Source organism: Misgurnus anguillicaudatus, chromosome 4, assembly GCF_027580225.2.
Source record: "Misgurnus anguillicaudatus chromosome 4, ASM2758022v2, whole genome shotgun sequence".
NCBI classification, from domain to species: Eukaryota; Metazoa; Chordata; class Actinopteri; order Cypriniformes; family Cobitidae; genus Misgurnus; species Misgurnus anguillicaudatus.
This window is the reverse complement of record NC_073340.2, coordinates 25139375-25283553: the sequence shown is the minus strand read 5'-3', so window position 1 is coordinate 25283553 and position 144179 is coordinate 25139375. Positions and strand designations below refer to the sequence as shown.

At 37.0% G+C, this 144179-nt stretch overlaps 6 protein-coding genes and 1 long non-coding RNA gene across 9 annotated transcripts; 3 read left to right on the top strand and 4 right to left on the bottom strand.

Moving 5' to 3' along the window:
- Positions 1–52606: 52606 nt before the first annotated feature.
- LOC141363643 (uncharacterized) lies at positions 52607–54899 on the bottom strand. Its single transcript, XR_012369124.1, has 2 exons — positions 54840–54899; positions 52607–52882 (listed from the first exon to the last, which is right to left on the bottom strand). It is a non-coding gene; the product is annotated as an uncharacterized lncRNA (long non-coding RNA).
- A 9614-nt stretch (positions 54900–64513) lies between these two features.
- On the top strand, positions 64514–65801 carry crygmxl2 (crystallin, gamma MX, like 2). The gene is made up of 3 exons (XM_055177066.2): positions 64514–64635; positions 64807–65049; positions 65480–65801. The coding sequence occupies exons 1-3, from the start codon at positions 64627–64629 to the stop codon at positions 65750–65752; spliced, it is 525 nt and encodes a 174-aa protein (XP_055033041.2). The 5' UTR covers positions 64514–64626; the 3' UTR covers positions 65753–65801.
- Positions 65802–66206: 405 nt separating this feature from the next.
- On the top strand, positions 66207–68973 carry crygmx (crystallin, gamma MX). Its single transcript, XM_055177065.2, has 3 exons — positions 66207–66313; positions 67762–68004; positions 68452–68973. Exons 1-3 carry the CDS (start codon positions 66275–66277, stop codon positions 68725–68727), a joined length of 558 nt encoding a protein of 185 aa, XP_055033040.1. The 5' UTR covers positions 66207–66274; the 3' UTR covers positions 68728–68973.
- A 4944-nt stretch (positions 68974–73917) lies between these two features.
- On the bottom strand, positions 73918–87436 carry aldh18a1 (aldehyde dehydrogenase 18 family, member A1). Its single transcript, XM_055176256.2, has 18 exons — positions 87280–87436; positions 86677–86786; positions 84145–84296; positions 83879–84028; positions 83551–83655; positions 82247–82405; positions 81066–81156; positions 80610–80734; positions 80370–80514; positions 80215–80288; positions 80039–80138; positions 79693–79913; positions 78482–78619; positions 78207–78402; positions 78007–78128; positions 76396–76582; positions 75178–75273; positions 73918–75092 (listed from the first exon to the last, which is right to left on the bottom strand). The coding sequence occupies exons 2-18, from the start codon at positions 86765–86767 to the stop codon at positions 74896–74898; spliced, it is 2349 nt and encodes a 782-aa protein (XP_055032231.2). The 5' UTR covers positions 86768–86786; positions 87280–87436; the 3' UTR covers positions 73918–74895.
- A 763-nt stretch (positions 87437–88199) lies between these two features.
- On the top strand, positions 88200–113804 carry entpd1 (ectonucleoside triphosphate diphosphohydrolase 1). 3 transcript variants are annotated; one of them, XM_073867048.1, is made up of 12 exons: positions 88200–88352; positions 91291–91362; positions 91453–91740; positions 104805–104932; positions 105049–105166; positions 106851–107002; positions 108472–108630; positions 109645–109857; positions 109935–110186; positions 110283–110390; positions 110466–110606; positions 112544–113804. In XM_073867048.1, the coding sequence occupies exons 3-12, from the start codon at positions 91554–91556 to the stop codon at positions 112748–112750; spliced, it is 1665 nt and encodes a 554-aa protein (XP_073723149.1). In that variant the 5' UTR covers positions 88200–88352; positions 91291–91362; positions 91453–91553; the 3' UTR covers positions 112751–113804. The 3 variants fall into 3 exon arrangements, with proteins under 3 accessions (XP_073723149.1, XP_073723150.1, XP_073723151.1); XM_073867049.1 differs by lacking the exon at positions 88200–88352 and having other exon boundaries at positions 91247–91362; XM_073867050.1 differs by lacking the exons at positions 88200–88352; positions 91291–91362; positions 91453–91740 and adding an exon at positions 103661–103844.
- A 1816-nt stretch (positions 113805–115620) lies between these two features.
- slc35f3a (solute carrier family 35 member F3a) lies at positions 115621–131056 on the bottom strand. The gene is made up of 8 exons (XM_055175116.2): positions 130816–131056; positions 128166–128377; positions 122563–122908; positions 120370–120589; positions 118830–118955; positions 118491–118683; positions 118298–118387; positions 115621–116523 (listed from the first exon to the last, which is right to left on the bottom strand). The coding sequence occupies exons 1-8, from the start codon at positions 130872–130874 to the stop codon at positions 116273–116275; spliced, it is 1497 nt and encodes a 498-aa protein (XP_055031091.2). The 5' UTR covers positions 130875–131056; the 3' UTR covers positions 115621–116272.
- Positions 131057–134525: 3469 nt separating this feature from the next.
- kcnk1a (potassium channel, subfamily K, member 1a) lies at positions 134526–138267 on the bottom strand. Its single transcript, XM_055176731.2, has 3 exons — positions 137700–138267; positions 135960–136355; positions 134526–135648 (listed from the first exon to the last, which is right to left on the bottom strand). Exons 1-3 carry the CDS (start codon positions 138052–138054, stop codon positions 135383–135385), a joined length of 1017 nt encoding a protein of 338 aa, XP_055032706.2. The 5' UTR covers positions 138055–138267; the 3' UTR covers positions 134526–135382.
- Between the last annotated feature and the right edge of the window lie 5912 nt (positions 138268–144179).

Here is a 144179-nt window from a genome sequence, read left to right as displayed (position 1 = left end):
AAAACGCGTTGTGGAAACGCATTGGTAGGCTAGTGCTTTTTGTCCCTCTCTGCTATTATAGTTTATCAATACGGCGGAACGACATGGAAGCCTCCTTGGACTTACCCGTTCAATGTAAGTAAAGAGTAGAAATTCTAAGCTTACAAAGAAAAGTCAGATCACTGGCAGAGGTCATTTGACACCAACGAGGACATATTTATGAATAAAGACATTGATTTTGATTAATAAAACTTAAAATCCTACTTACTGTCCCGTTAAAGTGAATAGCACGGTAATGCTACAGGAACACTACAGTTATGGCCGCTCAAACAGATTACGCTCTTTTGATGCTGGAAGTGGCACAAAAATAAAACATCTTACAGTACAATAGGCTGTAGTCAGAATTATGGGTTAATAGCTTACAATGCATACATTTTATGTGTGTTTCCTGGGTTCAAACCCATGACCTTTTGCACTGTTAATGCAATGCTCTACCACTGAGCTATACAGGAGCACTGTTAGCGTCAGCCTTTCTTTTTTTACACAGCCCGTCACTAACAAACTCATTTCTAAAACCAGACTCAGCTTATTGTGCTCTCTGGTGGTTTAAAAAAATTCAGCACAGGTCAAAAATAAATTAGGATTCCACCTTTGAAACCCATAAAACTTGGTGTTTTAAACTCAGAGCTATGAAAAGAGTATTTATATATGTGTATTTTATTTGTATTATTTATATATTTTCACTTTTGGAGAACTTTAAAATTGGTGACTTTTTGGCGCCATGTAACTTTCATGCGGCACAGGTGCGACAGACGCTGGGAGACAATTAAAATGTTGACGGCACGGTGAGTGTTGAATCAGACAGACAGCGAGGCAGAACACACAGATTACTGCTGACGGCTTCTGTGTAGCTCTCTGAAAGTGATCACACCCTACTGCAATGTGTAGGAGGACTTTTGTCACCACAATGAATCAAGGGAGGGAAGAAACACGGTACAGCCACTCTAGGAAGATCAAGAAGCAGCTAATGAGAAATTGTTAGATCCTAAAATTAAAGTCAGGCATGTCTGTTTATACTATGCCCCCTGACTGAGAGAATCTGGGTTTCTGATCCGGTCTGAACCAACGGGAAAACGCACAGCACAGAAGAGCAGCCTTTAAAGAAAACCTTTTCCGCGGGCCAATCAGACAAGAAAAGAAGAAAGATGCGTTCGGTTATGAAACACAAAGCTGAAATCACAATGGTGGAGGGAGTCGGTTAACTTACACTTTTGGTTAGATGACTAAACAGCTCATCAGGAGAAAAGTGTAAAGTAAAGGCACCTTAGGGGTTAACAACTGCACGCCCTTTACGATAACCTGAAACTATTGTGAAACTGAAGAGGGCTTTTGGAAATTAATTTAGATGCTCAACAGCTTCTTTACCAGAAGCATAAGTCAATAACATATTCCCTGGAGTCATGTAGCTTTATTTTACATCTGTCAATCATGTATAGAGGCTGAAGAGGAATGGGCATTATTGACCACTTACAGAGTTTAATAGACCCCCTAGGCCAACCCCCTCTCCCCTGTTCTTTTCCTTTAGATTGATGACCAAAAGATGTGAAATTGACTGATTTTCAGACGGTTAATCTAAAAGTGTATGTTTTGCACATGCAGATAATTGGTCAATAAGACAACTTTTAAATTTACTGTGATGTTTTACATGTGCATAACATCCCTACGTATAGGCTGTCTGTTTATCATTACAGTATAAACGAGTTGAACACCAGCACATTTATTGTGATTACTAACAATTATAAAGCAATTGTTAAAAAAAACTATATCATAAGACAGTTTAGGAGTACAGTAGGGGTTCAAAATCACAGCAAAGAAAAATAATTTGTTTAACTGCAAAGAGATAAGCCCATGTGTAATGCAGTATTTTCATGCAAAACAGAGTTCTTCTAAGCCAATTCATCAGACCCCACTAAAACTTTCAAACTCAGTAGAGCGATTGTCTTCACCGCTGTGAGGCAACATTTAGTAATCCTTATGCAACTCTGCCCAACCATCACAGTTGTGGTTTTGACAGCAAACCAAAAGTGCACTCGTGTTTTATAAAGTACACAAGACAACAATAGAGATTTATATTGAAAATGTCATTAAAAGGTGATGGAAAATGTTACATAATATGTTGAAGTACAAATGTAGGTCAAAAGCCCATCTTTGTACGATTTGCCTTGATGCCTGTGACGTTGGCATAAAGGGCAGGGTTGGTGGGGGTTCGCTATTGTTTTTTTTTTTAATGAAAATCGTACTTTTTATGCAAGATTAACTTAGTATGAATTCATACAAATTAGCTAACTCGTAAAATATATACAAATTGTTGTGAAATCAGACTGGACATTTCATAGACTTATATTGTTTTATAGAGTACTACTGTATAAGCAAACTCTAACCCACACTCTAACCCTAACAAAAAACTTTCTGCATTTTTACAATTATAAAAAAATGATTTACTATCTTTTTGTATTCCTTTTACAGATGAAGATGTCCCCACCAAAGGTTTTGTCAGGTTTTGCCCACTTTTGGGTAAAAATTTGTTGTACTGCATGTAATGGAAAAAATATGAACTCTCTTTATTTCAAGTTATTAAATCATAATTTTGAGATACTGGTTTGTTATTTTAAGAAATTAACTCATTATTTTAAGATACAAATTCATTATTTTTAAGAAATGAAGTAATTATTTTGAGATACTAATTCATTGTTTGAAGAAATTAAGTCTTTATTTTGAGAAATGTATTCGTTATTTCAAGAAATTAAGTTGTTATTTTGAGACACTAATTTGTTATTTTAAGAAATTAAGTTGTTATTTTGAGACACTAATTTGTTATTTTAAGAAATTAAGTTGTTATTTTGAGATAATAATTAGTTGTTTCAAGAAATTAAGTCGTTATTTTGAGAAATGTATTCATTATTTCAAGAAATTAAGTATTTCTTTTGAGATACTAACTCGCTATTTCAAGAAATTAAGTCGTTATTTTGAGAAATGTATTCATTATTTCAAAAAATTAAGTCATTCTTTTGAGATCCTAACTCGTTATTTCAAGAAATTAAGTCGTTATTTTGAGATACTAATTTGTTGTTTCAAGAAATTAAGTCGTTATTTTGAGAAATGTATTTATTATTTCAAGAAATTAAGTCATTCTTTTGAGATACTAATTCATTATTTCTACATATTAAGTCATTATTTTGTACTAATTTGTAATTTCAAGAAATTAAGTCATTATTTTGAGATACTAATTCATTATTTCAAGAAATTAAGTCATTATTTTGAGATACTTATTCATTATTTCAAGAAATTAAGTCATTATTTTGAGATACTAATTCATTATTTCAAGAAATTAAGTCATTATTTTGGGATACTAATTCATTATTTCAAGAAATTAAGTCATTATTTTGGGATACTTATTTGTTATTTCAAGAAATTAAGTCATTATTTTGATGAAACAGAATAAACACTGAATTTTTTTAATGATTACACACTGTGATGCACTTTAAATACTTTTTATTAATGGGATATTTTTAAAAAAACACTGTCTGACAAGCATAAAAAAGTGACCAATAATGAGTTGACAAAAATTGAACTCACAAAATATGGAGATACAAGGTTTCGAAAGGACAGCGACGATATGGGGTTTACATTACATACTTATATGAAGAACTCAGATGCAAAACCTTCTGTGTCTTGTTTTCTTGCAAATTAGCATTTTTTATCAGACTCTTAATAGATTCTGACAACAAACTGATATTTTTGTATGAGCGGATTTGAAGCAAAAGTATTTAATTAACATATAATATGCCAAGTGCATTTGGTTAATATCATTATCTTATTTTTGATGGAGATGGCGTTCAGCTGCTTTTGCATCTGAGCTCTTCATATATTTTCTTACTCTTACTGTGAATGCAACTGTTTAACCTTACAGAGACATATTACTTCAAATTAGCTTATCAGTTTATTGATTCACAGCTAGGACTGACACTGTAAAGACAGAAGAAAATTGATCTGCCTAAACAAGTCCAGTTTTATCCAACGTTTACTAACATCTTAAGGTTTTTTTTTAAATTCCTTTTAGTCTTTAGTTTGCTCTTTGGGTGTTTATACATAAATATATTAAGGAATAATTTCATACTAGGAAAAACAAATGGGGTTTGTCAACTCAATGGGAACTGTCAACTCTGTGCTTACCGTATTTTATCAAAATATCTTCATCATCATTTATCACAATACTTCCATAGTATTTGTTTTTCCTACTATGGAAGTCAGTGGTTTCCACCAGCTGTGTGCTTATCATAATTTATTAAAATCTAATTTATGAAAGTCGTCTTTTGTGTTCATCAGAAAATATAAATGAATATACAGGTTTGTAACAACATGAGAATGAGTAAATAATAACAGAATTTTTGGGTGAACTATCCCTTTAAATGGTTATTTGTAAATATGCTTTAAATGTGCTTTGGGAAAAGCACTATACATTATAAATGAAATTGAACGGAAAATATGTTGTGACACTCACTCATGAATACTAAACACATTATGTGTAATGACAATATTTTACATCTGTTTCAGTGGGAGTCTAAGGTAAGGTTTATACAGGCCTAGCTTTAAGCACATAAGGGAGGTCTTGTTATCTTTTTGTATGACAGGTTTTGAAAATAATGCATTGTCAAATAATTCACAATATGGGCAAGGTGACACAAACACACCCTCAATATTGAAATGCCGTGTGGCTCATAAACCCGGCCACCACGACATCACGTTCTTCATCAATCAGTTGCTGTCCGCATCAGCTGGCAGCCCATATGAATATGAGACTAAACGGATGACCGCCACAATTCACAGCAAGATTCAACTCTCACAAGACACCTACACTAAAGGAAATGCATGTCGCATTAAACACAAGCTGAAGTAATGACATAAAAGTAAACATGCTCATTGAAATGAGCAGAACTGTGGACATTGTGTCATATGTAAAGATTGAAGAAAATTTAGCAGAAATGACAGGTGCGTATCAAGGGGAATGTTTATATATCATGCCCAGCGCTCCAGAAATAGAGATGGATGGTGAGGAGCACAGGATGATGGGAAGACACAGGCCCTACACGTGTGGTCCTCCTCTCCATGAATCAGATTCAAAGGGAAAGCAGCCATAACAAGCTGAGAAAATCAATGGTAAACAAAGCGCGAAGGAAAAGGGAAGAGTCAACTTTTAGGCATACATGATCAGCACATTGGCCAAATGATGTCATCCATCAGAGTGGACACAACAATTTGCCATCTATTTCCTCATCCATCAAACCTGATGTGTTTGAGTCTGTGCATGTTTGTGAGTCTGTGTATGTGTGTGGGTGAGGGGCATGGAAGCTGTTTTTCCGAATAAAGTGGACAGAAAAAGAAAAATATGTATAATACATTTAGTATAAAAGTATAATTTGTCTATTAAGAATGGTCAACACAATGAGAGTTCAAGAAAAGCTAAAATTAACTAGGCATTATACAAATTAAATGCAATGCATAAAAAAATTGTAATATGCAATGCATAAAAAAATTGTAATATGCATGCAACCTGAATACAAAAATATTGCATGTTACACAACCACATTCCATAGCTACAAATGCCTGCAAAATGCATCTTGTCTTATCCTGTTTAATCGTCCACTTAAATCACTCACCAAGATGTCTCTACGAAAGGAAACAGGATTTATTTATGAGTTCCTTTCAGGACTACAAACAGTTTATCAACAAGGACTTAAAGAGACCCCACTTTTTTTGAAAATATGCTCATTTTCCAGCTCCCCTAGAGTTAAAGGAATAGTCTACTCATTTTCAATATTAAAATATGTTATTACCTTAACTAAGAAATGTTGATACATCCCTCTATCATCTGTGTGCGTGCACGTAAGCGCTGGAGCGCGCTGCGACACTTCGATAGCATTTAGCTTAGCCCCATTCATTTAATGGTACCAATCAGAGACAAAGTCAGAAGTGACCAAACACACCAACGTTTTTCCTATTTAAGACAAGTAGTTATACGAGCAAGTTTGGTGGTACAAAATAAAACGTAGCGCTTTTCTAAGCGGATTTAAAAGAGGAACTATATTGTATGGCGTAATAGCACTTTTGGGAGTACTTCGACTCGCCGCAGTAACACCCTCCCTCTCCCATTATGAGAGGGAGAAGGGGAGCAGACTTTTCAGGCGAGTTGAAGCACTCCCAAAAGCGCTATCACGCCACAAAACACAGTTCCTCCTTCAAATCCGCCCAGAAAAGCGCTACCTTTTATTTTGTACCACCAAACTTGCTCCTATAACTACTCGTCTTAAATAGGAAAAACGTTGATGTGTTTGGTCACTTCTAACTTTATCTCTGATTGGTACCATTAAATGAATGGGGCTAAGCTAAATGCTATCGAAGCGTCGCAGCGCGCTCCAGCGCTTACGTGCACACACACAGATGATAGAGGGATGTATCAACAATTCTTAGTTAAGGTAATAACATGTTTTGATGTTGAAAATGAGTAGACTATTCCTTTAAACATTTGATTCTTGCCATTTTGGAGTCCATTCGGCTGATCTCTGGGTCTGGCTGTACCGCTTTTAGCGCTGCATAGCTTAGCATAATCCATTGAATCTGATTAGACCATTAGCATCGTGCTAAAAAATAACCAAAGAGTTTCGACTATTTAAAACTTGACTCTTTTATAGTTACATCATGTACTAAGACCGACAGAAAATTAAATTAAATTAAATTGAGATTTTCTAGGCAGGTGGCTAGGTGCTACACTCTCATTCTGGCGTAATAATCAAGGACTTTGCTGCTGTAACATGGCGGCAGCAGGCGCAATAATATTACGCAGCGCCTGAAAATAGTCCCCTTGGTTACTTTCAATAGCAGAGGACTATTTTCAGGCACTGCGTAATATTATTGCGCCTGTTGCAGCCATGTTATGGCAGCAAAGTCCTTGATTATTACACCAGAATGAGATTATAGTTCCTCCGAGTGTCCCTTTAATAAAATTATTTCACACTGTCTGTGTTCATATCATTGATTATCATAATTTCAATTCCTGAGATTTGATCAATACCAGCAGTCATTAAAGATGCAATCCATATATTTTTTGGTTACATTTACATGTATGCATTTAGCAGATGATTTGATCAAAAGTGCATTCAAGGTATGCATTTTAACAGTATGTTGGTTCTGAACTGAATCCATGACCTTCGCTCTCGGTATTGCTACTGAGATAATGTACAGTATACTGTAGGCATGCAACCGGTTGTTATCCAATAAATAAGCCTCCGCTTTGTGTCACACTTAGGGCTGTCACGGTTATGAATTTTAACTGGTTATTTGTCTAATAAATTGCAACATTTATGCCGATTAATTGCTGTTTTAGGACTTTGACGGTTATGATGATTAATTGTCTGTTTTATTGCTTTGACATTTCATTTTTTGTTTGTTTATGAAATAATTTTCACACATTTGTTGTGATTATTTAAATTAAATATTTGGCTAAGTTTATCTGGCAGTAAATACACATTTAAGAAATCCTTTTCATTTCAAATACTTACATCAGTGACAACAGTGGTCCGGCCAGAATATTGACATTTAAAAAGTGGAGTTGCAGCCCTCAACTGATGTTTATGTTATCATGTTGTGTATTGGCCACCAGTTGTGTGATTGCAGTACCAGTTTTAGCCACAAGTTTTTTGATTGCAACACCAGTTTTGGCCACAATTCTACATACTGTTCCTTTAATCATTGTGACAGCCCTAGTCACACTAAAGGGGCTTATTTCGCAATAACAACCGACTGCCTGTACATTATCCCACTTATTACACTGCTATTTACCTCATAAGTAAAGAAGGGAACATTAAATATTGATTGGAAATATTAGATTTGCTCATTTTTAACGAATGCAGACCTTTCGTGAGGAAAACCCATTTACTTTAAAATGTCACTAACACACTATTTTGTTAAATCATTTGTCATATATGTTATTATTATTTTTGTGTAATATTAAGCTGTACCTTAATTATTTCAGCATCCGGGTTACGGTGTGTTATTAATTTTGAGCTGTGGTTATCTGAGACTGAGAATAACAAACCTGCAAATGTTGCGACTTGATTCAATCATAATCAAGCATTCCGTGTAATAAAAGTAAACAAAAAACAGTCATTGAGTACGTGGATATAAATCAGTGTTTAAAACTACCTACATTGATCATAATTGTAGGCTTATGATTTATGAGCTGTCAGGTCCGATTTTGCAGTTGACGTCTGACCATTAAACCACGTAAAGATACATGAAGTACATAAAGTAACTGTGAACCACAAACGCAACAGTAAGGTGTTAGACACAATTTATGCATTTGAATAAAATTCAAGAATTTCTTAAAATTTCAAGTTTTTTCATCATTTTGTGGTCTTTACGCTCTTTAAATAATACAGATCTTCAACAAGATTTGTGCTATGCAAGGTTGCATGCTTGAAACAACAGCCTAATGTTCCTCTGGTACATCCTGCTGAAAATCTAAACACAGAGAAATGGCCTGTCAATCATTCTTTTAACACATGCATAGGGATAAGTTGACGGAAGAGATTTACACTCCTATAGTGACGTTTATCTTAATTGTAAAAACCTTGGCAGATGTAAAGAAGTGTACACTGTAGAATTGTCTATAGAATAACATTCAGAGGCCATATTCAATGCATTTACTGTAGAACAACACACTACGTGTATTAAGACATTTCACATCAGAGGCACGTATAACATGTGGTGTTTTGAATCGAAAAGTCAACGAAAGAGTTAAATTTGGAGTGGAATCAGATTAAAGAAAGAGACAGGTTGGATGAAAGGTTAGTTTAAGGCCTTGAGGTAAATTGTGAGGCATCAGATCCATGGTTCCACACACAAACACACACACACACACACACACACACACACACACACACACACACACACACACACACACACACACAAAGGAATATATATGTTATGGGAATGTATGTTTATCAGGTTTCAGCAAGGCTCTATAAATTTTACCTCATGGCAGAGAGTTTCCCTTGTGTACCATTCACCTGTGTGCTCAGTCTCAGCTGCAGGCAACAAATCCTTAACACACACAAACATAGCATGTGTGTGGGTGTAAATACTTTTGCATGAGAGCTTAACTGCTGAACAAGCAGATTTTAGGGTAGCCGTGAATGTCTTATTTGTAATTCTACCACTGTTTCATTGGCCTGTTTACGGTTTGATGTGAGAAAATATTATTTATATCTAAAATTCAGTCCTCAAATGAAATTCATGCAAACAAGTCATAAATGTATCTGAAAGGTGCATAAAGCCATGTTTGGCATTAATTTGGGCGTTTTCAATTGTTTAAAAGTTTACATTTTGAAATAATAGATAGCATATACACTCACCTAAAGGAATATTAGGAACACCATACTAATACTGTGTTTGACCCCCCTTTCGCCTTCAGAACTGTCTTAATTCTAAGTGGCATTGATTCAACAAGGTGCTGAAAGCATTCTTTAGAAATGTTGGCCCATATTGATAGGATAGCATCTTGCAGTTGATGGAGATTTGTGGGATGCAGATCCAGGGCATGAAGCTCTCGTTCCACCACATCCCAAAGATGCTCTATTGGGTTGAGATCTGGTGACTGTGGGGGCTATTTTAGTACTGTGAACTCATTGTCATGTTTAAGAAACCAATTTGAAATGATTTGAGCTTTGTGACATGGTGCATTATCCTGCTGGAAGTAACCATCAGAGAATGGGTACATGGTGGTCATAAAGAGATGGACATTGCTCAGGTACGCCGTGACATTTAAACGATGCCCAATTGGCACTAAGAGGCCTAAAGTGTGCCAAGAAAACATCCCCCACACCATTACACCACCACCACCAGCCCGCACAGTGGTAACAAGGCATGATGGATCCATGTTCTTATTCTGTTATGCCAAATTCTGACTCTACCATCTGAATTATCTCAACAGAAATCGAGATTCATCAGACCAGGCAACATTTTTCCAGTCTTCAACTGTCCAATTTTGGTGAGCTCGTAAAATTGTAGCCTCTTTTTCCTATTTGTAGTGGAGATGAGTGGTACCCGGTGGGGTCTTCTGCTCTTGTAGCCCATCCGCCTCAAGGTTGTGCGTGTTGTGGCTTCACAAATGCTTTGCTGCATACCTCGGATGTAACGAGTGGTTATTTCAATCAAAGTTGCTCTTCTATCAGCTTGAATCAGTCGGCCCATTCTTCTCTGACCTCTAGCATCAACAAGGCATTTTCGCCCACAGGACTGCCGCATACTGGATGTTTTCCCTTTTCACACTATTCTTTGTAAACCCTAGAAATGGTTGTGCGTGAAAATCCCAGTAACTGAGCAGATTGTGAAATACTAGTTTCACAAGTATGCCACGTTCAAAATGGCTTAAATCACCTTTCTTTTCCATTCTGACATTCAGTTTGGAGTTCAGGAGACTGTCTTGACTAGGACCACACCCCTAAATGCATTGAAGTTTAGTGAGTTCAGTGAGTTTTCTCTTAGACAACAATAGTGAAAATGTTTAAAGGGCACCTATTTCATTGCTAAAAAGAACGTTATTTTGTGTATTTGGTAAAATACAATGTGTTTACATGGTTTATGGTTAAAAAACTGATTATTTTCCACATACCGTACATTTTTGTAGCTCCAGATTTGCCTGTCTTCCTGAAACACACGGATTTTGTACAAAACTAATCAATTTGAAAAGCGCCATGTCCCTGATTGGCCAGCAAATCTGAACTTTGTGATTGGCCTGAATACCTCTGACATCAGCCCGAAATGTGATTCACGCACAATGCAATGCTAACAGGAGTTACTTTACAGGCTGTGAGTCCAAAGCGGGAGGAATTATGATAATGTCGGTCTTGTCTACATCACCAAACCTAGGAAGTAAACTGTTGCCTACAATCCGTGTGTTTGTTGTAGTATAAAAAACTTCGGGCCGGGGTATGTACCTTGTATGTCGTTAACATGTACTAATACATACTTACACACAATAGGAAATTTTAAATCGTGAATCTGACCATAGTTGCAATAGTTTTTTTTTTTTTTTTTTGTGGCCAATGCTTTATGGTAGATGCATATAGAGCGTTGACTTACCCAACCCCAAGTCTCCTCCAATGATGTTTATTTTTTCAGAAGTGGCAAACGCCTTTTCCCTTCTTTAACAGCAAACAATGAACGGGCATCTATGTCAGTGTGAGCCGAGCATCACCACTGAACCATAAGCTGCCGAAGCAACATCTCAACAGAGGGACAACAAGGATGTCATCACTCTGAAATCCATGTCACTCCTCTGTGAACTTCTGGCGTTCTTTACTTCCACAGCACAAAAAAGAGCAATTGAGCTCCCTTTTTCTTGAGGTCAAAGGTCAATGCCTTTCTGTCAGGAGAAAACAGACTCAGGGCAACAGGTTAGATCAGAAGCTGTGGCCTGTTGATTGGTTGAGGTATGATCAGCTCCGGTGAATTGCGGCAGTGGGATGGGGGGTTAGAGCGACTCGTGTGACGGCACGAGGGCGATGAACTGTGAGGAAATATAAGCTGACATGAGATTCAGGGTGGGTGAGTCTTTCTGTCAGTACCTGACACAATGACACTGAGAGGAGACATACAGAAGGAGGAAAGAGAGAATGAGAGACAGCTTGGCAAAGGAAGATGTTGGGAAAGAAAACAGAAGCTCGGTTGACCTGAGATGTTTGCCAGATGTTGGTTTTATGCTTGCTTTTGGCTGATTATAAGACAAAAAATCTACACTCTTAATAATGCTATTTTCACCCCAGCGTTGGGTCAAAAATGGACGAACTCAACCCGCTGGGTTGTAATTTAGGGTTTTTCCGGATTATTTTAACCCAATAGCTGGGTTCATTCCTTTTTGACCCACTGCTGGGTTGAAAATAACCCAGCATTGGTTTAACCCAGCAGAAAATAACCCGGAAAATGTTTATATTTGACAGAGCACCCAGCATTTTGGGTTTAAACAACCATCATGGTTAAAGGAATCGTTCACCCAAAAATGAAAAAAAAATGTCATTAATGACTCACCCTCATGTCGTTCTAAACTCGTAAGACCTCCGTTCATCTTCGGAACACAGTTTAAGATGAAGTTTAAGAGCTTTCTGACCCTCCATTGAAAATCTATGTACGCTATACTGTCCATGTCCAGAAAGGTAATAAAAACATCATCAAAGTAGTCCATGGAACATCAGTGGGTCAGTTAGAATGTGTTGAAGCATCGAAAATACATTTTGGTCCAAAAATAACAAAAATGACGACTTTATTCAACATTGTCTTGTCTTCCGCGTCTGTTGTGAAGCGCATGCGCGAGACTAAAGTCACGTGACTGCAGTGATGAGGATGATGTTATCCTCAGACATGTTTGCGAAGTTTTTTTTTAACTTACAGCGTGCGTCTCCCTCAGACTGTAAACGATGCCTGGGCGCACAAAAAAAATTGGGGCGCACCAGATAACACGTCAGCCGCATCGTACGTCATCCGCGTGCATCACTGCAGTCACGTGACTTTAGTCTCGCGCAGCCGCTTCACAACAGACAAGGAAGAAAAGACAATGCTAAATTAAGTCGTAATTTTTGTTATTTTGGACCAAAATGTATTTTCGATGCTTCAACACATTCTAACTGACCCACTGATGTCACATGGACTACTTTGATGATGTTTTTATTACCTTTCTGGACATGGACAGTATATCGTATGTAGATTTTCAATGAAGGGTCAACAAGCTCTCGGACTATAAAACATCTTAAACTGTGTTTCCGGAGATGAAAGGAGGTATTATGAGTTTGGAACGACATGAGGGTGAGTCATTAATTACATTATTTTTAATTTTGGGTGAACTATCCCTTTAAATCACAAGTCAGCGGGTTGGGTTTTTCCCTTTTTAAATAATCTAACATTTTTAAACTGTAAACAAAACATGAATATTAATAAAAAACAATTAAAAACATTGTTTTAACACTAGGGAGAATGCAAGTAAGGTTTAGAAACATATTTCACTTACAATGGCTCTAACGGCCATTCATGACAATTTATTTTTATTTGAAAAAAATTATATGGTGTAATAAACCTAAAAGTCTATACAGTCTATAACTCAGTTTGCTTATTCCCGGGTTTAGCTTTATTTACTCCTTTTTTCTCTTCTGTTAATACAAGCTTTACCTCTATGGGCAAACCCTTTTCTGTGATGCTGAACTCAGCGATGGCCTTGAAAACAGCATTAAATTAAACAAGGGAGAACACAGATTGTTGTATAATTTATCTAGACGTCCCGCTGAGATTTCTCAGTTCAGTCATGTTACTGTCTAGATTGGAATTTCCTTTTTTCCTTGTGTTTATGTGATACACAATGTGGATCCTAGCAGGGCCCCGTAAATTACCTCTTTAAACATTCATTTGGCTTAAGCAAGAAGAGAAGAAAACTCTCTTGATTTATCATACAATGAATAAGTTAATAAAAAAGCCTTTTTTCCCCATACACACGCTTTCCTTTTTTTCCCCTCTCATCATTCCCTCAGAAATCAAAAATATGTCTGCGGAAAAAAAACGCACGACCAAGAATGTACGCGTGCACAGGCATACAACAACAACAAAAGAGAGAAGGAGAGCCGAGCGATAGAGGCACAGAAAGAGAAAAAGGAAGAGGATGAGCAGGCAATGATGTGCCTCACAGGCTCCCTTCTGCCTCCCAAAATATCCAGCGCGGGAGCCGCGCGAGGCGGCCCGCGTTCCCCTGAGAGCCCGCGCTGCTATCATTAGCGAGGGAGACGGCAAACTCAAGTGGCATACAAACTTCAGCAAAACGTCAAGTGAGAAGAGCGCGCCACTGCCGAGCTGGCAAACTCCACCAAATTAATACCGCTGAAAATAAAAGGCAGGACAACTTTCAACCATCCAGCGAGGCAGAGCGAAAGAAAGAATTTGAGAAGTGTGAAAGCGGATGAAAGGCGAGAGGAAGAAAGTACGGGCCTGTGCTGGGTTCGCACATAAGAGACACGTTCAATTTGGAGATCTGTGCTGGAGCGTTTCTCTACCTCAGCGACTTGGTTGTCGTTTGAAGGGAAGAGACACCAGAAATGGGCGCTGTTCTGATGAGGTCATCAGTAGGCCTCAGAAACACAAAACTTTGTTGTTAAAGTTTGGCTAATGGTATTCTGATGAACATAAGTGCTAAATAAAATCAGAAATGCTTTCGCTTAAAAACTGAAGATAAAACCAGTTAAGAGGAAACATAAATGTACACTATATTGTTAAAGCCAAGCAGTATACACTCACCTAAAGGATTATTAGGAACACCATACTAATACTGTGTTTGACCCCCTTTCGCCTTAATTCTACGTGGCATTGATTCAACCAGGTGCTGAAAGCTTTCTTTAGAAATGTCGGCCCATATTGATAGGATAGCATCTTGCAGTTGATGGAGATTTGTGGGAGGCACATCCAGGACATGAAGCTCCCGTTCCACCACATCCCAAAGATGCTCTATGGGGTTGAGATCTGGTGACTGTGAGGGCCATTTTAGTACAGTGAACTCATTGTCATGTTCAAGAAACCAATTTGAAATGAGTCGAGTTTTGTGACATGGTGCATTATCCTGCTGGAAGTAGCCATCAGAGTACATGGGATGGACATGGTCAGAAACAATGCTCAGGTAGGCCGTGGCATTTAAACGATGCCCAATTGGCACTAAGGGGCCTAAAGTGTGCCAAGAAAACATCCCCCACAGCATTGCATTAATGAGAAATTGAACAGATGTTCCTAATAATCCTTTAGGTGAGTGTAACTTATATGCAAAAAATGTGGGGTTGTTTCAGTCAAATTTTTGGTTTAAATGAATCTAGTCGTGTCCATATTTGACCCAACCATGGGTTAAAACAACCCAACATTGTCAGAAAAAGATCAGATCAGATATGCATGGATATATCGGCCAATTATCGGTATTGGTCGATAAAAGCATTCTTTCACACCGATAGTTTAAAAACAGCTGATAGTCATGGCTGATATATCCTGTCATTTAAAATGAACAGGAAAATGCAATGAATTTGAGCTCTGTGTAATTTAAATAAACATTACTACTTTAATCTTTACTATTAATGGTCATTTTATGAATGAATCACAGAAAAAAATATTCATTCAATTTACAAAATTTTTTAAAGGTAAGTGTATGCAATCAATTTATTTAAGCTACATTTGAACAAAAGTTTTTTTATTTTGTTTTGTTTTCCATATTTCTTTGTTTTAATGTAGCTTAAATAAATTGATTGCGACCACTTACCTTATAAAAAATTAGTAGATTAAATGAATAATTTTTTCAGTGATGAATAACATTCAGAAAATGTAATCTTTAGAATTTAGTTAATGCAAGTTTATATAACCACCAAACTTATTTGTATCTGCAGATATCAGTCTGAATAATCGGTATTGGTGGAAAAATTTCATGTACCCCATCTGTCACTGGGGCTGTACCTTTTCAAAAAGTATTGAAAAAAAATTATTCATTTAATTTACTTAATTTACTTCAATCAATTTATTTAAGCTACATTTAAAAAAAATATACAAAAATACTTTTGTTTAAATATAGCTTTAAAAAAATGATTGAAACCACATTGTAAATTTTAGCGACATCTAGTGGTGAGGTTGCGAATTGCAGCCAACGGCTCAGTCCACTGCTCACCCCTCACTTTTGAAACGCATAGAGAAGCTACGGTAGCCGGCACCGGAAAAACATGTCATCGTCTGAGACAACTTAGTAAAAAGAGTTTGTCCGTTAAGGGCTTCTGTAGAAACATGGCGGCACAAAATGGCGACTTCCACGTATGTCGATAAAAAAGTCTCATTCTAAGGTAATAAAAACATAACGGTTCATTATAAAAAGGTCTTTATACACCCCTAATGATATAGTTTTGTATATTATTTAGCATTTCTGTCAAGTATAAATTGAGGTAATTTAATGAATCATTTTTTCAGTGCACCTAAAGAGTTCATATTAGTACCTTAGAGTTACATAACAGCAAGTCGTGTTATTGTCACAAAAATTTTGATGAATGTTTTCGTGTTATTGACGCGATTTTCCGTTGTTTTTCTTGCCACTGGCGCATGAATGTCTTTTTCATGCCACCAAGCACGAATTTCTATAAATGTTTTTTGTGTCTGTGCCACGACTTTATTATTTTTTTTCGTATCGTTTTGTCCTATTTTTAAATCATTGTCGCTTTGGGTTAGGGTTAGATTCTGGGTTTGCGTTAGGATGTAATTTTATGCATTGGTTTCTATGTGGTTTTCGTCCGCTTTTAAAACTATTCTCGCCTGGAGTTGGGGTTAGAGTTGGGGTTTGGGTTAAGAAGTCGCAGAAAGTGATTCTAACCAAACCCCAAGCGACAATGGTAAAAATAGGAAAAAACGATGAGAAAACAAAATATGAAATGACACAATAAAATAGTGGCACAGATACGAAAAACCATTTAAAGAAATTTGTGCCGGGTGGCACGAAAAAGACATCCGTGCTCCAGAGGCACGAAAAACAGCGGAAAATCGTGTCAATAACACGAAAACATTATTCAAATTTTTTGTTACTATAACACAAATTTCCGTGAGATTGGGTTGCAAAGGTACATATTGGTATACCAAATGTTACATTTTAGGACCTCTTTACAGGGACAGTTGGGGTATGTATTTGACCATTATCTAACAGTGCAAAATAAGTTAATCTTTACCCAACAAATGAATTTGTCCATATTTTACCCAAAACAAAGGTTGAACCAACTCAACCTAAAAAAGGAGGACACACTGTCAAGATTTGTTTCTGAACTCACTTTGGCGCCACCATTACTTTTTCACTACTGATCAAAGGTGCATATAACCTTCGCAAAGAAATGCAATCCTTGGAAAGGCACAGGCCTTTTACAGCCCAGCAGTGACAACATAATCATGGACATCAAATGACCGGTTAAGACATGGTGCAAAATTTAGGCCATAATTACTAGTTAGATTTAGGAAAACAAACAGGACTGACCGGCACTTTCAGGAACATTTTCTCTTGTCCGAGTCACATATTTCATGGCTTCATGGTATATTGAAACAGATAGATTCAGTTTTGCATGCAGTAAAACATAACTGTCACAAAAGCTGTTTATTAATCTACTATGTCTGTAAACATTCATCAATATGTCTTGACTGTATGTACACAAGCACAGTTTCATCCACTGCTCACTAGAGCAGATTTAGCTGAATATATGCATTCTATGAAACCTAATGGATTATTTTGGGAAAGCTATTTTCTCCAGAGCTGGAAATACTTCAAGTAACTAACAATTTTCCAATTTTTCTATATATTTTCCCCTGATTCCTCTAAAACATCAACTTAGAAAGTCAGCGGCCTGACCGAAGGTACTGTACAGTGTGCTAAACTGGGAGTGTGTCAAAATGTTTCCTTGACTCCAGTTTTAGAACAGTGAACTCCTCTGGTGAAGTTCCTCAGTCTGCTGGCAGTGCAGTGATGTCTCCTCTAAAACATGTCTGTGTCCATGAGACACACGGCTGAAGATGTTAAGCACAGCCTTTATTGGAAATCACATTTACAATGAGGCAGTGAAGTTGGTAACTTTCTGTTCAGTTCTCACGAAACCATTGAAACACCACGGCACTAATGATTTTAGCTTTAAAATGTGTAATATAGTAACATTAAAAAGCATCAGAATTAACACAATACTGTGTTCTACCTTGCAAAATGTGTGATTTCAACATAAGAATTTATAATTGTAAATTTTATCTCATTTTCTGCTGAAATTCTCATTACCGCAATGTGTCCGGCTGTGTTTGAACATGCGTTATGTTGTAATTTAATCAAATTAACACAATAATATTAAGAAAAAAATAAATGGATGTTTTGCTAGACAACATTAGATGACAGAAAAAATATTTACTGAATATTCATGTATAATAATAATGAAGAAAAATTAGGAAAATGATGTGTCCATGCCTGATGTTCTCATCCTCCGCAACACTTTTTGAGAACAGTTTAAGCACACATACAGAATTTTAATAAAGTTTGATTTTGAGTGACCAAGCACATGGACCAGTTACTTCAAGATGGCTACCAGGTAAGATCATTTTTTTACAGTTAATTTGAAATATTGTCTTGTCAGAATGCTTACACGACATTTTGATTATCATTACCGCAACAGATGCTTATTAAATGTTAATTTAATTAATAGAAGCATAATACTTTGATTTTAAATGCATGTGCAGAATCTCCAAATTATGTTCTTTCAGGTTTGTCATGTCATTTTGAAAATATGTCAGTGTTGATGTTTTCTGACTGTTGCGGTAATGAGATTTTTTAGGACTAATTTTTTAAATTATGTTACAAAAAGTGTTAAATGATAAGTCAAAGTTTTAAAATTAATGTTACCATTTACTCCAGACTTTGTTTTTCAATGTCTGGTGGGGAAAAAAGTAAGTTTAAGCAATTTTTACATTTTCATGCTTGACATTTTTAAAACCAAGTTTTCGTGAGAATCACCCCAGTATGTGTGGTTTTGGGGGTACATCAGTATTATTGAAGGTTTCCCTTAAAAAATAAACCATGCAATATTGCCCCTTAATAGAGTGATTACACAAATCAATTATTCACAAAAGTGGCTGATATTTACGTACGCTTGGGACCATGCAGGCTGTAAACAGTTTATTGTTCCAAACATCTGCCTTTATTGTTGTCACCAGAGCATTTGGAGAAAAGCAGCGACGTTAAATAAAAACCTGGGTGTTTGACATTAAAGAGATCAGTTTAGCGCTATCTTGGTCTGAGATGCAGCCTTGCTATTTATTGTTTTAAGTAGTTTCTCTCACACATGGGTGATACCGACGTTCACACAAATTCTTTCAACACAAGTGACGCTGACATCAAATGCTTTTAATATCTAAACTCAACAGGATCGGGCAGGATGTGTGCGATTAAACAATTCAGCTTCACAATAGTCTTTAAATCTTACGTTTACCCAACAGAATTATTAAACATCAACTGGATATAAATGTGTGCTATTTCTACATTTACAAGTTACATTAGATGAAGAGTTATTTTTTTGGACTGTGACCACAAAATCTTGTTTATTCCTATATATACGATACACAAGATGAAAGAAATAGTTTATCCAAAAATGAAAATTCTGGGAAAGAAAAATTATTTACTGTAACTTTCTTTAGTGGAATACAAAAGGTGATTTTTTTTGTAAGTATCTTAGCCAATACAATGAATGTAAATGTGGACTGGGTTTTAACCTCTAATGACACACAATAAAATTGACCTGAAGAAAACAACATTTTGTTTTTTTTTTAAGTTCCTATTTACTTATTTATCCAACTAATCTTCCACCTAGATCATTGGGTTAACAAATAATTTAAAGGATTAGTCAATTTTCTTAAAAAAATCCAGATAATTTACTCATCACCATGTCATCCAAAATGTTGATGTCTTTCTTTGTTCAGTCGAGAAGAAATTATGTTTTTTGAGGAAAACATTCCAGGAGTTTTCTCATTTTAATGGATTTTAATGGACACCAACACGTAACAATTTTATTTCAGTTTAAATTGCAGTTTCAACTGAGTTTCAAAGGACTCTTACGATCCCAGGCGAGGCATGGGGGTCTTCTCTGCCGAAACGATTGTCATTTTTGTCAAGAAAAATAAAAATATGCACTTTTAAACCACAATTTCTCCGGTCATGTGACGCGCCAGCGTGACCTCAAGCAATACGTCATCACGTCAAGAGGTCACGGAGGACATATTCCCCAGTGTTGACAAGGGTGGAGAAAGAGGATCGTTCCGACGTTGTTGTATGTGGAATGATACTAATTAATCTAGTCTTTGTGTCAGTTTATTGTTTAAAATGGTCCACAAATGTGCGTTTCATATATGTAACACGTGACCTTTTCATGGCATTACGCAATTACGTGAGGTCGCGCTGGCGCGTCACGGGACCTGGGATGGACGAGAAGTTGTGGTTTGAAAGTGCATATTTTTTATTTTTCCTTTTGCATCGTTTGGGATCATTTGGAGTCCTTTGAAACTGCAATTTTAAACTGAAATAAAACTGTTACGTGTTGGTGTCCATTAAAGTCCATTAAAATGAGAAAAATCCTGGAATGTTTTCCTCAAAAAACATAATTTCTTCTTGACTGAACAAAGAAAGACATCAACATTTTGGATGACATGGTGGTAAGTAAATTATCTGGATTTTTTTTAAGAAAATGGACTTAAGCTCCTTTAAGCTACATAACTTCAGAAGACAACACATGTTGTACAGTATGGATACTCTTCTTGTGTTTATTTTTTCCTTTTATAGAGCTTGACAGAGAATAGATAGTCAGGATATTCTTTACACAAATTTCCACAAACAAAAGATTACAGATTTGTAACAACATGTGGATGAGTATGACAGATTGCACATTTGGGTGCACTTTTCCTTTAAGACCTCGCATTTTTGCTTGAAACGATAAAATATCAGAGCCCCAAGGACTGTATAAATCTGTGCAAAGTTTTTCATGTCCTCTCTGTTTTCTGCTTAAATGTCTAAAAACTTTTTTATTTATGCGATGGCAGCTGCGGTTCTTGCAGGACTGTTACTGCTAAATATCCCAATCAAAGTCTCCATCACATTCACTGCATCTCACAAACACCGATGATCACTTTTCCTCCAGCTTTCTTGTCTCTACGTGAAACATCTTATTTGCTTTGATTACGCTGTTTAAATGATTACATTGGCAGCTTTGAAGAAATAGGCTGATGGTGCGAGAAGCGTGTGTGATCTCCTACTGAGCAAACTCAACTGGATTTGAATGGAGATGAGCTCACATGCATGTGACTTTGTGAATGCATGTGAACAACACACAATCTAACATGCCCACACAGACACCTAAACACATCAACAAATATAGGCCACATTTCTATAAATGTGTATGTGTTGTTCCATAAGGCAGCTATGACTGGACCACATCTAATCTTCTTTATATGAAATAAAGAGTCTTACAGTCTCCATGGTGACAGTGGACAGCCATGGCTTCAAGAAATACGTAACATATAATGACAACATAAATAAAATGATTATATAAGATGCTGTACATACAACTGGAAGATTCTGTAAATGATGTTCTTTGTAGACGGTTTCAGCAGTAACAACATAAACAAGCGGCTGTCGTGGTCCGCACGTAACTTCCGGTAAACTCCGCTAAAAATAGCCTAAATAACAACAAAGTTCTTTAAACGTAGTTTATTTATATAACTAGCAAAAAAAACAACAACACATAGATTACATAGGAAACCAAAACTTTTGTTATTTTCCATGAGGCATTTGTTCAAGAGATCAGTTTAGCAACTAGTCAGACCATTAAAAAAACAAAACCGGAAGTAAAGTTCGGATCCAGACGTGTATCGCGTCAGCGCACGTGCGTCCGATGAAACCGTCTATATTAAGGGTAAATATTTAGTTTCTTTTTACAGTCGTCTTTAAATCTTATAATAAATATATAAACAGATTAATATATAAAACATTATTTGACTTAATAGACCATTTTGAATTTTCAGACCATAACAAACATTTAGGGTTTTTAAAAAACTGCATGGCTATATGATTGAAACTTTACACTTTAAGATAATTAAAATTTAGTACAGTATTATATAACACTACATTATCTAAAAAAAATGGCATGCACAGAAAAAAAGAAGAAAAAATAAACGAGGGAAAATATTTTATATTTGTTAAAATATTATTTTAAATGGGTAATAGGTAAAAAAGAACAATACATGATAAACGGTTTATTTTTTATCCAATGCAATTGTTAAAAGCTGTTTATTATATTATTGTTTTATTCTTATTTGGGGAGAAATATTTTATATTAAAAAGCATGCAATATGTATTATTTCAATACGTATTTTGCTACATTCATTAATAGGCTATTGCATATATTTCTTAAGAAATTAATAATTTATTTATTAAATTACTGTTATTTAAATATAACGATGTATTTTGTTAATTTAAAATAATAAATAAATAATGAATACGAAACGAATATTTACATTATACTGTATAACAAATGTAAAAATGCTAAATGAATAAATGTAAACACAAAAACGTCAACTAGAAAACCACTGATCTTTTCATATTATAAAACACACATATATGCATTTTTATTTTTTTTTATTTTATAAATATCTCTCGCAGTGTCCTTTATAAAAGACATAAAAGTTCATCGTTTCGCATATTATCTCTGTGATTCTTTTGAACAGACCATCAGTCGCTTCAAATGATGATAGAGAGAAATGCGGCTTTGTCCTGTACTCTACCGCCACCAGGTGGCCACATAACAAAACACACCGGCAGAGAAAAAAATGCCAAGAGCTGTTTCTTTGAAACTCCAAAAACGTGTTTTTTTTTTGTCTTTTCAGTATGGCATACAGTTCATGTTCACATATATCAAATAATTGAAATATGGATAATATAACTCACATAAATGAAAACTGAAGCAAATTCCTGTAGCTCAATACGTTCAATTCCCAGGAAACACACACACACACACACTGATAAAAAATGAAATGTTAAACCATCTATAAAAGCATCTGCCAAATGCATAACTGTAAATAGCCATGAACTTTCAATCTCCCTAGTATTTTTAGACTAAAATATCCATTCTCGCTTTCTTTGCAATATCAAAAGAAACCTCACTTTTTAAAAACAAATATAGCTCCCCGAGCCAGCACCAAATCTTTTTACTGACAATCATATCAACGCTGTCTCAAGCCCTGTGTGCGGTGAGATAGGCAGGCCAGCACTCTTTCCTCGTCTTTTGCTTTTACCATCCAGGCAATGAAGCCAAATGAAGCGCGGAAAAATATGAAAGTGTTCCTTTCCCACCCAATTCCTTGCCAACATCTGTTCTTGCCAATACATTTGTGGTTTCTGTTTTTTATTTTTTGTGTACACTAGTGGTGTCCATGTGGATGCATGTGCTGTCCAGTATTCTTCTTCTTATAGTACACAATTGTGGGCTATGTTGATTGCCCTTGACAGGTGTAACACTTCATCTCTCTCCCGCCCCCTGTCCATCTCTGCTGTATCGCATGCTGTCTATCACATCAACACCGACCTCACCAAAATAATAAATCCCTCTGATAAGGCAGCCCTGTGAGCGGTAGACGCAGTTTTATATTAGTATGGTCCCGTTCTCGTTGAGTATAGGTGCACAGAGACACCGTCCCTCGACGCATCACCACGAACGAAACCCATTCTTTGTAAAGAAATTGAGAAAAAACACACATCTTGCTTTTTACGCCTCTGGCGCTCACGCACCTACATCTACTCTGGGAACATGCGGCCTGAAAGTATGGGGGCTGAGAAAGAAGAAAACACACAAAAAAAGAAGACGACACAAAGGAAAAGGAAGAAAAGACACCAGAAGAGATGTGTGGAAGTGAATGTGTAAACCGAATGGGAGATTAAATGATAAACGCCGCTTTCAGACGCTGAAACACACGGCTGGTAGGCTCGAGTCAGATCTATAAATCATCAGCAATCCATCTGTGTCCCATCAATGAAGCAAGCATCACGGGCAAGTTTCCTACATCTGAAAAGTCCATCCAAAATCAGATCCAATAAACAGAAAAGGTTGACTTGGAGATCATGGATCATATGAGACACAACCCTGCTAAAAAAAGCAATAGACACCATCACAGAAATTCTAATGGTTTTATTGGAAATTTTATTGGTTCTAATGGAATATGGCCCAAAACACAATGTATTGGTCTTTGTTGGTCTCTATCTATCTATCTATCTATCGATCGATCTATCTATCTATCGATCTATCTATCTATCTATCTACCCTTACGCAACAAAAATATATTTCTCAATATATTACATGACAACATATTTCATGTGTCTCCATATATTGTGAAATTTACATAGTAAAATGTATTGTGATATATTATATAAGAATATATTATATATATATATGTAAGTGATATATTGCAATATATTGAACAATACTGCAATTATTGCCGTTTTCATATATTGAGTAAATACATCTCATTATACTATTTAATATATCCCATAATATATTGGAAATATATGTAGTAATATGTTGATAAATATATTCTAAATTTATGTAATATATTGCAGTATATATTGGCAATATATGGAGTAATATGTTGATACATATATTCTTTATGTATGTAATATATTGCAGTATATATTGGCAATATATGGAGTAATATGTTGATACATATATTCTTTATGTATGTAATATATTGCAGCATATTAAATCATATAAAGACAAACTATTACATGGAAAAACATAGTGCCCTTTTTGGTCTTGGTTACAATATATTTTGTATCAATATATACATGTATGGTCTGTTCATATACTGCAATATAATGGAAAATATAAATATTAAATCCTATATATGGGAATATACTGCCTAATATATTACATGATATTTTCTATCCATATATTACAATATATTGGGAAATATAAATATTAAATCCTATATATGGGAATATATTGCCTAATATATTACATGATATTTTCCAATATACTGCAGTATATTTTTGTTGCATTAGGGTATCTATCTATCTATCTATCTATCTATCTATCTATCTATCTATCTATCTATCTATCTATCTATCTATCTATCTATCTATCTATCTATCTATCTATCTATCTATCTATCTATCTATCTATCTATCTATCTACTTTTAGCAATACTCAAAGAGTATCATTTTGTACCTGTATTGAAACTTTAACTTTCTGAAAGCCAGATGTTTCGAAGCTATACCTGTATGTACGGGCAGAGACTTATAGTAAATTTTTAACCAACCCTCTCCAGCTCAAACTGTGTCCACTTTAAACTGGCCTTTAAACACAGACCATTTCCCCTCCCTGACTGTGGCAATCCATAGCTGTGATAAAATCTCTCCATCTGCCCAGCGGCGAGCCATTCGTCCTGGAGGAGCGTTGTCCTGCGTGCTGATAAGGATGTTTTCTGCTCCGCGGTTCAAAACTACACCGGTATTAATGATTGAGATGCAGTCTGGTTCCACCAACAGCCGACAAGAAGAGACCTTTGCACTTATAAACAAGTCTGGGTCATTTCATACGTCTCCATATTTATTTATGTGTGTGTGTGTGTGTGTGTGTGTGTTAAGCAGGTGCATTAGATAGACAGCATATACAGTACTGTGCAAAAAAGTCTTTTTTGTGTCTGTTTTAATGTCCACCCATATTTATTTTTTTATCTTTTTTATTAGGATACAAACTGAAAATACGGAAAATATGTACAAAAATTTTAATTTTCAGGACTAAATGTCTTCTTTAGGCATCGTCGGTGTATACTGTGACCTCTCTTGGCACTAAACACATCTTGAGCGTTTTTGAGCAGAATGAAGTAAAAAGAGTAGTTTCTTTAAAATTATAAATAAGGATTAATTTTATTTAGGTTTAAGAGATCCTGCAGTTCCCTGCTATTGCTCAAGTGGAAGTGGAGTTTATCATAAAACTTGACACATCAGTTTACATTTTTAAACAGTTTTTAATCCTATATACACATTTCATGTATTTTCTGGATTTATTCTATTAAATAGACTAAGAAACAATTATATATGATCAATTATATATGATGTTATAGATATATGATCACTATAACATTGCAAAATCAACAAATCTAATTCTGGCATGGTGGCCTAAGACTTTTGCACATTACTGTATATGGCCTTTCTAAATAAGAAATTCTAAATCAATATTTTTTGGGTTTTGTGGACTTCAAAATGTTGCATTTTCAAAAACCATGCATAAACATTTTCCTTAAAAATACAAACATTGGCACACAATCCTGCCACACACACACGATTATGAACTATATCCAAATATTGTCAATTCATAAAACTATGCATCATTCCTTTCTGCACAAATAAATCTGCTCTCCAGAGGTGAATGCTAAAAGATTACATTAGTTAAGCCGAAGCAAGGGGGCATGCCTTCACATCTTCAGCTGGATAAACAAATCTAAACATCAAGACCTTTGTCACCCTGGATTTTAGGGTTTGGTCTCTACAGGGCCGTATGGTGGGAAATCTGCTAGTCGGCTACGACGCTGCCAACACATCTGCTGTTGGACTCCAGCCAGGTGCGTCCAGTACTTACAACTAAAAGAATAAATGTGTAAGAGGGAAAAAATCTGCTTTGGGTTTACAGCGCCAATGTTACAGAGCTGCCAGTGGTCTCTCTGGCAGCCAAAACACAGCCCTGAAGTCAGGGATGGTGAGTAGGCAGTAAGAAGTCATAGATCACTGTCAGAAGAACTTTTTTGACATGCCTTTTCATTCGCTCTGCATCGGGAACATGGGTTGCTCTCTCTGTATCGCCCAAACATCTGCAAAGTGTTGCCGAGAAGGAACCCGGAGGAAAACATTTACCTAACAGAATACTAATTCTTTCAGGCCCCGGTGTCAGCACTTCGTAAATAACGGCAAGTGCGTCGGGCGGGTTTTTCGCTCAGAAACATGTGGAAATGTTTTTCAGGGGAAGTCTGGGAGAACTATCTCTTTGCTACCGCTGTGAGCGGCACATGGTTTAAAAGGGGAACAGCAGACTTACTCATACCTTTCTCTCTTTTTTCCTGTCTCTCTGCTCTGTCTATCCACAGTCAACCTTTCCTGTAGACTGTAGCTGCATATTACACCAGTCAAAACATAACTCTGTTGTAATGTTTCATGTCATGGCACCTGTGCAGAGCACAGTATTTTACCTGAAGTTAGATCTGATCTGAAAAGCTCATGTTCTCAAAACGATGCTGTATCAATGCGGCGCAAATATTATATTTATAAGTAGGTGGACAAAAGGTGTGTCAGGGTGGTGGGTTATCTAAGAAAGGCTTGGTTGTAAATGTCAATTCATAACATTTACACTTTTGGCAAAACGCGTATGTGTGAAGTGCGTACGTCTTAATGTCAGATGTAAAATCAATCAATTGCAAATAATCTTTAAATTATGCACAGCTGATTTACTCTACATCTAAACGTCAGGCCGAGGTTACTGCTTGACGTCAGTCCAACGTTGGTTTTTGACGTTAACTCAAAGTTACATCTGGACATCAGGCGGACGCTGGTTTTTGGCGTCAACCCAACGTTAGATCTGGACGTCAGTCTGACTCTGGTTTTTGACATCAACCTGATGTTACAGCTTGACGTCAGTCTGACTTTGTTTTTGACGTCAACCCAACGTTAGATCTGGACGTCAGTCTGACCCTGGTTTTTGACATCAACCTGATGTTACAGCTTGACGTCAGTCTGACTTTGTTTTTGACGTCAACCCAACGTTAGATCTGGACGTCAGTCTGACCCTGGTTTTTGACGTCAACCTGATGTTACAGCTTGACATCAGTCTGACTTTGTTTTTGACGTCAACCCAACGTTAGATCTGGACGTCAGTCTGACGCTGGTTTTGTATGTCAACCCGAAGTTAGATCTGGACGTCAGTCTAACCTTGGATTTTGACATCAACCCAAAGTTAGATCTGGAAATCAGGTCAACATTGGGTTTAGACCATAGACTGTAAAAAAAGATGGAAGTAGTGTCCGACGTTGTGTTTTGACATTAGGTCGATGTTACAGCTTGACGTCAGTTTGACGCTGGTCTTTGACATCAACCCAACGTTACATCTGGATGTCAGTCTGACGCTGGTTTTTGATGCCAACCCAACGTTAAATCTGGACATCCGTCTGAAGCTGGTTTTTGACATCAACCCAACATTAGATCTGGACGTCAGGTCAACATTGGGTTTAGACCATAGACTGTAAAAAAAGATGGACGTAGTGTCCGTGACATCATCATGGGTTTAAAGATCGTTTTTGAAGCCAATAGTAGGCGGTGCCTGCCTTCGCCATCTTGGCCGTGCTTCACCACGCATCACTCACGGATATCCAAAAATGAGTAAAGAGGGCGGGGGTGAAGCTGAGGTGGATGGTTGCTGAAACCACGCTCCGCTTTGCTCGACTCTAGTGACAGCAGTGGCCATTTAACCATCACTCAAGTGGACACGCCCTCAATTATGCAGAACTTTAATGCTTAATATAATTTAAATGGATAAGTTACAAAAAAATTCACCATGCTAACAGTTGTCATGAAGGGCAAAATAAGCTATACAGACCAAAAACTATTTTTGCAGCAGGCCGTAAACATATTTTTTCTGCTCTAAAGATGGCTATTTTAACATGGAGGAGCCAGCTTTTGGAGTCAGCCTCTAGTGGACAGTCGATGAATTGCAGTAAAAATCACTTCCATATTGGCTTCATAAGAGAGATCGGAAAGTTGCCCCTCGATTCTGATGTGAACCCGATGTTACAGCTTGACGTCAGTCTGACGTTGGTTTCCACTCCAGCCTGCGTAAAAGATTAATGTCAGGCCAATGTTGGTTTTTGACGTCAACCTGATGTTACATCTTGACATGACTCCGACATTGTTTTTTGACATCAGTCTGACGTAACAACTTGACGTCAGGCCAATGTTGATTTTTGACACCAACCTGTCGTTAGATCTGGACATCAGGCTGATGTTGGCTTTTGATGTCAACTCAGTGTTACAGTTTGACGTCAGTCCGATGTTGTTTTTTGTTGTTAACCCAATGTTACTTCTAGATGTCAGGCCAACTTGGGTTTGATGTCAACCCGACGTTACAACTTGTCATCAGTACGACGTTGGTTTTTGACGTCAATCCTACGCAAAAGCTTGACATCAGGCCGATGTTTTTTATGTTAACCCGATGTTACATCAAGACATCAGACTGACGTTGGGTTTTTACGTTAACCCGACGTTACAGGTTGATGTCAGGCATATATTAATGTATGACATCAACTTGATGTTACAGCTTGACGTCAGTCCGTGTTTTTTGTTGTTAACCCAATGTTACTTCTAGATGTCAGGCCAACTTGGGTTTGGTGTCTACCCGACGTTGCAGTTTGACGTCAGTCCGACATTGGTTTTGAAGTCAATTTGACATTACATTTGGACATCAGGGTGACATTGACTTTTGACATCAACCCAATGTTACAACTTGACGTCACTACGACGTTGGTTTTTGACGTCAATCCTACGCAAGGGCTTGACATCAGGCCGACTTTTTTTATGTTAACCTTATGTTACATATGGACATCAGACTGACATTGGGTTTGAGGTTAACCCGACGTTACAGCTTGATGTCAGGCACATATTCATTTATGACATCAACTCGTCCTAACAGCTTGATGTCAGGCCGATATTCATTTATGACATCAACGCGATTAGTATGTCCCAGTAATTGCACCCTTTTTTACGCATTTAAGGGTATATGTAGTTAAATAAGGACACAGCTTTTTACATTAAAACATTGGCAAATAAAATTTGTTACTGCACATCAACCTCACAAATGCTGCCATGCATAAAAAGTCATCGGTGCGCTGCCATAATAAGCATTACTTTTTTATGAACTCGCTTACCAGTTTGAACACAATGTCCACTGGGAAGAGCTCACAACCAAGTAATGCACGCCACCTAATGACAGTGACTGCGGTTAAGAAATAAGTGACAGAGACACATGCATAATTCAGTGGCTTTAAGGCAGCCTAGTGTAAGTAGATGTACAGCAGAAAGAGAAAGAAAGATACACCGCATCATTTGCTCCCTTGACGTCTCTTTCAGTGCAAGCCTGAAGCAGACCGTTGCGTACGCGCATGCGCAGGGAACATCTCATGAATTAATAAATGCAACGTGCGCAATAATTTGCATCTTTGAGGGAAAAAGTGGCGCATCAGAGCTCCGGTGCATTGTGCTTTTTATTTATTACTTTACAGTTTAAAGATGAAATCCTTTATTAATAAAAAGCAAACAAATTCCTCACCTGATTCGCAATCGTAAGCTTATAATAATGATTTATTTTTTGAGATCTTACAGCAGTCCTACCTAAAGAAAGCTGCAATTTTATGTTTCAAACGAAGAGGACGATATAGAGGCAAAAGTTATGGTTGCAGACCACAATATGTTACTGATTTATGTTGTCAAAATGTGTTCCCGTACATTCTTTTGTGTTAATTAAGTTCTCGCAGTACACATTATAATGATGCTGAAATGCATTTGTCCTTGCCTAATCCGAGGTACTCATTTCTGAGGTTATTATGCAAATCAATACTGTTTACAAACATGAAAGCAAGCAGTTGAGTTTTGATCTGTGGCAGAAATACCATCGGTTATCAATAGGTAAAGCCCCTCTCTGCAGGTGTCATGTCAATAACAAAAAGATCGATGGCGTCTAGTCATGCGGGGACTGGAACAGGCGGGTCTCTAAAGACTATTTAGTCTGTGAAGACCTGGACACATGACAAATTCAAAGTCACATCATTGCTAACTGGCCTTTGGAGTTTCACTCCAGAAACTCAGCACACACAAATTATAGCTAATGACTGATTCTGCTTTAAAAGCTTTGGGATAACATTGCAAATGGTGCTTTTAGGACAATATCATTACAGATGCTAAAAGCAGGCATATATGTTGGCTAATACATACATTTAAATATCACATACCAACCTAATTCTTTTCATATCCAACACCTGCTATATCCCAAAACGCCTAAATCTTTTATTTGTTAGGATGCATTGAATAGTCTCCTGCAGGGCTCTGAACCGGTTCAAGGAACGAAAACGAAAACCGGAAACGAACGAAATTTTAACAGGAACAAAAACGAAAACAAAATCAATTTTAATTGTTCTGAACAGAAACGTTTATTTAAAATGACCATTAACCGGTTAATAACGTTATTTTATCGTTTTCTTTAATATTGTACTTTATCAGTGACCAATCATGAATTGAACAGTACAACATGTGACTTTGACGCATCAAGCGTGAGTGACTTTGACCCATAGCGTAAGTGAAATGCCCGCGCCGCAGTCATCGAGTCTCCGGCCTGATAGCATTTTTCTTAAATAACCACAAAGCTACCCATCAAATGTTCAGAGGTATGTTTAAGTTAAAACTTGCTTGGAAATATGAAGATGCAAACTGTAACTCAAAAAGCCAGGGGACTTATACCACTGTCAATTACTTTTTAGATGGGTCGCCACCAAGAAATTCCTTTTCGTTATTACTTTTCTTACGACAAGCTGTCTTAACAAGTCTGTCTGCAATATTGAAGGATGTGGGGGAGAAGTACAGTAGCCGGGAATCACTGAGGTAACTTACAGAGGCACATTTAACGTAAACATCCAGCAGAGTATGCTGCGGTTTCAACCAGTAAAAGACTGGCATAAAACGGGTCGTTTTTTTCAGCTGTTTATACTTAAAATTAATGCAGGTATTTCTTTTGTGGTTTTAACAATTAATGAAATGTTGAAGTTTAGTTATATCATGTGTTATGTTATTATTTTTGTGTGAAAATTAGTCTGTATGCATGCATTTGTTAAAGTATAGCTTGAATTAAAATAATGTTATTAACCGGTATTTTTTCTAAGTAAACCGTTTTCGGAACGTAAATGTTCAAGGAGGAACGCAAAAACGGAAACGTTAAAATATCGATTCTGCTCGGAGTGAAACGATTGCTAATTTTTTTCGTTTTTAAGCCCTGGTCTCCTGTGCATGACCTTTGACACACAGGCTTTCTTTATCCTGCCCCATAATGTGTAAGTAATCCCCATAGTGCAAAGGATTGTGGGTCAAAGTGAGAGCAAGTCGATGTTGCATGGGGCATTCGCAAAATACGCTGTTGTTTAGCAACCAATCAGAATGTGATAAGAGACTTTTGTTAATGGGATGCTATGGGGCTGTTAGGGAGGGCTGTGGCTTAACCCCTAAAAAAGTATACAAAATGTGCTTGGAAAAGACAAATACATTATTTAACTTTGATTATGTTAACTTTTATTAAACGTTAAACAGTGAAATATTTCCTCAAAATAAGTGACCTTCTCTGTGAAATCCAAGGTAAAGTTTCAATCTAATTATGAGATCAGCTTTGGAGCATCAACATTTGAAGAGTTCGGTTCCAAAACGCGATAAACGCCATTTTTGAAAAAAATGAGTTACTGCCAAATCAGTATTATATTAGGTCAGTATTTAAAAGTAAATTCATAATTTTACGCAAAATCCAATATCCGCAGTGTTATTCTGTTATCTTTTCTCCCTTTTTTCCCAAAACGCAATATACGCCACTCCTGCTTTTCTACAGAACGCATTAAATCTGCTCCACATATTACAGCGCACCATTCCACGCAATGTAAACAAACAATGGCGGCGTGTACGGAATCCTAGTTTTCCTCATCTACTTTGTACTTCGTTATCAACAAACAAACAAAAGCAAAATAATACTTTATTGGCATTAATAAACCTGTGGTTGTTTTCTGTGACGGGAAAGATTGTAAGTCATCAACATCCAATAACTTAAGGCACTCAGGAGACGGGTGCTTGTTCTCCCGACAGCATCTGTGAAGTTTATGCGATTCTAACACATTGACCCTAGGGGATCTTATGAAAAACTTCACATTATTTTACTCAAAGTCAACGAAAATCGAGCAGGACCAAAACATTTTACAGCGGATCGTCAAGTATAACCGCAGCATTAATATAACAAAGTAAGTGTTTTGATTAATGCCATCAGGGGCGCTGCTAAGGATTTTGGGCCCCATGAAAAAAATCTTGACAGGGCCCCCAACACAGCTGAGACTTTTTTCATATTAATTTACATAGAATCATGCGCTTTTATGGTATTTTGACTACCAATGGGGTGAGAAAATTTTACTTGAATTAAGTGTTTAAGAAAAAAGAAATCTTATTTCACAATTTTTTTTCTCACCCCATTGGCAGACCATTTTGCTCGTTTTTAGGACAATTTCACTTAAATTGTATATTAATTTGTCTTAAAACTAGACTCATTTACTTAGGTCATTTTGCTCATCAAGTCATTTTGCTCATCAAGAAAAAGCATCCCAATTCAAGAACCTCCAGACACTTCTACCGAAAACAAGACAAAAATACTAAGTAAGAAAGTCATTCTTTGCAGTGTTGAATGTTTAACTAAAACTGTGTATTGTTGTTTTTTCCAGCGTTTTCTTGACCTAACATGGGGAGAAAATTGAGTTCCCTTATCATGCACTTTTAACACTAGAGCGGCCACCAGTAGTCATTTTAACCGCAACATTTAAACTTATGCATTGCAAAAAATGATTTTCAAGAAAAAAATTCTTAGTATTTTTTTGTTGTTTTCAGTAAAAATATCTAAAAATTCTTAAATTAAGATGCTTTTTCTTGATGAGCAAAACGACCCAAGAAAATAAGTCTAGTTTTTAGACCAAAAATATTACATTTAAGGGATTTTGTGCATAAAACAAGCAAAAAAGTCTTGAATTTTCTTGAATTTAGTGTTTAAGAAAAATGTTCAAGATTTTTTGCTTACTCCATTGGCAGATTTTTTTGCTTGTTTTATGCACAAAATCCCTTAAATGTAATATTTTTGGTCTAAAAACTAGACTTATTTTCTTGGGTCGTTTTGCTCATCATGAAAAAGCATCTTTATTTAAGAAATTTTAGATATTTTTTACTGAAAACAAGACAAAAATACTAAGAATTTTTTCTTGAAAATCATTTTTTGCAGTGTGGTAATTATCTTTAACACTAGAACGAACAAGGCGTCATTTTGACCGTTTGAAATTTGCATAGTCAATAACTTTGTCTAAATAAATCACGTGCATAAATAAACGTGCTTGCTTGTCGAAAAATGCTACCGTAGAGACCTGGGGCCTCGTGTACAAAGCGTGCACGTTAGCACAGAAAAGTGCCGTAGGCCACGATCATTGTCACGGACGGGCGGTCCACTAACAATTTAGGCCTACTTACAAACCCACCTTGGTAACATAATGTCGAACCCTTTGCCTCTTTCACTTCTTATTTTTTTCTCTTTCCGTTTTTGACTTCCAGATTTTTTAGGCATTTTCACTTCCTTGTCAGTCAAGTTGATATTCTGCCGGCACTATAAGTGAAGTCAAGCTATGTTGCCTGGATTATACAATTTGGGCAGACTGAACCATTTTATGACAATTGAGAGGGGGGAAAGGGGCCCACAGACGTTTGTGTTTCCTAAACAAATAAATTCTTTAATACCAGGAAACAGCAAATTGAATAATTTAAAGTTAATAATTTTTACAATTAAATATATTTAGCACCACAATTTTGGGGGCTTCTCTGGGCCCCCTCTTACTCGTGGGCCCCGAGAATCGTCATTGTTTACCCCCCCTTTACAGCACCCCTGAATGCCATTAATGTTTTTTTATCAGTGTATACCACTAGTTAACTAAATGAATATAACATGGCAAAGATGAATGTACATTTATATAGGCTATTGATTCAATAGATTTATAGCATTTTGAAAAAAAAACTTGTCATGGATTTATTACATTTTGTGGAAAAAATAATTTGTTTTTATAATAAATCTTTGAAAATCAAGTTATGGATTTGATTTTTTGACGTTTTTATAACCTAAAGATGCTATGTGAAAGTTTGTAACAGAAAATAGTGTTTTTCATCTTGTCACTTTCTTGGTATAGAAAACACATTTTTACCGAAACTCTTTATTTGATTTAATCATTGATTTTAGCATGATTTCAATCTTTGAAATAACCTTATTCACTTAATATAAAAAATCAAGGTTATATGTTCACAGCTTTTTCTTTACATTATATAGGATTATTTGAAGAATACAGTGAATCACAAAAAATGATTTTAGCATGGTCATGTCTAACAATTTTTTATCTTGTATTGCTACAACTTTGTTCCCAAAACTTTTTGACTTTGTTTGTGTACAAGTGCCTGCTCAAAAAATTATAGCTTTCTTCTTTTGAACATTAAAAATATGATGGTTATAATATACAGTGTACTGCTCAGTATGAACATAGCACCATACAAACCATAAACATTTAGGGGCAGTTTCCCAGACAGGGTTTATCCTAGTCCCAGACTAGAATGCATATAGACCCTTTGAATTATACACAAGTGAAACGAGCAAGATAACTTACTAGAAAATGTCTTGTTGTGCTGTTGAGTGTCAGAATAGGGTTGCAAAAAAAAAGATGGCCTTCATTTTAATAGAAAAATGTCTTTGATGACACCATTTGAAAATAAACGTAAGTTGCTGGACAGACTGGAGTGATGAATTCATCTGGAAATCTATTAATAATTAGAATAGAAAATAATAAGAGAAGATGTCCGGTATTCTGTCGAAGTCTGTTCCCTCTATGTGTTTCTTATAGCGTTTTTATCACATTACGTTTATAATTTATTAAGAAAGATTAAAAGATTAAAGATTTAAATAGGTTATACTGAAAAAGCATAATATAATATAATAATTTTTCCGTTTTCTATTATTTCTTTTTACCTTCTTCCTGTTTGTTATAAAATTATTATGTTTACCTACTTAATAAATATATATACACACACACACATGTTGAAAAGTGTTATTAATATATAAACAGGCCTATGCATATTAATTTCTATGTAAACATAATAGTTTTAAAATCGTTTTAGAACAAACACATGGCTATAAATATAAGGAAGAAATAAAAAAAGAGAAAACAGGAAAATTATGCAATATTTAATAAATGGTATTATATAGAATACATGATAGTATTGCTTTTATTCTGTATGTACTTTAGCGATTCATATGCAAAAATAATTGATTTACCAATAAAGATTAACATTATCAATAAACATTACATGCATGCACATATATCAGTAGCCAAGCCATTTAAAAATTTTATTTTAACATAGGGAAACATAGGGGACTTTGACAGAACACTGGATCCATAAAAATCACAGTTTAACGCTAAAACACTTCACACCGCTACTGCAGAGCTTTTTGCCACCAGTTGGGCTCCGCCCACAAAAAACATCACCTCTGTTTGCAAACCCGCAAATGGTCTATTTGAGCTGCCTTAATTTAAAAACAACTTGCATTGACATATCTTAACATATATCAGTGCCATTGTTTTGTCCCAAGATGCACAACAGTATTGTTTTTGTAAGTTTGTAAAAACTACTTTAATGTCCTTATAATCGTCCAGAATTAATCTAACCCATGTTTGGGAAACCATCCCATAAAGCAAAGTAGTGTGTCGTGATGTCTTCCACATGTATTCTTAGTGTTTAATCACACTCAAAAACACAATTCATCCAACTTCAGGACAAAATACATAAGCACACCCACAGACACACACTGTTAGACATTTTCAAGGATTTTTACAGTAACCTACTGGCAACACTGTTGCCAGTAGGCTACTGTAAATAAGATTTGCAGTTCTAAACTGTATTTCCATTTTACAGTATTTAAATGCTACTGTAAATATGTAATACAGTGTGCTACTGTAAAAAAACAGGTTTACAGTATACTACTGTATACTATACTACTATTCTTTTTATTTTTTATACATTCATTTTTATTATATTTAAATTAGCTATAATTTTTAGATAAAATTAATTTTTACATTTTAACCTACAGATACTGCTAACATTTAATTCAAAGAGACAATTTCAAATATTGAAGCCTTTATTTAAAACAATACAAATACTTTAAGAAGTTGTGTGAAATTACATTTAAACATACACATTTTTAAATCATTTGCAGTAATACATTTAAAATAACAAAAATTATAAACATACATACGTATAACACTGATTACAGGTTTAGTTAATCCAAAAATTATAATTTTATAATTTAAACAATGATTTTCTTTGGTTTTCCAGTTACAATGGGAGTAGTCTGTGACCGCATTATAAAATTGCTCCATTATATGTGCTATATATTTCAAGTGTCCCAAATACATACAAAAAGGGGTGATGAAAATATAATCCATATAATCAATTTTGACCCGTCATTTCTCTAAATGAGTAATGCAGCTATACCTGATGGATTGGATGCTCACAGTCAAGTTTACTGTCAGGTCTGCAACAACCAGGATATACCAACCAAATATACACATCAGGAAGAATGTGTAGATGCAGTATTTGGAGAGTCTTTGGCATAGGACTTCACACGCAATCATGTCTGCCTTTAGACGACTTTAAATTATGTCAAGTTACATGGAGTTATGCTATAATGATTTGGTGTTATACATTTTGCATCCTACTTTTGAAGCTAGAGAGGTGATCATGATCCACTACCACTGTAACCAGAAAACCCATAACACCACAAAATCAGCATCATAATAGCAAAATAAAAAATTTTGTGACCCTTTTATTTAGTCTTAAGTTCTCTTAAAATAGAACTGGTTTAAAATGAAACACTGACTGTCTGTCTTTACATTTATCTTCACATTTACAGAAAAAGGCAAATAACATACAGTGCAATGCAAAGTATAAACTTTTTATCAGCATGTGCATTCCCTTGTTTGAACCCATAGCGTTTTATGATGCTAACACAATGCTCAACCACAGAGAAAAGTTCTAAGAACGTTCCTTGAAAGTTCCCAAAGTTCCCAATAACGTTATGAATGTTTTTGCTTGTAATGATAAAAAAACATTACATTCTATTATTTACAAACGGTTGTAAAACATTATTTCTTAATGTTCTGTTAAAATATTGCATATAAACATTCATAAAATATACTAAACATGTGTTTTAAACATTGTGAGTACATTTAAACATGACATTGTCTGAAAATAAAATGTAACATTGCTCTAACATTCGCACAATCAAGAAACATTCCTAAACAATTTAAAAACTGGACACTTTTATGTTGGCTTAACATTATTGGGACCTTTGGGAACGTTGTTAGAATTTAGGATTAGAAATTAGAACTAGAGGAGATATACTCTTTAGCCTTTACTTACAGTAAATACAGTAAATGTACTTACCAACTTACAGTTCTGAATGCACATCAAAATGAATTGTCATAAGAAATAATACAGTAGCTTCAAAAAAATACCAAACTTCTGGTATAAAATAATCAGTCTTGGTATAAAGTAATCCTGTGAGTCCTGTAAGCAAAAGAAAGATGGTCATAATTATTTTGAACCACAGTTTTTTACAGTACTGTTTGTTACAGCTGTTAGTTAATTAGGGAGACCTAACTAACCCATATATGCAGCACATACTGTATCTTATTGAGAAGTGTCTCCCCTAATACAAGTTGTTTCACTCAAACTCTGTGAGGTGGTGAAGAAAGGATGGATATTCTGTTGTCCTCTTCATCCTCACTTGTCTCTCATTCCAGTTCTTGCAGTGTATTTTGTTACATCCTCCTTAATTTATCCTCCCAAAGAATTTTAGACAGCAGAATAAATGCAGGGAAAAAAGGACATATTTAACACATTTAATACATGATGCTAAACACTCATATTTTTCAGTAAATACTGTTTTGAAATGATAACCATGGCACCATGGCCACAGGTCTGTGTGTTATGACAGTGGGACGTGGTTTTCTGATCGAGGCTCAATATTTACTGTACAGCTACCTTGGCCTCAAAAGCAATTTAAAACAAAAACACATTTTAAAACTATATTTTATGCAAATTAGGTTTCAGCCTTTATGTTTAAACATATTCACATTTAAAATATAATGTTTTTCCGATTGGCCACCACACACACATAACATACGCTCATATGTTGAAGTCGTTTGTAAAACTAAATGTTAAGCAAACACTTATTATGTTCACATGGGACTTTCTAAAATGCTTAACGTAGTTTAACGAATATGAAAGATAAAATTTAATTATACACCTTATTAATAACGCATAATTTATGTAACAGGTAAAGCCAAGCAGATGAGAATATAAACACAATGTGGTAACTTACACATTAAGAGTTTTCCTCCCAGCAAAATGTAATTTAGGGTACTTTTTTAAATATGCTTTTATATTAATAAATTATTCTCTCAGGTAACGTTATATACCAAATCTGATCTTTTCATATCATTGACGTATACATTAGGCTACGTTAAGCATTTCTTCATAATAGTTTTATAAAAGGAAAACACTAGCGTGTAATTTAACGCACCGCGCGTGCTCGTAGGCTTGCATACACATAGTATGATTTATTAATTAGGTTTATACTGACTTTGGTGAACTAATATTACCGTTATACGTCAAGCAACGCGTCCGGTTAATGGTTTTAAAATGTCCCGTTCGGGTAAACAACAACCGCGGGTCTGATAATAAATAACTTATATAGATTATTTTACCTTGCTGGTCTTTTTTCATTCTCTCCTCTCGTGTATCTTCAACTGAAAAGCGCCGCTGTGCTGTCCCAGGGAAAGTCTTGTTTGAAAACTCCTCAGTTTATGTGCACACCTGAAATCAGTCCTCTGAACACCTGTGCTGCTGCATGGTTCCTTAGCTAAAATAAGTCAACGCCTGTGTGTGTATATACAATTGTCAAAAATGATGATTTTGAAAAAAATAAAATAAGGATTTGTGTGAATAAGGAAAATACCACAAAAAGACTGTTAGAAAATATACAGTATCATACAGCAATTTTCAAAAAAACAGTAAATAACTGTATATGATGTATGATGTCACAGAAAATTCCCAAAATGCAACGCGAAATACAGTTATGTACTGTATAAATAGTTTACAGTATAATACTGGGTGATATACAGTAAATAACTGTAAAAATTACAGAAATGTCTAACAGTGCATACAAACGATTTATATCTGGTTTAATCTTAAACATGTACTCAAAGATAGACTTGCGTCTCATCTAATAACACCCACACAAGCTTTTGAGCACCACATTTTGAAACAGAAGACTGAACACACGATTCAAAGGTAAACTGAAATTGGGTACAGTACTAAAACTGAACGCTTTATAAAGACTAACAGATATTTGTAGAAACAGCGAGTGGTACAACAGTGCCACATTTACACAATTTCTTTGCTGCCTTTCAAACAACCTTGACAAAACACACCATCTCCCAACTTCTCACTTCAGTGGAAACACAATAAAAAGCCAAAGAATCTATCACTGAGAGGATGATGAATACATTTTTGTTTTCTTGGTTTCTTTATTTCTTTCTAATTAAGTGTGCGAGACACTTTGTGAAGCTAAAGTTAGATGACACAAGGGTACACTGAGGGACACAGTCACTTTAGGAAGATTTTCAAAGTGGAAAGAATAGAGGTTTGCAAAGACATAACAGCTAATTGATACAAACTTAATGAATGCATGATGCTTTGTGGGATGTGGAAGATTTCTGTGACTGAATACGTTTCTCGTTCTATTGTACATCAAGACACCGATACCATTTGGCAGGTCACGGAGTTACACAAGAAGACGGGAAGCTTGCGAAAGTGAGGATAAAGCCCACGGTGTGTGTATCTAGCTCCTGCGCGCGCCTGTTTGTTTGAACACTTTGTCTTTTGTTCGGCTTTCCATGCTTGGCAGCTATGTGGCTCGCAATTAGCTGTCAGGCCTTAGGGACCTAATTAACCAGTGCAATTAATTCATTTCTTATTTATTTATTTTTTAAAATCCTGTACAAGTCACCCTGACATTTGTCAGACAGTCAGGAGGTGCTCATTGTATGTTATGATTAGCTCTCCCTTTCCCCCAGGTGCCGATTAGTTGGGGGAGGGAGGTGGGTCGAGGCGGGAAAGGGACGACGATGGTGGGCTTGGGCTGCGGGGAGGCAGGGACAGAAACTGCAACTATGGTGATGAGCTGATGAGGGGGTCCGCTGACCTTTCATCGAGTCTGCGATCAATATGGTGCGAAAGCCGGTCCCTTTGACGAGCAGGCCTTGCCCGCCTGGAGACAACCTGCGGCCATGAGCGCAAAAAAGGGGGAAGAAAGGTAGGAGGTCTTAACCATCTTCTTTTATTAGCACATTATGACATCTTTGTCTTTTGGAAAAAAACGGAAGGGGTGAGCTTGGATGCCACTGGTACCCAGTATCCAACAGTCTTCACTCTTCTTACCATCTGTGACCATTTGAACACAAAACAATAATCTATAAAACTAGATTTTGCTCTGATCAATTCCGTTCGAGTATTATAGGGGACATTTCACAAGACTTTTTTCAGATGTCAAATAAATATTTGGTGTCCCCAGAGTACGTATGTGAAGTTTTAGCTCAAAATACCCCACAGATCATTTATTATAACATGTTAAAATTTCCACTTTGTAGGTGTGAGAAAAATGTATCGTTTTGGGGTGTGTGCTTTTAAATGAAAGTGAGTTGATCTCTGTACTAAATTGCAGTGCCTGGTTGGTTAGTGCAGATTAAGGGGCGGTCTTCTGACATCACAAGGGGAGTCAAATTTGAATGACATATTGTATCAAATGCTTGCAGAGAATGGTTTATCAAAACTAAGTAACTGGGTTAATCTTTTTCAAATTTTCTAGGTTGATACAAGCATTGTGGACCCAAGTAAAAAGTCAGATTTTTATTATATGTCCCATTTAAAGCTACCGATAGATAAAGTATACTCCACTAGCTAAGAAGAGGAAGACAAGTGTCATTTGTAATTTAATCTGCAAACCTTGACATTAAAGGATTAGTCCATTTTCTTAAAAAAAATCCAGTTAATTTATGCTACTCACCACCATGTCATGCAAACTGTTGATGTCTTTCTTTGTTCAGTCCAGAAGAATTATGTTTTTTGAAGAAAACATTCTAGGATTTTATCATTTTAATTGACTTTAATGGACCCCAACACTTAACAGTTTTAATGCAGTTTAAATTGCAGTTTCAAAGGACTCTAAACGATCCCAAACGAGGCATAAGGGTCTTATCTAGTGAAACGATTGTCATTTTGACAAAAAAATTACACTTTTAAACCACAACTTCTCGTCTATCTCTGGTCCTGTGACGCGCCAGCGTGACCTCACGTAATTGCGTAATGCCGTGGAAAGGTCACGTGTTACATATATTAAAACGCACTTTTGCGGACCATTTTAAATAATAAACTGACACAAAGACATTAATTAGTATCATTCCACATACAACAGCATCGAAACGGTCCTCTTTCTCCACACTTGTAAACACTGGGGCGTAGTTTCGCATACATCGTTTTGCTAGATAAGACCCTTATGCCTCGTTTTGGATCGTTTAGAGTCCTTTGAAACTGCAATTTTAAACTGCAATAAAACTGTTATGTGTTGGGGTCCATTAAAGTCCATTAAAATGAGAAAAATCCTGGAATGTTTTCCTCAAAAAACATAATTTCTTCTCGACTGAACAAAGAAAGACACCAACGTTTTGGATGACATGGTGGTAAGTAAATTATCTGGATTTTTTTAAGAAAATTGACTAATCCTTTAAAAAACACTCTGTGATGTAACAAAATGGTGTTTCAGATTAAATATCTCTCAAACTGGTCCCTAACTGTCATCCTTTAAAAAAGTACACCTTTGCACCTAAAAAGTTCATATTAGTACCTCAAATGTACATATTGGTACCAAAGACTGCATATTTTGTACTTGTATATGTTTATTCATTTTGTAAAGATGTGGATTTGATTTTATTATACTTAGGCCTGGTTTCACAGACAAGGCTTAGCTTAAAGGTCACGTTCTTCCAGATCCCATTTTTTAAACCCTATTTAGTGTGCAATGTTGCTATAATAGTATAACGTCGCTGTCTGATGAAACTCACGTATGTCCAAAACGGTAACTTTTCAGAAAGTGAAAAAACACCGTATATCAAAAGCAGTTGAATGTAGCGTTTTCATACTTGGTACGGCATATTTACATGTAACCATATTCTTGCCAGTGTCATGATATAATCCATATTTGACCAAAATTGAGTTTAAATGGACATGCGTGCATATTTTACAGTAACTTTGATCGATACGCGTTCTTCCGATCATTAATTAGAATGGCCAAGTCGCGTTTCGTATTGACAGATGAATACGCTCAGTTTATTAAATAGCCTACGTCTTGGTTAAATACGCTTACTTTATTTAATATTAATAAGTGTATTAAATGTCTCTTGCAAACCATTAAGGGACAATGAATCAATACACTGACATGGTAATGCAACACAACAGGGGCGTCAGTTTGTGTTGAAAAGTGGTGGGGACAAAAGATCAGATAAAAACATTACTGCAGGACGGGAAAAATATTGAATAACGGCGCATCAAAAATGGGCATAGCGTAGGCTAGTCAACAACAAGAAAATACTCAGCATAAAACCCTCAACAATGTCGACTGCACACATCACACATGTAAAAGTCCCTGCAACACCAGCTCAACTGAACAATGCCAAAGCACCATACCGTAGAAAACAGCAGCGCGTTTAATAAATGATTACAATGAATTTCATTACATATGTACAAGAAACACACCATAAGCATACAACACAACATATGTGACACTAGACCACAAAACCACTCTTAAGCATCGCTTGATTTTTCAGAACATTTTAACCAAATGCTTTCAAAAAGTGGTGGGGAAATCCCCAGCGTAAATAACACCTATGCAAGACAGATACTTTGTTTGCACAGTCCTACCGTAATTAAGTAACTCCTAGATGTTAGTCTGGCGTCCGGGGGAAACGTTTACCTCGAAGGAAAGTCATTGTCATGTTTATTCGGCTATATCCAGTGCATAGGTTCGATGAAACTTTACGAGACCGGCGAGATGCTTCACAGGCGGAAGATATGCGGCGTGATTGACAGCTTTGCCACCAAACGGGTACGTGAAAATCAGATGACATGATTTCACACGTTTTCATTGGCTATTTAGGTATGTGACGCATACTGTATATGGAAATGAACCTGGACATTCAATCTGTCGAAAAATCTCAAAATCGGCAAAATGAACATACGTGAGTTTCATCGGAAAGCGACGATAAATAATACCTGTAAAATGATAACGCTCAAAGTTCACTGCCAGGCGATATATTTTCTTTAACAGAATTCACCTTTCAAAGCCTACAGCAAACGGCTGGTTTGGACTACAGCCCTCTACTTCCTGCTTAATGATGTCAGTAGAACAGTTTTTTGACTAAACTCCACCCACAGCAATACGTGAGTCACCAGCTAAGCTAACGGCAAGCTAAGCTGCGATCAAATCATAACACACTAAACAAGCTATACAATCAGAACTTGATACGTATTTCTGAAGGAGGGAGTTCATAGAACAAGAAAGACATCAGCCGGTTTTGAGGACAGTATACAGATAAGTGAATTGTATGAAAAATACCGCATTTTTATATGTGAAACATGAACACATGTTATATTGTGCACTGTAAACACAATCAAAGCTTCAAAAACACAGAAAGATTGGGACCTTTAAGTCAGGACTAGGCCTTAGTTAAACTACCAGCTGAGAGTAAGGCGATGGGTTGGAGAAGGGATGCTGCAATATATAGGGAATCTTTGCATTGATTGGTTGGATTACATGACCATGCTCTTCCTGAATTTAGTTAAATAAACTTTATAAAATGTGTATCACCACCAGTTAACATAAAAATGCTGTCAGATAATTTTACTTTTTTAAGTCAAAACATGAATACCGGTAGTCACAAACAAAATTTGCCTACTGTAACAACCCTATAAGGTCGGACCCTAAAAAATATTTTTCATTGTATAACCTCTTTCACCTGCAAATACAGGTGTATCACATTGTGAAAGTAAAATGGGTTTAAAACAGCAATTCACATACTTTCAGGTAACGACTGCAAAAAAATATACTGTATAGCCTACACAGTCATTCCTTTATGTCAGTTTCGACTAATAAATGTTGACTAGTCTATTAAAATACAATATTTGTAAACTCTCCAGCTGGAATAGATTTCTAAGATAACACTGTGGTGACCCTGGCCTGTATACAGTTATTGGCAGGTTCGATCCAAGAGTATTTTCAGGCAGTCATTCACATGGGAACCAGCGAGAGTGTAAAAGAGTCCAACAGACGAAAGGAACGCAAGGCAGAGTCAATCCTTGCTTAAAATGACCGAAGTGTGCCCTCTGCAATGTTGTGCGTGCTCTCTCTTTCTCTCTCATATAGTCTAGTTCTCTCTCCTGTTCTTGTTCTATCTCCAGTGCCCTCAAACTTCCCCAAAGAAAGCACAACAGAAAGACTCTCTGCAGCTTTGATGGGGAGGGGGGCCGTTGTGTAAATATTTTGTGCGAAAGAACGCCTTTTGAGCGCCTTAATCATGCGTTGGGTGATCTCTCTTGAGCGGCACGGCGGGTGCTGGCTTTCATACCCACTCCCGGCTGATGATGGGGTCTCTGTACTTCCAGGAATGCTGGGAGCTAGAGTTCACTACGGGGGCGTTAAGTGTGTCAAGAAGAACGGTTCCCCCCATCGCAAGCCCCGGGCCCTCTCCACAAACATTAAAAAGCATAAACAGTCAATACCGAGTGTTACCGTCAGAAAAAAAAGACAGGGTAAGAGATAGGAACATTGGGTTTCTAAAGAGTTACACAACATGGCGAGATCAGAGTGAGGCTTTGGCTCTGCTGCATGGGTTTTTTACTGTGTTTCACACTCTTGGGGAGACAAACCGCTTGTTCTCAGAGTGAATCATTCAAACCAGGGGGTGCCGAGGGTGGGGGAACTGCAAATAGAGGAAGAAGGATCAAGGAAACCCACACCTGGTGCAAAGAAGAGGTCAAAGCGTACCAAAAAAAAAATTCAATAAAGAAACGGTGGGCCGCTCCTCGAAGAGACGTCCGCTTTCCGTTGCACGCAGCAGATGCTCTGCAGTATTTAAGCACAGATGGCGATAGGCTGTCTATTATTGAACTGACATTGAAAACTGTCTTTCATGATAAGTGAGAACAGTGGTGATGAAAAAACACGTCTGAGGTCTTTCGTCTGTAACGTGAAGAGTTGTTTATCTATTGTGTGTTGCGAACAAGCGCTAAGTGAGAGGCTTCACAAACACACACGTTCAAATATTTTCGCAAAACGCTCGACATCTGTCTCATGACTGAGGTGCACATTTTTACTTTTTTTTTAAACATAGCTTTGCACTGGTGTTTTTTGCTGATTACTCAATAAAAGTTAATGGAGACAAATAGTAAACTACACACTGGCTGTGAAATAGATCAAATAACATTTATGCCACCAACAGATTGTATAGCATCCAGAACATTCCTTGAAAACTGTTTAAGCTCTATCCACACACCTTTATTAAAAAAAAAAATATTCACAGTTAAGCCTATGGGGAAAGCATACACTGAAAGCCCAATGCTGTTTGTACTTAAAAAGTCAAGCAATCATGACTTAAATTGTGCATTTTGGACCCATAACTTAACTATCTTTGTTCATTTAACTTAACAACTTACATTTAAAAACTATAAACTTAAAAATTCAAGTGCAATTAACATAAAATTATCAGTTCAAAATGCTGTGAGGAATACCCATAAGCCCTTGCCCCTGAAAATTTGGAATGATTTCATTTTGGTTAAAGAATAACAACTGATGGGACATATGAACAATTGTTAATAATTTTTTAGAAAATGCTCACTCTTTGTAGCATTATTGATGTTTTTGTTGTAAATTATAGTTTTTTGTGAAGTCACCATTTAGTGTATCCTTTGGTGCATGTAATGCATGTACCACATTGTCCTCGCTGTATTTCTCTCCACTATAATGAAGATAAATGTGAACAGTGCAGCTTGTTGCAATGTAAAAAAAATGCGACATAAAGTTAAACAACTTGGTTTGCAACTCAATTTAACCTACTATTTTAAGTTTTGACCTGTGACAAGTTGACATAACTTATGAAAACAAGTGGAAGTGGTAATGAATTAAGTTAATTCATTGATTGACATAGAGTCAGTCCTGAATACCTTTTATTACATCTTGTTATATAAAGTTAAATGACAATTTAAGACTTTATGAACACCAAATAAACTTAAATAGGACTTTTCCCATGTTTAAGTCTTATAATTGGGTCCCTGGTGCTTCTATCAACCTAGAAAATGTGAAAAAGATCACCCAGTAACTTAGTTTTGGCAAACCATTCTCTGCAAGCACGTGAAAAATTAGGTCATTGAAATTTGGCCTGTGAAAAATGATGTATACCTGAATTGTGCTGTGAATTATTTTCTCTTTCTCTCTTCACTAAATGGCAGTGCTGTGGTTGGATAGTGCAGATTAAGGAGCGGTATTATTATAATAAGATCTCCTTATGACATCACTGCCATTTAGTGAAGAGAGAAAGAGAAAATAATTCACAGCACAATTGAGGTATACATCGATCAGTGTTTGAATTTCATCAGCTCATTTGCATTTTAAAGGACACACCCAAAACGCACACCTGCAAAGTGTCAATTTTAACATGTTATAATAAATGATCCATATAGTATTTTAAGCTAAAACTTCACATGTGTACTCTGGGGACAACAAAGATTTATTTTACATCTTCCAAAAAGTCTTGTGACATGGCCCCTTTAATTGTACATCTTGCAAAACTGAACATTTGGTATGTTATTTTAAATGCATGTCAAACAAACATATATTTTTATGTCAATTTAACTTAAGTTATTATAAAAATTTTTTTCGTTTTTATAAGTTATGTCAACTTATCAAGTCAAAACTTAAAATAGTAGGTTGAATAGACTTGCAAACCAAGTTTGTTTTAACTTCATTCTTCAAGGGGACCTTGTGCCAGTTTTTGTGGGCCACACACGCTCCCTAGAGCCCTTTTCCGAGTAGGTGTAGATTTTTTTTCTGCCAGCATCTTTTAAATAAAAACAAATATTGCATTTGATAACGGCTTGACATTCGACAGTATGTTCAGACCAATCAAAAAGAAAAAAATTCCCAAGCCGGCTAGGAAAGCAGCAATGGGGAAAAATAGTCATGTCACTCCTCAGAAGCTTATCAAAGAAGCCTTAGCCAGAGCGATCAACATCTGATAGCGCAGCCGCCGCCCATTTTTATTTTTTTATTTATTTTAATAAACCAGCCTGTTGAGACATCACAGCTAACATCAGAGCTCAGCCGTGAAGGGATGAAGTGCCCCTCTATCCTCGGAAAAGAACCTGGTTGTTTTTGTCTCTGAGATGATGGGAAACAACTTTCTGTCACTCGCCACAAAGCCCCACTGTCAGGAAAACGGGGCAAACGGTTCCTGGTCATCGCCATACACACTTGTGGTAAAGCAGCTACATCATGAATAGGACCACGCATGTAATTTCCTCCAGTCAGGGTTAATATTAAAAGAAGCAACAAAGCCTCTGCTTTCAATTGTTTCATAATTTATAGCAGCCAAATTCAAACAAAATTTAACACATTGCCATTCATCCAAGGCTACATGTGTTTGAGCACAGTTAACTCCAAAGTGATAAATTATACACCACACTAGAGAATTATATGAATGAGCATGTTTAGTGATTCTGTTTGACAATAAAAGGAAAGTATCTAAATCCCAGAGAGGTACTAGCTTTCCTTTTCTTTTTTTTCTTTTACATTCAGGCTTACTGTATATAAAATGGATAGACCTAGTTAAAGTCCTGAGTGCTGATTGGTCAAACAGCATTCCAGCTAAGCTAAAAAACATTATACACACTGTACAAACCTTAAGTTTGGTGAACTTGAAATATGTAAGTTTTTGGGAGACCCATTACTTAATTCAATTGAGGGAACGGGTTTACTCAATCAAATGAGTTCAGTCAACTTATTAGGGTTTTCAGTGTACATTATTACTAATAAAACCATAAGAATAATTCTGTACTTTATGAAAGTTCAGTGACATATTAAAGTTTAGGTTATGTGTTTAGTGTCAGAATCATTACTGCACTGTTACTGAACTTTCTGTGTTTCAGAATGATTTTTGGTGACAAAATATTATTTACATATATTTTGAGAAAATATATATATTTTTAAAACTCAGTGATAAATATAAAGTGGGCAAATTTCCTACCCTTTCGGGATATTCATGGCCAAAAAAGGCACTAAATGAAACAGCTGTAAAAATCCATCAGATAATTAAAAAAAAACATTTGCATAAATTTTTTTTGCATTAATTACCGAGCCCCTAAGGTGACATTGGAGAAAAAAAATCTAAAGTTTAGTTTCATGTGCTCACGTGAAACTTTCAAAAAAAAATTAAGTTTAGTTCTGCATGCTCACGTGAAACTTTCATGCGCACACAGGAAACTATCGCGGTAGTTTCACGTGTGCACGCGAGAGTTTCACGTGAGCACGCGAAAGTTTCATGTGAGCATGCGAAAGTTTCACGTGCGCACACGAAACTAAACTTTATTTAATTTTTGCTCCATGTCCCCTTAGGGGCTCCGTAGTTAATGATCCTCATACTGATCAAAAGTACCAAATGATTTTAACTCTTTAATTGCCAAGTTCTTAAGTTATGTAGTGTGAAACAAAACACAAAATGATAGATTTTCAATATAAAAAGTGATTGTGGACTGGATTTTCTTGGGGATCAGTAAAAACATTGGCTTTGAAGCATTTCTAGTTTTTGTGCAGCATCAGACCCCACTTCTCTCACCCCAATTAGTTATCCGTAGTTATTATAACGTCATTTTCTATTGCAAAGCCATTACAACGTATTATTATGCATTCTTGATTATTGGTGGCTTTTCCTTTTGCTAAGAGGTCAAATTTGTCATTTTTACTGTTGATCACCATGTGGCATCATCAACCCTTTAGTAGGCCTGTGCAAAAAAAGAACTTAATTTATGGCTTGTACATTAAGTTATATGGATGTAGGGTTAGCATTTAGGAGCACCTCCCTCGTGCACCAGTTGCTGCTGCACTGGTGAGAGAGATTCAGTCTCCTGTAGCTGTCCCTCCAGACACAAATTCACAGACACCAGCAGGCACCTGCAGCTTTGGAATAAAGAGGGGAACATGCAAGTGGTGCACAGAACAAAAACAGAACAGTCAGCACTTGCATCTGTGTGGTGGACACACTTGCATAGAGCATTAAGTGATATGCTGCAAGTCCTGTTGGAAAGACTGAATACACACACACGTGCACACATACACACTAAAGGTTAGTTTGATTGTTTAGTTCTCCATCCATCCATCCTCTACTCTTTCTTAATTGTTCATCAGTTTACTTAAAGTTGTTTTTGCATTTTGGTTCATAATAAATTATGTCCATGTATCTGATGCAGAGAAGATTTTTTTACAGATTTTATTTCCACACACACGCATGCACATAAACAAACACACACACAAACACACACATTCTGGTTTCCATTTTTGTGGGGACATTCGATAGACGTAATGCTTTTTATACTGTACAAACTGTATATTTTCCCTTCCCCAACCATCACAGAAAACTTTCTGCTACTTTACATTTTCAATAAAACATCATTTTGTTTGATTTATAAGCTTGTTTCCTCATGGGGACCTTAAAATGTTTCCATGAGGTCACAGAGTTACTGGTATTCCTATCTTTGTGGGGACAATTGGTCCCCACAATGTGATAATTACCAGGTACACACACACACACACACACACACACACACACACACACAATAATATGCTGTTATACTCCATATAATGTACAAGTCAGAAATTAAGCTCTGTTTTTTAAACAGGCCTACTAAAGGGTTAATGGTGCCACATGGTGATCAACAGTAAAAAATTAAACAATATTTCCTCTTAGCAAAGGGAAAAACCACCAACAATCAAGAATGCATGATTATATGATGTCATGGCTTTGCAATCAAAAAATGTGTTTATAGTGGAAGTCAATTGGGCAAAAAAGTAACAAACAACTAATTAGGGAGAAAAAATAAAATCTGATGCTGCACAAAAACTAAAAATGCAATTTTTACTAATTTCTGACATGCCCAAGACTGTGAAAAAGGTTTTAAAAAATCCAGTCCACAATCACTTTTTATATTGAAAATCTATCATCTTGTGTGTTTTTCCCCAAATCAGTGACATCACTTAAAAACTTGGCAATTAAAAAGTTAAAATCATGGATTTTTTTTTTACTTTTGATCAGTACTGAGGCTACAAACAACCTGAAAGGGTAAATTTTAACAACCCACAACAAGGGTTAAAAATACTTAATTTGGTAACACCTAAAAATGTATGTTTATTCAACTTAAAATTTCATATTAGTTTTTATTAGGTGAACATTTTAAGTTGAATAAACGTACATTTTTTTAGGTATTACCAATTAAAGTAATTTATAAAGTTGAACCAACCTTTCACTTTTTACAGTGCAGGGGTTGTTTATTGAATATGTCAAGAGTCATCTTGGAAAGCAGCCTGTGCTAAAGTGATCCATTTTTATAGGTTTAATAAAGTCTAACTCTTTAACCCTAGCTAACCCTTCATGGAGTCAATGATATACTGTAATTGGGCCAAACTAACAGTACATTTTTAGGAGCACTTTAAATCTGTGATTTATTCCAAAATGTTTGTTTTTTTCCGGTTAGCATAATAAATTTGACCTCCAAAACTCATCCATAAATTTGGAAAGAAAATATATTTTTAAATGATGCTTTCCCATGTGTGAGATGTTCTGAGTACAGTTGGAAACTTCATGCCCTCTTTTGTCTCTTCTCAAACATTGTGGCTAGTGTGTATACATGCACAGAGATGATCTGGCTTGCGGCGGTCCTGTCAAAAATCTGACACTCCAAAGAGTGTCCTGCTCAGGGTTTACACTAGAGGAGCTTCACGTCTTCATCTCGCCGGACTGGGAGATGATCTGTAAATACACCACATATGTGATTCTTTCAGATTGCTTAGAAGGATCATCTAGGGCACTGCACACAACTGCTTATGTAAGCGAATAATATACAGTATTGGATCAGTATCGGTGTTTGTATTTGTTCTGGGCGCAGTTGAGGTTCAAAGACTTGATAGGTGGTGCTATGGATACCGTCCCATCAAGATAATGCCAGCACAGCGAGATCTAGAATATATGACACATAGTTTTGAACATCACAAAGCAGCCATATTGCTACCTCTGTCCCAATACATCAGAATCACACTGTGTCCCTTTACTTTCTAGTATAAACAATATGCTTTTTGGTTATTCATATTGCAATAAAACACAAAGCATTCATATCTCTGCTCTCACCACCTACGTTTTTTGCATCTGCCGCTGTCGCTCTGAACTGGATCTCAATTTTAGAACAAAAGAAAATATCAAGTCCATTTCCGTATATGAAAAAGCTCAGCGCTAAGTTTAATTTAATTGAATCTCTATTGAAAAGTGTAAGTGGGGTTTGTGTTTTATTTATGTCTGTTTTTTCCTGCTCTTCTGCTTTCTTTGTAGCTTCTCTGCGCTGTCTCTGACAAAAGACACCAGCCTGCCAAGCAGGGCTGCTCTGGGACGAACCTGTCAATCACGTCTGACGGCACCCTGACAACATGTACGTTAAAAATTAAACTAGCTCTCAAAGCCGGCGCGTGACAGCCGAGCCTTTGAAAGTGGCTGCAGTGCTCGGCGACAGAAAGGGAAGAACGAGAGAAAAACATACTAAGAAAACAACAGTGCGATGGGAGGGAATAGAGAAAGAGCAAGAATAAGAGAATAACAAAAGTTAAAAGCAAAAAGAATGAGAACCGGGATATTGATGGTGGGAATTGGTGTTATTTCCCTGCCTTTATTAATTTGGTGATCTCCTCCAAGGACCTGCAGGCATTTCAGGGGATGCTGCTTTAAGTCGCTCTCGAATCTTCGGGCGTCTCGCAAACATTCAAACAATCTCTTAAGTTCAAACCTGCTGAGAATCGGCTTCTGCTTACACAGGCAGTCGTGACCCAGACTAGTGTGGTCTTTCAAATGATCTGCAGGAAATCCAGCTCTAAATCATGCTTAAACATATGCATCTTTTAGGATCTGGGACCTGATGGAAAAGAAGTGATGTGAGTGTATGCAAACACCTGTGAAATCAAATAAATCTGTGGACACAAGCTATTAATAAAGAATTCAATGAAAAAGATTATATTTGGATAAGCATATACACTATACTAATTTTACTTTATCTGCGGTATAGTATATTGTAATACACTGTAAAAATATTTGTTGAGTAAGTGTTCGCTGCCTTATAATTGAGTTAATTAGGTTAAAAATATTAGTTAAAGTCGCTATGAAAGGGAAGTGCCGAAGTTGCCTTATTTTCCCGGTGGTAACGTATATCCGAGTATAACAGCTTCTGAAATGAAATAAGGCAGGGCTGGATTTGAATTTGTTCATCAAGATCTGATTGGATCGCTTGACGTTGGGTCGTGTTGCTAATTGCTAATCGCTGCAATCTTCTCCCGGACCCCGCCCACCTGCCATACCATATGACCGGAAGTAAAGAGAGATCGTTTTGAGGAGTTTTGTGTTTTTGATTAAAGATTATGAGAGCACATGAATTTTTTAAAAAATATGAAGATCACAGATAAGTCATTTGTAAAAAAAAATACCACATTACAAAACAAATGACAGTTTTTCATTTTATTTTTATGGCGACTTTAACTTGTTGAGCCAAGTATTCTTTTTTTGTTGAATTAACTCTAAATTTTAAGCTTGTACAGTATTAAAAGTTTACAATGCACATTAGAGAAATGTATCCCAGAATGCACTGCAACTCGTATTTCAAGTGTTCAAAAAAGCAGATAGTAAATACACTGTAAAAAAATCCGTAAAAATTACAATGGTATTGCAGCTGGGTTGCCGGTAAATTACCGTAGATTTAAATTGTTGTTATTTACTGGCAAGAGTTTGTTCAAAGTTGAATAAATTTCAAACATCAACAAGTCTTTATCTTTACAGAACAAAACTATACAATAACAGCCTCATGCAAAGCATTCTGGGAACCAGAAATCATCATCAAACTTTTTCTGTTTTTTGCTTCAGATTTTGTTTCCCAGAATGCTTTGCTTAATGCTGCTTTTCTAGTTCTATTCTGTAAAAACAAAGACTTGAACAAAATGTTGCCAGTAATAACATAAATTTAAATCTACGGTAAGTTACCGGCAACCCAGCTGCAAATTTCTACTAAATTTTTTTACAGTGTAGCTGTAATTATTTATATGTGATTTTCTTTTACTATTTCTTTTGGGGTTTTTTTGTTCAAGCTTTCTAATGTTAACATTTTTGCAATTTAAAATATATCCAAATGATAAAAATTTACATCCCAAATGTTCCCCATTTTTACTTATTGAGGAATTAATAACATTATTGTTTTTATTTATTTAGTAATTGATAACATTAATTATATGAAACGTTATCATTGCATATGTGTTTAGTTTCACATAACCCACGTAAAAAATACTGTAGTTCATACTATAGTATCCTGTAGTATTAACTACAGTATAATCCGTTGATAAACGGTAGTAAATATTTTAGTATATTTCATCAAGCCACTATAGCTTCTAGTACTACAGTTTGCTATTGTAAATAATTGTATTAGTTTAATACAGTAATTTTTCATGTGCGTGCATTAAAAATAAAAATCAACTCAATATATCTCTGTAATCTATAAATAAAGTTTTATTTTATTCTAACAAAGCTTCAGAATTAAAATAATATTTTACTGATAAGACTTTATGTTTCCAACAGAATTACAGGTAATTCCAGTGATTAACTCTTTTTTACCATCTATTTGTAGATATACAGTATGCACGTCTTAAAAACATGTCTGATTATTAAAACTGTTATAAATAATAAATGAAGTTGAAATTTTGAATGCAGTTTAATATCCACATATCCCTACTTTACAACACACCAGAATGTTGCAACACCAAAACCAAAAGCTTTAACATGAAATGTGCTATGTTTGTATAAGAGAGAGTGTTAATTGTTTGATTCCTTACAGCAGCTGTTTAAAATGACCTGCGTCTCAGTCTGAGCCCACCACAGCACCTGCAGCAGCTGATAGGATTTAAAGCACAGACATGACACAGCCAGTAAATACATATCTGTCAAAACACATCTTCTAGGAATGATTTTACAAATAAGAGAGAGAGAGAGAGAGAGAGAGAGAGAGAGAGAGAGAGAGAGAGAGAGAGAGAGAGAGAGAGAGAGAGAGATTTAAAGCTATACTGCACTCTAGTGGTGTTAAAATACACAATTGAGACAGCTGATGAAAAAGCATCTCTTTGGATGTATTTGATTTGTGTTTTCATTGATTCTGATAACATATAATACTTATTTAGTCATAATTTATAGATATAATAAATAGTAACAAAAATATTATCATTATTATTTAATGCATAACCACCCTTGATACAAACTTAATGTTATAGATGCATGCAAGAATGCAAATTACAATGCACATAAAATAATAATTGGCCAATTAATCTGTAACATTATCAATCATTATCAACAGCTTTATTATTTAACAATATGTTTTGTTACATTAAATATTGCTTGGGTATAGTTATAAAAAATATAGAATAAACGTCTTTGCAAAAGAATATATAGAAAGGGAGAGAGAAAGGAAATGCTTTGTATGGAAATTATTTTTATTATTATTATTATGTATAATTTTATATTCACTTTGATTAAACCACAGTCTATTCTAACTGAACAAAACTAAAAGCATTTACAGGATAGAGTTAAGGTGAAAACTGCAGCACATTTGGGTGATAAAAGTGGTAAACAGTTTATCAGTACAATCTCATCATTATCGATATAGGGAAGAGTCACACACGGCATTAAACATCCTCCTGTGTATTATTAATGCGGTATTCAGCGTTTTCTTGAGATATGCTGCACTGCTAGGAAGGTGAACAAAACAATTCATTTCAAAAGCTACTTCATTTCAAACCACTCAAAAGAAATTTCACACCGCTGTCTTTTCCCTTTCATTTCCTCATGCCTCACTTGCTCCCATATGAATGCTGTATTTTTCTTAAAGTCTCAACTGCTCATGAGAAACTGCTGCATCCCTTTGAAATAAACTGTTGTATTTATTGTAGCTTCAACTATCAACAATTGCATACTTATGCATTTGTGCGGAGATGCACTTTACATGTATATAACAATATGAAAAAATCAATTATAACACTGCTACCATGCAAAATGTTCAGAAAAATATAGGCCGTTCTGTATACATAAGGTTGTAGCTACAGTACATTTTCATATTTAATGCATTTTTCCTTACAAATAAATGCATTTGAATAAAAAAAATAGAATTTATAAGTAAATATTAATTATCAAAAAAAGTAATTGTTTTGTGCAAAACTATAATGATGTCAGCATAATTTGAGTCTGTATCAATGAGCATACATGTGCTTCAAAGGAAAGCAAACCACTATTTTTTCACAAAGATAATTTTGCAAATTTCCTTATTTGACTATTGATGCCCAAAAAGTATTTATGTAATGCTTTTTAGTTTAAAATATTCTCAAAATTTATTTGCATTTTTCAAAAAAGCATATAAGCTTTTTGGTTTATCTCTAGGAATATTTGATACAACAAATTTTTAAAGTGCATAATGTTTCCTCAGTACAAATTATTTGTGACCCTGTCTGTGAAATCCAGGCTTAAGTTAAGGAGCATCAAAGTTTGGTTTCAATTATTGATTTCAATCTTTGACATGGCCTTACTTAATATTAAATATATCAAAGTTATATTTTCACAGAATCTTCTTAACATTTTATAGCATAATTTTATGAAGAAAACAGTAAATCACAAAATAATGACTTTAGCTGGGTTTTCAAAGGCAGGGTCACACATTTTAGGTGAGTGTAAATTTGAGTTGGATAATGTTATTGTTGAAGTGAACTCAGCGAGGTCCTTGGCAACATTAATTTGGGAAAAAAGAAACCACAGGAGGAAGGGATTGTGTTGCAGGACAGACACCTGAAAGTTGTGATTATCCTGAGTGGCTCGGCTCAGCTCTGATACCTGCTGGGACACAAGCACACGGCTTCTAAATAAATTGCAAGTGGCCTTGGGCAAAGAGAAGAGCCGCCTTTTGATCTCCTTTACGAGTGAACGAAGAGAATTTGCAGGCTGTCAATCAAACTCATAAGTCTTCGCAACAATGAGAACGACCTTTATCTATTTTTTTTTTTTTTTTGAAAATCACATTTTATTATGACAACGCCCCCCTCTCTTTCTCTGGTCGAGAGTAACACAATCAATAATTGATACAGCATGATACAGCCTCTTTCCTTTGGCACCCTTGTCACTAACTGTTGTCAGAACACATTTGCTTTGATGGCAAATTTGAAGAAGGAAAAAATGGCATCGTATGTGATTATATATTTAGGGCTGTGGAAAGGTTGGGGTAGCTCTGCTGCACTTTTTCCCTGTGCGTTCAGGGGCTCCATTGAAGTTGTGTGTGTTGTTGCCAGCCCCTGCGTTAAACATACAGATGCATCGTAAGGTGATGCCGTCTTCTAAAAGAGGAGATGAAAAGAAAGAAGAGTTTTTTTGTCATGTGTCAGTAAATACAGAAAGTGTTTGTTTTTTTAAGCGGGCAGATCAAGAAATTTTCTCTTTTAAGTTGGTGCTATGGGATGGTGTGGGATGCATCATGTCAGATGATCGGACTGTTTAGCATCACCTGAAAAAAAAAACGTAATATGTGGGGGAGATAAAACCAGTAACTGATAATGCATACTCATGTTTAGGTTTGGATGTGAGAGCAGGTATCTTGGATATAAGTTTTGAAACTTGAATAAAGAACACCTGAACTTGAGGCAAATAGTGTGCCTATTTGCATGTATTAGAAGATGTAATCCTACATTTAAAGGAAAACACCACAGTTTTTCAATATTTTACTATGTTCTTACCTCAATTTAGACAAATTAATACATAGGTATCTTTTTTCAATGTGTGCACTTAATCTTTGTACAGCGCGTTGTGAATGTGTTAGCATTTAGCCTAGCCCCATTCATTCCTATGGCTCCAAACAGTGATGAATTTAGAAGCCACCAAACACTTCCATGTTTTCCCTATTTAAAAACTGCTACTTGAGTAGTTACACGAGTAAGTATAGTGGCACACAATAAAACTTTTGTTTGGAGCAATAGGAATGAACCGGGCTAGGCTAAATGCTAACACATTGAAAAAGCACTGTACAAAGATTAAAAGTGCATGAATTAAAAAAGGTTAGGTATGTATTCATTAATCTAAGTTGAGGTAAGAACATAGTAAAAAAAAAGTGAAAAACTGCTGTTTTCCTTTAAAGAAGCAAAAGATGGGTTCAATATGTGGTTCAATGCATCAATAAGCCTTACGAAAATCCATGACCTTTGCGCTGCTAATGCAATGCTCTACCAATTGAACTACAGGAACACTGGTTTGTACTGTAAGTCACTTTGGTTAAAAGCATGTGCCAAATGCATAAATGTAAATAATTCTAGCTATTATTGGGGGGGGTCTCTGGTTGGCTGAGCATCCATGCGCCTGTAAAACTGCAATCCCTCATCGCTCTTCAAGAAAAGTTTTCTGAAAAGCCCAAGAGACCACGGTTACGCTGACAATAATAAATGAAATAATAACTGCATGCATTATTTGAACCAACCCCAATCCCTCCACGCTTGGGTGTATATTCCACCGCTATTTCCTCTTTTAATTGTCCTCCAAAGAAAAAGATGCAGCACATAAGACGCATCTCCCTGGCAAGCGTTCAGAGCGGCCACCAAGCGCAGACACCGTCTGGCAAAGCCGATAGCGCTGACAGGGACACAAACGGACCGCCTGCAGCTTCTCACAACAACAGGAGGATGATCTTCCAGCTAAAGGGGTCCTTGTCTTCCTCGTCCCCACATGGTAGGCTTTGGCTCGCCCAGCTACATCAAACTGGCTTCAATAGCAGATTCAGGCTTCCGAGCAAGCAATAGCCATCAATTCACCATCTAGGTTAACTATAGACCTGATATAGTCAGGCTATGAGTAACCCACTTCTAGACAAAATAAACTTGTAGTTTTTGGCAAAAGTAACTAGAGAGATGTATGATACTTAATTATGTAAGCAAAGAACAGTGATTACAATGTGTTTGGTTTCATTTATTTATTGAATTTATTTTGGGCTATGGTTAGACGTCTATTCAATTTTCACTGACAGCCCAAAGTTGTAGCTAGATGTCTGGGCTGTTTGAATGGCTATTAGACATATTTTAAGTGCACCTATTTCATTGCTAAAAAACGTTATTTTGTGTATTTGGTATAGTACTAATGTTGGGCGATATGCTCCATTTTGATATCGTCCTATGGTCAGCCCATGAGATCGCTGATTCACAATAGTATCGGGGGGTGGGGCAGTAGTTTACTGATTTATTAAACTACTGCCCCACTACTTTACTTATGATAAGTCATGTCATGACCGCAACCTTCTAAAAACTGTTGCCATTAATCCATCCACGTCATTAAGTCTAAAATTTCCTAAGTGCCAGGGAGCGTGAACAACACACTCGCTGGTTTCAACCCTCTGCGCGCCCAACAACCTCTCTAGTAGAAATGTCAGAGCATATTAGTTCAGGTGCCAGAATGAGTCCATGCCGCACGCATTCAGGTCCGAGCAAGAGTCCAAGAATTGCGCATTCAGGTCCGAGCAAGAATCCAAGACGCGCGCATTCAGGTCCGAGCAAGAATCCAAGACGCGCGCATTCAGGTCCGAGCAAGAGTCTAAGACGCGCGCATTCAGGTCCGAGCAAGAGTCCAAGACGCAGGCATTCAGGTCTGAGCAAGAGTCTAAGACGCGCGCATTCAGGTCCGAGCAAGAGTCCAAGACGCAGGCATTCAGGTCCGAGCAAGAGTCCAAGACACGCGCATTCAGGTTCGAGCAAGAGTCCAAGACGCGCGCATTCAGGACCGAACAAGAGTCCAAGACGCAGGCATTCAGGTCCGAGCAAGAGTCCAAGACATGCGCATTCAGGTCCAAGCAAGAGTCCAAGACGCGCGCATTCAGGACCGAACAAGAGTCCAAGACACGCGCATTCAGGTCCGAGCAAGAGTCCAAGACGCGCGCATTCAGGACCGAACAAGAGTCCAAGACGCAGGCATTCAGGTCCGAGCAAGAGTCCAAGACACGCGCATTCAGGTCCGAGCAAGAGTCCAAGACGCGCGCATTCAGGACCGAACAAGAGTCCAAGATGCAGGCATTCAGGTCCGAGCAAGAGTCTAAGACGCACGCATTCAGGTCCGAGCAAGAGTCTAAGACGCGCGCATTCAGGTCCGAGCAAGAGTCTAAGATGCGCGCATTCAGGTCCGAGCAAGAGTCCAAGACGCGCGCATTCAGGTCCAAGCAAGAGTCCAAGACGCGTGCTTTGAGTCCATGTGCTTGTGAGAAGAAATCCGTGCGAATTACAAGCTCTCTCACGCAAAGTAAAGCCCAATAACCCTCTCATGCAAGGAAAAGCATGCAATGCGCATGTTAATGTAAAACTATGATGATGATAATAATAACTATCGCCAACTATCGTCATGAAAGCCCGCTGTTAGCGATATGTCTGACGATCGCAGATACACGATACTATCGTCTATTGGCACAACCCTATATAGTACAATGTGTTTATGGTTAAAAAAACACATTATTTTCCACATACCGTATATTTTTTGTAGCTCCAGATTTCACTCTCTTCCTGAAACGCATGGATTTGAAAAGCTCTTTGTCGCTGATTGGCCAGCTAATTTGTACTTTGTGATTGGCCTGAATAAATGTGACGCTCCTTACCATGTTTAAAAAATTCAGGCTGTAAGTCCAAAGCAGGAGGAATTATGATAATGTCGGTCTTGTCTACAGCACCAATCCCAGGAAGTAAACTGTTGCCTACAATCTGTGTGTTTGTTGTAGTCCAAGAAAAGAGATTTAGGTTGGAGATGATAACTCGTGTCATCGTTTACACCTTTTGTATATCGTTAACATGTACTAATAAACACTTACACACACACACAAAAAATTAAAAACGGGAATCGGACGATAGGTGCTCTTTAAATGCAAAATTCCTTGCGGGAGTGATTGTACAAACACACGACAAATTAGAGAGATTTTGTCATTTACCAGGGCAGTTCTTTTGTCCTAGAACGGTGTACCTAAAATGACCAATTGTACTTAAGATGACAAAAAGCAGCCATTTGTTACAGTATGTAAATGCTCATCTGGGGTTGCAAAGCCCACGGTGTATTGTAAAACGCATAGATATTGCTTCCATGTCTTCAAGTCATACAAATAAATGCTCTTTAATTTATTTGTGTTAGCAGAGTAAAAAGGTTATGGGTTCGAACCCAGATAGCACATACTAGACTAAATGTATACCTTGCAATGCACTGTAAGTCGCCTTGGATAAACACGTCTGCCAAATGCATAAAATGTAAATAAATGGTCTAAAAAGGGTTTTTATGTCAAAAAAGTGTATACCGTTGCTCTCTGTGTCCAAAGCAACTCCATTTCTTTCTCTCTATCTCAACCACAGAGGAAGCAAAAGATCTTAAGTGTTGGCTTTTTGTTCTCCAGGGGGAACCAAGACAGAAAGCTTGGGCTTATTTGAAGTATTCTGCCCCGTGTGGGAAGGAAATGTCTTGTAGTGCTTTCAAGATTACTATTTGCAAGCCTGTGATGTGGGAGAACCATTCCTGTAGAGCAAAGTATATGTGGTACAGTAATCGCTAACTAAGCTGGGGTAAAATAAAGTCAAAGGGGAGAGAAAAAAGTTACATTAAAATAAGGTAATGCTATTATAACACTAATGAAAAAACTGTGATAACGCTTATGACCGCAAGCTCAAGCCATCGACAGATAGATAAAACAAAGCTACAACTTGTTTTACTCCCGAGTTATGGTTTATTACAACACCATGGTGGTTATCAAAGAACAATGTGGCTATTGTTATACAAAAGCTGTCTTTCTTCAGAGTAAAAACAGCATCAAGAACAAAACAATACACTAAATAGAGCGCCTCGCCTCATCTTGATGAAAGAGAGATGCAGAGAGTGAAGTTCAGCTTTGAAAGGAATAAAAACACAAGGGCAGCCCTCTTTGGCCTATCGACTGCCAGCTGAGGGTTTGCTTATACGCCAAATCTACTGTCCTAGAGTTGAAACAACCATTACACAGTAGCACAAACACATACGCACATAAAATGCACGACCCATCTCAATGCAGCTTCATCAAGGCATCAGTGTCGGTCTTCAGGCTATGGAAGCAAAAAGGCGGGAACATATTGTGGAAGGTTATGTCAACACCGTCCAGAACAATCAATATTGTCAGATTCGCTTAGCCGTGCACCACTGAAAATCGCACATGGCAGGGAAAAGAGAGACCAGATGTATTGTACTGTGTGCTGTGATGATATCACTACACTACCAAATGCTCTCTGATGCAGGAATTTAAAAATAAATAATTCAACAAAAACAATCCACACCAACTGTTTGACAAAATGTCTGTCGGTTTGGCTCGACATAATCTAAACAGCATGTGATGGTTGTGTGTCTCTGTCATTGTGTGATTGATGATCAAAAAACAAATCTATAGAGAACAATTTCCGCCATATAGGGATTTAAAAACCTGCGATGAAAGGGTCTTTTATCTACAGTCCCAGTATGCTTACAAATAGGCTACAATTCAAATTAAAGTTAAGTTAGGAAACATACATATGGTCAATACCAAACAGTATAAACCACAGGCCATTTTTAAGAGGGCTTCCGCCCCCCACCCCAAATTCTTTGCAGCCCCTTTAAACATTTTGATATGTTAACTCCATAAACTGTACACGGCTTTGTGATCACTTCAGACCCCTTTAAATTTTAAATGAAAATGGCAGTAGGGCAGACTTGGGCTCTTCCCGTCTCTTTAGTCTCCGACTTTCAACACGTTCAGCCTATCTATTCAATACAGTGGAGGGGTGTCTGGGGTGTTATTTTTTTTTACCAACTTTGGGTCAAAAAGAAACGAACCCAGCCGTTGGGTTAAATTAACCCAGATGTTTATATTTGAGTCCCAACAATGGGTTAAAACAGAGGGGCAACCTTCCAATCTCTTTGATGAAGCTAATACGGAAGTGATTTAAACTGCAATTCACTGACCGGCAGGCTCCAAAAGGGAGTTAATTCCCATAGACCTCCATGTTAAAATGGCCGACTTTACAGTAGAAAATAATATGTTTACAGCCTGGTACAAAAAAGTGTTTTTGGACTTTATAGCTAATTTTGCCCTTCATGACAACTATGAGGGGGTTGAATTTTTTTGTAACTCATCCGTTTTCCTTAAAGTTCTGCATAATTAAGGGCGTGGCCACTTGTGGGACAGTTGAACAGCCACTGCCGTCACTAGAGTCGAGCTAGGCGGGCGTGGTTTCAGCAACCAGTCACCTCAGCTTCACCTAAGTCCTAAATTTATGGGTAAATGCGCAGTTACGTGCGTCCAAGATGGCAACGCCTACTTTAAGCTTCAAAAACGATCTTCAGAAACCTATGGGTGACGACACAGACACAACATCCATCTTTTTTACAGTCTATGGTTAAAACAACTCTACATTCTGCGCTGAAATAACCCAGCATATGTTAAATTACAACCCAACAAGTTGGGTTCGGCCCTTTTTGACCCAACATTGGGTTAAAACAACCCAGCATTTTTTAGAGTGTACAATTATAAGAAAAAGGCGAAAATGAAGCCCCACCCCTTAACCCAATGTCACTGAGGTGAAAGTGGATCAAAATAAAACGTAAGTTATGAGATTGTACAAATTCATACACTGTCAATTTTTTTTATTTTTTTCAAAAACCAGTCCCCTGGCTGTCATTGGTGGCATTACCCTTTAAAAAGGTACTTATACACTGAAAAAAATTATTCATTCAATTTAATCAATTTAAGTTAAGTGGTTGCAATACATTTTTTAAGCTACATTTAAACAAAAGTTTTCTGTTTTGTTTTGTTTTTTTAATTTTTTGTTTAAATGAAGCTTAAATAAATTGATTGCGACCACTTACCTTAAAAAAAATTAGTAAATTGAATGAATTTTTTTTTCTATGTATGCACTATTTATGTACAGATATGTATACATTTTGTACCAATATTTACCTTTGAGATACTAATATGCATATGTATGCATTATAAAGTATTTAGGTACAAAAGTGTACTTTTTGAAAGGGTACTGCCACAATGACAGCAAAACAGAATGTGAATTAGCCAACTTGTAAATTAATTACGATTTCCCATGACATTCTTTAAGTAGGAGGGAATTTTGACTCCTCAGTCAACGATCATTTTAGAGATCACCCAGAGGAGACCTTTTGATTTGAATTAAATAAATCTTGCGTATATTGTTAAAATTGTTTACGTACCATTTTAACTGTGTGTCATATGAAGAAAAGGCCTGTGACAATGCCATGCATACCCTTTGTTGGCGATTGTAAAATGTGCACATCATCAGGTCATGACCGAACGATGCCTGGTGGGCCTGTAAGGCTCGTGAGTTGAGGGAATTTGTAAGGGTAAACTCTAGAATTCGGCAACAATGGGAGAGTGGCTTTAGTTGTCTTTAGAGAAGTGAATAATGGGAAAGGCCTTTGGTGTTTTTAAAGGTAAACTCTAGTCTCTGTGACATGACGCTGACATCAGTGCGTATACATATGTAGAACAGTATAAAAGGTCCAACGGGATCTCTATGGCAGTACGGCACAACGGCGTGGACTTCCTGAACTGGAACCATGGGAAAGGTAGGGCTTGAGCGTGTAAACTGTTTGCCACTTACAGGTCTAAACATAAAGGTGCTAGAAAAGGTTCAAAGCGATCCCATAGAAGAACAAATCTTGCAGTACTACATACACCATCGCTGACAAAATGGACTACTTCACTGTTTAAATCTAATCTTATTCTTATTCTTACAGATCATCTTCTACGAAGGCTTGAACTTTCAGGGTCGCTCCTACGAGTGCTCTGAAGACTGCTTTGACACCTACAGACACTTTAACTGCTGCAACTCCATCCGGGTCACGGGAGGTCACTGGGTGGCCTACGAAAAGCCTAACTATATGGGGTATCAGTACGTCCTGGGCCGTGGGGAGTATCCTCACTTTCACCACTGGATGGGCTTCAACAATTGTATCAGATCTTGTCAGATGTTCCCCCCAGTAAGTCAATCAAACTGATGGGTTTTATTCCACAAAGTCTTAAAAAAAGCAATGTCAATCAATGGGCGCTTTGAAGTATATTCATATATGCAGGAAAAAACAGGTTCACAGGTCCACCAGGAGATCTGGTTTTTTGAAATGGAGCAAGACACACTCCAATGCTCATCATAATTCCATTCATCTCTGTTTTTTGGCACTGGAAGAATCATTACACTGTCACTAGAGTTGATTCGACAAAATGACTAAACGTCTACTTGAAATCTTTGAAAGTAGCACATTTATAGCAAAAAGTCATGTTCAAAGGCTTTAGTCTCAACAGCAACATCAAGAATTCAGAGTTGTTCGTTTTTTTCTTACGCCTTGTGTATCAATCTCTAATATGTTTTGATTGATGCACGCTGACTAACTTGTTTATATTCTCACAAAACAGTACAGAGGAGCTTACCGCATGAGAATCTACAACAGGCCTGAAATGTCCGGACACATGATGGAGTTCACAGATGACTGCCCCAACGTCTACGACCGCTTTGGGTACCACAGCATCTACTCTTGTAATATTATGGAGGGCTTCTGGATCTTTTATGAGCATCCTAACTACAGAGGCCGTCAGTATTTCCTGCGGCCCGGCCAGTACAGGGCCTGTGGTGACTGGGGTTGTATGAATCCCATGATCGGCTCCTTTAGACGAATGAGGAGTGGTTGAATGTAAACTGAGTCTTTTTTTAAATACCATTAAAACCTTCCAAACTCATAAAAAACTGTGTTCATTTCTCTTTTTGCACTTTCAATTGTACTTGCTAGTTAAAGTAAGAAATTCACTAATGTAGTTTGTACAAAATTGCCAAATTCAATGACTTGACTAAAGAATTCAGTTTTATATTATTCCAACCCCAAATTCATGCCCATTTGAGAGGGAAAATCTAACTTATACATTTACACTGCAGACATATCATTTATGTTTTAGGCCAGTTTACGGCTTACACACGTAAAACACTGAGTTTGCAACTTTTTTTGTCACACACTAAAAAGTGCAGTGATGCTGTCTGGTGTCTTTGATGAGAAAGGGAAGAAAAAGCTTGACACAACACAAAGGACAGCACATGCTGCCAGATCTAAAGTTATGTGAACTCTATAGAAACGCAATGTGCTGACAGGACAGAGTTTTGTGAGTCGGACACAAAGCCCTGATCCATGACGGGTCTATAAAGAGATCCTGACCTCAGAAATGGTGTGGTCCACTACGAGCATAGACACAATGGGCAAGGTAAGTGACCAAATTACATTATAGTGTATGTAGTTGTAAGATTTAACTTCATGAGGAATAAAGTGTTTAGGATATGTGACCTATTACATAAGTACACATCTTTAAATAATAACCACTGGAAATACAGAAAAGAGTTGCAAAACCATGGTGAAGCGAGAGATTTAATCTTGTTAAAAATAAATAATAATTATTTAAAGAGCTCAGATGCAAAACCCTCTAAGTGCGTCTGACATGTTTTTTTGTAAATTAAAATTTTTTCATCAGACTCTTAAAGGGATAGTTCACCCAAAAATGAAAAGTATACCATTATTTTCTTATTCTGATTTTGTTCTAAACCTGTATGAATTTCTTTTTTCTGCTGAACACAAAAAATATATTTGGATAAATAATGGTTAGCACACAACTGATTGTAACTATTGACTTCCATAGTAGGAAAACAAATATTTTGGAAGTATTTTGAAAAATGACAAAGAAGATATTTTGATAAATGATGGTAAGCACACAGTTAGGGTGCCCATTGATTTCCACAGTAAATATTTTTCCTACTATGGAAGTCAATGAGCTGTGTGACATCATTTATCAAAATATCTTATTTTGTTTTTATCAGAATCAAGTTTATAACAGCATGAGGATGAGAAAATGATGACCGAATTTTCATTTTTGGGTGAACTATCCCTTTAATTGATTCTGTCAACAAATCGCTATTTCTGAATGGCCTTACGGTGGGTTTACACCAGTCACGTTTGAGGCGTTAAAATCGCGTCTACCGCGTCTAGTTTGCCGCTTGAACATTTTGAATGCATTAGCGCGTCTATAGCGAAGTAGATGCGCGGCAAAAGCAAGCATTTGACGAGTGTGGAGTGTCAGACGCTCAATTCACGCCATTTGCACGAACTATACGCGCAAACTATCCCAGCATTAGGCCGGGATTAAGCAGAATTGAAGTAAACATATTTGATAAACGTATAATACGTGCCAAGAGCATTCCGTAATATCATCATCTTATTTTTAAAAGACGTGGCGATCAGCAGCTTCTGCATCTGAGCTCCTCAGTTATTGCGTAAGTTAATAGCCTACATAAAAAAATCATTTTTTTAAACTGCCTCACTACCTTACCACTATTCACAACGCTTATATTAATGTTTATAATAATGATTTATCATTTGGGCTCGGAAGGATTTTTTTTTCAACAAACATGCAAGTACATACAGTAACCTGCATTTAAATGTTTCAAACAGAGATGGCGCTAGAGAGGCATATGTTACTGATTGCCGCTTTAAAAAATGTCCTGAATAACACCATGCTTCAAAAAGATCTTTGGCTTTACATTAAAAATGCTTTATATGTTATTAAATTAATTTAGCACTGTACGCCAAGATCAAATCTGAACGGTGTGTATGCACAAATTGCCACAATTTGTAATCCTGTGATTATAACCATCCACACAGATTACCTTCTTCGAAGACAAGAACTTCCAGGGCCGTCACTATGAGTGCACTGGAGACTGTGGAGACATGCAGTCTTACTTTTCTCGATGCAACTCCATCCGTGTAGACAGTGGCTCCTGGGTGGCCTACGAAAAGCCCAACTATGCTGGATACCAGTACATGCTATTCAAGGGTGATTATCCTGATTTCCAACACTGGGCTGGATTCAACGATTGCATCCGTTCCTGCCGCATGGTTCCTCCTGTGAGTATAGAAAGGTGTTAACTATGACATAGTAAAGTTTTATTAATCAACAAATTAAAGCTGCAGTGCATAATTTCTGCATCACTAGTCTACAGGGAGAAATGCAAAATTATGTTTTACCTTAAATAATAAACAGGTTACTTAAATGCTTCTAAGTGCAAGACCTATTTCCATTATCCAAAGTTGACTCACAGTGCATTACGAGCTAAAGATATAATCAGTATGTGCTGCAGGGGATCAAACCCATGACCTTTACATTGCAAATGCAATGCTCTATTTACTGAGCAACAGAAACACAAAAAGCACCTTTAGCAGACCAAATACTCAAACAAGCCTACAATGTTTACATTTTCTACTTACAAATTGCTTACTGTTGACTCTGAATAGTCAATTGGAACAGTTTTAAACAATATGCAAACATTTATTTACTTTACATTTGATTCCCAGTACACCGGGAACTACAGAATGAAGATTTTTGAGCGCTCAGATTTCGGTGGTAGGGCAATGGAGCTGAATGAAGACTGCCCGGACCTGCGTCAGAGATTTCACAATGGAGACATCTCCTCTGCTAATGTCATTGAGGGTTACTGGATCTTCCACGAGCACCCTAACTACACTGGTCGCCAGTTCTTCCTGCGCCCCGGAGAATACAGGAGACATGTTGAGTGGGGTAGTCCAAGCCCTAACATCGGCTCTCTGCGACGTGTGACTGAGCGCAACTGAAGATCCTAAATAATGCAACCCTCTCCTAATGTGTCAACAGCATCGCCTGTCCATGCAATGACTATGTGTGACCTACAATCACCTCAAGGTGTTGAGGTCTGTGAATGTATTCGTGATGTTGGCTATAATGCCAGTTTAGTTTTGCTTAAGTAGGGATAATGGCACCTTTAGGATTGTTGATGTGATTTTGACAGCTCCCTTACAACCAACAACATAAAATAAAGGAAAATTTGATTCAAATCAAACAAAATGTGTGTTTTCATAAAAAAAATTTTAAAGACTCTAAAAACTAAACTACTGTATAAAGTTTACTGTAGTACAGGTCAAGTTGGATTATATCTTCTTAGTTTTGCATGTCATCCTGTGCCAAGAGTCAAATGAAATGCCGATATACACTAATAATTATAATAGGGCTGGGTATCGATTCAGATGTTCCAGATCGATTCAATTTCGATTCACAAGCTATCAAATCGATTCGATTTCAATTAAATTTTCGGTTCCGGTTCTCGGGTTGGTTTTTATCCTCGATTCAACTCAATGAATATAGATTTAATACAAATACTAAATTAATAAAAAAGAACAGTGAACATAAGTTTACAAGTGGGTAATAAATAAAAAGAAATTAAAAGCCACAACACTATCGTTGTCATCTTGCTTGCGAAATCTAAAAGGCTTCCATACCTCTGACTTTTTATGTGAATGTGGCATCAACGTTGATGAAGCACCTAAAACTGCCATTTTAAGCACTGAATGAAAGAATGACAGGCTCCTTGGTAACATTGCGCAAGGCAAAAAAGAGGGTGACATCTAGTGAAGAAGACTAGTAATTTGATTAACGTTAATCTTACATTCAATGTTTGCAGAAAAAAATATGAAAAAAAAATCGATTCTGCTCTTTGAGAATCGATTCTGAATCGGCCACGTTATAAAAAACAATTAATCGAAAAAATGATTTTTTTTTTGCCCAGCCCTACAATAATACGTGGCCGATAACTATTCTGAATCGCACAGCTGATATTACAGCTATTTCATGTACTACAGCTTCTAATCAGTGAGTCCTTAGTGATGGGCGGATCAATCCTAAAGTATTGATATTTCCGATCCTGCCTTTGTATCAAAAGGATCGATTCTCAAGTACAAGTATCGATTCTATTTGTTTGTTTGTTTTTAAGTGATTTTACAATTTTAAGTAATAGTTGGACGCCGTTTTGTATATAAATACACTTAAATCGTAACGTCAGTGGGAACTATATCTTCTTCCGCTGTATCACTGCGTTCGCTCATTCAGTCCCATCTCCTTCCGCAGCACAGTCAGTCAGCTTTTAAAAAAGCATTGTTGCAGTCAGTTAAAGGTGCAGTGTGTAAATTTTAGCAGCATCTAGTGGTGAAGTTGCGAATTGCAACCAACGGTTTAGTCCACTGCTCACCCCTCGCTTTTGAAACACATAAAGAAGCTACGGTAGCTGCCACCGGTCAAACATGTCATCGTCAGAGACAACTTAGTAAAAAAAATTGTCCGTTAAGGGCTGCTGTGAAAAAATTGTGGCACAACATGGCGACTTCCATGTAAGGGGACCCTCTGTGTAGGTAGATAAAAAGGTAATAAACACATAACGGTTCATTATAAAAGGTCTCTATACACCCCTGATATTATCGTTTTGTATATTATTTTGCACTTCTGTCAAGAGATCCTTACAAAAATTACACACTGCACCTTTAATAATGCGAAGCCTCGTGTGACATTTATCATCAACAAAAAAAAATACGCCACTGTGGTAATACCACAATATGACAAAGCATCAAGGAAAATACCTTACAGAGCACGATTCGTGCAGCCTCACAATCCCTGGTTTGATTTTCAGAGCATTCCAGTATACTGACTTTTATCAGGGTTTATTTTATTTTCAAAAGCAGTAGAGTTTCAGTAGAGTTTATCAGTCAAAAGGAAAATAAGCTCAAGAGGAAAATGTTAATGTCAGCATTCACTTGTTTTCTCTCCAAAACGTATAAAGGAAAGAAATCTTGTAATAGTGTTCAGTGCAGTTGTCATGTCTATTTTATTTTATATTAATAATGGCTATCAAAAGACCCCATAAAAATAAATACGTCTGCACACTTAAATCCGTTAGAAGCAGGTTTTAAAAGTCTAAAAGTACTTATCGGATTGACAGGAAAATAACTGGTATCGCCCATCACTTTTCCTTATCGATCTAATCACTGTTTGAGTCGTTTATAACATGCATTTAAAAAAGCAACAGTCGTCAAACATACTCATTATACATATTCGTTATTATCATGAAAATACCTGAAAAGGTTTGAAGAACAGCGATATAAATCTGTCATCGTGTGAAATGGTCCTTCTTTTGCCGCCCATATTGAGTTTTTGCACGAGAGCGCCCTCTGGCTTTTGGATGTAGCGGAATTTCACCTTAATTCGTTAAGAAAGCATGAAAAACAAATTATCAAAAGGTAGACGGACCTAGCAAGCATCGTTGTACCTTTAAAATGATTAAGGTAACGGGTGTTCTTAAAGAACAAATTAATTTGTATATCTATGGACAGAAGAGCAGAAGTCTTTAAAAGACCATGTAGCAGGCGCTTTGGAGTTTGGACCCATAACGAGAGACCCATTAGCAGCAGATCCAAATGTAGTGCAGACTCAAAGACGGAAAAGTCAAAGTGGCCTGGTCTTAGCCCCGAGCACTCAGCACTCTCTGAACACAAAACAAAACCATATCTCAGCTCATGCATTTTTTATAAGGCATGAATACTGAGCCTTTCAGAGATAAATATCAATTATTGAAATTGTTAATTAGAAGGCCATAATTGGCAAAGATACAAATGAATAAATAACTTTGACCATTGATTATTTTTTTGGAAAAAAATCTGGGGAACACGCTTGAGTGTTGAAAGATCAAGGAAAAACAAAAAATATGAGTTTTGGCCCTGAGTAATGTTCAATTAAAACTTTTCTGATTTGCTGTGAAAGTCCAGTGCCCATGAGACATTTTCAAATGCTCTAAGCCTTTGAGTAGACCTTCACATGATATGACACCAGATTGACTCATATATCAAATCAAACACATTATGCAGCATTACTACTAAACATAGACTTAAATAAGGGTGCTTTAAAGGTTCTTCATACCGATGACATAAGAACCACTTTTGGTTCCTCACAGAACCATAGTCAAAGGTTTCTTCTTGAACAGAAAGGATCTTCAGATGTTAAAGGTTCTTTATGGAACCATTTTCAGCCAAAAATGATTCTTCATGGCATCGTGAAACACTTTTATTTTTAGCAGTGTAATACAAGTACATTCACATAAAAGTACATAGGAATACAAAGGAAAGGTTCACTCAAACATGAAAAATTACTCACCCTCAACAAATGAATAATCTGGATTTATTTAGCACTAATGAAACCAAAACAAACTAATGTTAGTGCCAAAATCAAAATGGCGGCACATCAATTACTTCAAAATCTGATTGGTCATGATGTGTCGTTATTGGTTGTTGTATGATGTGACCCAGTCTGTGTCATTTTTTGTGATTTACTGTTTTCTGCATAAAACAATCCTATAATCTAAAGAACATTTTGTGAAAATATAACCTTGATATCTTTAAAATAGGCTGAGTAAGTTCGTGTGAAAAAAATGTGAAACCAATTATTAAAATCAAACTTGATGCTCCTTAGTCTTTAGCTCCTACAGACTTTAACTTGGATTTCACAGGGTCATATTTTGAGACATTTGCATAGACCAGGGTTTTTTAAACTTTCAGTTAACCCCCTTGACCTAGATTATTTAAAGCACCTCCTGAGATTTAAGTAAATATTTCAATAATCTAATTTGCATTTATTTCATGTTCTATCAGTATTTTACATAGCTGAAGAAAGAAGGTCCAATATCTACAATGACATGAGAGTAAGTAAATTATAATTTTTTCATATTCCTTTAAAGGTGCAGTGTGTAAATTTTAGTGGCATCTAGTGGTGAGGTTGTGAATTGCAACCAACGGCTCAGTCCACTGCTCACCTCTTGCTACGATAGCTGCCACCGGACAAACATGTCAACCTTGGAGACAACTTAGTAAAAAAGTTTGTCTGTTTAGGGCTTTGGTAGAAACATGGCTGCACAAAATGGCGGCTTTCATGTAAGCGGACCATCTGTTTATGTAGATAAAACGTCTCAATCTAAGGCAATAAACACATAACGGTTCATTACGAAAGGTCTTTTTACACCCCTGATAATTTAGTTTTGTATATTATTTTGTATTTCTGTCAAGAGATCCTTCTAAAAATTACACACTGCACCTTTAAGGCAGAACCTGTGCAAAATTTAATGTGACCCGAGGCTCATGAAAAAAGCAATAGACAAAAGTTGTTAAATTTTGTTCTAAGTGATCGTATGGCTTTTTCTGTCAAACACAAAATAGAGTTATTTACAATTCAAATACATGACAACCCTCTTTTGAAGCTTGAAAGCTCAAGCTTTTATGGCCCTTTTACATTAACATTGCAAACCTTATATTAAAAATTGTGTAAAAAGGTTTGGAACAGCATATGCATAAAAAGGGATAGGATTTATGTGTGAGCAATTCCTGTAACTTCAAAATAATGTGATTTTAGTTTCAATTTGACTTTATTAAAATGATGTATATCTTTACTCATTTCTGGCAATAACAGTCTCATCATTACAAAATTTCTTTTAACGTCTTTCATCCCAGAGATTGATCAGAGATCTTACATACAGTAAAGTTTGAACACAATAACACATCAGAGTCTGTTTCTCTTCATCTCTAGATCTGTTGTTTTTCTGCCGAAGTCTCATTGAGCATAAACAGCACATTTTGGAAAATAAAAAGGATTCACGAGTCAAAAGGCAGTGGGACTTTCATGGCAAAATTCAGTCAACTCGCCGCCTCTTCTTTCCTAATAGCAACGTAATTAGTCCTCTGTAGTATTGTTTTTACTATTCCACGTCCCACTTAGTACTTGGCAAGACTTACTCCCTACTGAAAAACCTCTTGATGTTTCTCACCACTGCAATGCACTTAAGAAACATTAATAGTCTAGATAATAATGGTCCCAGTATTTTTCCTGCCTACAGTATGACAGGCTGCCCAAATCCTCCTTCAAACATCCTACAGTAATATTTCGGATCTTAAAGGCATCTAATGTAGAAAGCAGCATTCTTAAAAGTACAAAAATTTATTATTTAACAAACTTTGTGAACATAATCAGAATCTTTACACCCTAATTGTGACTATTTTGCATTATAGCACTTTTACAACGACGACCAGGCCCACTACAGTGGTAACAGGTAAACAATAACAGGTTAATCTCTACAGTTATGCATGATTAATGCATGAAAGCTGAAACCATAACAGAGGTCAACAGAAAACAAACATGTGAAGTAATCCAATGCAAAGAAAAATACTAATATCCACTGCTGTAATGTTTTTCCTTTTTCAATAAAAACATTTCAAGCATGTGTCACAGAAAATTCATCCTAGAATTCAATTTGGATTTCCACATTTTAAAGATCGGATTGTATTTACATGATTATATTAATACGTAGATTAATAAATCACATAATAAAATAAATACACCATGCTGTTGGGAATATCAGAGTTACTGTACATCTTGTCAATAAATCAAACTTGTTTCCTGTCAAAAATTGTGCAAAAAAATTAATTATGATTGGCCTTATGTTTCACTACCCAGAGAAATGCAGAAATAACCCCTGAAAGTACAACGAGTAAACCCATTGTATAATAAACAGCTCAACTTCTCCATCGCATGACCTTTCATACACAGGTGAAGGTGTCATTTACCGTACACATATAGCTACATGGCCAACCCAGCTTGTTCTGAGAAAAAAATAAAATTTGCCAAATAACAGAAAATTTTAAATCAAGGGTCAAAAGCACTTAGGCCCTTAAAAGAGATTGTGGGATACAAACAATAGAAAATTATCTCTTGTATATAATGGGTTCACTGAATTGCTTTCTGTCCATGTTAGGTTAGCCTTCTCCAAACACACTTCTTGATGAAACGCTTTAAAATGTTGTTTTAGGTGGGTAAGCAGTCACTTTAAGGAGATTTATTTGGCGGAAATGAGAGAGCCGTTAAAAGCTTTTTAACTCCGGATGCTTTTAGTAATGCTTCTAGCTGATGGTTCTGTGTCTGGGAAGAACGTGTGCGACTGGGAGGTTCTCGTGAAGGAACTTCATGGTCCCCTGCTCGGAGAAATCCGCAGCCGTTTGGCCTTCACCCCGTAAGACCCACTTGGTGGTAAGAAGCCCCTCCAAACCCACAGGTCCACGGGCGTGAATACGGGCAGTGCTGATGCCGACCTCCGCACCTGCAAAACACAACACAAATATGCGATTTAAAGACATGTAAATGCCAAAGCCACACTGAAGGTCATAAAGTAAAGGGTGCTTTACCGAGTCCAAACCGATATCCGTCTGAAAATCTCGAGCTGGCGTTCCAAAACACGCAGGCGCTGTCTAACTGTTGCAAGAACTGCTCTGCTGTGTCCTCTGCAAACATAAAAATGACAGTATGGGTTGCAAATCTGTACATGTAATGTAGCTGCACAAGTTTAGGATTAATGACTAGTATGATAAAAACAGAACATGCTAAACTAGTGGCATTAAAGAGTTGACAATGGCTTTAACTACTTATATTTGCATCAAGTACTACGTTTGCATTTTAATGCCATTTGAAAAAGACAGAATTTGTCTCTTTCGTGTGAAGCGAATTATGTGCGATGTGTGTCACATATAAATCGCCTAATATAATAATCATGCATGACACTGTTATTCGGTTGCAGTGGAGGCCGGTGACTTCTTTTTTCGAGGGCACACAATGTGAAGTTCGGCACAACATGTATGTAGCCCATGTATGTGTGGTTCGTAATTTCAAAATATGTGTTCTGCGCGTTGAGTGAACCTGTGTGCATCACGTGTCTTGTGAAAATAAGTGCATGCTGCAGACGCGTCTAAAGGGTTTATGATAAAAGAGATGCTCACGTTTGCATAATCTCATGCGTAATCAGGGAGTGTCTTGCGGGTATTTCGTGAATGTGAGCGTCTCTTTAATCGAATGTGCAGCAGGCACTTCTTTTGACAAAACGCGTGATGCTCATGGTTAACATGACGCAATAAACACATATTTTGAAAACACCAGAAACACACAACACACATATTTTAAATTTGCGCCCCTCTGAAGAGCAGTCACGAGCCGCCACTGTTCGGTTGTCAACTTAAATATAAATGAGCATGTACATTATGTCATAAAAATTAACTACGGCCTGGTTTCAAAAACAAGGCTTAGGTAAAGCCAGGACTAGGCCTTACCTAAATTAAGGTGTTATAAGCATCTTTTATAAACATGGCTTACAAAAGGACATTACTGGTATGTATTTAGACTGTCAAGATCAGCTCAAACATGTATTTTAGTCTAGTACTAGCCGTAAGCCTTGTCTGTAAAACCCAGGGTAAATACTTATAATGAATGGCAGCTTCAGTTAAGACGTTTACACGAATAACAATCCTGCCACTAGATGGCAGTGTCGCATTTATAGTCAACATGCATTTTCTGTATTGATGGTTCACTTCAGCATGCCATGTGAAATGCATTATCTGTGTGTTGAGACTTACCATTCTCTGTGACTATAACATCTGTGTGTGAGCTGCCATATTTATGAATGTGATCAATGGCCTCTTGCATACTGTCTACCACTTCAATACAACACTCCAGATCTCCGTACTCGGTGCGTAGAGACTTCACCTCTGATGGACTGAAGGTCAGGTAGGATGCAAATTTGGGGCCAGCGTGGATTTTTACCTACATGGGTGAAAATGTACATGTGGTTAGAAATAAAAAATGACTACACATTAGTTTTTCTAGACAAAATATTTTGGTAAAGTTCAGAGAGTATCTCAAATCAAACCTATGACCTTGGCAATGCTAGCGCCATGCGTTATCAGATAAGCTACGGCAAAACAACACTGTGGATCACTTTTATCTTATTTTTACAGTGCTAATGTGTTATTTTTGGTCCTAGGAAGGTTGTTGCCAACATGAAGTGTTGTTTTAAAGTATAGTTTGAAGCAAAATTTTTAAAAATCCAGAAAAATAATAGCACACAACATTTACACTTTTGGCACCAACTTGTGCTTTCAATCAATACTGTTTTTTATCAGAATGTGTTATCATTAAAGTGCACCTATTTCATTGCTAAAAACAACGTTAAATTGTGTATTTGGAGTAATACAATGTGTTTGCGGGGTTTATGGTTCAAAAAGCACATTATTTTCCACATACTGTACATTTTTGTAGCTCCAGATTTCCCTCTCTTTCTGAAACGCCCAGATTTTGTACAAAACTAATTGATTTGAAAAGCTGTGTCCCTGAATGGCCAACTAATCTGTACATTGTGACTGGCCTGAATACCTCTGACGTCAGCCGGAAATGTGGCACTCCTTACCATGTTTGAAAGATTCACGCACAATGCGATGCTAACAGGAGTTAACTTACAAGCTGAGTCCGAAGCGGGAGGAATTATGATAATGCCGATCTTGTCTACATCACCAATCTCAGGAAGTAAACTGTTGCCTACAATCGGTGTGTTTGTTGTAGTCCAAGAAAAGAGATTTACGTTGGAGACGATAACTCACGTCATCGTTTACTTGGGGGTTTGTATCTTTTTGCATATTGTTAACATGTACTAATAATGTATTATTATTATTATATTGCTTATTATCATTGCTTCAGAACAATACCATCATCACAATTCCTGTTTTGTTTTGTTGTTTAGTGTTCTGCTTAACTGTCTGTTGTATGCTTTGCACTTATAAAAAAAAAACATGTACTAATACACACTTACACACCAAAGGAAATGTAAAATCGTGAATTGGACCATATGAGCTCTTTAAACCACTTGCATCACTTCCCTTTTTGCCACGTCTTTAGCAAGACCAGTTCTGGTTAGAGGGGATACAATTACAACCTAAATTTTCTTTAATTTAGTATCCCTTCTAGGCACAGCCAGCAAGATACTGTGCATGCGCAAAGACGCTCCCCAAGAGGATTTACCGGTTGACGATAGGCTCTTTTTACTGGAAGGCGGGGCTAGGGCGGCCATACTGACCGTTGCGATCCACCCCATTCATATCAATACCAGTGACACATCTTGTTAATACCTTTAACACCATGCTCTGCAAGTATATAACATCACAAGGGTGTGTCCATAAAAGTAGCCGTCTTACTTGTTCTATTCTCAGCATGTCGATAATCTGATCAAAGAGTGGAGTTCTGAGAAGATCCCGATGTACCAGCAGAGTTTCCATAGCATTACAGGCTGCAGGGTAGTCACATTTGGAATCTCGAACTGGAAAAATTAAAAACAATAAAATCACTTCTGTATCTGAAAAGAGCACATCTATGCTTTAAAATATTCTTCACTTACTGATTTTGAGGGCTTTGTCAATACTGGCCTCATGGTCCACATAAACATGGCAGATGCCCTCACTGTGACCAAGAACGGGTATGCCCTTAGCTGCTCTCTGAATATCTCTGACCAGCTGAGAAGAGCCACGGGGAATGATAAGATCGATCATTTTCTCCAGACGACACAGATCCTCCACCTCTTCACGTGTGCTTACCTGCAAAACACATTATATCTTTGAATATGGAGTGAGGGTGAGCTACTTGATGTATCAAAAACACAAGCATTTTAGTTACCAGCTGGATGGCATCTTTGACTCCATGTATAGATAGGGCCTCCTGGCAGAGTTCATGCAAAATGCGATTTGTGTTGGCAGCCTCTTTGCCACCTTTCAGCAAAAGTGCATTGCCACTTGCAATAGCTAGAGCAGAAACCTGTGCATGCAAAACAAGCAGTATATATAGTAAGATGTATTGCAGTATATACACTCTACAGTACAGTACCATGTGTTACAACCTACAATATATTTACAGTACAGTACAGTACATCATATAGTAGTGACCAAGGGTTAAAGGAATAGTCTACTCATTTTCAATATTAAAATATGTTATTACCTTAACTAAGAATTGTTGATACATCCCTCTATCATCTGTGTGCGTGCACGTAAGCGCTGGAGCGCGCTGCGACGCTTCGATAGCATTTAGCTTAGCACAATCCATTGAATCTGATTAGATCATTAGCATCGCGCTCAAAAATGACCAAAGAGTTTTGATATTTTTCCTATTTAAGACGAGTAGTTATATGAGCAAGTTTGGTGGTACAAAATAAAACGTAGCGCTTTTCTAAGCGGATTTAAAAGAGGAACTATATTGTATGGCGTAATAGCACTTATGGGAGTACTTCGACTCGGCGCAGTAACACTCTCCCTCTCCCATTATGAGAGTGAGAAGGGGAGCGGACTTTTCAGGCGAGTCGAAGTACTCCCAAAAGTGCTATTACGCCATAAAATATAGTTCCTCTTTTTAAATTTGTACCACCAAACTTGCTCGTATAACTACTCGTCTTAAATACGAAAAATATTGAAACACTTTTGGGGTTTTTAAGAGTGATGCTAATGGTCTAATCAGATTCAATGGATTATGCTAAGCTAAATTCTATCGAAGCGTCGCAGCGCGCTCCAGCGCTTACGTGCACGCACACAGATGATAGAGGGATGTATCAACAATTCTTAGTTAAGGTAATAACATATTTTAATATTGAAAATGAGTAGACTATTCTTTGGCTTTGACTATACTTTGGCTATTACTATTGGCTGTTTAGAAGCTATCGGCCGATAGTGTGAAAAATTGCTTTTATCGACCGATACAGATTATTGGCCGATATATTGGTGCTTCTCTACTAAAAAGCAAAATACGTAAGTGTCTATGTTCTAAAACTATTTCACTACAATAATCTAAATGTACACACTTGACTTATATACCAAGTAAATGTATTTTGAGTGGCGGACCTGAGGGAGGCAGTCTGGTCGGGACTCAAAGATGACAAGAAGTACTCCTATGGGCACCGTAATCTGCTCCAGCTCCAGATTGTTTGCCACACGGGTCCTGCGCAGAACCCTGCCCACGCTGTCCTGAGATGACACGGCAATTTGACGGAGACCGATAGAAAGACTGTTAAGCTTGGATGACGACAAACTTAGCCGCTTCAGCATGGCCGTAGAGAGACGACCTGTAAGATCATGAGAAGAGAACCAAAAAAGAAAGTCGTAGACATTGTGATAACTGTGATGATGTCCTTCATAATACAGTATATGAAAGCATGCATACTAACAAGCAGTAATCAATTCATTTTACCTGTGTTGACAGATATCTCCATGTCCTTTTTGTTAGCTGCTAAAATTTCCTCTTTCCTCTCAGTCAGGAGGTCAGCCAACATGCAGATGATGTCACTTCTCTGTGGGCACACAGATTAATAACCGCTAAACACTTTATTTCAATGTGTATTACTTAGCTGTAAGTTCAGGGCTAACCTGCTCCGGCTCCAAGGAAGCAAGGGTTCTGCCAGCTGTGCGGGCCATTTCCGTCTGCTGCTCAACTGTGGGGCCTGGAAGAAAAAAAGGAACATAAGGTAACGAAAAAACAAACCCTGTAGAGAAAAAAATCCAGTGAAAGGTGTGGCGCTCACCAGCTGGCTTGACCTCCGAGAAGAAGGTTCCCAGTTTCTTGCCCTCTACTATGTCAGTGATCACATGACCTGTGACCTTGGGATCTGTACCGTTAGCAATGACCACGGATGTCCCACCCTGAAGAGCCCAGAGAGCTGCTTTCACCTTAGGGTTTATGATGAAGAGTTAGGATGAATTACTGAAACAATCACATGCTGTAAAGAAAACTATAATATCCCAGAGAGACTTTGCAATCATACCTTAGCTTCCATTCCTCCCATCCCAACTCTGGACTTTGTGCCGTAGGTTATGGAATGCTGGTCCCCAGGGTAAAACGTGTCCAAGAGCTTGGCGTCGTCTGACCCTGGTGGGCTGTCGTAAAGCCCTGCAGACGGTGACAAACAGGAAACAGACTGGCTTAACATCAAACCCTCCTGTAATCTGACAGGAAGTGCGGGTAGACAGACCCTTTACTGTTAGTATTACTCTCGTGTATTTTTCCAAATCAACCAAGTTGCTTTGGCAACTAACCATATTGCAACAAAAAGTTACTCATCACCAGAAGCTTCCAGTTTAGATAACATAATGCATTTAACAGATAATTTTATCCCTTATTTGTGTGTTCGAACCCATGACTTTCTCTTCCAGCTGCTGAGGTATGCAGATAACATGGCTTGATATTGACTGAAGTAAAAATTGTGATTGTGTGATCTCACCCTGTACATCAGAGAGAGCGATGAGAAGATCCGCCCTCATTTCCACAGCAAGGCGTGCCGCAAGGCTATCGTTGTCCTTAATACTGATAACCTGCAGTATGATAGGAAATACATAATGAGATCTGCAAAATGGGACCCATTATACTGTGACATTTTCCATGTTTAAGTGCCATAGTTGGGTCCCCAGTGCTTCTATCAACCTAGAAAATGTGATAAAGATCAACCCAGTAACTTAGTTTTGGTAAACCACTCTCTGCAAGCATGTGAAAAAAAATAGGTCATTGAAATTTGGCTCCCCTTGTGATTTCAGAAGGAGATAATACCACCCCTTAATCTGCACTATCCAACCACGCCACTGCCATTTAGTGCAGATATCAGCTCATTTTCATTTAAAAGGACACTTCTAAAAAACGGCACATTTTTGCTCACACCTACAAAGTTGCAATTTTAACATGTTATAATAAATGATCTATATGGTATTTTGAACAACAATTTTACATACAGTATGTACTCTGGGGACGCCAAAGATTTATTTAACATCTTAAAAAAGGCCTTGTGAAATGTCCATATTAAGTCATTAAGTGATGAAGAAGTGACAATGCTGCTGCTGCATAGCCAAGATATTTTGTTAAAATTTAAAAGGGGCAGCGCAGTGACTCAGTGGATGGCACTGTTGCCTCACAGCAATAAGGTCCCTTGTACGAGCGCCTGCTAGGTCAGGTGGCCTTTCTGTGTGGAGTTTGCATGTCCTCCCTGTGTCAGCGTGGGGTAACTCTGATTTCCTCCCACTGGTCAAAAAACATGCAAGTTAGGTGAATTGGAGATGCCAAATTGTCCCTCCCCCCAACCCGTGTATGGATTAACTTGTGTGGATCAACTTGTATATGGATTAATCAGTTCTTGCCATGAAAATAGACATAGATGCTGGAATAGTATGCAGAAAGAAAAAAAGAAGAGCAGAGAAAAGCGACAGAACTAAACTGCAAATAGGGACACGTTAGTTCCCTCCCAGTTTCCACAGGAAAGGAAAAACCCCTCAGGCTGCAACAGTGCACAAGACAAACATCAAGCCTCTGCATAATTTCCAGCATCTGTAAAAGCCCCTCCCAGCAAGCAGTTCCAATGAGGATAGAGAGAAAGTGGTGAGACTCTCGTATCGTGCCTTTATCTTCTGTACTCACATTTACCCCCTGAAGGTCACTGTTGGGTTCTGGGGGAGCCACCACGGCATCGTTTGTATTGATGATGGGCACGATGTTCATCCGCAGGAGCTCGTGGAGAGTGCTGTTCAAGTTCCGTCTCTTCTGGTCATCGTGGAAGTCCAAGTTTGTCACAAGGATCTGAAGCAGCAACACAACCCGTTAAATAACACATACTGTATATGTGATCCTGACTGTGAAAACCCAGCTAAAGCTTTTATTTGTGATTTCATGTTTTCTACATATAATCATCCTGCATAACGTCAAAAACATTTAGTGAAAATATAACCTCGATATCTATAAAGGATTAGTCCATTTTCTAAAAAAAAATCCAGATAATGTACTCACCACCATGTCATCCGGGGTGTTGATGTCTTTCTTTGTTCGGTTGAGAAGAAATTGTGTTTTTTTGAGGAGAACATTCCAGGATTTTTCTCATTTTGATGGACCCCAACACTCAACAGTTTTAATGCAGTTTAAAATTGCAGTTTCAACAGTTTCAAAGGACTCTAAATGATCTCAAATGAGGCATAAGGGTCTTATCTAGCAAAACGATTGTGATTTTGGACAAGAAAAATAAAAAATATGCACTTCTGGACCACCTTCTCGTCTATGTCCAGTCCTGTGCCGCGCCAGCACGACCTCACGTAATTGCATAATACCGTGGAAAGGTCACGTGTTACATATATGAAACGCACATTTGCGGACCATTTTAAACAATAAACTGACACAAAGACATTAATTTGTATTATTCAACATACAACAACGTCGGAACGACACTCGTCTTTCTCGACACTTGTAAACACTGGGGCATAGTTTCGCATACGTCGTTCGTGACCTCTTGACGTGATGACAGGACCGGAGATAGACGAGAAGTTGTGGTTTAAAAGTGAATTTTTTTTCTTGGCAAGGATGACAATCGTTTCACTGGATAGGACCGTTGTGCCTCGTTTGGGATCGTTTGGGGTCCTTTGAAACTGCAATTTTAAACGGTTACGTGTTGGTGTCCATTAAAGTCTATTAAAATGAAAAAAATCCTGGAATGTTTTCATAAAAAAAAAAAACATTCCTTCTCAACTTAACAAGAAAGACATCAACATTTTGGATGACATGGTGGTGAGTAAATTATCAGGGTTTTTTTTTTTTTTAAGAAAATTAACTAATCCTTTAATATTGACAAAGTAAAAGAGATTAAAATCCATGTCATCTTTGATGCTCCTTATCTAATAATTTGATTTTGAGACTATATGTGCATTTTCTATCATAGTGACTTTGTACAAATGTACCTGTGCTGTACAGGTGCTGTACTGAGTGAACATAGCTTCATACAGAGCCATAAGACCGCTCTGTCCAGCCGCAGCACAAGCTCTCGCCTCCAGAACCGGTAATGTCTGACAGAGAAAATACATTTGTGAGCATTCAGAACCAAACAAAAGTGCAATAACAATCCTACATATAGAGTTACAGCCGTGATTCTCATCTTTTCGGTGAGCCTGTTCTGTCAATGAGGAAAAACTTTATTTTACTGCACTTTGTATTTGTACTGTTTTTAGAAAACTAGTTTGAACAATTTTTGACTTTTGCATTAATGCAATGCAAAAAATTAACTCTCACCATGTCTTTGAGTTGATTCTGGCCTGAATGTAAGGCTTGTCTGACGCTCTGCGAGAGGAGAATTTCATGCCTCAGTCTCTGTTTTCCAAACGCTACAGCACCACTGGTCACGATCATCATCTCTCTACCCTGATTCTGCAGCATCGCCACCTTGAACAAAAAAACGTCACAATGTGCAAAGAAATATACATAGTAAATGTACATTTCATAGAGAGGCGCAGTTATTATATTTTAAAGGAACTTGTGATCATGATCATCATCTTTACCTGTTCAACAATTGAGGCAAGCCGCCCCAAAGCAAGGCCACACTCATCGCCACGGGTTACAACAGCACTGCCGAGCTTGACGAGAATTCTCTTGGCCTGGCGCAGCTCACTGCGGTGGGCAAACGACTTACCGTGTGCCCGTGCCAGTGGCACTGTAAAGAAAGGTACATTACTACACTGACGTAAAGAAAAGAGTGTGAGAGAGGGTGAGGAAGAGAGATCTGCTGGTAGAAAAATACACGAAGGCAACCAATAAGGAGCCAAGCCATGCAGGAGAGCCATGAAGTGATGGATAGAGCGAGTGAATGTATTCAATGCAGATGTAGGAGTGGTTTTCCAGGCAAGGTCTATTCCCAGATTAAAATGCTTGTTTGGACTGTCTTAACTCGTCAATTATGAGAAACCGTTTCCCTGCCAATGACGATTACTTCCGTCAATGCGCAACATGTCACCATCCACCAGGTGGCACTCTTCCGCAACTTACAAAACACTGAAGTATCCCCCTAGGCCTAGGGCAGCTGTATGTCCATGCATATTTTGAGGATCGCTCTGAATCTGATCTCTATCAAAAGTCCTTCACAAAAATGTAATTATCTCAGCTTTTTGCTCCAAATTTTATGTTTTTGAAGAAACCTACCCATATTTGAGAGGTGATAAAATTAGAACTAATAAAGATAGGATTTGTTTTAAAGCATAGGGTCTGTTCTTTAATTTGATATATTGTATGTTTATACACTCACATAAAGGATTATTAGGAACACCATACTAATACTGTGTTTGACCCCCTTTCGCCTTCAGAACTGCCTTAATTCTACGTGGTATTGATTCAACAAGGTGCTGAAAGCATTCGTTAGAAATGTTGGCCAACATTGATAAGATAGCATCTTGCAGTATATGGAGATTTGTGGGATGCACATTCAGGGCACGAAGCTCCCGTTCCACCACATCCCAAAGATGCTCTATTGGGTTGAGATCTGGTGACTGTGGGGGCCATTTTAGTACAGTGAACTCATTGTCATGTTCAAAAAACCAATTTGAAATGATTCAAGCTTTGTGACATGGTGCATTATCCTGCTGGAAGTAGCCATCAGATGATGGGTACATGGTCAGAAACAATGCTCAGGTAGGCCGTGGCATTTAAAGTTCCCCAATGGGTACTAAGGGGCCTTAAGTGTGCCAATTTGTAATGGAGATGAGTGGTACCCGGTGGGGTCTTCTACTGTTGTAGCTCATCCGCCTCAAGGTTGTGTGTGTTGTGGCTTCACAAATGCTTTGCTGCATACCTCGGTAGTAACGAGTGGTTATTTCAGTCAAAGTTGCTCTTCTATCAGCTTGAATCAGTCGCCCATCTGACCTCTAGCATCAACAAGGCATTTTCGCCCACAGGACTGCCGCATACTGGATGTTTTCCCTTTTCACACCATTCTTTGTAAACCCTAGAAATGGTTGTGCGTGAAAATCCCAGTAACTGAGCAGATTTTGAAATACTCAGACCGGCCCGTCTGGCACCAACAACCATGTCACGCTCAAAATTGCTTAAAATCACCTTTCTTTCCCATTCTGACATTCAGTTTGGAGGTCAGGAGATTGTCTTGACCAGGACAACAACACCCCTAAATGCATTGAAGCAACTGCCATGTGATTGGTTGATTAGATAATTGCATTAATGAGAAAATGAAGATGTGTTCCTAATAATCCTTTAGGTGAGTGCATATTTAAAGAAGACCATTTTCTGAAAGCCATCAAACTTGAAAAATGCTGGCACTGGCTAGCAACTTTTAAAAAAATGCTGGTGGGGAAAGAGTTAACCAAAGACATATCAGCGCCATTGTTTTGTCTCAAAATGCAATCATGTCATGTTTTTCAACTTTTTTGTAAGGTATGTTTGTAAAAACTACTTCAATGTCTTAATTTAACTCCGGCTTAGTCATGACTCATGGCTTAATCTAAACCCTGTCTGGGAAACCGCCCCATAGAGCTTTATAGAACACAATCTATTCCACTACTTTAATAATCCATGCATATAAAATAAAAGCCAAATGTAGCAAAAGATATTTATCATCAAAAACACTACACTTAAAATAAAAAAATATCAGCACAATCTTAAAAGTCAAGTGAAATAAAATTCTGGGACAAACTTCATATCAACTCAACGACAACACCCACCAAAGCCCCACCAGAAAATGACACAGCAGATGCCACATCAGCAAAGCCAGACAACACACATGAATGCTGACAGACAGTACAGAGCTTAAAGCGGATCACTGATCGAGTGAATAATAGAGACAGACTGGTTAGCAAGTCATAAATAAAATCAACTTCCTATAACTCCATATTGTATTCATGGTCAATTATTAACTGAATTTTACAGGAGAAAATGTAAATGTAAGGGACACTAATACTAGACTCTATAATAAAATTTATTCACATCGTCATACGTTTGGGATTGAAAAAGGATATTTTGAAAACTCTGATCACGTTATATCCTACAGGTATATCCTACAACATTTGGCAAAAGGTGCAAATACTTACTCTTTCCTTGTGAAGCAGCTCTTCTGGAGATTTGAAAAGCATTTGGTCTTGTTAAAAGCTGAGAACATAAGCACAGCCTTTGGAGATACATGGCGACCTGTTTTGTATTACTGAAATGTAAAGCAAGAAAACACAATTCATTTAATCACTTAGATAAGATACTTGCTGTACTCCTAAAATCATTTCATTTATTATCATTGTTCAAGATAAACACAACAGATAGAGGCAGCGTGTGTACTTATTTGAACTTTGAATTTGCACTCAACTGACCCATATTCATTATATGCATTTACTTACTAACTACGCATCACTGCGAATAACTATAAGAGATATAGTATAAAAAATATGATATGGTATCAGTTTTGCGTGGAGAAATACATATCTTAAAATAACGCTGTCTAAAACAACTTTTAAGAAAACCATTAAAAACATTAACAAAGCAAGTCAAGGTAAAAAGGGAAAAAACAATATTTCTAACTTTCCTCACATGCAACTTGGATGATGCAATGATGAATATTTAAATGGGCCGGCTTTTCTCATGTAAATGTAACGTTACATTATAATCCAGTAATGTTTAAATATGCTGTGTCTCATCTTACATACCTCAATGCGTTTAAATAAATACAACTAATCCAGCTGAAGTTCAGTGTCAATGCTGCGCTTTGTTGTGCCACATCAACTCATGGATTCAGCCATGTTGACGTTCATCCACGTAGCTACGTAACGAACGTACGTTCCGCATTCACGAACATACGCTCGGATTTCACTCAAGTAAAACGCTGCTTATGCGCATCTCAGCCATAAGAGGGCGGCGTATAAACATATGGAAACAGTTATCTTTTTGGAGAGGTCATACACATTGCAAGGATCAGACATAGGGCAACTGACTAAAATGCTGATATATTGCATAGTTGTCACCCTTTCTGACCAGGTTATGCCACCTGCATGTCTCGAACCCAGATGGTTTCAATTACAAATACCATTACAAACCATCAGCTTTTACCATTAAAACTTGTACAAAATTCATGTATCTACTGTGTTTGGAGTCTTTTTTAGTTAAAATTTAATAGTTGTTCACATCTGCCAGAAAACATTCAGAGCCCAACATATGAGAGCCACAGAGATCATTACAGTTTCCATTAAAACCAATTCAATTTTCAGTGTACCATTACATTTCTGTGATGGATTAAATTGGTTATTGTATAACAGCTTCCTGGCTGAATAAAAATCTCTTGTGCATGATGTTGTTAAATCCAAATAAAATATTACAAGTGCAATAAATGTTCTTTGTGAAGAGGCCCATAAAAACCAAACTAAGTCATCTAAAATTAAATAAATGATTGCTTATGAACGCCAACTATGAAAAGCGTGTTTGTCAAATAGGTTTATAATGTCTGGACTCTAGCATGACTCTGCAAGCAATTTGCAGGACGACGTCATCAACATGTTTTACTTTCCGCATTCCTCAGTCTCTCTCTTAAAAGTGCTTAACTTATGACAAAGTCTGAGACATGTCAGAGTGTGCTTTTGGCACAGATATAAAGGATTGCCTAGCAATTCGTGTTTGGAGGGAACACACTATCTTCTACTGTAAAGGACAAATTTGAAATGCAAGAAAAGTGGGTATCACATTATTTTGATGGTTGATCATGGTCCCCTTTGACATCTGGCTGACTGTAAGTACCTTTGCAAGTACATGTACATTTACATATTAATATATTATTTATTACATAAAAGTTGGGGGAAATAAGTATTTGACACATCAGCATTTTTCAGGAAGGGGATTTCCACCATTGACACAAAATTTCCACCAGATGTAGCCATCAAGCCAAATTGAATTCATACAAAGAAATCAGAACATTTAAGTATACAAGTTGAGTCGTAATAAATAAAGTGAGGCAGACGCATATTTAAACAAATAGGTTAATAGATATTTAATATTAAGCAAAGCAAATTAAAATTATCTGTACTAAACATGTACAGGTTTACATAGACCTCAGATATGTCGAGAGAAAAAAATTGCAGGAAAGAATCATCGACAATACATCAATAACAGAAACATACCCTATATGACCTAAAATACCTAAACTTGCAGCTGCATTGCAACATTTCTCCATTTCTCTTAAAGTTTTGTTTCCTGTTTTTAAATGATTTTAAAGTTTAAAGGAAACATTATGAAACCCTGGTAGAAGTTCTTAAACATAACACTTGCATTTGCAATAATGGCAGGGACCACAAACTTTTGTTCCTCGACAAAACCACAAAACAAACTTTTATCCTTGATCTTTTGCTTGGAACCTTTAAACATTTCAACAGTGTTGCTCAGTGGTACTTTTAAACATAAATAACCTTCATTTTGATAAAAACCTCTACAGCACGTACATTATTATCAAACATTACGAATAGCAACCTCAAAGCATTCCACAGCCATCTGCATTGTTTGTTAAAAATTACATCAATATCGCCTAGTTGAGTCTTTGTTTTTTGGAACTGTCTCTATGGCATTTTTATTATGAAGCTAAGCACATGACTTTGCTTTAACCATGTGTGCAGCAGGAAACATTTTTGGGAGGGAAAGAGTTTTAGTCCAACTGGATAACAGATGGTTAACATCAGTGCCAGACTGCCATTATGGTCCATCTGCTGGCTCAGAATCCTCATGATCAAAATTCAGTTCAGTACATTACTTATATACCTAAATTATATTTCCATGAAAGCTGTTATCGTTAATTCAATATCGCCCTGTTGATTTAAACTCTTTCAACACTATAAATAGATGCAGTATAGGGCATATCATCTAGTGGATTGTATATTTCTGACCCTATGCAAAACACCATAACTCACAAGAATCATTGAAATGGTCTGTTGAAAATAATCAACAACTTTGGGTAAGAAACTCATTTATTTCTAAGTCAGGCTCCATCCAAACCGTAAGCTGTGGGGTGTAATAATGATTGGGGTCAAAGGGGATGCATGCATTCATGGTAAAGTCATTGAGAGAAATCAATACTTTACTTTCTGAGTTTAATGATACTTTGTGAGAGTTGTTCTTTGTCCTTTCCAATAAGTTTCAAACGAAACAAAAAAGTCACTCCTAATTGAAGAACATCTGTTACTTTTTCTCCAATCAGATATTTTGGTACAACTACATTTTTCCACTCCCAAAGAAAAAAATCACATGGAAACAAAATGAGATGCTTGATTTTGTTTTCACCATCCAAATACAGGGGATATAAACATCCCCAAGGAAACAGCTCAAATTGAAAGAGTATGCTGTTGAAGTCTATTTCCGGCCCTTAGGAAGTCAAGCAGACGATGCTTTTTCTTTCGGGGAAAGTCATTTCTATAGTGACCAACTTTTATAAGATACTGTATGTATTATGCATTTAGTATCACAGAAGCCCCTTGTGTGCTCTACATTTTAAATGGCAACTAGTTTCCAAGAGTGACATGCAAGTGTTTCCAATGCTTTGTAACCCCCTCAAAGACCTTAATTGTTTCACGCATATTTGAAATATCTCTCACCAACTTTTAACAATAATGTAAAACTGCAAATTATAACTTAATGCGTGCCTTTGATCTCATGTCTCCATGGTGCATTACTCACTGCAGTTTAGCACTCAGAATAACTCAAATTTTCATCTGATCTCAAAGATGTTGCTCCTTTTAGATTTTCGAGAGGATGTACTTGCAGCATCTCCGCCTGTTAGCGTTCAGAAGAGAAACACAATTTTCCCATTACAGGAAATTGCAATATAATCGCCCTCTTGCTCAAATCTTCTTAGTATCAGTCTAGTTTGGTAGAGGAACTGAAAATGCTGTGCACTTTTCACTCTCTTTGTCATTCTTTTTTTTTCAACAGGAAGTCAATGAGGGCGTTAGTTTGCAGGTGAGTAGTCCAAATATCCCTATATACTGTCTAAATCAGAGGTTCTCAAACTGGGGTCCGGGGCCCCCAGGGAGGCCGGGAGATGGTGCCAGGGGGGCCCCAGTTTTAAGACATTTTTATAAAATGCATTAATTTATCATGAATTCTGTGAAATTAAACCTAAAAAAAACAAGGCAGCACTACTTTGTATAATTTAATGTTTTGTTTAATTAAAATGTGAAGTTTTAGAACTGTTTTTTTGTCATAAATTTTCTTTGGGGGGGCCGCGAAGGAATGCACCATACACAAAGGGGGCCGCACGCTGAAAAAGTTTGAGAACCACTGGTCTAAATTACACAAATATCGAACAACCAATTAAAAATATTACTCTTAGCCGATCTCTTCTACTTAATACTTTATGCATGCAGTCAATCTGTCTACCAATGAATAGGTGTTATCAATATTCACTTTTATTTAAGTGAACCCTTGCATGCAGCTTAAATGTGCTTCATCTTTTCATGTCCTTTGATATCCACTAACACATCTCTTTGTCCCCATGTAAAAGCTGCACAGAAAAACTGTAGACAAAATGAGAGAACACAAAAGCGAGAACAAAAGGTGTGATGTCATAAAGTTTGTTGAGTGTTGTGCATTGATAGATTGTGTTGGGGCTATCAAGGGTTGTAACAGAGAGAGGAAGCTAGTTGTAACCCAGGCGAAAACAAAAATGTCTTTGTTCTGACCAGAGCTCTGGCGAAAGTCATTTTGGTGGCACAAAAACAGTTAGTCGAGAGAGTGTCTGCATATGATACTGTAAGGTAAGCTATCTCTCTCTCTCTCTCTCACACACACATGCTCTTTGTCAGCGTCTTTCTTTCTTTCTCCCTCTCTCTTTCTCTTACACACAGATACACACATGCACAGTTTTGTTCAGAGAGAGAGAAGGAAGAGGTAACATGCAGATCATCAACATGGGAGGGAGAAAGCTTGGCGATTGGCCCGCCCACTTATGCCCCTTAGCTTTATAAAGAACCTCAAGAATGGAAAAGACCCTCTTAGAGAGCTGAGCCAAACACCCGGAAACAACACATTAATAGCCGGGACGAGTGAGAGACTGAAAGAGGGCGAGAAAGCAAGAAAGCGAGAAAGCAAGAAAGAGAGATTTTTGGACGCTGCATTCATGGATGAAGAGAGAGGTGAGTCTATGACAACCACTCATATAAACACACTTCACAATGTTGGGCTCACAGCAGGGCAGGTCATGATTTGGCAAATGGTGTGCAGAGAAAAGAAAATATAAGCATTTGGGTCATGTTATTTGGAGCTTAAAGTTGTTTAAAAGATATATAACTTACAGTATACAAACAGAGGCATGTGTTTGCATTAGTAGTAAAGCATTGTTTGGTAATTTATTTGTCTTTATGGGGACACACATAAAGGATTATATGGTATTTAGCTTGCGGCAGTCTTTTTTTAGTGCTGTGCTAAAGTCTTTTGATCAAAGATAACTGATTTAACTTTACCTTGATCTGTTGTGATCTTCACTCCTCGCAAATTTAATCAAGACAACCTAATCCCTTACAGAACTGGCCTTAAAAGGAATTTAAAATGCGCTTTGATCTATGCACTTTACAAAAAGCAGCCTCGGTTTCTTGACAACCTATTAAATAGACATACTCATGAAATGTTCATGTACTGCTTTTAAGCGAAGGTACATCGATCTACTTTACGGCCTCTAGGGAACCTACAGTATTTGAGATTAAGAACTGGTATATGCAATAGAAAGAAAGTCTTCGGATGGTCCCGTAAAAGGTGATCTCGTAATTTGTTTGAATTAGTCGTGTAAACAAAATATGCGATGCTATGTAAATAAAGGAAGGTAACTAATAGGTGAATCCATGGGGAGCTGTATGCAGATCTCAGCATCTGGTCTCCATCTAACTGCTTTAGCAGCTGGAGTCTATGATGAGAAGTAGAGCAGGACCCAGACATCAATGGAGAGCGAGAGAGAGAAAGAGAGAGAAAGAGAGAGAGAGAGAGAGAGAGAGAGAGAGAGAGAGAGAGAGAGTGGGCAGTCCATCTGGTAACCGAGCAATCTAGAGTAACAAAGAAACATCTTTGGATTGTAACCATGACTACATCGATATTTAGGTTCCTTGCAGCATCAAACTTCCTACGAAGCAAATAATCCATTTAGCGTTCATTCCCAAATGCATCCGGCATGGAATGATAGGAATGCTTGCTTTATAAGATAGGTTTTATTGTTTAGTTCTCATGCTAAAATAATTAAACTTACTGAATGCGAACCACCTTCCTCTCATTCTTCAACAAGTGCCTGCACTTAGTGCCGTAAGGAAACTACCAAACTTCCTGTAGCCGACACAACAAGGTTGGTAGATGATCCTCATTATTCCAGTCATGAACTTTTGAGGAAGTCCCACCCCTCCCACACACAGGGTCTTTTTTGGAAGCCTGGCTGGGGTGATTCCCATTCATAATGGGCTGTTACTAAAATTCAGTGGATCTTTGGCTGTAACATTTTAAAAAGTGTGAATTGTTCTTATGAAATTTTAAAGGCAACAGATGTTTGCATACTGTATATATGGGTGAAATAGTATGCATGAGAAAATCATCTGTGCAAAGGAATCGTCCTCACAATGTGGTGTATATAACACATATAGCATGTGGTATACATCACACATATAGCGTGATATAGCGTGACATGTTTTAGAGCTGCAGTGGCATGCGTGGGTTACTGCTGTCTCAAAGGTGCTGCTGATGTCAGAATGTGGTCTGCTCATCACTGAGAGGTCTTTCCGTCTGGTTATTGTGTGAAACAAATTTTGAGGTTTTAAAAAAATGCCCGTTTAGGTTAAAAATGATGAATAGAAGACACCTTGCTCAGTCATAAATAAGAGTGCTTAAATACAGTTCTGAGTTTAATACATGCGTTCAGATGCAAAACCTTCTAAAGGCGTCTGACATGTTTCGAGCATTTTTTAGCCGGCTCTTATGTTTAGGTTCAGTCACTTTATTGCAATAAAAAGTTTGTTAGTCAGTATGTGCCTTATGATCACAAATTTGACTATCTTTCACTGCAAAATCCTCTAAGTGCATGCAAGCTTTTTTGGCAAAACCTCCACTTCTAAAAAATCCTCTTCTTTGGACAAAACATATAGTTAAACAGCTGCAAAATGACTTAAGATCAGTGGCTGCTCGTGACTGCTCATCCGAGGGGCACTACTTCAAAATAAGTGTTGGAAGTGTCATGTGTGTTGCTTGCGTTTTCAAAATATGTGTTCTGCATATCGAGGGATCCTATGTGCATCACGTGTTTTGTCAAAATAAGTGCCTGCTGCACATGCTTCAAAACCGTTTATGATAAAAGGGCACCCACGTTCACAAAATACACCCTTAACAGTAAACTCTGATTACGTATCTGGCAAATGCGAGGGTCTCTTTTATCATAAACCCTTTAGATGCATCTGCAGCAGGCAATTATTTTGGCACTTATACACGTGATGGACACAGGTTCCCTCGACGCGCAGAACACATATTTCGAAATTACGAACCACACACATGACGGGCTACATACATGTTGTGACAAACTTTGCATCGAGCGCCCTCGAAAAAAGAAGTCACCGGCCCCCAGTGCTTAAGATGCAACTAGAAACATTGCAAATGATTGTTGTTGTTTAACATTCGTCTTCGTTGTGGCGTTTGACGGATTCTGCCAACAAATCGGTATTTCTGAATGACCTGAGGCCGAGATTAAGTTGATTTGAAATTAAATTATTTAAAGAGCATAAAATACGTGCCCGAGAGTATTCGGTTTACATGCACTTTAAAAATGGCTGGGTTATTTTTGACCCATAATGGGTAAATACTGGACAAAACACGTGCTGGGTTAAAAATTGACCCAATGCTGGGTTATTTTAACCCAACTGATGGGTTTTTATACCCCATAGTTGCATAACAACAACCCAACATTGGGTCATTTTTAACCCTGCATGGAGTAATTTCCAATATTTACCCATTATGGGTCAAAAATAACCCAGACATTTTTAGAGTGTGATTATCATATTTTGACGGCTTTTGCATCTGAGCTCTTCAAGTATTTTCTGACATTTTCAAACATGAGAGAGAAAAAGTGTGACTCATTAAGAAAGTCTGAACAATTCAAACATGAATTACACTTTGAGTCATGAATGATACTTTATGAATCATGGTTAGTTATGTAAGCTCTCTGAGTTTTGATATTATTTCCGATGTTCATTTTTTATTTTTTTTTAAATACTACAATAACATCTAAAACCGAAACGCATCTGTTTATTGACTTTGCCGGAGTCAACCTTCATTGTTTACTCATAAATGTTCTTGTTTAACATTTTCTAAACGCCCATTTGACCTCAAGGCAAAAAACACAGTGCATGTGTGATACAAAGCCTATATATTTGTGGTAAACATGCTCAAACAGACACCATATGTCAAGCGTTAGAGTACATACAGTAATTGTAACTACATAAGCAAGATGAGAAAGTGAAAGAAATATGCTTGTTTCATAGAATGAATAATGATAATTGTTAAGAAATTCTTGGCCTTTCACAATCACACTTCCTAAGGCTATGGTTCCCATATGTGTTCTGTGAATAATTCTGAGTAATCCAAATTTGTGATGATGTTTTAAGTGAACATCTTATGATTTATACTCATCCATAACGTGCAGATATAAAAAGCCTGCGCATTCGAGTCCCATTCTGGGGCACCTGAGTGTTTTGGGGTCATGTCATGCTTTGTCTAGTCATCATCAGTCATTTCACAATTCAGCAACATGGAACGCAGACACTGTTCACTTCCTCTAACCTTAAAACGGCTCACGCTTTTGAAACAAACATCCTTCTTTATGTACTGAAATGTTTGTGAAATCTATCACTCTTGACAAGGTCATATTGTAAAACAAACAATGTATGGGGAATGCAATTATCTTCTTGCTTGTGACATACAACAAGAAAAGAATAGAAAAGAAAGTTTACAGCATGTAATTATGCTTTTTCTATTATTATGATTTAAAACATAATTATGGAGATGTAAATCGCTTTCCTCGAATGCCAAATAAAACATTGAGATTTTATGGTGAATTATTTGCATATCTCATTGTACAAGTATAGGCGGTGAAGACGAAGCTTTCTCATTGTCTCTGCTGGGAATCAGTTCTTCTTATATAAGTGTTTGTGCTGACAAGCCTGTGCTGACCACAAGATCACACTGGCACACGCTTTAAACATGGGTGTGACAAATGCTATTCTCTCTACTGGGAATTCTGAGTGCACAACCGCTTTCGACGGGTCCATTTCTTGCTTTGTCACTCTGAAAAACTGAATGATCTACATTGTTGGTAACCCAAGACATTTGATCTTAAGAGTCTTTTTGGCTCCCTTACAAACAGCCTTATTGCTTTAAAACGGACTGGCTTTCAAATGATATTGTTAGATAGTATGGTGAGAAGAGAAGAAAGGCATAATTCCATTATATCTCTAATAAAAGCCTCACACATGGATAAATGAGAAATGTATACTTATTGTTATTACGCACTGACTTCCAATGACGCTTTTCCAAATGGCTACGTCAACCAGAGATGATGTAAGGTCTCATCACTGTGAGCTCTGGATTATTCACACCTCATTTTTGGCTGATGGCACTTTATGTGAGGATTATGGCTGTCAACGTGTCAATTTGTTTCCTAATAGTGTTTGCGCACTAGTTGGTTTCATGAAAAACCTGCTGATTTCAGTATTTGAAAGACACTCGTAATTAAAGTTCTTCTTAGGTTGCACATCGAATGCTCTTTTATCGAGGAACATTGTGTTGTAGGTGGGTCATTTTACAAAAAAGGTGGAATTCGGGTGATGGAAATTTGCTTACAGTTTTTTACAATCACTTTGCTACTATTTTCAGAACATTGATGTCATTTTTCACAACTCTAGACACAAAACTCACAACCAAAGATCAAAATGCACATTTTTCAAAACTCTTAACTCTTTTCTCAATTGCTTGGATACAATACACATAAAACTTGGATCATTTGTTCATTCAACCAAAATCACATGTTCAATATGACACAACTTAACATCAAAGTACTACTGTTTCAAAAGGCTATTCACACATCACATTTCAAATAAGTGTCTATTCATTTTCTTACAATGATCTAACTATCAATCAATACAACTGCCCAAAATGATAAGTAACTGTTGCATTATTCGTAATAGTTGTATGGAAACAGACAAAGAATCTTCCATGTTTACTGAAAATCATGAAAGTTTCAAGATAATGAGGTTCATTGTAACCAATAAGCATGGAGCATGAACCAATTATCACTGTACTGTATAGATGCAGGCCCTTGTAATTGCTTGTCCAATTCTGCCAACTTGTTACTGATGAATGAGTGCAGATTGTGAAATGATGTGACCTATGTTGTGATTGTACTGTAGTGTTTTCATCAATACATTACAAACTTTGTTCAATGATTCTGTCGTATTCTCTCTACTACTGTACTTTTACAGATATGTATTTGCTCTACATGTACCATAATGAAATCTGTATCACCAATTTTGTTCTACAATATTTAATGATTGTACAAACAATGACTTCGTGAAACTATCAGTTGCTTGTGTGTGGGTGATCTATAGTTATGTTTCCATGGTATTTCACAGTAAATTTGTGTTTTGAAACAATGATTGTGCAAGTGCAAGATGTCTTTAAAGATGTGAATGCACAATGCAATGTTTTGAACACTAGACAGCCTGTGTTACAAGTGATTACCGTTTTGAGTTTTGTATCTAGAGTTGTGAAAAATGACATCAAGGTTCTGAAAATAGTAGCAAAGTGATTGTAAAAAACTGTAAATGAACTTCTTTCACCATACCCAAAACTTCTTTAATAGCATTAATTAACTTGTCAAATCTATGAATCCGCAAAGCGGGGAGCTTAATCTATTTTTAACTTTTTAATACATTTTAATAAAGAATCCATTCATTTATTCGTCATTGGTGTTACCTGTGATTTAAACAACATTAATGTTGATACTAAATATTTTTCTCATTACAGTATTTAGTTAAAGGTTGAGTAGAGGAATGATAACAGCAAAAAATTATTGATTATTAATATTTGTTTAATTAAATTCTTCATCTTTACAGCATTGTATGAAATTATTTGATTCTCAGTTTGACTTTTTTCTTTATAACCAACAAATACAAAATCAACCAAAAAGGCTTTGATGCAAAAACTGAAATATCAACAATGTCTTACATCCCATATCAACAACAAAATATTACTAGAAAGTACAAGAAAATACATTCATAACACCAAAACTTGGTTTAACACCAATGACACAATGTAAAACCAATGACAAAATTAGAATATAATAATAGATAATTAATATGATAAAACTTATAAACTTTCATCAAATTTCAATCTTGTTTTGTTTTTATGCTTTTATGTTGGTCAGTTAAAGGAATAGTGCTAAGGAAATACTCATTAGAGAAGCAACACTAATGACGGTAACACCAATGACGGTAACACTAATGATGGTAACACCAATGGCAATTTACAGATAAAAATAATATTTTAACAAAATGGCTGCCATTAACCATGTGCTATTTCATCAGAGATGTAACAATCACATACTTATTCAATAGAATGTATTTTATGTAAAGATCTTAACACTCCCAGCTATAAAAAAAAGAGTAACACTAATGACATCCAAAAAATCTTAGATATATCATGATATTTTAGACAAATAAGGTAAGACATCTCAAAAACCTTTTGCCTTCCTTCACTGCACTTTTTTCACTGACCTCTTGACCCATGAAAAATTTCAAAGAGCTGATGCATTGTTTCAAAATAAAAGTGCTTTGGGAAGGGTAACACCAATGACATAAATTTGGGGGACAAATATTTATTTGATATTATTTATATTAATAGTGTATTTTTACCATTTCAGTGTTGTAGTAAATTCATACAGGGTTAAATGTAAATTAGATTTGTTTTATAAAAATCATGGTTTTAATACACAGTTCAACTTCCATGTATAATCAAAGGGACAGGGCAATTTTCAGGACCAGACATTTAAAAAAAAAAAAGTTTAAAAAAAGGAAAGAAAAGAAAATTAAATAAACAAACTCTCTCATCATGTTAAAGACAGTCTATATTTATTTAATATATATATCATTATGGGATTACTGGGTCAAATTAAATGATTAAGGAGTCTGCAAAAGCAAGAGACAAGCATTTCCACCTTTTTTGTAGAATGACCCAAGTGTAAGTTTGGGAACCCCCCCAAGTCCTGTATGACCTAAAGTCATATCCTTTTCGCTTTCATTTGGAAACTGCATTGTCTTACACGAAACAAAAAGTGTATCAAAACAAGTTCTCTTTTTGTATGAGGAAAAGAATATCATGTTTTTGCTTTCACTGTGCATTCCCGTGTGTTTTTAATTCATTAAATCTTCAAGGAAATTTGAACCTGATGCCTTTGTTCAAGCATTGCCACGGTTCTTATGTAATAACACCCTCTATGTATGGTGTGAAGTCACATGCACTATTATTTATTTTGTGTCAAGGGTGTCACATTGATATTGATAGCTTTTTGTTTAAAAGGCATGTCAGTACAGGTGAACCATACAGAGGACACATTAAACCTGCTGTAACTTGTTTATTCACAGATGTGGCCTACAGTGACTCTTCAGTCTAAGTACAGTAGACATCATCTAAACTGATGACAGTGTGTCCATGTTTTACAGATAATGACAGTGTTTCAATTACAGATGATCTTTTTATGTATAAAGATCATTTGTTTTCTTTATTTGATAGCATGAGAGCGAGTTGAAATATCTGCCATTATTCCAGTCAGAACAGACTTTCAGTAGATGTGTAGGTTGCTGTATAAACATCCTTTGTCACATTCTTCGGTAAACAAAGAATTCCTTTTTGTGTTTCCCTTTGCACAAAAGGAAATGAAACTTAGTTTCATAATGAAGTGCTGTTAAGTCAGATTAACAACATGCCGTGATTGTTTTTGGCTGATGTTTCTATGGATATATCAGCAACAAGTTGTGTTTGGCGGAGCTTAAGACAGGCTGTTAAAGCTCAAGGGTGATGAAATAGGTTTGGGATAGGTGTCTGAAAAAAAATTTAAGAAACATAAAAGACGACTCCAGTGATTGAGTTGTTTGGTTTCAGTGTTGTCTCTGTTAGCATAGCAGTGGGCCTGCTGTTTTCCTCCGGAATAAAAGTTTTTCTTTAACTGTTAAGCAACGTGTTTCCATGAGGACGAAAGGATATTAGTGCAGGCAATGCCCATCAGGTCAAATCTGATTATACTTAAATGATCGGAATCTACAGTATTGAATATTTTAAGCTTAAAACTTAAATTTGAAACTACTGTTGTAATTATTTGCAGCATGATTTTGTAGCTGCAGAAGTTTCTTTTAGAGATTACAGTATAAGTTATGTATAGTGCCACACAGGATCTATGTGTGTCACATACTATTCCAATTCCAAAGGGTTAAATATTAGTTCCTATTGGATCTACTGTATGTAATATTTTGTTTATGTTTCTTTGGGAACAAAGTTATTTAGACAAGCAGTGTTACATTTTGTTGAAAATATAACAAATTATATATTATATATATACTGTATATATACAGTACTGTGCAAAAGTCTTAGGCCACCACCACCAGACTTGTTGTTTTAGAAATTTTAATGTTCATCCATAGTTATTTTTCAATATATTTAGAGTTTTTGAGCAGAATGAAGTAAAAATACTAATTTCTTTAAAATAATTTTCTTTAATAGATTCTGCAGTTTCCTGCTATTGCTGAAGTGGAAGGGGAGTTTACCCTAAAAACTTGACACATCAGTTTACATTTTTATACTGTTTTTAATACTATATCACCCTGTAGCCCAAGACAGCTTGCCCACTGAAGCTAAGCAGGCCTGAGCCTGGTCAGTACTTGGATGGGAGACCACCTGGGAAAACCAAACTTGCCCATTGGCCTACTAATCATCCCTCATACTAATTGGCTATATTACTCTATCTCCTCTCCACTAATAAGCTGGTGTGTGGTGGGCGTTCTGGTGCAATATGGCTGCCGTCGCATCATCCAGGTGGATGCTGCACATTGGTGGTGGTTGAGGAGATTCCCCCGTTCATATATAAAGCGCTTTGAGTACTGAGAAAAGCGCTATATAAATGTAAGGAATTATTACATACACTTTTCCTGTATTTTCTGGATGTATTCTATTAAAGAGACTGTGAAAAAATTATACTATAATGTTGTAAAAACAACTAATCTAATTCTGGCATCGTGGCCTAAGCAGTGGCGGCCGGTGACTTATTTTTTCAAGGGCGCTCAATGTGAAGTTCGTCACAACATGTATGTAGCCCGTCGTGTGGGGTTCCTTTATTTCAAAATATGGCTGTTTCTCAATTCCAAGAACGCAAAGAACGGACTTGCGTTCTCGTGGAGATTGGTCTTGTCAGGCGACCTTGGAAGAACGAACTCAGAAGGTCGTGAGAACGCATTATGAGATTTGAGATGTGTGCAATCTTCCTGTTGGTCACCTGACCTCCCCAGATTTCAGCGCGCAAGTCTGCACTCAATGCATGCTCAATATCAAGAACACATCCGGGTATTTGGATATCAATTGGAATTGATCTTCGACTGTTAATGATGACGTAGAGCGAGAACACAAGGACGCAAGATTGCTGAAGAAGAACGCATATTCAGAAACAGTCTATGTGTTTTGCGCATCGAGAGATCCTGTGTGCATCACGTTTCTTGTCAAAATAAGTGACAGCTGCAGATGGGTCTAACCGGGGGTCTGCGACGGAACTCCAGGGGGTCCGCCAAATGATGGTTAACCACAAGCTATTTTTTTTAAAAACTTAAAACATGTAAAAAAAAAAACGTTACATGTCCCCTTTAAATTGTGCATGTGCCCGGCCGCATAGGCATTTAAAAAAATAATGAAACGCACGCCGTGATGGTGTCAATCCTTGATTCTGATTGGTCAATAGTTCCCTGCTGAAAAAAACAGCATCAGACCAGCATGGGAATTATGCTGGTCTATGCGGGTTTGATGCTGCTTTAGCTGGTGGTCACCAGCATACCAGCACCAACACACAACATATGCTGGTCTTGCTGGTATGACCAGCATGGGATGCTGGTGCTAATGCTGGTTTGGTGTTGGTTTAGCTGGTGCTAATGCAGGTACTTATGCTGGTTTAGCTGGTGTTCACTAGCAAACCAGCACCAAAACACAACATATGCTGGTCTTGCTGGTAGCTATGCTGTTTTTTTCAGCAGGGTTGTACTGTACTCCACTTTTTATTGTTGATAAAGTTGATAAAGTCAACTTTTTAAAATAACTTTGTGTTGCTTCACTGCTAATACTTGCCATACTTCTGTTGCCTAAATGCGCGCGCATACGCTGCCACGTCATCATTGTGTACAAACAGTAAAAGGGTCTATACAAAAAGGCAGCCTCTAGTACATTACTGCTTATTAAATATCTCTGTTTTACACATTAAGTATCAGTGGGTCCCTGCTTCATGTCTCTCTTATCTAAGGGGTCCCTGCCCCGAAAAACATGGAAGACCCCTGGTCTAAAGTGTTTATGATATTATAATCTCATGCGTAATCAGAGTTTACTGTTTACTGTTTAAGTGGGAAACAGTTTTACTGATCGTTCCAATTATCCAAATGAGACAGCTTTTAACATTTTGTCTAGGAACAAAATGTGCAGGGTATACACTACAGAACAGGGTGTAAATACAGGTAAATTGACAGCCTGGGGGGGAAAGACTTGGTATGGTATCAGGGCAGAAGGTTTGTGAGGGGCGTAAGAGGAATCCACCATGCTGTGGGCATTACGCAAACAGTATTTCTGATAAATGTCAGTCAGTTCAATGATTCGGTCTGAAGCACTGCCAGATCCAATCCAGACACCTGATGCAAGCGTTACAAATGTTTCCAGTCCTCCTCCCAGGCATTCATCATTACCTAATAAAGAGTGACAAAAATTACCCTTAGGCTGATAGGGATTGCACAAACAAAATGGGATATCCTAGCAAAAAAATAAAAAATAAGGTTGTAGAGTTTATTTTATAAGTTGTTAATCATAAATAAAAAATATTTCTTCTCATATTTTTATTTTGTTCTATTAGCAATGTTTCAAAATTAATTTAGTCAGTGTTTTAAGTACAGTGCACTACAGTATATTCAGTATTCAAAGTGATGTTTAGAGGGGATATTATTTTCATTTGACCCACAGTAAAAAAAAATGCAGCATAAAGTTAAAACAACTTGGTTTTACAAGTCAATTCAACCTACTATTTAAAATTTTGGCCTGTGAAAAAATTACATAACTTTTTAAAATCAAGTTGAATTGTTTAACTTAATTTTTTAAGTTAAAGTAACATAAAAATATATGTTGACTAATGCCTTTATAATATGTTACTAAATGCCTTTATTTTACTAGTCTGGCCAAAAAGTTTTATTCTTATAGGCTATGTAATAATAATAAATACAGAAAAACATTTTTATGACATCAGTCAATCTCCTGGGCTTTTATTTTGTAATCTGTACGTATGTGTTGTTTTTGCCAAATTTTCAGTTTTTTTTTTCAGTTTTTATGTTTAACTACACAACATGCATACAAAATCTGTAATACAGCTTTAATGAAGTGTTTGAATAAAGGGCAAGACTTTTGTAGTCCTAGGGTGAATAAGATTTGGTAACTAGACTACTGTAGATCAAATCTACATACTGACTAAATGAGTGATGTAATGGGGTGCATTTTATGCATGAAAATAGACAAAGTTTTATAATTCAAGTTTCCACGGAAGCGTTTCCAAAACACGCACATTACACATTCATTCGTATCCTTATCTACGTGCAGCTCATGAATGGTCTCTAAAGTGAGTCAATCCCAGAGGGGTGTTCAAGGGAATTCCGCGCAGGCACATGTGACGTCACTGCAATCCTGACTCCTTGTGCAAAATGGGTGTTTCCCCAGACGAATTCCCTTTATATAATGTGACAGGCAAAGGCAGTTGCGCACACCTGCGTGTGAATGAGTCTGCACGCAAACAATGCAACAAAATTCGCACGGCTGAATCGTAACTCAGCTGTCAGGAACTTAGCACGTTTGACTTGGAGAAACCACGAGTCGTGTTTATTACAACGTCAAAACAGAGCTCGCGCCGGTAACAGACGCCTGCCGCGTGGTGTCCTGATGGGTAGGTAAAATGCTGAACGTGAGGCGCATTTATTTAAATGCATGCATCATGGAGTAAAGCAACTGTAACTACTTAATAGCTACTTTTGTGACTTCTACCTAAATATATATCTTTTTTCTATAACTTTAGGGGATAAGTAAACACACAACAAAAATAATGATGTTTATGTTTGTGCAGATTTACATTTTTAACGTATACAGGTTTAGAACAACATGGGGGGAATAAATAATGACAGATTTTCATTTTTTGGGTGAACCGTTTCTTTAAGCCATGCATGTGCATAGACAAAAATTAAGTTTTAAAGTAAAATTACACTGATAAAAACATTTATTGGAGTAAAGGTGTGACTAAATGTTAGGTGAGACTAAATTATATGGGGCATTTAATATATTAACATAATAAACCTATGATGCCAAATATAATTACCCTGTATTTAAAATAAATACCTTTATAATTTAATAATCATATAGTTTTAAAGTAAAATTCACATCCTTTAATGGAAGTTATCAGACTAAAATGCACATGAAGTGCCTCTTTAAGGACATTCTTGTTGTTTACACAGAGGCAGCTGTATTATGAGAGTACACAAGCCTTGTTTGTTTTTCCTTTAAATGGGGATTACTGTTTGATTTATTTTCTTTTAACACCTCACACCAAGGTTAGGGATGAATCCAGAACAAGCTGAAATTTGCTTCACTGTTCTGAATGACATTTACTGGGTCCCAAATATTTGTTAATAATGAAAATGTGATATATACAGTATTTAAATAGTTAAAATATTTGCAAAAACTATCTGTTTACTTTTGTTTTCCAGTAGTTGTTATTCTGTGTGTCATTTGTTGTACTCTATAAACTCAAGCTGCACTTATTAAAGGTCATAAATCACACAGAGGCAGTTTTGCTGACGAAGGACTATTGATGGTATCTGACAACTTGCTTTCTTTATGTGACTTTTCGTAGAAGTACAAGTAAGGAACCCATGCCACAGGCCGGCGTTCATCGTTCTGACTGTTGTCATTACCCTGGGGATCATCACTATGGTTTCCATTTCTATAGTCCAGAACAAGCCTTTATTCCAGAAGTACAAGGTATAATTGATAGCCATCATTAAGCAATTGTGTTACTTCAAATATGCAATATGTAAATATTGACAAAGAGTCCGGATTTGAACAGATTTTTGAATTTCACATTGTAATCTTACAAGTATGGAATAGTGCTGGATGCAGGCTCCTCCCATACATCTGTGTTCATCTACAAATGGGCAGCTGAGAAAGAGAACAATACAGGAATGGTCCAACAGACACACACCTGCAATGTAAAAGGTACATGATTCCTAAGTTTCTAATGTACTGATAGCTCAATCAAAGAATATAAACTTCTGGGTACATTGGTAGAGCATTGCCTTAGCAGCGCAAAGGACCATGGGATTGATTCCCAGGCAACATACATAATGGCACAAATGTACACCTTACAAGATTGTAAAAGATTGATCAAATACATAAATGTAAACAAAGTCGCTTTAGGGAAGTCGCACCACTAGGCGGCCATGTAGTACACGTGTTTGTATTGGGAACAATTTTACTTCAGTACATTGTAAAGCATAATATCATACTGTGTATTCGTTAATATTGCATATTAAATTTATTTAATACCTAATTACATAAAAATTGTGTACTCTAAAAGTACGTTAATGTACTTAAATATTACATGTAAAACAAAAACTTGTATTTATGAAATGTAATAGAGTAAAAATTATGATAATATGCTTTGGAATGTATGTTTTCCAAAGAAAAACACGGATTAAATACAAATACTCTGCTTGATAGTGACCCTAGCAACTTGTCAACCCACCTGTAGTCTGTGGACGTTGGCATAAACGATCATTTACTTCTGTTTTAGGTGTTTTTTGGCAGTCTGTAAAATGATAGCTCCAAATTCTTGTTAACCTGTTAGTACAGTCTATCGCGCAACAGCTTTTTCCCATTTAGACGCTTTTCCCCCGTGTTTTCGCTGATTTCACACTGTACTCAAATGCTACCGCTCTGTCTTTTGCCACTCAGTGGGCGTAACCGCAGGCACTTTCGTCGAAGGCGACGTCACATGCATACCCTATATAGAGCCCATCTCACAGAGAGTGGGCTTTATGCCCAGCTGCACTGCTTCCTGGGCTTCAGCCGGCTCCTTGTTTCCTGTCTGCCGTTATGGGACAAACTAATTAATTCAGGTGTGTCTGATTATTGTTGTTGTTGTGACTACTGAGGTCAGGCACACCTGGATTAATCAGTTTGTTTGTGACTACTGAGGTCAGGCACACCTGGATTAAACAGTTTGTCCAATAATGGCATACAGAAACAAGGTGCTGGCTGGGGTTCAGGAAGTGGTGCAGCTGGGCATTAAGCCTATTGTCAGACTTTATCGATTGATGATTGGTTCTTTTAACTGGAAGGCGGGACTTTCAACGCCAGAGCGGACATATTGAGCATTACATTCATATTATATAGACGGTTTCAGCAGTAACAACATAAACAAGTGGGTGTCGTGGTCCGCACGTAACTTCCGGTAAACTGCGCTAAGAATAAATAACAACAAAGTTCTTTAAACATAGTTTATTTATATAGCAAGCAATAAAACAACACATAGATTTCCTAGGAAACCAAAACTTTTGTTATTATCGACGAGGCATTTGTTCAAGAGATCAGTTTAGCAACTAGTCAGACCATTAAAAAAAACGAAACCGGAAGTAAAGTTCGAATCCAGACGTGTATCGCGTCAGCGCACGTTCATCCGATGAAACCGCCTATAGTCTCCTATTCATAGTAATAGGACTGTTCAATATTGTTATATTTAACATCTTTAATGTTAAATGTAAATGGTTATTTAAGAACCTTTTTATAGTTATTGGCACGCTGAATAATTTTGAAGTTGTTTTACATTTAAGACTCTCTAGGCAAATTTTGGGTGTTCTGAAAACCTGGTTTCTGTGCATGGTGCTCCTTTTTCCCGTAGGCAAAGGCATCTCTAGTTATGCTGCGAACCCAGACGGCGCTGGCACGTCATTGCAGGATTGTATGGCAGAGGCTAAACAGATAATTCCTGTTCAGAGACATCATGAAACTCCGGTGTACCTGGGAGCCACAGCAGGCATGAGACTGCTCAAGTAATACATTTTCTCAATATTGTCAGCAGTTACAAATCTAATGGGGAACATGTGAAGAGCTCAGATGCAAAAGCCAGTAAACACCACCTCTGTCAAAAATTAGATAATGATAATAACCGAATGCTCTCTGCACATATTATACCTTTATCAAATACTTTCATTTCAAAATAGCTTAATCCTGAAATCTGACTTTTATCAGTTGCAGTGTTTCTAGTTTTATCTTTAGTGATTTCTATGCCTTGTCCAACAATCTTAGAGAGATGTGATGTGCAGCTTAAGGAAGTCAAACATGTTAAATACCAATGAAATGACTAAAGTGACATTTGTGATTTTATTGCCATTAAAGTGAAATTGTTGCACCTAAACATAAGAGCCCGATAAAGTGCATGTCAGACAACATAACAAAACATGTCAGACGCACAGGTTTCGCATCTGAATTCTTCTTATGTTGTGCATAACTTTGAATCAGAAGTGTCAATCCCTTTTAAACTGATGTGCCTAAAGTGAATTGTGAATGCAACTTTCAAGAAAACTTTAAAAAAATAACCACTTAGGAATGTTTAGTAGGCAAAGAATTGCAAATCAGCAATTAATTATTTTTAAAGGACAAGTTCGGTATTTTACACTTAAAGCCCTGTTTTCAGATTGTTTATGATGAAATAGAACGGTTTTGACTGAAATTTCGACATATGCGGCTGCCCCGAGAATTTTATGTGTTTCACCTCCCACCTCTACAATGGGTTTAATGGTGCACTGGAACAATCCTTTCTAAAATGCATTAAACTTTCGTTTACAAAGACGTGAAACTTATCGAGTGGTCAGGGGTGTTCAATGATATGATCACACAAAAATCGCGTTAAAAGATGCTTTCCAACAGCTGTTTTAGCATTCGTTGTTAACTTGTGGACCTATTTTTCCAAACGCCCCACACCCGTATATTCTTCCGCTTAGAGCTTGAATAATAGACACTCCAGCCCAGTTGGTGGCGCTAATCCGCCAATGCCAATTGCAAGAATAGAAACAAAGTTCCCGGCACGGAGTAATAATGTACCTCACAGCACAACTAATACAAGTCAATGGAGTTGGCAAAAACTACGATAAAACCTGTTGGAATGCGTATTTTGCAGCGATTTTTGTGTGAGCATACCAGTGAACACCCCTGACCACTCGGTGAGTTTCACGTCTTTGTAAACGAAAGTTTAATGCATTTTAGGAAGGATTGTTCCAGTGCACCATTAAACCCATTGTAAAGGTAGGAGCTGAAACACAAACACCCAAAAATTCTCTGGGCAGCCGCATATGTCGAAATTTCAGTCAAAACCGTTCTATTTCATCATAAACAATCTGAAAACAGGACTTTAAGTGTAAAATACCGAACTTGTCCTTTAAGAATATGTTGATGGTAATAAGATTATTTATTTATGTTATAAATTAAATTGTTTAGGGATAAATAATATTTCTTTTCTCAAGATGCAGAATGAAGCGGCTTCTGAAAAAGTACTAGATTCTGTGAAACGTCATCTGAAGACATATCCCTTCTCCTATCAGGGAGCTCGTATCATTTCGGGTCAGGAGGAGGGAGCTTTTGGCTGGATTACTGTTAACTACTTGAGTAAAAACTTGAGAAAGGTACATTTTTAAAGCATAAAGGGCTATTTGAGTCACAGACACCAGTAAATCTACATTGAAACACTGACTAAACACATAATGTTAAAGGCACGGTGCATGATCTCTGAAAGCCAATGTTGACATTTGAAATCACCTAAACAAACACGCCCCTACCCCAATAGAATCTGGACATTCATTTGATAGACCCGTCCCATACACACGCAACCCAGGCAACGATGTCACTTAGTAGACATGCCCCCTAACTGCTGATTGGCTACAAGTGTGTTTTGGTAGTCGGCCCAACTCTCTTTTCCAAAGTGTTTTTTTTTTAAAATCACGCACCCCGCCTTTAAGGATTTGTGGGCTCCCAGCATACATTGCTGCATAAATAAGGTATGCAGTCCATGTTAAAGATGTATTATTTTGACGTTTGTTGCCTTAATACTGTTGCCATTTTTTTTGATGGACGAGCCCGGGCGGTCAGTTAAAATAACCCAGAAAATGTTTATATTTGACCAAACAATGGGTTAAAGCAACCCAGCATTGGCCCAACACTGGGTTGAAAATAACCCAGCATTTTTAGCGTCTAGTCACTGTTGTTGGTTTGTGTGTAAATATAGAGGCTTTTGTGAATTGTATTGAGATCAAGGGTCATCTACAAATTAAAAGTCAAACAAAATAAAGGTACAAAAGCTGGTACCGGGGTGCATATTAGTACCTCAGTTGTACATATCTTTACCTAAATGGTACATATTATAACCTTTAAAAAATGTACTGTCTCAGTGACAGCTTTTGTACCTTTTATTTCTGGCAGTGTAGGAATAAAATAACGACAAATAAAAAGTCATTGAAGTGCTATTTGTTAATTTGCTAAGGAATGAATAGATAATCAACTTTGTTTAATTTGAAACAGTCAGGATAATTATTAAGATAATTTGAGGAGAACACAAAATTCCTTGGTGTGTCTTGGTGTAATTACAGTATTCTTTAGGTCCTTTGGGATGGGTTTTTAAAATTTCTGTGTTTATCCTGTAGGCCACAGGGACCCTCGGCGCTCTTGATCTTGGTGGAGCCTCCACTCAGATAACCTTCGTACCCAAGCAGAGTGTTGAATCACCAGAGAATTCAATTAACTTTAGGCTGTACGGAAACGATTATAGCTTGTATACCCACAGTTTTCTCTGTTTCGGGAAGGACCAAGCGCTCAGGCTTTCTTTGGCTGAGATATTACGATCAACCCTCGACAAGGTATGTGTATTATGCAATCGACCACACTTGACTCCGATACAACTGTAACTTATACTTCGTACATCTTCTTTCCCAAGACAAACCCCACTCAGTTAAAGGACCCCTGCTTTCATAATGGATATAACATTGAGAAAAAAAATGAGGACGTCTTTAATACCCCTTGCATCACAGCACCGATTGCTACAGCTAAAACCTTCTTTCACGTGGGGCTGGGGAATTGGTCCGAGTGCCAAAAATCGATCAAAAAGGTTTTTAATACCAGCATTTGCAGTTACTCGAGTTGCTCTTTCAATGGTGTTTTCCAGCCTTCAGTTTATGGAAACTTTGGGGTAAGCAGCAATAAAGATTATTTAAATGATTAAAGTTAATCATGGGTGTTTGTAAAATGGTTAATGTTCCTGTTACCCACTCATTTTCCTCTCCAGGCTTTCTCCGCTTTTTTCTTTGTCATGGACTTTTTAAATCTGACCAGAAACACATTAGATGACGCAAAAGTGAAGTTAGCAGAGTACTGCGCCACCCCATGGACAGAGGTGAAGTGTTTCTGTATGTATTTTAGGATGTTGGTGGGTCCTGATGTCTAATTGTGAACTTCCTGACTTTTGTAGCTTGTTCATCGATACCCCACTCTTCCAAAGAAGTATCTGTCCGAATACTGCTTCTCAGGAACCTACATTCTGACACTTTTGGAAGAAGGATACAATTTCACCTCCAACAACTGGAAAGATATTCAGTTCATTAAGAAGATAAAAATAATGTAAAGGCATCCTTTACTAGCGATCAACTTGTTTCTCCTCGTAAAGTTTACGGATAATGATTGTGCATGTGAAGAAAGATGGATTAAAGAAGCAAATCACAGAAAACTAAATTTTCCCTATTTATTTTTCTAAACTGAAATTAAGCCTAATGATCTCTCATTATCTAATTATGAGATTAATTTCACTTTAATTTTAAACTTTAACGTGGCCTTTCTCAGTCAATATTAAAGATATAGGGCTCTATCATGCACTCGGCGCAATGCAGCGCAATGTGCGACGCAAGTGTCTTTGACTAGTTTCATCCTGGCACAATGATAATTTTCACGTTTAGCGCCACGTTGTTTAAATAGCAAATGCATTTGCACCCAATTTTGCACCCATTGGGGTTCTGGTCTGAAAACGAGGTGTGTTCAGGCGCATTGTTGGCGCGTTGCTATTTTGAGGCAACTAAAATAGACTACGCCATTGACCAACAAAAACCTGTGGCCGGTTGCATAAACTTTAAGACTAGTATTAAAAGTTAGTCATAGTCATTTTTTTCTTCAAGACTGATCATAACTATTTTAAGTATGTTATATAGAAAGGTAGATTGGTCTAATTTAAATCCAAATAATAAGACTGATTAGCCCTAACTAATTGCTAGGTAGTCAGAATCATTCTTAAGATGCAGTCTTAACGTCACGGCTATGTTTATGCAACCGGCCACTGGTCTAAAGTCTAAAGTCAATGGCGCAATATGTTTTTTGTTATTTAAAGAGTGCGTTAGTAATATGCGCCTATAAACGGGACGACAATGCGGGTTTGTTTATCACATACATGCGCAGGAGCACAAAAACGCCTTTTTAAATATTAAAAATTAAAGGATTCAAATGTAAAAGATTATTATTGAGTCTCTTGGACATAAATGAGGACCGATTATGAGACGTTAGAAGGTGTAAAAAGCTGCTTCACCTCTAGCCTAAGTAAATGAATGCTTTGCTTTAAACAAATGCATCTATTTTTAAATGTTTTTTAAATGCTACCCTACAGATTTATTGTATATGATGACTCTGTACCTGTGGGTATGGTGAGTTGAGAAACAATTTAAGTAATGCTTTAAAAAAAACATGGTGCTGTCCGAGTGCTGAAACGCTTCGGCTCTCCGCACGTTTGTAAATTCTTTATCTCTTGTTTGTATTTTTAGAGTACAAACCTTTTCTTGCATATTTGCAAATTATTTTATGAGATTACAATCATTATGTAGGATTTCAATACATTTACAGCAATTAAAAGATTGCTATTTGTACTTCTATTTTACTATGACTGAAAGAAAACGGTTTAAAGGTTTTAATCCAAAAAATTAACATTTCAATAAAAATGAAAACAACAATTTTTTTAAACATTATTCTTAAACTAGGGGTCATCTTCTTCCGCTTAGTTTTCCAGTTTACAAAGTCCGTCATTTAAATAGGGATTTGGCATAGTGCCAGCGCAACTGGCTTTTAAAGGGGATGAGAGCTGAGACTCTCATTGGTTTATTGCACGTTACGCCCAAAACACACCCATTACTCATAAGGAGAATAGGATCAACCCTTTCGACTGTGCGTCGTTAAATTAGCAAAAGTGGCATCGGACACGACCGTTTAGACCGTGTGCTGTGCGCTTTAGACAATGCGCTTAGATCGTTAAAATAGGGCCCATAAAGGTTATATTTTCACAGAATGTTCTTCACATTATGTAAGATAATTTTATGTAAAAAACTGTAAATTACAAAAATAACTTGAAATTATTACATATTCGCATATGTAAATAACAAATTACATTTCAATCTAGACAGAGATTTTAGGAAAGAAAATGTGTTCTAGAGAAGAATTAAAGTTTGTAAATAAGCATGAGATCATCTGATAATCTGTCTGATAATCTCTTTTATATGTGTGTGTTTGCAGATAGGAGAAAGTGATGCAGGTTGGACATTGGGTTATATGCTAAATCTAACCAACATGATCCCGGCTGAGGCTCCTGACACACCACTGATGGCTTATGAGGGATACGTCACATTTATGGTCCTCTTCACAGTTATAATATTTCTTCTTTTTGTTCTGGGCTACTTGTATTACCATCGGTATACCCGCACAGGCCAGAAAAACATAATTTAGGCTGAACGAGATAAGACATTATGCTACGGTCCCTAATATTGAATGTTTATTTCTGCAGGCTGAAATCTGTTAGATCCAGATCCATGTTTTGACTTGATTTGAAATGTTTTTTAATATCAAAGAATATAGACTTCATACCTCATGTGAAAGATAACAGGATTTGGGAGAAAATGAGTTCTGGGTTCCAGCGCAACCGAATGTGAACTCACTGGGAAGTTAATCTTTCTTTATTTCTTTGTGACCACTTAATGTCATCCTTGAAAATCTCTGTGATGTACAGGTATTAAGTTTGGGCAGCTGGGGGGCGAATGGGTTGCAGGGCTTCCTTAAAAAGAAGTGCACTGACAATATTGTCTGCCTTTGTGTACTTATACTGTAGAAAAGCAAACGCGCACATTTGATGCCAGTATCTCTTTTACCTAAAAAGAAATATATCTGTGAGTACAAAGCTTTTCGTTGTAGACTGCAACGCTTTTTTCTTTGCATTATTGTCACATGTATGTTACTGTTTAAACAGTCAAAGTGATAGTTCACTTACCCTCATGTTATTTTAAACCTGTATGAGTTTCTTTTATCTGTTGAATACAAAAGAAGATCATTTTATTCCATAGTAGAAAAAAAAACTTACTATGGAAGTGAACGGGTAGCGTCAACTGTTTGCTTACCATCATTTATCAAGATATCGTGTCTATTGTTTGACAGAATAAAGGTTCATACAGGTTTTAAACAACATGAGGGTAATCATCCCTTTTAATGCCTTTATATTAATTGCAGGGGGTGTAAGTTTTGTCAAAGCATTATAGTTTTTCTCTAGTGCTTAAACTGTGTTTTGCTTTGTATTGCAATTATTGTACCATATTGTACAAGGAGAGTTAAAATAATCTCTTGTACAAGGAGAGTTAAAATAATCTCTTGTGCTATCTGCTTCTATAAATCACATTCTGTATGTAAAATTACTGTATGTGGCACTGAAACATGTACAATTATGTGAAATTCTGTTTTTATATATTTAAACGACACGTAGCAAATTTCTGTATTAAATTGACAAAATTCAGTTTGTGTAAATATATTTTAACATGGATTTTTTATTAAGGTTATATTTGAAAGGTTCTGTTACTAGTTTACTCTTATAAGCCCCTTGGGATCAAAACCACTTTTCTTTAGTTAAAAAAATGGTGCCCTTCATCTCAGTGGAATAAGATTTTGTGACTTTTCGAGATTAATCTTTCAATTTTCATATAAAAAACTGGGCTTGATTCGGTCTTTAAGATGTGTAAAAATATTACAAAAGAGGCCCTTGGGGGTAAAATCACACCAATTGAAAATGAATGGGAAATGCAAAAAATCTTTTTTATTTGTCAAAAAAAAAGCTTCCAGAATAAGTCTGAAAATTTAAACACAGAAAAGAAGGCCTGGCACTAGAGCGCAAATGCAATATAGAAAAGACATGCTCAATCACACACAGAAACACACAAAGGTATGACTGCCACAGACAGCATTTTTTACAGAATTTGGCAAAAAACAACCACAGATGCAGAACAAAGATGTAAAGTGGTGGGCTCTAATGCTCACACAGCTGCGTGCACACACACACACACGCACACACACACACAAAGTCACACGCACGTGCACACACACACACACACACTTACTTTTCATTCAGTCAAATTTCTGTGGCATTTTGTTAAAACAGACATTTCAAAATGCATGCAATGTTTATATATACATAAGTTCACAAAATGTATCACTAAAGTAGTGATGTGAGTAGTTGGCCACATCCAGTGAAATGAATGGGTCTCTATGGGCCTCTGCTGGTCAAAATGATTTATTTCCTAAACTGTAATTCTTTGTTTTTTCTGACCAGCAGATGGCCAAATTCAACATAACATCTCGATTAATATCTTAAAACAATTTAAATCAAATTTAGATCATAATTTATGTGAATTTTTTATTAGTATTAAATATTAAATTAATCTTTTACATGCAAGTAATGGTGTAGTTGAGGAATTTAGTGGTAAACGGGTACAAAAGTACTTCAAAACACACTATTAATGTATAGAAGCAAACAAAAATTATATATTATTGGTATCATTAAAAATGTATATATTTTTGTAATCACTCTTTCAATTTCTGGGGCATTTTTACCCCCACGGACCTAATGTAAACAGGAAAATCTGGGCTTATGAGGGTTAAAGAAACGAATTATCCCAAAATGAAAATCTTACTCACCCTGAAGCCATAAGTGTATATGACTTTCTTTTTACATCCAACCACAATCAGAGTTATACTAAGTAATATGGCTCTTTTAAAATTTGTAATGGCACTGGATAGTGCCCCATTTTAAAAACTCCAAAAAGGGCATACATCTTTAAAAAACTAACCCAAACAGTTACTAAATGTCTTTCAAATTGAGGTTTTAATATGTTGGGTCAAAGGTCAGCCCCTTCCACCAGACCTCAAATCTCTCACGAACATGCATACACCCATAGTTTGTAAAGTTTCAAATATAAATGTTCCTTACAAAAACCCATCGCTTCACATTTAATGACTATTTTGGAGCTTTAAAAGTGGGGCACTATTCAGTGCCATTATAAAGTTGAAAAGAGGCAGGCTGCTATTTAATAAAACTCTGACTGTGTTTGGCTAAAAGAAAAAAATATACTATGAGAGTGAGTAAAATATGTACTAATTTTCATTTTGATGTTAACTATCCCTTTAACTACAGGATGCGAGTTAACATGGTTTAACAATGAAAAATTCAGTACTCAGTAATCTTTGTTAAAGCTAATTTCAACAATTACTAAAGCATTTTATCTGTCCACATAACTGTAACCAACAGATCTACTGCTAAAATATCAGACAGTAAGCAATATATTTTTAAAATTTTAATGTCACATAAATAACGAAAGCATCCATCCTTACAAAGGCTTACATTAAGTCTTAATTCCACAGGAATATTAGAATAAAGTATTGCCACTGATAGATATAATGTAACATTAATCTGAGGAATCGTGAATATAGCCATTCTTACAGATTACTGTTGGGACCATAACACTGTAAAATGCATATACAGAGTGTATAGAACTAGTCTGTGATTATACAACATATCAAGAGTATAATGTAATTTTGAAGAGTTGACAGTATGTCAGCAGGGTATAGAGTAGAAACTGGCAATATTATATATATGTTACTTCAACACCTGAAGCGACAGCGCAATACATAATCTACATATAAGAGGTCAATATAGAACATATTGCCGTGGTTACTGATAACATTGCTTTTGCCCACTCAGTGGTCCAGTTTTGAACAATAGTAATGAAGTCCTTAAAATGATTTTTCCACATTCTCACTGTGTGACAGCTGCCTCTGTGCATAAAACATTTCCTGCATCCTCCGTCATATCTGTTCATATCTCAACAACTGTTTTCACCCCGTTTTGGATTGCAATTTCACAAATTCAATATTGCATCACAAATGTAGTGCCTACTTTGAACTTGTGGCGTGAATATAACGCCATCTAGGTCAGTTGATAGTGGAAGTGACTGAAGAGTTGCAGTTCCTGGTCTCTTTTAATCTGATGGGAAGTGTCTCCAGATGCTTGCCTCTGGCACACTCTTGTGGCTGATCCCGGTTGTACAGCATGGACCGTAAGTGCGGCAGGCATTGGTCCCAGTCTTCAGGCAACAGGAGCAAAAGGAAGCCCAAACAGATGATGGACACCGCTATGACTCTTACACTGTTGAGCTGGATCTCACACATGTACCTGTCTATGACTAGAGCATGGAAGATATTGTATGGTCACTTTGGTAATGCACATTTTAATATTTGAGTGATAAATTTAAACTGTTCTTAGAATAAAGACAAACTAGGGTAGGCCTAAATATATTGGAGTTTAAAAGTCTGAGTCAATACATAAAATGGGATTCAAAAGCTTTTTTAAAATTTAGATGAAATTAAAGGCGGAGTCCATGATGTTTGAAAGCCAATGTTGATATTTGAAATCACCTAAACAAACACGCCCCTACCCCAATAGAATCTGGACCTTCTGTTGATAGACCCGCCCCACACATACGCAACCAGGCATTTGATTTGATATGATTGGCTATAAGTGTGTTTTGGTAGTCGGCCCGTCTCCTTTTCCAACGCGTTTTTCAAACATCGGGGACTCCGCCTTTAAGAAACAATATAGATTCTGGACTATTTCTATAGGTTTGTAGTCAAAAAAGACAGTGTGATGGTTTTAAATGTAACAATTCAGAAAAGTGCAATTAGAACTTTGAATCCCACTATATACACTTACCTAAAGGATTATTAGGAACACCTGTTCAATTTCTCATTAATGCAATTATCTAATCAACCAATCACATGGCAGTTGCTTCAATGCATTTAGGGGTGTGGTCCTGATTGAGACAATCTCCTGAACTCCAAACTGAATGTCAGAATGGGAAAGAAAGGTGATTTAAGCAATTTTGAGCTTGGCATGGTTGTTTGTGCTAGACGGGCCCATCTGAGTATTTCACAATCTGCTCAGTTACTGGGATTTTCATGCATAGCCATTCTAGGGTTTACAAGAATGGTGTGAAAAGGGAAAAACATCCAGTATGCGGCAGTCATGTGGTCGAAAATGCCCTGTTAATGCTAGAGGTTAGATGAGAATGGGCCGACTGATTCAAGCTGATAGAAGAGCAACTTTGACTGAAATAACCACTCGTTACAACCGAGGTATGCAGCACAGCATTTGTGAAGCCACAACACGCACAACCTTGAGACGGATGAGCTACAACAGCAGAAGACCCTACCGGGTACCACTCATCTCCACTACAAATAGGAAAAAGAGGCTGCAATTTGCACAAGCTCACCAAAATTGGACAGTTGAAGACTGCAAAAATGTTGCTTGGTCTGATGAGTCTCGATTTCTGTTGAGACATTCAGATGGTAGAGTCAAAATGAGAACATGGATCCATCATGCCTTGTTACCACTGTGCAGGCTGCTGGTGGTGGTGTAATGGTGTAGGGGTTCCTTTTTCTTGTCACACTTAAGGCCCCTTAGTGCCAATTGGGCATCGTTTAAATGCCACGGCCTACCTGAGCATAATTTCTGACCATGTCCATCCCTTTATGACCACCATGTACCCATCCTCTGATGGTTACTTCCAGCAGGATAATGCACCATGTCACAAAGCTCGAATCATTTCAAATTGGTTTCTTGAGCATGACAATGAGTTCACTGTACTAAAATGGCCCCCCACATTCACCAGATCTCAACCCAATAGAGCATCTTTGGGATGTGGTGGAACGGGAGCTTCGTGCCCTGAATGTGCATCCCACAAATCTTCATCAACTGCAAGATACTATCCTATCAATATGGGCCAACATGTCTAAAGAATGCTTTCAGCACCTTGTTGAATCAATGCCATGTAGAATTAAAGCAGTTCTGAAGGTGAAAGGCGGTCAAACACAGTATTAGTATGGTGTTCCTAATAATCCTTTAGGTGAGTGTATTTTGAGGTTAAAAACAATGGCACCAATGGCACCCATATTACCTACCAGCATTGACAGGGACACTAAGGACGACACCCAAAGAAATCAGAGTAGGAAGTGTTATCAAAACACCAAAATTCAAGAGAAAGTTGAACACTAAGGGGGCAAAAAAAGGAAAAATAAAGCTATTAAAGCAGTCAAAGCTGACCAAAATATTAAATAATTTAATATGCCACTTTTAATAAGTGTAAGTGCCTACCCAGCAAAAGACCAGCCATGCCACAGATGCTTGTCCATGGCAAATCTCCAGGTGAAACAAAGTCTTCGGCCCCTGTGAGAAGCAGGATCAGGGGTACGGCGCTAATGAAGACCAAATTAGCTCCACCGAGAAGGGTGAGATAAACAGCTGCTTCACCGAGCTTAGCCCTACCCAGAACAAGCTTGAATAGAACCTCAAGTGAGAGACGTGCAGTTTATAGATTACTGTACAGCCAAACAGAGCATGAAATGATAATTTAAAACATCATAAAAAACATTAGGGGTGTATGGCATTCAATGTGCTTGTATACTATCGGCCGGCTTTGTAATGCTTTCTTACTTTGTACATAGCTGCTGTTGATGCAGATCCGACAACAAGAGAGATGCCAATGACAGAGTGGCTGTGGAAACCATCTGCATATGTCATCATAACAATTCCCCCGATGGCTAAAATGGCAGCCACGATCTGTGATTAAAGTCTGGGTTAAAATAATTGTTTCTAAACACATTATAAATGTTAGAAATGTTGCTGAAACATGTTAAAAAGACTGTGAACTATATGTAGTACTGATTTGTGGAGTTACACCGTTCAACAGTTTTCCCACATTTTTGGGTTCAGGATTATTTGGGCGGGGCTTAAACTGTGGCTCGATGACGCACTGGAGCCACCGAACATGGCCCCACCCCTAAAACACGCATGAGTGGCCATGGTTCCAGTGCTGCCAGCGGACATGCCCTCCAGCATTTGAGAGCAGAAATCCTGCTTTTTTCAAGATTATGATAATGTATTTTATTTACTTGGCAGACGTTCAAATTGAGCTGGGTGATTGATAACACCTTTTTCTGTGGTGAACAGATTCAATGTAGGACTTTACATGGACTTTAAAGGAACATGGCGACTTTTCGGGACCTCAGCTTATTCACCATATCCCCCAGAGCAGTGGCGGCTGGTCAATAGGGGGTGCTGAGGCGCCGCCCCCCCAAAGTTGGCCAGAGAAGAAAGCTACTTTAACATGTTACAAAAAAATGCAAATGAATACTAAATAATATCTTTTAGTTGTACTATTTCACTGTTAATCATGTTATCATTTATTTTAAAAAATTAAAAATCTGAGTTTGCTGTGTGTGTGTCATGTTTGTGTGTTTGGGGCGCACCCCTAACGAGTGTGTATGTAGGTCAGTAAAAAGGGTAAAAACATGTGACCTGAGGCTGAGCTCTAATTGGCTGGTTTCGGATCCGCCCTGGAGTGCAGGACTGTGCACTCCAAACCTTTATGTTGTAAGCGAATCAATATTGTTTTTATGTTTTTTATCTCATATGATTGGATTGTTTTCAGAGTCTTATTTCCTTATTACAGATTGCCATGTAACTGCTAGATACAGTACTGATCCGTGAAAGCAAGTGAAATATCTTGGCCCAGATTGAGTTAGATAAGTCCATAAACACTTTTTTTCATCTGCGTGCTTAGCACAAAGACTGGAAGTAAATGGCTCCAGCTAGCATACTGCTCCCTATAAGTGACAAAATAACGCTAAAATTTTCCTATTTATAAGTTGTGATTTACATAGTCACAGCGTGTACAAATCACAAGGTCATATGAGACACAGCCATCTTTTAATCGTATACATACTTGGAACTATATTCTCAGAAGGCGAAGCACTGATACTTGGGCGGAGTGATTTGCTCACAGCACCTGAGAAGCCCGTAGTGAGGAGCAGAGAGTTCGCACAAGAGTTGCGCTAAAGGGTATTTATGGACTTATAACTCTGGGGATATGGTGAATAAGCTAAAGTATTTTTACAGAGCACTTAATAAAAAAAAATAAAATGCTTTTTGTACAGTATATCAGTTTATATTTCAGACAATTTGTAGGTCTTACCCGTACTCCCAAAAAGCGATCCCGAAGTACAATCCAGGATATAAGAAAGACAAAGGCCCGACTACAGCAGAAGAGAGCGCAGGCATCAGTGGCGGGAATCCTGCGAAGGCCTTGCAGGTACAGGTAGCTGGTGAGGGTCCACAGCACTCCAAACGGAGCCACTCGAGAGAGCAGCGTCTTCAGAGAAAGACCATCATCTCCCAAGAACTGACAACACTCTCTGTTGTAAATCCATCACAGTATATCATTTTATATATTCTATCAATGTACATTGTAGACTCTGTACCTTTTCTGGGGTGATACCCTCAATGGTTCCTCTTGTACCTTTATGGGTATACAAAACATTGAAATACTCATACCCACCTTTTGGGTACAATATTATTCCCCAAGGACCTATTGTGTACTAGGTATTTGTTGGCTCTCCTGATTTTGCCAAGTTGTTGATGTCCTCAGGGTAACATTATGTTGACCCTGGGACAACATTTCAATCAACCAATCAGATTTCAGAAGTTTGTTTTAAGTTTAAGCTTACAACCAGGATTAGCTGTTTCTAGACCATTGTTTTTCACTTATCATGTCCCTCTGATTTTAGGGTTATGGTTAGGATTTGTTGTGGGTTTAGGTTTAATTTACTATGTTGCCCTGAGGACATCTCTCACTTGGCAAAATCAGTTCGAGCGGTATTTGTTCGGGGTACAAAAGTACATTTATATGTACATTTAAAGGTACACAATAGGTTCTTAAGGTACAAAAATGTACCCAAAAAAGTCCAACATTGTTTTATGTTTTGAATACCTGTAAAGGTACCAAATGGAACCTTATGGTACCAGACTTCCCAAATGTAATACAAACCAGTAAACAGTGTTGGGGTTAACGCATTACAAGTAACATGCATTTCGTAATAATATTACTTTTCTGAAGTATGTTTTTTTTTTTTTTTTTTAAGGTAATTCAGGTGTTGAATTAGCAACATTTAAATGTACTCAATTAGGAATGTGTTCTTTTTTTATAGGAAATTTATTATTATTAGAATGCGCCTTTTTTTTAATATTTAGTTTTAATTATTTATTTATTTAAGGTAAAGTGTGTTATGTATAATAGATGTATGTATGAATGTTGTTGGGATGGACTGATGTGCAGCTTTTCTCTCATCTAAGACAAACTTCTCCTAAGGGAGACAATAAATGGCACCTTGACCTTGAAGTAACGAGTAAAGTAATGCAAGTTACTTTTTAGTTTAATTTGAATTTACTGAATTAAACTAAACGTAGTCAGATTATGCACTCTATGCGTACAAGCCTGTGTGGGAACAGTTTGGGTCCGAAACTGAGATGGCAGGCCAAAGCTTGACATTTTTGTGATGAAATATGCAATTTCTGAATGCAGAACTTCTCAGCCATAAAAAACACCTGCAAGGCCTGAAAGAGATCAATCCTCAGACAAGAAAAAGTAACGCAAAAGTAACGCAAAAGTAATTAAAAAGTAACGTAAGCATTAATTTCCATGAAAAGTAACTAAGTAACGCAATTAGTTACTTTTTTTTGGGAGTAACTTAATATTGTAATGCATTACTTTATGTATTTTTTGCCTATGTTATGGTGTGCACTTTGTTTCTGCTGGGATTTTGGGTTCCTTCCTTCTTTTTTGTCCTTGGCCAATCACATGCCTGAAAAGGAAGTTAAGTTACAGCATGTCCCCTAATGAGGCCGTTATATTTATTCTGGGGGAGTCCTCCCACCTTGCGGCCCCATCAGAGGCCATGTCGCCCCTCGAGCACCCTTCTCACCTTTTTTACCCCTGACCCGTTTTCATGCCTGACTTTTAAAAGTATCTTCCCCAACACTGCCAGTAAACGGTTTTTAATTATCATTTTAAATTAAATATTTTTCCAAAAGTGCCGTTTTTTTAAAGATCTAACCTAAAAATTGATTGTGCTGAACTAATGAAAATGATATTAAATGGGATACTGTTTAGAAAATAAGACTATGTGAAATCTCTATCGAAGCAGACCAGCCCACAACACTGCAATGTTAAAAGTCACTCTCATTTTGCAGTCAATGTGCCTGTATTAATCCAAAGTATTACAGGACATTTTCAAGGAGTTGTCATATAGGAAAAGTTTTGTAGGACACAGACGCAATACGATCTCTATGTCCTTCCCTCCTACATGAAATGAAACACAACCCTACCCACCTGAATCGCTGTCTAGGGGTCTGTCTGTCCTTGGTACAGCACAGGTGACCCAGGTAGTAAAGAGGAAAAATGATGCAGTTCCAGGAAGTGGAGAACCAAGTGAGGGTGAAAGGAACATTTAAGCGTCTGACTGTTATTTTGGCCAGCTGAGTGCTGCCTGACCAGGACAAGCAGATACAGATGACCATAGCGACACCCCACAGTGCTCTTTGCAGGTGGACTGCAGTCATGTGCAGACAGCAGCGCAGACTCTGTCGTCTGTTTGAGTGCTCTGATTTGACTGTTGATGTGGCACCACGGCCATCTACCTTTACTTCCACTTTTGCTTTGCTGGATTGGTCCTCTTCTGCAGATACAAAAACAAAATCATGTGAATTATGTTTGACATGTCTGTATATGAAATGAAGGGTGCACATACATTTTTATCACCACTATAGACTGATACAGCAGTAACAACATAAACAAACAGCTTTTGTGGCCCAAATCTTACTTCTGGTAGACTTCCTCAAAGATTCAATTTCTGGTAAAAAAGCAAAATAATTAAATTACCTTATAAACACAGACCTGAAGTGAACCTTGTAACCGTGGCAATGAAAAGTATTAGAAAGAGTTTGTGACTAAACCTAGTAACTCCATTAGCCCCTCAAACTCTCAGTGAAACCTTATTAGCTCCACCCCACCTACATGAATGTAGTGCTGCAAACATTTTAAACTGTCTCTGCTTGTTTGTAATGCATGAGTAAATAAAGAACTGGTTGTTTGAGTAAGTTACAAGATTTTCTTTACTTAACAAACACTATATACATAAAGACTAATGTGTTATGTATTTAAAGGCTACGGTTTAATGTTTTATGAGGAGTGTCTTAAACTTGGCTGACCAGACCAGCAGAAAAACCCATTTGAGCACTGCCCCACAAAGATTTAATATTAGAATACGAAATGAGCAATCTACAAATGACAATTCACTAAAAATAATAAATACAGAATTACAGTGCTACCATTCGGGCCCAGCTTAATGATCTTACTATATGTTTTCGACGTGAGCCTGACGTTGGAGACCGACGTTCTGACGTCAGACCAACGTTGGGTTCCAACGTCAGGCAGACGTTGGGTTCCAATGTCAGGCCAACGTCAAATCGATGTTGGGTTCTGACGTCAGACCGACTTTGGGTTCCGACGTCAAGCAGACATTGGGTCCGACGTCAGGCCAACGTCAAATTGATGTTGGGTTCCGATGTCAGACCGACGCTTGGTTCCGACGTCAGGCCGAAGTTGGGTTCCGATGTCAGGCCAACGTCAAATCAACGTTGGGTTTCGACATCAGGCCGGCGTTGGGTTCCGACGTCAGATCGACGTTGGGTTCCGACGTCAGTCCGACCTTGGGTTCCAACGTCAATTTACCGAAAATAATACAGAATTACAGTGCTACCATTGGGACCCACCTTCATGATCTTACCAGACTTTGTGTTTTGACGTCAGTCTAATGTTGGGTTTTGGTGTCAAGCTGATATTGTGTTTTGATGTGAACCCGACGTTTTGACCAATTTTCATTTTCAAACTAAATTTCCGCTCTCTGACAGAGTTTACCAGTATTTTGGTACTGATGTGTGAATTATTTCTTACTGGTTAAAATATGAAACGTAGTGTGTGAATAGCACATTTGGTAATGTACTTAAATTCTGGATGAAGGATCACCATCTCCAGCTGAACCTTGCAAAGAAGCAACTGCTTCTGACCCTAAGATTCATCACAGCCTTTCCATTCAGCTAGGTACTTTGACCTTTACGCCTTCCAGGACAGCCAGAAACCTGGGAGTGGTTAGTTTCTCGGAGCATGTTGCCAGCACTGCCCCCACTTGTAGATTCATCCTCTACAATATTAGTAAAATTAGACTTTCCCAAATGAGCATGCTACGCACGTCCAAGTCCAGGCTCGTGTCCTGTCCAGACTGGACTATTTCAATGTATTACTGGCAGGACTCCCAGCCTGCACAACCAAACCCCTACAGATGATTCAGAATGCAGCGGCAAGATTGGTCTTCAATGAGCCAAAGAGGGCGCACGTCACTCCTCTCTTTGTCAAGTTACACTGGCTTCCTATAGCAGCTCGCATCATATTCAAAGCTCTGCTCCTGGCCTTTAAAACCACACAGGGTCAGCACCACCTTACCTAACTCACTTATACTTACGTACCCTCTCGATCCCTCCGCTCTGTCACCAATTGACGGCTTGTGGTGCCATCTCAAAAAGGGAAAAAATCAATATCCCGTACCTTCTCTGGATCTGTTCCATCTGCCGGTCACGACATGATCTGCTGACTCTCTAGCTGTCTTAAAGAATCTTCCACCAACACCTCACTTACTAATACAGAGCTTAATATCTTTTTTCTATTTTCCATCTTTATCCTTATCTTTACAATTTCTGTAAAAAATACTAACTAACCCCTTCCCTTGGCTATGTATACTGTGTTAGACTTGATGAGACTAGTTCTAGTGCAATTATGTATTGCTGTTCTTGTATTGCTCTAATTGCTTTATTTGTTTACCTTATTTGTAAGTCGCTTTGGACAAAAAGTCTGCTAAATGACTAAATGTAAATGTAAATTACTGTGTGAAAGAGGCTTTAGTGGTACATTTAAAACACATGGCCCATTGATGTGTTGGTCAGAAACCTTGTGATTTAATCTTCGTTTGATTTTGGCAAATTTTTGTTATAATGACATACTGACAATGACATTTATAAAACCAAAATATTATCTATAACTATATCAACACCTTGGCTTTTACCATTTCCTAAAAAGCAGTGGTTTACAAGGTTTCCGCCCACATGGACAATACTGAACCTATGACATAGTGCTGTCCATGGTACTGAAACTGAAAATTTTTCTCGATTCAGCCCTTTTAACTATTATGTAGCAAGCATTGTCATACCAAGTTAGTCTGAAGAAATGTAGATAATAATAATAAATAAATAATAATTAAAATTTTTATCTAAATAATACTTAAGACTTCACATTTCTCCTTAAAGGGATAATTCATCCGAAAATAAAGATTCTGTCCTCATTACTCTGTCAACATTACCTTAATGTTGTTCTAAACCTGTATGAGTTTCTTTCTTCTGCTGAACACAAAAGAAGATATTTTGATAAATGATGGTAAGAGTTGGTACCCATTGACTCTGATAATAGAATAAAAACCTATAGAAATCAGTAATATCAACTGTGTGGTTACCATAATTTACCATGAATTATTAATCAATTAATTGCATACAAAATAAAAGTTTGTTTTTGCATATATTTATTATATATAATATAAATAAAAATTTTATATAATTTAATGATTATATATAAATAAAAAAATACATAAAAAATTTCTTATATATATATGTGTGTGTGTGTGTGTGTGTGTGTGTGTATTTATATATAGCCTACATTATAGTTACACACAATACACATAGAAATATATTATGCAAACAAAAACTTTTATTTTGTATATGATTAATCGCGATTAATCTTTTGACAACCCTAAATTTATCACAATATCTTCTTTTTTGTACAACACAAAGAAACTCATACAGGTTTAAAACAAAATGAGGTTAAATAAATGATGAACTGTCGCTTAAAGGTGCAGTGTGTAAATTTTAGCGGCATCTAGTGGTGAGGTTGTGAATTGCAACCAACGGCTCAGTCCACTCCTCACCTCTCGCTTTTGAAACACATAGAGAAGCTACGGTAATCGCCACCGGACAAACATGTCATTGTCGTAGACAACTTAGTAAAAAAGTTTGTCCGTTAAGGACTTCTGTAGAAACATGGCGGCACAAAATGGCGACTTCCATGTAAGGGAACCCTCGGTGTATGTAGATTAAAACGTCTCATTCTAAGGTAATAAACACACAACGGTTCATTATGAAAGGTCTTTATACACCCCTGATAATATAGTTTTGTATATTATTTAGCATTTCGGTCAAGAGATCCTTCTAAAAATTACACACTGCACCTTTAAGCCCCATAGCTCCGTTATTTGACCTTCAGCATCTAATCTTCAACAAACACTCTATACGTAATCAATACTACATAATATATTATGTTATATAATACATTGAGTTATCTGCTTATTCTTTATTTACAGTTGTAGTGTTTAAGAAGCTCCTGTGATTGAATGTGCATGAAAGCACAAACAAATTGGGTTGTGCATGATGTAGTCTTTTGTAATGAAAAAGCAAAAGACCTTATCTGCCCCTGATGAATCAGCAGAACTGGGTTCTGGCGCGGTCCTTCTCATTCTCATAGAACAGCTTCTACATACCTTAACTCACCCCTACTTTGCTTGGCTGTTAAAACAAATACCATAGCAAATACATCAGCAGTCTCTTTAGCTAAAGATTTAATCCTGTTGATCCAAATGATCTGACTCAGCAGTTTATTAATAAAGTTTTAAATGTTGTGGTCTCTAATCTCTTGTGGTCATATGCTATTCATCAATGTGAGGGGTTGCAAAAAAGCTCAGATTGATGCAGGAGTGTGAAGTGTCTGATCGATGTGTTTACACTTTCATCAGCAGAGATGTTCGTTTAAAACATCTATCATAGACACAAACTCATAAACGCAACAAGAAACTGTCCTCTTACAAACTGAACGTACAGTAATGACTTTAAGCCTAAAATCAAACAAATCATTACAGATGTCAAGCAATGCAAAGCTTGTCCAAACAAACTATAATGCAACATAATGAAACATGATGAAATATATATTTTATATTTGAATAGCCTTAACAGATATTATACCCCAAATTAACTTAAATTATAATAGCCTTATATTTTTTACCTGACTCTTACCTAAAAAGTGTCTTTTAAATTTGCTTTGAATGAAAGTTTATAATAAAGTAAGAAATACATTTTAATTTGTTAGCCATAGCTCTTAGATTTTAATATTTTAAATAAGTAAACACTTTTGTGTTTATTGTCTGTCAATGTTTTCTCGTTTATCAGCAGACAAATCACTCTGTAGTGTTGTTGTGGTGTTGACTTAAAACAATCTTTAAAGGGGCCATGGCATGAAAATCTGACTTTTTCCATGTTTAAGTGCTATGATTGGGTCCCCAGTGCTTCTATCAACCTAGAAAATGTGAAAAAGATCAACCCAATAACTTAGTTTTGGTAAATCATTCTCTACAAGCACATGAAAAAACAGGTTGTTGAAATTTGGCCCTCCTTCTGATGTCATGGGGAGCTCTTATTATAATAATACAACCCCTTAATTGGCACTATCCAACCACAGCACTGCCATTTAGGGCAGAGAAAAGCACAATTGAGTTTTAATTGCAACAAACCACCATCATTGTGATCAGTGTTTAAATTTCATCAGCTGATTTGCATTTTAAATGACACACCTAAAATGGCACATTTTTGCACACACCTACAAAGTGGCAATTTTAACATCCTATAATAAATAATTTATATGGTATTTTGAGCTAAAACTTCACATATGTTCTCTGGGGACCCCAAAGATTTATTTGACATCTAAAAAAGTCTTGTGCTATGGCCCCTTTAAAGATATCATTATTGTTCTTCATGTGAATGGGTGTTAAATCTAAAATGTAATACCTCTGTAGAGTGCACTCCAGGGCTTATAACCATAGTAACCAGTAATCCTCAGGATGCGCTCCTCTATAGACGCACTGTTGATGAACTCCACTGATCTCGATGACTTTAATTCTTCATTAAGCTCATCATCAATGACGAGAGATTTTAGTTGTTTGAGCTGAGGGCTGATATCTGACAGGCGACGCGGGCTCATGTCGGGTTGTTTCATTCCCCTAAAGTAAAAAAAGAGAAATATATTAAAAGGACAACCATACATCTTCATGGCCCAGCAGAACTAACCCATAAGGGCCAATCTATATGGCAGGTGAATTAAAGCTTGAAGATGTCTACATTACACTAAACGTGTACAGATAATGATAACTGTGCTAGCTTATGGGGCAGCAAGAAACACTGTGCTGTAATATTGGACATGACCACCTGTCCATTCGGGAGCCTTAAAAAGGCCATGGTTTATTTTTTTCTTTCTGATTCCTTGTGAAGAACCAAAGATGCTATACTGTTTTGCTATGCCATTGAATAATTTTTTTGTTTCCAAAAAAAAAAATTCAAGCGATTTGCTTAAATCCTTAAAGGAGTAGTCCACTTTAAAGATGGGGCCCATTGACTTACTATGAAAATTCAATGGACCCCATCTTTAAAGTGGACTACTCCTTTACCTCTACAATGTAAAAAATGCAGCATGGAGTTAAAACAACTTGGCTACTCAGGGCCGGCGTCATGGGGGGGCATTCGCGGGCAGTGCCCGCCCAAACAGGTTGTTGTGCCCCCCCTACAAAGTTTTTTATTAATTTAATATATATCAAGAATAATTAAAATAAATTAAACATTGAATGTTTCATGACTTGTAATGTAATCAAATAAGGAAAATATAGTTGATATATGTTTTCTTTAATTAAAACAGACCAGTTTCTCTGATTGGATGTATTGCCGCATCTCACCCGTCTTACGTCTTTAGCATATTTGTGACTTGATACTAGCAACATGTTTTTTTCGCGGCATTTTATGGATTGTGTAAAATATGGATATTAGAACATTTAGAACGAACCAGCACCGCCTGCTTCATCTTCATGCAAACACAGACTGGCTCAAACTCAGAGATAGAGGTCGAGGTGGAATTTACAAATCTACAGGACACTGTTTTAAGGAAGTTTAATGTTCGTACACGCCGTCTTCAGATATTTTAATGGTAAGTTAGCGTTGTTTTAAATTACGTAAGCTTAAATGTGAAGTGTGGCTGTAGACCATTAACAGCATTACGACGTGATTATGGTAAAGCGGCTTTTTTAAAGCTAGGGCGCGGTGTGCGCTGCGCTATGAAACCCATTCATTTCAATGGCTTGCGGCGCACGAGGACGGTTTGTTGTTGCGTCGAGCAAAGCGCGAGCAAAGCGCGAGCACAGCGGAGCTCAGCTTGCGCTCACGCCGCAGTCAAAGTTATGCCGCGGCGCATAGTTTGTGGTCTTTTGCACTTTACACGGGAAATGAGCTGACAGTATGTACCAGTTGTATGTGTGCTTGCTGTGTTTAATGTCTTGTTTTTGCAAGTTATTGTTGCTATTGCGTGCCCCTCCGTTGGAAGCCAAGTGCCCCCCTGTTAGTTATGGTCTGGCGCCGGCTCTGTGGCTACTATTTTATGTTTTGACTTGTGATAAGTAAAACAAGTTAAAACAAGCTGAAATTGTTTAACTTAATTTGATAAGTTAAAGTAAAATAAAATATATGTTGATTTGACATAATTTTTACAGTGTTAAGTTTGAGCAACAATAATGACTATGCTGGCTTTAAACAACTAATTGTTATGGCTGTCAAAAGATTAATCGCGATTAATCACATATAAAATAAAAGTTTGTGTTTGCATAATATATGTGTGTGTGTACTGTTTGTATATATTATGTATATAAATACACAAATACATGTATGAATTTAAGAAAATTGTTATTTATGTATATTTATGTATATTTTTTATTTATGTATAAATATATATCTGAAAAATATATCAAAATATATATAGATATACATGTAAATGTTTCGTAAATACAAACATTAATCGGTATATATATATATATATATATATATATATATATATATATATATATATATATATATATATATATATATATATATATATATATATATATATATATATATATATAGTGCACACACATGAACTATGAAAAAACATTTTATTTTGTATGCAATTAATCGCAATTAATCTTTTGAAAGCCCTAATTATTGTATGTTAATGCTTGTTATATATTGTACATACATGAATGTTTGCTTATAAATACAACATATCATATATTAACTCCTTCAGTACACATTGAAACTTTTTGTTTTAACTGTTTTAGTACATTACGCTAATAAAACAACTTTTTTTTTAAATCTTATAATTACTATGTTATCCTTAAAAATAAAAAATGAAAAATAGAGTAACAACTGTCAGCTGTGCTGTGAAAATGTCTAATGTTTAAAAAAAATATTTCTAACCCAGAAAATAGTTTGCAATTCAAACATTGAAACAATCGATTTTGCCAAAAAGAATATGGCATCAAAGGATTTAGCATTCAAAAATGTATAATTAAAGTGCTGTGGTCATTATAATGTTACTAGTTTTAGCTTTCAGCACTCAATGAAATGTACAAGTTTTTACCTGTCTTTCTGGGGACACGGCTGTACACAGGGTGCTGGAGTTTCATCCTCTCTCTGCATTGCGCCGGCACATCTTGTGTGGAGATGTTGTTCCTGCAGTGTGGCAGCTTCACAGTCCACCGCCAGGTTTTGAAAGATGGCTTGCAGTGGGGGTGTGGGACACGGCGTGTGTGCATGGAGGACTTCATTGTAACTGGTTGGCACTTATCGATCCCTAAGAACCGTCACCCATCTGAAGCCTCAATCAGGAGACCTGTGCTGAGCCAAGCAAAAACTTCTGAAAGTGGCATCAATAAGTCTCTCTACACTTTAGAGAACACCACAGGGAAAAGCAATGAGGTCTGAGCTGCATATGCTGAGCTTTGCAGTGAGGTTTGACAGCAAATTAGATAGTTTGGCTTGGATAAACACAGGTCATGGAGAGTGAGATTAATTGAGAAATACTTGGTGAACTAATAAAGCTCTCTGGTGGAGGTTATTAGCATTTATCAAGGACAAACAAAGGGCAAAGTAAAAAGAAGAAGGCCTCTAAAATAGCAACATGTTTTCTAGTTTGCTGTTCTCATCAGAAAGACACAGTCAGACAAGGGTAAGTACCCTTTTAACAGATGTGTGATCCTCGCGAAATTAGACTTATGAGGTGTCATGAAACATTTTGATAAAAAAGTAAATGCAAAGTAAGAGTATCAAAATAAGAAGCATACAGTTACAAACATCTCTTCATGTACTATTTTGCACATCATTCAAATGACATCATACAAACCAGTTTTGTTGTTTTTTCCACATTTAAGAGGAAAATTTTCATTACCACAACGTGTGTATTACTGGATTTGGGTTCTGTGACATGGAAATGTTTATAATTAAAAAATATAAAAGCTTCAGTGTATGTTATACTTAAACATTTACAGTAAAGAAACACGTGGTATTTGGTGGTCATTGGTAAATGTAGAGACAATAATAAGGAATATAAATGTGTCCAAGACCAATTTTCTCATCCTCCGCAACAATTTTCAATCATTGTTTAAAGGAACAGTATGTAAGAAATGTATATCAATTAATCATAAATACCCCTGATATGTCACTAGACATTAAGAAATCATTTTAATTTGAAATACTTATAACACTGACCACAGTGGTATGGCCAGGATATTGTCATTTAAAAAGTGGAGTTGCAGCCCTCAACTGATGTTTGTGTTGTCATTTTGTGTAATGGCCACCAACTGTGTGATTGCAGTACCAGTTTTAGCCACAAGTTTTGTGATTGCAATACCAGTTTTGGCCACAATCCTACATACTGTTCCTTTAAGCCCTCAAGGAACTAACCTTTAAAAAAATTGTTGTAAGGGACATAATTGACTGTGACACACAAGATGGCTACCAGGTAAGCAGTTCTTATTTTTTCTCTCCAGATAAAAGTTGAAATTTTGTTTGTCATAGTAGGCTACCTAGACAACTTTTTAGTTCTCATTACCGAAACATGAGTTTGTAAATGCATATATTTTATGTAATATCATGTTGCGGTAATGATACTTTTTGATAAAGATAATCTAAAAAATGGAAATAATTCTATAGAAAGTATTTTAAAAATAATGGTTATAGTACTAGACCTTAATCTTATATGTGCCAAAAAAATGGCTTCAAGGGCTTTTAAAAAAAAATCTGATGCTGGACACCTTCTAAGTCTGGATTTCGTGAGAATCACCCAGATTATACATGTATACATTTGATACCAATATCTAGCTCTGAGGTACCAATATGTACCTCAGAGATACTAGGTATATTTCTAAAGGGCACTGCCCCAGCGACAGCAACCATTGTTTCTGACAGTGTAGTTAACTTTGGAAAGGATAAATACCAAGCGCATAAAGAATATTACAGTAATACATAATACATAATTATTATAGTATAACCTCTATCACGTCTCCTAAGATTTAAAAATAACCCCAAAGCAATAAAGTGTCACTTTGGCTTAGGGTGCATTTAAAGTAAAAACCAATAATTGCTAACAAGAACTCATTCAGAACATGAAATATATTTAAACACAATTTGAACTCATTTGAAGACAATGACCAAGGGGGATGAAAAATAAGTGAAGTGGTTGATGTCCCAGAAATTTAATCCTGTATATCCAATAATGCATTGCCAGATGAGTTATTTTATGTGTGTGTATTTAAGACACTCTTGGCTGGGAACTACTTATGAGACATTCTGCCCTGTTTAAGTGTAACAGGGTGGACACAGCTGCATGCCTGCATGGTTTACATAACCTTGATTCAATTTTTCAGCACCACTGTAACAGGATGGCATCAAATTCACTTTTAAACAGCAAAGTAAATATCTCTTTTAAACAGCAATCAGCAGACCTCCCAATAAACTGTTAACAGACAGTACAGCTGCTCAGGTGCACAAAGCCCATCTGCCCCAGGGATGGTTTTAACACACAAGCATGTAATCTAGCAATGATCTCGAGTTTAACATCTCTGAAGAGATTCAAGTCTTAAACCAAATAGAAATTTATCAAATGTGACCATGGGCCACAAAACCAGTCATATGGGCCATTTTTTTGTAGATTTACATTGATTTACACATCAATAAATAGATTTTCAATTGATGTATGGTTTGTTAGCATATACAATGAGGATGCAAAAATTCTAAATATAAAAAAAATCGCCTTTAAAGTTGCCCAAATGAAGTCACTTTGACATATTTATGGTAGGAAATATGTTCATGAAACATGATTTTTATATCTTAATGGTTTTTGCGATAAAACCAATAGGATATAATCAGGGTTCCCACACCTTAGTTAACTTCAAATTCAAGGACCTTTCAAGGACTTTCCAGATCCAATAGCCTCAATTTCAAAAACTAAATGTGGGGACACATTTCAAGTGAGAGCAAGGTTACATCGTGTTACTCTTTAAGATACATTGTTACAGTTCCCTTTCGAGGGAACTCGCGCTGTGTCACTGTGGTGACACTTTGGGGATGCCTGCAGAGGTAAGTGCGTCTGAATATATATATATCAAATTCAACCAATGGTGAGGCTTAACGACAAAGACAGGGTGACGCGGGAGCCAGGAAGTATATCGCTATCTGAAATATTGCCAAAGACAACGTTACAAGGACGCAGGAAGTATGGAGACGCAGCGTCTCGTTCCCTTCTCAGGGAACAACTGTTACATACGTAACCCAAGACGTTTTCATGTGTCAAACACGACAAGGCAAAAAAAGCATTTTGGTATGAATCAACATTCGCATACAGAAGATATAAGCATTTAAAGTGAAAAGTTTAGCACAGGAATATGGATTTTTTTTCCAGAAAAATTCTTGCATAAACTAGATTCAAGCACTTTCAATGACCTGTATCTATATATGTATATTTTCAAAAAACTTCCCAGGGTCTTCAATTTTTCCCCCAGATTCACAAACTTTCAAGGATTTCAACGACCCGTGGGACCCCTGTATAATGTTTTATGTTTGTATGGATGGCTGAATATATATGTGCACAACTAATTTACCCTTGGGTGCTAATAATACAAGAAAAATCGATAACTTTGACCCATACAATGAATTTTTGGCTTTTGCTACAAATATACCAGCGCTGCCTACTTATTACTGGTTTTGTGGTCCATGAGAGTCACAAATGTTCACCAGCAATTGCGGTAGTGTACTGTACAACATCAATAGTCAGCAATAACAGGAACATCACAATCATCATCAAACAGCCTCCGGTTTATTTTAAGTTGTTAAAGTGCATCTCAAAAAAATAAAAAAGCTTAAAACTAAAGTAATGATAAAATACATAACTTCCTTCCTTCAGTAACAAACCCAGTCGATGGTAAGAATATACAGAACATCCTTCTTTACATCTCCCACAAAGTGGAAGACAACACTTACTGCAACAAACGATACTGTTTCCAAAGAGCCAAAATGGCTTAAGGCAAAGAAAAATCCCTTCAAGAGACAATATTGGTTTTGATTTTCTAAATCCCTCTGAGAAATCTGAGAAAATAACTTGCATTTATCCTAAATTTCATTAATATGGTACTTGGGCGGTTATACGAAGGAACACAGACTTTAACATACAGTATGGTCACGAGGGACCTGCCACTTTATATAAAACATGTAAAAAAAACAATTTGGCAATTATGTTATTTCTAATATGATTAAACCTTTTTATGCGATTTGCATTGAAAATTCAACGACTAAACTATAATACCAGCTATTCTTCCTTTTTAAGGAACCTAACAACTAAGTACAGTAAACAGATTATGTAAAGGAAGTCTATTTAACCAATAACTATATATTATCATACCATGTGACGATTTATTCTGATCAGTAGCTGTTTGGACAACTGTGTGGAGTTATATTTTAATATATATACAAAATCATAGTACTATTTTTCCATTATAAAATAAACTTCAAACTATATTTCAAGTATATATCCACAGTACTATCTTTCTTTCTTATTCATCAGAGTATAATTACAATATATTCATGCCCTTAACGGAGAAATATTATTAGCATATTGTGCCTTGAAGGGGCTCAAGACACAGGACTTATTCATATCATCGTTCCGTCGGTCCATTAGAAGTAGGAGTGGGTGTAGCACTGATTATATCATCAGGAAATAAATCTGTCCTGTCTTCTTTAAACGAGGCTGCCTGGTCGGACACAGAGGCGAACGAGAGGTGATCGTGATCCACAATGTTAAGCTGGTCCTCAGTCTTTTGCTTCTTCAGGTAAAACATCTTCCTGAGCTTCTTCAACTCTTGCAGCTCACAAAAGGTTTCCAGAACCACCAACATAGCGATCAAGCCCAATATGAGGTACACTGTATTGGAAAAAGACAGATAGTTTGAACACAACTATAAGAGACAACATATGTGAGGGGACCATAAACAACCCCTTTATTTTAACAAAATACGTTACTTAATAATATGGTACCATGTTATATATAATATGCTAATCTGGAATCTGCATGTTATTATAGGCTAGGCCTAAATTGCAAAACAGTACAGAGACCCTTGGCCTGATAAAGACCTAATTGCATAAGCAATTAAATAAAAAATATTCAAATTATTATAGTAATGTTGTGAACGGGGCAAACCAGTTCTCATGAAAACAAATCATCTGTGAACTTACAGGTAATGCCCAATTTGTACAGCTCTCTGAATCTCTGGTGGTAGCCCTCTCCTGGTACATAGTCACCCAAACCAATGGTACTTAGAGAGATGAAGCAAAAATAAAAAGACTCCAGGAAATTCCAGTCCTTTTCCAGAACTGAGAAGATGATGGCAGGTATAAGGAAGAAGCAGGACAGAACAATAATGGCCAACAGGGCAGCATGCAGGGCTGCCAGCAGAGGTTTGGACATGCCCCAGCGCCTGTGCCAATACTCCACAGGCCTACGGGTACTGAACTCCATGATCCTCTGCACCACTGCAGTCAGTAACAGAAGGGTGAATGGGATTCCCACTATTGAGTATACGATACAGAAGGCCTTACCCCCATCTGACAGAGGCACGGTGTGGCCATATCCTGCGAAACACATAAAGCACATCAAGTATTCAGAGACAGTGACTTGCTTGTTTATCTGTCTTTCATCCAACAAATGAATTCTAGCACTCAAATGCTTAAATGAACCTGTACATGTCTTAAACACTGCCACTCGGCATGTAAAGGTGTTCAGGGTGTTACCTTGGTGAAGGTTACCTGTGGAGCTATTTAAATCCTGCTGGATTAGGTTACACAAGCCTTGGAAACACTAGTACACACTGCATGCTTATCCTTCAAACACCCTTGAAATGAATTACAATGCCACCAGGGCACCAAAGGGGATGTCTGTCAACCCTACTGAAAAAAACTGCTAAAACCAGTATACTGTAAGATGGTGATCTGGTTTTTGCTGGTCTCCCTGCTTGGTTTTAGCTGGTGTAGCAAGCTGGTTTAGCTGTGTTTTGGTCACTTTCTAAGATGGTCAAACTGGACTTAGCTGGTCGGGCTGAAAGACCAGTTGATCCACCAGCTTGACCAGCTTTGCCAGGCAGGGAGGACAAGCTCAAACCAGCTACTGCCACCTTAAACCAGCTACCAGCTTTTGCTGGTCTTAGCTGGACATTTCAGTAGGGATACAAGTTTTATGATTTTTATCTTCATAAATGTAGTTAAACCTCCTCCAATAGTGCAGTAAATAAATAGGGATGTATTAAAATGGTCCTACTTTTAAGAACATTTGGGGACATACTGTGTCAATGAGCTATGCAAAATAAATTATGTTTGTAAGAGATATTATTTTATTTTTATTTTTTGTTTAATATTTTCGATCCATACACGTCATCTGCCAGTATTTATTTGAATTATCATGAAGAAAGAGCTTAATTCAAACATTTGTATTCAGTATGCAGGTGTTATGCAGATATGCAGGCTAGAACTGTTTACAGTAGTTAAAAAATAAATGGTTACTTTTTGGTTGCTTAGTGTTTATATTTTACTATAAAATGTTGTATTGCCTTGGGGCACACCCATCATTATACAGTATAGGCGTCAGCTGACAGTCTAATGCCCATAATAGAGAAAGGACAGATCGACCTTACTGTAGCGGTGACGTCATAGTGACGTATCATTTGTCATATCGGCCCATGTGTAAATATTTAGAGAGAAGGAATTTACAAGATTATATATTGTAAATCAATAACAAGGTTGGAATACAAAACTGTCCTATTTGAAATAACACACCTTGAAGTTACCTAAGGCATTTTGTAATGGTTTAAATGGTAAACAGTTAATGGTTCATAATGGTATTTATAATAGACACCATAGAATTTGTATTGTTTTTCAGCATGCATTTGTCCTATAGAAGTTATTTATAAAGTTTTCACTTACCTGTGGTAGAAAGTACCGTACTGGCGAAGAATAGCGCCGATGTAAAGTCCCAGTTCCAGTTAATAGTGGCATTTTGTAAAACCGACACACCGTAATTACTCGCCTCCAGTGCTTTCATTAAAAACTCCTCAAGTCTATCATCGGACACACATTCATTATCCTGGAGAAACTGCTGTTTGTCGGCGCGAAGCTGCTGTCGGAGCTTCTCCTCATACGGTAACTCGACCGCGGAAAACACCAAAGCACCGAATATTAAATATAAAGAATAAGACAATACCAAAACCAAGAAATACCACGTAGACTTATAACCGCCAACTACACGCGCACACGAACTTCCCGATAGACACTGAAGCATTGTTAACAGCAGTATATGTGAGAGAATCAATATGCACCCTAAATGTATTACAGGATGAAAATAAACTCTCAGGTAAACTCTAAAAGGCTGTTTAATTCTGATTTCCTGTTTGTCTCCTGCCGCCGGTGTTTCAGAGCTGATGTGACAGACGGTAAGAAGACGCGTTTAATAATCGTACTACGGCAAAGGCTTGATTCTTCACATTCATACGCCGACAAGGTAAGCGCTACTTTGAGTTCCCTAATTAATATTCTGGCGAAACGCTTCCAACCATTGGCAGATTTTTGATGCGCGTCAGCAGTATCTTATTAATATTCATTACTGAAGCCGTGGCCATAGTATTCTTTGGAATTTTGTGATGAACACATATGACGTCTTGCTTTTACTCCTCACCTATTCATCACATTTTCTGGGCACACCCAGTTAGGCAAACCAGATGAATTTGCCTTTAATTAGAAAAAAAGAACATGTTAAACAGTTAACAATAGCCTACACTTTCTTTGAGGCCACTGACTTTGCTACCAGTTACCTGGTTAAACTGGTTTGACTGGCACAGGGTGGTGAATAGTCTTACTACTGGGATGACAAAAGATTTGAAAAGTGACCTCAAATGGGAATAGCTGGTGAGAAACCTTTCCATGCCCCCATCTATGTATCAAAAGGCCTTTGTTTTTAGTAAACATAAGTGTGGCTACCTCTGTAGCTTTTGGTTTCAGTGAAGGTGTGTTGTCTGTCACTACAGTAGGCTATGTATTTATCTTTGTAGGTCTATTCGCATTTTAACAACCATCAAACCCTCAATCTATGCAATGAAAAATAAATGAGGTTAAAGATTTACGCCATATTGTATTATATCACAAAAACTAAAATAGATTATTTAGTCATAGTATTGCATAGTAGTGCTTGGTAAACTTCTCCCTTCATCTGTATTACTGGTTACTAAAGGGAAAAGTAAAGCCCAAACATTTAATTTGAGAAAGTAATTTGAGAAGCTGATAATGCATATCAGCCACCTTTCATTACTTCCTCTTTAAAAACCTTAAAAGATGTTTCTTTATTTTGAAAAAAGCTCCACCCGATGAGTTTATAGAAGTTGGTTATCTCAGTAAACAGGTCTGTGCACATTTTGCTTCTGAAGCCACAGATGCCATAGCTGCAGTCCAAAATGTTGCATAATTGTGTAGACATGACACACAAAACATTTTAAAGTTCCTCTTTGCCTTGCAACTAGGATTCAGTAATTCACTCGTACCTGCATAATCTCTGGTAACCAATCTAGTAGGATTCATTTTAAAATCTTACTATTTGTTTCTAAAGCTGTACATATTTGTTAAATTTTACCAATCTGATCTATCTGTCAGCTTTTGTTTCCCCATCCCTGTTGTTCAGATCTACAAAACAATTACTTCAGTCCACACCTGGTTCACAGTCAAAGTTTAAAGGTTATTGTTCCTTATTAGTCCAAACAAAGTTATGTAATTACTTGCTGCTAAACATCAGATTCTTTGCAGACTGTATTCTGTAATCTCCATTGGTTTTGTTCTATGTTGTATAAAGGAATGTGTGTTATTTTTAATTGTGCTCTAAAATATGTTTTACTTGTGAGCCCTAAAAAAATCATTAGTTATTGAGCAAAAGTCAATCTTTGAGCTTCCCTTTTCTATTCTGTTCTACACTTTGTGTTATTTCCGGACGATCGAGTGAAATGTGAGACCTCTGGCCAGACCTGAGCACCAGACCTCAAGGTTGTTGCTCACACACAGCCTCATGCTTACTATTGCAGTGGATATAAAAGGTGAATATAACAATTAAAAGGGACATATCATGAAAATCTGACTTTTTCAATGTTTAAGTGCTATAATTGGGTCCCTAGTGCTTCTGTAAAAAATAACAACCCAAGGTTTTGAATCTGGGGGGGATAAAAATCAAGGCCCTGTGAAGTTTTTGGAAATATACATACATAGATATGGGTCATTGAAAGTGCTTGAAGAAGTTTTCTGAAAAAAAAAATCCATATCATTCCCTGTGTAGTGTAGGATAATATTATAAAAATTCTAGACTTTTTAAGCTAAACTGTTCGCTTTAAATGCTTATATGTTCTGTAAACGAATGTTGATTCAAACCAAAATTCTTTTTGCATATTTGTGTTTGACACATGAAATGTCTCGGGTTACGTATGTAACTGTTGTTCCCTGAGAAGGGAACGAGACACTGCATGTCCCTTGCCATACTTCTCTGTAACGCCATCTTTGGCAATATATCAGATAGCGATACTCCCTGGCTCCCGCGTCACACTGTCTTTGTCGATAAGCCTCACCATTGGTTGAATTTGATATACACATTCAGACGAACTTACTACTGGAGATGTCCCCAAAGTGTCACCGCAGTGATGCAGCGCGAGTTCCCTCGAAAGGAAACTGTAACAATGTATCTTAAAAGGTAACACAAATTAACCTTGCGCTCACTTGAAATGTGTCCCCACATTTAGTCCTTGAATTTGAGGGTATTGGACCTGGAAAGTCCTTGAAAGGTCCTTGAATTTGAAGTTAAGTAAGGTGTGGGAACTCTGGTAATTGAAATTTGGCTCCCCTTGTGATGTCAGAAAGCGATAATACCGCCCCTTAATCTGCACTGTCCAACCACGGCAGGGATCAGCAGAGTTCAGCTTACTTGCAGTAATGCGCACCCAAAAACAACAAATTTTTGTAATTTCAACATGTTATTTACATGTATTTTGAACTAAAACTTCACATACGCATTCTGGGGACACCAAATATTTAAAATATATAATATCTTAAAAAAGTCTTGTGAAATTTATTTTTTAAAGGTGCTGATAAATGTCACTCACAATAAGATTAATGTATGAAAAATGAATATTCATTGATAAATCCATATAATAATTTGTCATAAATTATTGGTTTTAATTGAAGAAGGGACCACCACAGACACTAATGGGAACACATCCATCCATAATATTCATAATAGTATTGTGAATTTATAATAATACACAATAGAATATTATAATTTATAATATTATTTTCAACCATTATGGGTTTTGCATGCTGAACATGTTGGTTACATCCATGCTCGGCGTACACTTGTATTGGCCACTAGAGGGTACTGTGTCTCCAAATACAGTGAGTAGGATAAATCACCTGAATATTATAAAGAGGTGTGGTGTTTCAAAGGTCAGAAACTGTGGGAAGTGTTTAAAACGCGGTCTGGTTATTCTCAAGTCCATGCTATTAAAATGCATAGCAAACGCAATGAACATACTGTACACATATATTTGCATTACACAATTCTCATACTGTGATTTTTAAATGCTACATCTGTAGTTCTTGTAGCTCAATTTGTAGAGCATGAAAGCAAAAAAGTCATAGTCTTAAACTTGGTCTTTAACACTGTCATCCTTACACCTGGACATCATTTATTGTTCTTGTTTTATTGCATGCATTCCAACAGTATCTCTATCCAGTGTACTTTCTGTCTGTAGTAGTAGCTGTAGCATTTATGTAATTGTTTGTAATTTGAACTAGTTTTGTGTGCATTTTTTGTCATGGGGCTACCGTTAGGTTTTCATCTACTGTTTAAAGCCATTTTAACATGCCTTTTTTATTATTCATGATGTCATTTCCATCTCTTGTGCCATATTACATATTTTATTTATATTATCAGATGTTGCAGAGACCTGGGATATTTCTTACGTCAAAGGGTGGACACATAATGAAGATTAATCGGTGGCTTTTTCGATGCTGCTGTTGATTTACACCTGTGCACATAAATGAACAGCAGAGAGGCATAAATGCTTCAAAGCATTCCAGTTTCTTTAGAAAAAGCCTTTTTCTTCCAGTTATTGGCTTAAAGGAAGACAGAGGAATTAAATGTACTGTCTAGAAAACAAGAACATACGTCCCTTTCCAAACATCCAATAAGAAAGCAGTTCATCATTTAAAAAAGATGATGTTTTAGTCTCCGCTAAGAGAGTAGATTTACCTTGATTTATTTGAAGTAATCAAGACATAGCTTCTCAGACAGGAAGTTGTAAAGTTCAGCCAGAGTCAATATTTTGTCTGGATGGTTGGCGGCGGGGTGTCATGCACTTTGTTTTTTTAAGGCCACCAGTGGCAGTTCTGGCACACTTGGTGCTTCCGGTGAGAAAAGACATGTCCAAAGGAAAACAATAACCAGTTAGTAGTTCTGCATATAAATGTCAAAGATACAAATAATTGTATGCCCTTGCCCAAAAATACAGGGTATAAATTTGGCAGTACAGTTTGTGTCTATCTACAGTACTTGTGTTTTGTTTTTGACCGACCCATTGCTCCCAGGCTTATGTTACAACAGCACAGAGCCGAAAGTGAGATCACGATACATCTGACAGCTGGGTTTGGTTTGCCATCCTTCTGTGATGCGCACGTATCCTGACGCCATGTACCCGCCGGGCAGGCCGCTTGTTAGGTGGTGTGCGTGTTTTGGCAGTGCAGTAGCTTGCACTCGGCGTGTATGTTTTCAGCTGTGCACGTCATTGATCGGGGCCACATGCAGCATATATGTGCATGTGTTTCAGGTTGAGAGCCCAAGAAGTTTCCTGGCTCATGTGGGTCCTCCAACGAGTTCTGCAGTTGACTCGGGTCATGTAGACTATGGTTTCGAACTCAGAGAAAGGAACTGTGTTCTGGCAGTTCTGGGAACATCTGGAAAAGGCATTCCTGCTGGCAGGTCCACCTCAGAGGTGCACTTACACTGGGTTTAGTCCATACAAAGCTAGGAAGAACCTACCGTACAGTCTGTAAACTCCTTGGAGAAATAAGCGCTCCATTACTTTGTTTGATTTATGTCACCCTCTTTTAAGGCCGCTGGCAGTCTCTTGAATTTTCAAGTGCGCATTTTTTTATGCTGTCAACTTTAGGAATACCTAAAAAAACTGAAAACAAATTGAATCAAAATTCATTGCTTATAAAGAACCATAAACTTTTGATGTAGGAAGAGCCCTTAGTCTTTTAAATGGGAGTACACCACAGTGAAATCCTCAAAGCACATTAAAGAAGCAGTTTATCAAGAAATACAATTTGCCATTATGTGCTGTATTATGAGCTCTTTACAAACCTATGGGTGATGTCACGGACACTTCATCCATATTTTTACAGTCTATGGCAGGGATGGGCAACTTCGGTCCTGGAGCGCCGGTGTCCTGCAGAGTTTAGCTCCAACTTGCCACAGCACACCTACCTAAAAGTTTCTAGTATGCCTAGTAAGACCTTAATTGGCTGCTTAAGGTGTGTTTAATTATGGTTGGAGCTAAATTCTGCAGGACATCGGCCCTCCAGAACAGAAGTTGCCCATCCCTGGTCTATGGTCATGATGTCTTAAAGTTCTGCATAATTGAGGGCGTGGCCACTTGAGTGACAGGTAATGTTCCCTAACTATCGTTGAGCTAGGCAGGCATGGTTTCAGCAACCAGCCCCTTAGCTTCACCTATTGTACGTCCCACCTCTTTACCCATTTTCGGTTATCCGCAAGTGATGCGCGATGACGCGATGCCAAGATGGCAACGGCAGGCCCCACCAACTGTTGGCTTCAAAAAAGCTCTGTACAAACCTATGGGTGAAGTCACGGACACTACATCCATATGTTTTACAGTCTGTGGTGATGATGTCTTAAAGTTCTGCATAATTAAGGGTGTGGCCACTTGAGTAAACTGCCGTAACTATAGGCTTCACCCACATCCCGCCTCTTTACCCATTTTCGGTTATACATGAGTGGTGCACGGTTACGCGATGCCAAGATGGCAACGGCAGACCTCACCAACTGTTGGCTTCAAAAAAGCTCTTTACACAGCTATGGGTGATGTCACGGACACTACATCCATATTTTTTACAGTCTATGGTCATGATGTCTTAAAGATTTGCATAATTAAGGGTGTGGCCACTTGAGTAAACTGCCGTAACTATCGGCTTCACCCACATCCCGCCTCTTTACCCATTTTCGGTTATACATGAGTGGTGCACGGTTACGCGATGCCAAGATGGCAACGGCAGACCCCACCAACTGTTGGCTTCAAAAAAGCTCTTTACACAGCTATGGGTGATGTCACGGACACTACATCCATATTTTTTACAGTC

Coding starts and splice junctions, on each gene's coding strand:
- crygmx (XM_055177065.2), top strand. CDS start 66,275: ATGGTGTGGTCCACTACGAGCATAGACACAATGGGCAAG. Junction 66,314..67,761: donor GCATAGACACAATGGGCAAG/GTAAGTGACCAA, acceptor CCATCCACACAG/ATTACCTTCTTCGAAGACAA. Junction 68,005..68,451: donor CCTGCCGCATGGTTCCTCCT/GTGAGTATAGAA, acceptor TTTGATTCCCAG/TACACCGGGAACTACAGAAT.
- slc35f3a (XM_055175116.2), bottom strand. CDS start 130,874: ATGCAGAGAGAGGATGAAACTCCAGCACCCTGTGTACAGCCGTGTCCC. Junction 128,378..130,815: donor CCGTGTCCCCAGAAAGACAG/GTAAAAACTTGT, acceptor TTTTTACTTTAG/GGGAATGAAACAACCCGACA. Junction 116,524..118,297: donor TAGTGTCCCTGTCAATGCTG/GTAGGTAATATG, acceptor TCCATGCTCTAG/TCATAGACAGGTACATGTGT.
- crygmxl2 (XM_055177066.2), top strand. Junction 65,050..65,479: donor CTTGTCAGATGTTCCCCCCA/GTAAGTCAATCA, acceptor CTCACAAAACAG/TACAGAGGAGCTTACCGCAT.
- kcnk1a (XM_055176731.2), bottom strand. CDS start 138,054: ATGCTTCAGTGTCTATCGGGAAGTTCGTGTGCGCGTGTAGTTGGCGGT. Junction 136,356..137,699: donor TACGGTACTTTCTACCACAG/GTAAGTGAAAAC, acceptor TGTGTTTCGCAG/GATATGGCCACACCGTGCCT. Junction 135,649..135,959: donor GTACAAATTGGGCATTACCT/GTAAGTTCACAG, acceptor TTTCCAATACAG/TGTACCTCATATTGGGCTTG.
- aldh18a1 (XM_055176256.2), bottom strand. CDS start 86,767: ATGTATCTCCAAAGGCTGTGCTTATGTTCTCAGCTTTTAACAAGACCA. Junction 82,406..83,550: donor ACAGCACCTGTACAGCACAG/GTACATTTGTAC, acceptor TTGCTGCTTCAG/ATCCTTGTGACAAACTTGGA. Junction 78,620..79,692: donor GACCAGACTGCCTCCCTCAG/GTCCGCCACTCA, acceptor TTGCATGCACAG/GTTTCTGCTCTAGCTATTGC.
- entpd1 (XM_073867048.1), top strand. CDS start 91,554: ATGCCCCTTAGCTTTATAAAGAACCTCAAGAATGGAAAAGACCCTCTT. Junction 104,933..105,048: donor CTTTATTCCAGAAGTACAAG/GTATAATTGATA, acceptor TAATCTTACAAG/TATGGAATAGTGCTGGATGC. Junction 110,187..110,282: donor CAGTTTATGGAAACTTTGGG/GTAAGCAGCAAT, acceptor TTTCCTCTCCAG/GCTTTCTCCGCTTTTTTCTT.